This window comes from Centropristis striata, chromosome 6 (assembly GCF_030273125.1).
Source record: "Centropristis striata isolate RG_2023a ecotype Rhode Island chromosome 6, C.striata_1.0, whole genome shotgun sequence".
NCBI lineage: Eukaryota > Metazoa > Chordata > Actinopteri > Perciformes > Serranidae > Centropristis > Centropristis striata.
Genome location: NC_081522.1, coordinates 30,739,820 through 30,883,998, shown reverse-complemented (window position 1 = coordinate 30,883,998; position 144,179 = coordinate 30,739,820). Strand labels below are relative to the sequence as shown.

At 36.6% G+C, this 144,179-nt stretch overlaps 5 protein-coding genes and 1 long non-coding RNA gene across 16 annotated transcripts; 4 read left to right on the top strand and 2 right to left on the bottom strand.

Moving 5' to 3' along the window:
- The first annotated feature begins 11,364 nt into the window (after positions 1-11,364).
- LOC131972795 (uncharacterized) lies at positions 11,365-12,421 on the top strand. Its single transcript, XR_009394500.1, has 3 exons — positions 11,365-11,503; positions 11,853-11,935; positions 12,319-12,421. It is a non-coding gene; the product is annotated as an uncharacterized LOC131972795 (long non-coding RNA).
- Positions 12,422-33,251: 20,830 nt separating this feature from the next.
- Positions 33,252-59,025, bottom strand: ric8a (RIC8 guanine nucleotide exchange factor A). Its single transcript, XM_059336085.1, has 14 exons — positions 58,832-59,025; positions 49,900-49,947; positions 46,045-46,258; positions 44,671-44,825; positions 44,479-44,559; positions 43,820-43,919; positions 42,892-43,079; positions 41,724-41,818; positions 41,462-41,612; positions 39,817-39,912; positions 39,574-39,718; positions 38,803-38,947; positions 35,519-35,638; positions 33,252-34,747 (listed from the first exon to the last, which is right to left on the bottom strand). Exons 1-14 carry the CDS (start codon positions 58,919-58,921, stop codon positions 34,606-34,608), a joined length of 1,770 nt encoding a protein of 589 aa, XP_059192068.1. The 5' UTR covers positions 58,922-59,025; the 3' UTR covers positions 33,252-34,605.
- A 3,310-nt stretch (positions 59,026-62,335) lies between these two features.
- Positions 62,336-99,354, top strand: ppp6r3 (protein phosphatase 6, regulatory subunit 3). Of its 10 annotated transcripts, none has more exons than XM_059334620.1 (25): positions 62,336-62,551; positions 70,223-70,390; positions 70,504-70,737; positions 72,960-73,146; positions 73,304-73,441; positions 74,307-74,372; positions 74,605-74,717; positions 75,000-75,113; positions 76,149-76,275; positions 77,077-77,229; positions 78,137-78,286; positions 78,871-78,935; positions 79,109-79,224; positions 79,466-79,551; positions 80,022-80,108; positions 82,336-82,382; positions 85,492-85,546; positions 86,056-86,186; positions 88,381-88,496; positions 88,746-88,956; positions 89,097-89,194; positions 90,125-90,320; positions 93,099-93,206; positions 94,770-94,844; positions 96,701-99,354. In XM_059334620.1, exons 3-25 carry the CDS (start codon positions 70,511-70,513, stop codon positions 96,750-96,752), a joined length of 2,718 nt encoding a protein of 905 aa, XP_059190603.1. In that variant the 5' UTR covers positions 62,336-62,551; positions 70,223-70,390; positions 70,504-70,510; the 3' UTR covers positions 96,753-99,354. The 10 variants fall into 10 exon arrangements, with proteins under 10 accessions (XP_059190603.1, XP_059190601.1, XP_059190599.1 ...); XM_059334618.1 differs by having other exon boundaries at positions 82,303-82,382; XM_059334616.1 differs by having other exon boundaries at positions 82,285-82,382; positions 94,773-94,844.
- A 3,739-nt stretch (positions 99,355-103,093) lies between these two features.
- On the top strand, positions 103,094-110,438 carry tmem170a (transmembrane protein 170A). The gene is made up of 3 exons (XM_059335838.1): positions 103,094-103,311; positions 104,917-105,087; positions 106,259-110,438. The coding sequence occupies exons 1-3, from the start codon at positions 103,209-103,211 to the stop codon at positions 106,387-106,389; spliced, it is 405 nt and encodes a 134-aa protein (XP_059191821.1). The 5' UTR covers positions 103,094-103,208; the 3' UTR covers positions 106,390-110,438.
- Positions 110,439-117,202: 6,764 nt separating this feature from the next.
- LOC131972671 (cytochrome c oxidase subunit 8B, mitochondrial) lies at positions 117,203-121,929 on the bottom strand. Its single transcript, XM_059334338.1, has 2 exons — positions 121,684-121,929; positions 117,203-117,537 (listed from the first exon to the last, which is right to left on the bottom strand). The coding sequence occupies exons 1-2, from the start codon at positions 121,789-121,791 to the stop codon at positions 117,442-117,444; spliced, it is 204 nt and encodes a 67-aa protein (XP_059190321.1). The 5' UTR covers positions 121,792-121,929; the 3' UTR covers positions 117,203-117,441.
- A 3,675-nt stretch (positions 121,930-125,604) lies between these two features.
- On the top strand, positions 125,605-139,289 carry wu:fa25f02 (uncharacterized protein C11orf24). Of its 2 annotated transcripts, none has more exons than XM_059335155.1 (3): positions 125,605-125,713; positions 130,578-130,946; positions 131,899-139,289. In XM_059335155.1, the coding sequence occupies exons 2-3, from the start codon at positions 130,811-130,813 to the stop codon at positions 132,894-132,896; spliced, it is 1,134 nt and encodes a 377-aa protein (XP_059191138.1). In that variant the 5' UTR covers positions 125,605-125,713; positions 130,578-130,810; the 3' UTR covers positions 132,897-139,289. The 2 variants fall into 2 exon arrangements, with proteins under 2 accessions (XP_059191138.1, XP_059191139.1); XM_059335156.1 differs by lacking the exon at positions 125,605-125,713 and adding an exon at positions 126,440-126,704.
- Positions 139,290-144,179: the final 4,890 nt, after the last annotated feature.

Sequence of the window (144,179 nt, the reverse complement as noted above, 5' to 3'; positions counted from 1 at the left end):
TTTCGCACTGTCAAAAAATCCGATCTGAGTCACATATGAGCAAAAAAATAAAATCTGAATTGGGCTGTCTGAACGTAGCCTTTCATATGTGGTTCTAAATCGGATACAGGTCCGATGTTTTCCAGTACAAGGAGGCAGGAGGTCAGCATCAGCTGACCAGAAACTGTGGGAGGGAGTGTGCCGGTGTGCTCAGACAGGTAGGACTGCTATCACTGTCTGGCAAGTGCTTTTTATGGGCTGTAGACCTGTTAATGCTTTAAAGATATTTAAACTGGTAAAATCAGTGGATTTTTGTGATCTAGGGTTAGGGTTGATGCTTGTTTGTTTGTTGTATTATTTTATGGGCACTTAGAGGAGAAGAAAAAATAATAATAATTGGGACCACCTTAGGAGTAAATCCCACTTACTATCACATCACAATATTACATATAAATTAATATACAGTACAGGCCAAAAGTTTGGACACACCTTCTCATTCAATGCGTTACCTTTTTTTCATGACTATTTACATTGTAGATTCATCAAAACTATTAATGAACACATGTGGAATTATATACTTAACAAAAAAGTGTGAAATAACTGAAAACATGTCTTATATTCTAGTAAGCAAAGGGTGGCTACTTTGAGGAATCTAAAATACAAGACATGTTTTCAGTTATTTCACACTTTTTTGTTAAGTACATAATTCCACATGTGTTCATTCATAGTTTTGATGCCTTCAGTGAGAATCTACAATGTAAATAGTCATGAAAATAAAGAAAACGCATTGAATGAGAAGGTGTGTGTCCAAACTTTTGGCCTGTACTGTATGGCCATTTAGGGTTTAATTTAGGGATTGTAACAAGCTAATCTGTTCACAATACTTTGTTACATCAATCAATTCATTTTAGCCTATAACTTGCTGTAATTTTATGATTTTGTTAGGAAAACATCTCTAAAAGATTTAACCCAAATCTGATTTTTATGCTCAGATGTGACTCGGATCTATTTTATTTTTTTTATTTTTTTTTTATTTTTTTTTATGACATCGTGAAAACAGCCCAAATGACATGAAATCCCATTTTTTAATATCAGACCTGGGCGACTTTGGCTATTGATTTTTTTGCTCAGATCCAATTTTTTAGTGGTCAGTTTAGCAGAAAATGTGCAGTGTAAGTCACACTTAGAAAACATCAGATCTGTATCCAATTTAGGACCACATATGAAAAACGCCCAAGTCTGATTTGAAAAAATAGGATTCCAAGTTATTTGTACTTTTCACACTGTCAAAAAATCCGATCTGAGTCACATATGAGTGACTTAAAAATAAAATCTGAATTGGGCTGTCTGAACGTAGCCTTTCATATGTGGTTCTAAATCGGATACAGGTCCGATGTTTTCCAGTGCAATGAGGCAGGAGGTCGGCATCAGCTGACCAGAAACTGTGGGAGGGAGTGTGCCGGTGTGCTCAGACAGGTAGGACTGCTATCACTGTCTGGGAAGTGCTTTTTATGGGCTGTAGACCTATTAATGCTTTAAAGATATTTAAACCGGTAAAATCAGTGGATTTTTGTGACCTAGGGTTAGGGTGAGGGTTGATGCTTGTTTGTTTGTGGTATTATTTTATGGGCACTTAGAGGAGAAGAAAAAAAAAAGATTAGAAATAATTATTAATTAATTAATTAATAAAATAACACTTGTTTCATCGATGCTTTTTACCATTTGTTTTAGGTAAAAGTAGCAATATATTGCACATTATTTGAAATCCAGTTAAAATACAATTTTAGTTCCACTGCATGGCTTTTGAAAAAATTAGGAGTTAAAGAGCAGGCCCCGAATCGAGCCGTTACTGGCTGTGGCTGTAACACAACGAGACAGTGTGGACTGCCAAATGACAACACTGAACCACCATGTAACACACACCCAGGTCTGATCAGCCTGGGATGGGCCAACCTCGACTGAAGGTGTCTTGTGATAAAAGGCTGAAACACCCAATAAAGTCGGAGTACACAACTGAAGGTGTGTGACAATGGTGGCCCTGCAACAAGATATATGTTGCAGGTAGAAATATATTCTATTTCTACTTTATTGTAAAATGTAAAATCCAATTATCTGTAAACGTTCACGAGTCATGTGACCAAGACAGCCAATCAGCTGTTGACAAGGTGAGTATTCCACAAATAAACATCAGAAATAATAGATATGATCAAAGGCATTCTTTAGCCCAGTGTAAACAGGATTATAGTTGTATCAGTGATTTGTTCTCCTCCTCCTCAGATTTGAACCTGTGAAATTTATTCCTGGCTGTAAGGAGAGATGCAAGATTTACAGATCACAAATGCTCTATGAAGCAGCTACTGGCTGATTAGGGAACCATAAATAATGCGTTGTTCATACCTTCATTGAAACAGAATTCAGCCATATAAAAGCTGTTTTTTTCATTCATTTTATATGCTGTAAATCAGGTTATTTATAGTTAAATTTTCCCAAAATAAACAAGAATATATAGCCATGAAACGCATACAATCATTGAAAACAATATTATAGTCTAACCTAAAATCACTTGTCTGTCGAGCCAGCTGCTGCTTGGATTTCGATGGTTATCTATTTGTGGTATTAGAGAAGCAGAAAAAAAGATTAGAAATCATTTTAAAACACCTGTGTTTCATCAATGATTTCCTCCATTTGATTTACCCAGTAAAACTAGCACATAATATGAAATTTGGTTAAAATACAATTTTCGTTCCACTGCAAGTCAAAAAGCAGGCCACAAGTGGAGCTGTCACTGGCTGTGTGGGCTGCCAAATGACCACACACTGAACCATCATGCAACACACACCCAATGAGGTCGGGGTACACAACTGAAGATGTGTTGTACTGGTGGAAACATCACTAAGTGGTCATCACTGAACCTAAAACAACAGAAGATGACATCTTCAACCTCACATTAGACAAGTGCTGTGCTAAATCTTCAGGGACTGTAACACCTAGTCCTATTAAGCAATCTGAAGATATTCTACTGTACTGTACATTCTGTTACAGCATTTAGCAGCCACGAAGTCTTGCCCTGCAACAAGATATATGTTGCAGGTAGAAATATATTCTATTTCTACTTTACTGTAAAATGTAAAATCCAATTATCTGTAAAGGTAAACATTCACGAGTCATGTGACCAAGACAGCCAATCAGCTGTTGACAAGGTGAGTATTCCACATGTAAACATCAGAAATAATAGATATGATCAAAGGCATTCTTTAGCCCAGTGTAAACAGGATTATAGTTGTATATCAGTGATTTGTTCTCCTCCTCAGATTGAACCTGTGAAATTTATTCCTGGCTGTAAGGAGAGATGCAAGATTTACAGATCACAAATGCTCTATGAAGCAGCTACTGGCTGATTAGGGAACCAAAAATAATGCTGTGTTCATACCTTCATTGACACAGAATTCCACCATATACAAGGTGGTTTTATTAGTTAAATCCATTCATAAATACATAAAAGTATATTAAGTAGTTAAAAGTATCCCTGCCTTGACAACAGTAAAAAGCTACATACATGCATCAAAAATAATAATACAATAATATATTTGGACAATCTGAGTGGGTTCATTCTGCATAGCAAGTATGAGTACTTTTATTTTTTATGCTTTAAGTACATTTTGATGATGATACTTTTGTACTTTTACTTAAGTGAGTTTTGAATGCAGTACTTGTAGTGGAGTAATTTCACATTGTGGTATTAGTACTTTTAATTCAGTAAGGGATCTGAATACTTCTTCCGCCACCAGGGCTGGACTGGGACAAAAAATCAGCCCTGGCATTTTGCCCCGACCAGCCCACCACAACTGATAACACACCAAGTATCTTAGTGCTCTCTTAACCACGTAGATATCTGAACTATATCACTCCACACTACACTACATTTAGGCTACATAAGATGGCCCTCATCCTAGAGTGTCAAAACACAGGAAGTCAGAATAGATAACTTTCACTTTTTAATATAAATGCAATAACATGCAGTACAACAAAGCAAGATAATAGGCCTGCAGGAAAAAAATTAAAGAACACACAGTACTGTAAAAGTACAGTGGAAACTCCATGCTCACTTTAAAATGGTGTTCTACTAATGCTCATGAAACAAATGTTTACATATCTAAAAAGATCCCTTTGGGTGAGCAAATTAGCCTGCAGAGACAGAAATGTCCTACTTGCAAATTTAACACTGTCACACTAAAATCATAATTTTCACGTCCAACTGCTCGTCTGTTTATCAACTCCAGATCTATCAACAACTGATCAAGCTAGCACAGACAACAGCAAATCAGCTTCAAACACTAACAGAACTGACCAACATGAAATTATGACGAGGCACTAGAATGTTAAACTGGTAACAACAGCAAGCCTAGCATGTTTTGGGCAATCAGTCAACCAAAAAATATATTAAATTAAAAAAAATTGCATTTGCCCAGTATGCCAGGTGGCAAGTACAGCCCTGAGTCTGTCTATTAGTGAATACACTGATCATATTGAAGCAATAATACAAAAATGATCAGGCCTCATTCAACCATGATTCAATATGATTTAGCCAGCCCAACACCAGAGGACTGCCTCCTTCCTTGATGCATGTGACAGTTTAATTATGAAATAATAATAAATAAATATGAAATAATATTAAATATATTCTGTATAATTATTATATTAAAAGGACCATTGTCTGTATATATATATTAAATTGTATGGATATGCACTTATAAGTTAGTGTAAGTATATGTGTGGACATGGCTAGGTATTCAAATATATTTAAATTTGCCTTTTTTCCGCATACTGTTTTTGAATATTTGAGCACACTGCGGTCCCCAAACAGGCTTTGAATTACATAAACTGTGTATCAGTGGAAATCTGAGACTCTTGTGGATTCAATATAGCCTGGCTAACACCAGACCAAATCTCATTGGAGATTAGGTCTGGACCATTTTATACAGTCTATGGTCTGGACACCTGCTGTTTATTTCTCCGTAGAGGAGGTGTGGTTTACGATCCTCCGGAGCCGTTTATTGGACGCTTAGAATGTCTATCAAAGCGTCTGTAGGTAGCTCTTAGCCAATCAGATCAGTTATACCAGATGACGTAGTAGAGCAACAGAGATGGATGTTTGTTGTGTGTGTGTCTGTGAGAGAGTGTTGTTTGCTGCTTTGCTTCTCCAGTTCTCGCTTTCTGCAAGATTATTTATTTTCACGCTTTATTCCCCCTCATGTCATTCTGCCATACACATCCACTGATTTTATGGGCAATAAACAAGCTGCTGCGGGCCTCTCGGCGGCCCCGCTGTAAGCGGTAGCGGGGCTATTAGCCGCTAGCGACGCTAATAGCTATTAGCCGCTAATAGCTATTAGCCGCGAGTGGCGCTAATAGCCGCTAGCGACGCTAATAGCCCCGCTACCATAACGCCGGTGATCTCAGCGGAGCCGCCGAGAGACCTTTCGCCTTTCAACTTTCGCTCTAAACTATTTAAAACACCATCTGCAGCTTTAGAGAGTTTCGCGTCTGCAGCAGCCATGTTGGATCCGGAAAGCTTCCAAGTGCCGAGTAGTACGCGTCATCGTCTCACCGTCCCTCCCCGCTCTGTGATTGGATCCCTAAAACAGGGCTACGAAACTGGCTTAGTTGCCAGACCGCCTGGAGGTTCGAAATTAAATTCGAGCGCGCAAGGCAGTCTGGGTATACCCAGGCTAGATTCAATAAGCCCAGTTTTCTCCATGTGGGATGATGTTAGTCATCAGTAGTAGCCAGTTCCTTACAGTGAGGGGATTTTTTGAGTCTTGACCTCACTGAATAAAATTAGCTGCTGTGACCTCTAGGATAATCACAGCCTCATGAAACTTTACAGCCACAAACTAGAGAGCTAGAGCATTCAGGGGTGTGCAGCTTTCCTAGGTATACTGACAATATGAGGGTTTCTCAGCAGTTTGTAGAACAGAAGTGCTCGTCATCCAATCACTGAAAATACAGAAATCTCCAAAATGACCAAAGTTTTTGAACCCAAATCACAGCACGGAATCTATTCAAATCTATTATATTCTGGAGGGTCTTTTAGACCATTTTTATCCATTCTCGATATGAATAAAATTCTATTATTGATCACCAAATGTGTGTAGCAAATGGTATCAACTCAAATATTTCTGCAACAACTTATGGGACATAGTTGAACATGGACTGGACTTTAGAAAGCGTACCCTAATGTTATGACCCTTGATTGACCATAATAGGTTTCAATAATTAATTAATTAATTAACAACTTGACACACAGTGCTGAGCTGCATCTTTTAATTAATCAATTAAGTATATGTGTGCACATGGCTAGGTATTTAAATATATTTAAAGTATTATTATATTTAATTACCCATAATATATTCTGTATTACATCATATGTACAGTATATTTGTCCATATTTTATCATTATTATATTCCATATGTTTTGGATACTTGTCTACATGGGCTTCTAGGCCTGTACTGTGTTGCGTATGTGCTCGTGCACGAGGTCACGTGCACGTGTATGTGTGACAGTTTGAGTAGACTACACATAGAGATGTGGGGTATCACTTTTGACCCAAAAATATTGTGTTCATTTGGAGTCTAGTCTTAATAAATGTGTTTAAATCCCTGTGAAACATGGAGGAATCTGTATCATTTTCTTTAAAGCCCTTTTTCTCAAAACTGACGTTTGATAACAGTCGAACTTTGGATGAGCATATCTCATGGAATATTTGGCCTAGAAACATAATGTTGGTATTGACATGAAGCTAAGAGTCTCCTCTTTACAGTCATGACATGATGATCTTATAGAATATGATGCATCACTACAGATTGAACTACCTAACAGGATATAAAGGAGTTCAAACATTTCAGCAGGAAAATCCAACAAACACATTAATGCAGCAGGAATATTCATCCAGAAACATCAGATAGACTAATTTTACTGCAACATATATACTTTTACTCTCAGTAAGGTTTGAATGTAGCACTTTTACTTGTAGTGTAGTACTTTCACAGTGTAGTATGGGTACTTTTACTGCAGTAAAGGCTCTGAATATGTGCTGTATTTCTCTCATGGCTGTTTCTCTGTGTTACCTGGTACAGCAGCTGTTTCCTCCTCAGTGAACTGTCACATCGCTCAGCAGACAAACAAACAGTGTCACACATATGATATTACATTATGAGATCACATTACGTGTCCAGGAAAAGTTACAAAATGTCCCTGCAATGTCCTCAATATGCAAATAATTGCTGCACCTGATCGGGTCATGTAGTTTGAATAATTCCAATGAGTTGGACACAGTCGATCTGTTTTAAAAGCAGCAAGTCTGAAGTGTCACACTCACATGAAGCGAGACAGAAAACAAGATGTTGGTGGTTCTTCTGCTCCTCGTGGCTGCACCAGGTAAGTCTTTCTTTTCTTTTATATTCACACTACATTGGTATATCATTGTGGCTGCAGAGCTCTTATCACAACTCTTTAATGATGCCCTTCAGTTACATTATGATTGATGTACAGACTAAATCAGACTGATTGATGTTAATTAATTTATCACACCTGTTACGTCCACCAGCTCTTAAAGGGGTAAAAAGGAGGTAACATAAACCAGATGTAATGGATTTAATAGAGGTGTTTTTAATAAGAAATAAAATAGCAGTAAGATATATGTACAAACAAAGGACCCTTCAGACTAAAGGTTTAACAAAATAAAATAACAACAAAAACCAGGGTCAGTTTAACTGTTACACAGAAACTCAAGAACAACCACAACTAATCATAGTATACAACAAAGCAGAGCACAGACAAAGGTTTGGGCGACGGTTCACATCAGATCTAACCGCGCTTGACTGAAGCTCCAGCCAGCCTTTTGAAAGTTGTGGACGAATCATTTCCGAATCTGATTGGTTCCCGTTATTTTTTCTTTAAAATGTATTAGAGATAAATCAGTTAAAATCTACTCGGTCTGTTTTTCACTGCTGGGTTTTACTTTATACCTGAACTAATTAAAGTCAGTTAATTTTTATTTAAGTTCATTTTTGATTGACATGTGAAGCCCTCGGGCATGTCGGCCCCTGGTAGATCTGTCCTGATGTTATCCAACCAAAACACTTTATTAGTCAATATACTTTATTATTTATTATCATACATACAGACCATTTGGAAGAGGTCACAATGCAAAAAAAAGTTTCAAATACAACAATGTGTTGTGTTTATAAATTTGTCCTTTTTTGAAATGCAGAAAAAGTAAAAAACAATCTGTCTGTGTGAAGTGTAAGTTATATTATATCATATCATATCATATCATATCATATCATATCATATATTATATTACATTATATTATATTATATTATTGCAGGTATAAAATGCATAAAAGAAAAATACTCTGAATTGTCCTTGTGTGCAGTACTTGAGTAAATGTACTTAAGATAAAAGATAAAAAGAGATATGACTTTATTTTTCCCGCAGTGAGGAAACTTAGTTGTCACAGCAGCTCAAGACACAGACACATAGTAGATATAGAATACAGAATGAGAATATAAAAAAATAAGACATATATATACATTCTATACACCTTATATACATGCATTTCTGCTATTTGGCATTTCATATTAAGATATATTTTTATGTTTGTTTGTTTGTTTTCCTTAAAGTACTTTGCATTTTACAGATATTACACATTGGAGAAAATATATTTTAGCATTTTAAAAGGGTTAAATAGGTTGTTACATCAATGAATAAATATTTTTAAACTTTTTATAATAAAATAATATGTATTTAAAATTTAACACATTCCTGATTTTACTACAAACGTAATGACATGTCTGAATCCATTAAACTGTGAAGTTACATTATATATTATTCATTCATTCATTCATTACCATTAACCGCTCATATGAAACTAAAAGATCTAAGGAATCTATACCATGACCTCTGACATCATGCTATCTGAATGAAAATAGCCTCTCTGTGTTCCCACAAGTCTAAAGAGTCTAAAGTTTAAGGCAAAAAAAACACATGAGTTTTTCTCATGTAGTACAAATTTGCCTTTTTTCCGCATACTGTATTTGAATATTTGAGCACACTGAGTTCCCCAAACAGGCTTTGAATTACATAAACTGTGTATCAGTGGAAATCTGAGACTCTTGTGGATTCAGTAAGCCCAGTTTTCTCCATGTGGGATGATGTTAGTCAACAGTAGTAGCGAGTTCCTTACCGTGAGGGGATTTTTTGAGTCTTGACGTCACTGAATAAAATTAGCTGCTGTGACCTCTAGGATAATCACAGCCTCATGAAACTTTACAGCCACAAACTAGAAACCCAGAGCATTCAGAGGGTGTGCAGCTTTCCTAGGTATACTGACAATATGAGGGTTTCTCAGCAGTTTGTAGAACAGAAGTGCTCGTCATCCAATCACTGAAAATACAGAAGCCTCCAAAATGACCAAAGTTTTTGAACCCAAATCACAGCATGGAATCTATTCAATTCTATTATATTCTGGAGGGTCTTTTAGACCATTTTTATCCATTCTCGATATGAATAAAATTCTATTATTGATCACCAAATGTGTGTAGCAAATGGTATCAACTCAAATATTTCTGCAACAACTTATGGAACATAGTTGAACATGGACTGGACTTTAGAAAGCGTACCCTAATGTTATGACCCTTTATTCACCAAAATAGGTTTCAATAATGAATTAATTAATTAATTAACAACTTGACACACAGTGCTGAGCTGCATCTTTTAATTAATCAATTAATCTTCAGGTTCACAGCTTTCAGATGATATTCACCATTTCTATGTGCCATTTATTGTTGACCAGCTATCTCCCCCTAAACATCATCTGCCCACAACCACCAAAAAGGTCTTTGAATAGTAAGAGGTTATATTACATTACATTATATTATATTGGTTATATATTATTCAGGTATAAAGTGCATCAAACAGAAATACTCTAAACTGTCCTTGCGTGAAGTACTTGTACTTTGTTACATTTCTGATTTTCCTCCAAACACATTGACACGTCTGAATCCATTAAACTGTAAAGTTACAAAGTGAACATGTATAAAAGTTATTTATAGCATAAATCTGATCAGTATGCATGTGTGTCTCTACAGGCCTGTGTGCTGGACGTCAGTACCATGTCATTAATGAAGGGAAGACTTTTACTGAGGCACAACATTACTGTAGAGAGAATTACACAGACCTGGCCACTATAGACAACATGGAGGATGTGGAGATCCTGAGTAGATTGGCAGAAACAGCAGGAGTTTCCTCTGTGAGTTCACTTTTCTCTTTCTTTACTTTCAAAGCTGTTTTTGACATCATGTCAGTGACAGGTAGATTTAAAGTTTTACAATCTGAGCTGTGATACTTCAGAGAAACTTTAAGATTTTTTTTTTTTAAAGCTAAAACGAGGACGAAGGCTTTAGTTCCCCATTGAACGTGTATTATAAGGGATCTCTTAATGTCCAGTATAAACAGCAGGAATTATTACAGGAAGCAGAACCTGTTTCACTGTTCATATGGACACCTGAATATTATTTTTAATATAATTATGTGTTTCAGTTCGCCTGGATCGGGCTGTACCATGACGTGAACAGCTGGAGGTGGTCACTGTCAAACACAAGTTTCTACAAACACAGAGAGGAGTTCAGACGATGGAATAGAGGACAACCAAACAATTACAGAAGTGCAGAAGACTGCACAGGGATGAACCCTGATGGATATTGGCACGATCTCAGCTGCACATTCAACACTAAGGCAGTCTGTTGTGATGTGAGAGGTGAGAACATTCAGCAGTAAAGTTAAAATAGACCAGTTGAGCTTGTTGACCTCTCCCCTTCTCTGCTGCTCTTTGCCTCTCTGTCTTCAGTTACATGAAGGTCATTTAAAGCAGATGGACGTGAGTCCTGCCTTCATTTCACTGTGAGAAGCTGCAGGTTTATATAAAGAGCTCCATCATTAACAGCTTTATCCCACGTCACTGTCTCAGTCAACAGGGCTGCAAGAAAAGGAGTTCATATGCACACAGCTCCACGGTGACATGCTGACATTCATTAAGAAACATCAAACTGCTGAGAAAAATATTCAGACGGAGAAAAACTCAAATATAAAGTATGTATCTGTGCTCTATTTTCAGGGCTGGATGTGACATTTGTCTTCACTGAAGGCTCCATGACCTGGACTGAGGCCCAGAGCTACTGCAGAGAACACCACACAGACCTGGCCAGTGTGAGAAACATGGCAGAGAACCAGAAGGTCCAGAAGCTGATGCCAGCAGGAGTAAAATATGTCTGGATCGGCCTTTTCAGAGGCTCCTGGAAGTGGTCCGATGGAAGCAGCTCCTCGTTCAAGAACTGGAAGACAGAGGAACCTAATGGTCCAAATAAGAATTGTGCAGTAGCAGATTTCAGGTTCTCTGGAGGATGGGTGGACAGGAACTGTGACTGGAAGTTTCCATTCATTTGCTACAGTCCATCTCAGTGGTAACCCCGATTCAAACAGTATTTATATTAGATTTAGGTTAACTTTTGCATCAAATGACAATAAATGTGAACACTCAGGATGCTGATGTTAGCATGCAGTATGACCAACTACAGATAATCAGTTTGTGTTGACTTCAATGTGAGAATATCAACAGATGGAGGAAGTAACTGCTTCTAACTGACTGATAAACCCCGCCCCCCGGTGGAGGCCTGCGGTATAGCTCTAAACTGACCACAGGAAGACAAAACTAACTGATGACACTTTTATATATTATATATATATCAACAGGATGCTGATTATTATCCAAGCAGAAATCTCTGAACTGTTCTGTTTGATTTTTTTTTAAAGCTTCTCTGATGAAAGTGAAGAAAGTGAAGAGATTGAGGATGACTGTGACTGTATCTGCTGTGACTGAGGGAATGCTGAAGCAGGTAAATCATCTTTTTATTGTCTTTTATGCAAAAGCTGAGCAACAAATGACTGTTAGAAGAAAATTCAAAATAAGTTGAGATGAAACTTTCTTGGCCCTCAGAGAGTGAATTCACATTAAAGCAGTAAAAGAAACAGTCTGAGGAGGAAACAGATAAAGAGACATTTAAAATAATAAATAGGGAAAAATCATTCACAAACTATATATTATAAACATTACAATGACTTGGACAGTGACATGACATGAGAAGTAGAAACAGGGAAAGTCACAAACTATCATGTGAGGAAAAAAAGTCTGAAAAAGAGCTTCCAGATGATGAAATGTTAATAACAATGCAGAATGTAATCTCTCTGTGTGAGTAACAATGTTTGTCAACTCCAACAGAAGCTGAAGGACCAAAGGCTGAATGATGACGTCAGACTGAGCTGGAGGAAGCAGGCAGATGGAAAAGTCTTCCACAAGGAGAAAAAGAAGACGAGTAATTTTCTCAACTTGAATTGAGATTTGCTGTTAATCAGAGAAAAGTATGTTTCTTAACTCAGAGACCTTGTGTGATGTGTGAGAATAGAGCTGCAACAATTAGCAGATTAATCTGTTTTTATAATCAAATCATCATTTTAGTCATTTTACAAGCTCAAATGTCAAATATCTGCTGGTTCCAGCTTCTCCAATTTAAAGATTTAATGCTTTTATTGGTCATATATACTTATAAACTTATATTTACTTATATTTAAACATATACAGACTTTTGGTTTATTAAGTTTTAATTGATGTGTTTGGGCTATGGGAAATTATAACATAAATAACATAATATAAATTAGATTTGACTAGAATCGACTCCAATGAAAATCCACCTTTAAACTTTAATGTTGTGTGGAATCATTCAAATTTACTTTAATGATTAAAAACATCTTTCTTCATTTGAGTGTAATATATCGCATCAAAACATGCCAAACAGTTCCGGCTTTTCAAATATGAATATTTAATGATTTTCTTTGTCATATATGGTCATAAACTTATATTTACTCAGATTTAAAGGTGATGGTTTAATAAAACAAGACATTTGAATTCATGTGTTTGTGCTGTGGGGATCTATAACAGAGGTTTTTCACTATTTTCTGACATTTATTGATAAGATTAATACAATTAGATTACACATATTCTTTATGATAAGATCAGATATTTGGTTCCTTCATCTTTATATGTTATTGTTTAGAAATTGAAGTGTCACTGGGAACAATGTCGTTATGACATTTTTTTATTTTAAAAAATCATTTATAATGAAATAAAATTATATCCAATAAAGTAATGTTGTGAAAATTTATGATTGAATAAAACAATAATGTCTGCAATACATTTAATAAATTTCTTTAAATATTTCCCAAACTATTGGTTGATTTATTTATTTTATTTATTTATGATTTTAACAATAATTGGCCTCTGTGATCTATAACCTTTTTATACTAGACTGCTGTTTATGGATGATTTTAAATACATTTTCTCATCAATTGAAAAAATGCATGCTAGTGATAAAGCAAGAAAGATTTGTGTGGAGATGTCTCGCTTCCTGCTCTTTTCATTTATCCCCCTTTATTTGAGTCTTACCTCCTATATTTAAAAATATAAAATAATAATTATTGTTTCCGAGAAGCATAGTCTGTATAAAATAGGTTGAACCTTCACACTTCACACTAACGTGGCTGTTCACTTCTTCTCAGAGATAATTAGTTATTTTATTTTTTAATTATTAACACAAATTTACAGCAGACAAACTCTCGCAGAGAACACACCCATAAAACATTAAATTTAAATGAAAATTGGTGAGTGAAAAGACAAATTTAAAACAACAATCATATTCAAATCATAAGGCATCTATGATGTCAAACAACAAAAAGAGAAAAAAAAAAGGAGCTCAGACTCAGATAAAGAGGAATAAAGGAAAAAAGCAGGAAGCGAGACATCTCCACACAAATCTTTCTTACTTTATTACAAGAATGCATTATATTTAAGTGGTGAGAACATTTTTATAAATGATTCATAAACAACAGGCACAGTCAGTAAACTATTATAGCCCTGAATGAAGCCTAAAAAACATCTCAGAGATTATGAAACTTTATAAAAAAGATTATAGATCAAAGGGCCAATTATTGTTATAAATCAGCAGTATTATGGAAAGTCTTCTCTGTTATCTTTATTATAAAATACCAAATAAATCATCACACAAGTCAATTGTGACAAATATAAATAAACCAACGATTTGTTAAATAGTTAAAGAAATGTATTAAATTTGTTGCACACATTATGTTATTTCATCATAGATTTTCACATTATTTTTATTTCGTTATGAACTTGTTTATTTTGAAAATTTCATAACAGTGACACTTTAATTTCTACACTCCTATGAAGATGAAGGAACCAAATATCTGATCTCATCATAAAGAATATGTGTAATCTAATCTTGTTAATCTCATCAATGAAATGTCAGAAAATAGTGAAAAACCTCTGTTATAAATCCCCACAGCACAAACACATGAATTCAAATGTCTTGTTTTAATAAACCAACACCTATAAATATGAGTAAATATAAGTTTATGGCCATACATGACAAATAAAATCATAAAATATTCATACTTTAAAAGCCAGAACTGTTTGGCATGTTTTGATGCGATATATTACACTCGAATGAAGAAAGATGTTTTTAATCATTAAAGTGGATTTGAATGATTCCACACAACATTAAAGTTTAAAGGTGTATTTTCACTGGAGTTGATTCCAGTCAGATCTCATTTATATTATCTTACCTATAAAATGTGAAAAATAATAAAACATTGCCTGTTATAATTTCCCACAGCCCAAACAGATCAATTAAAACTTAATAAACCAACAGTCTGTATACGTTTAACTATAAGTAAATATATGTGTATGAGCACATATGACCAATAAAAAGCTTTAAATCTTTAAATTGGAGAAGCTAGAACCAGCAGATATTTGACATTTGAGCTTGTAAAATGACTAAAATGATGATTTGATGATAAAAACAGATTAATCTGCTAATTGTTGCAGCTCTATTCACACACATCATACAAGCTTTTAACTTTTTATCAAATGCCTCAAATTTCACTCTATCGCCTTAAAAGAGGAAGTAGTTTTAAACATGAGTGAACATTGTCCAATCTCGTCAAAACCTCTCATGTATGATCACAGACCCGGCCTGAAGACATTTATGTGACAATAATGAATTATAGTCACAGCGCCCCCTACCTCCTCAGGAAGTTACTGTCTCCATACTTTGATGTTCTTCTCCGAGGTGGTTGATCTGATCCACCTCAAACTTTGTCAGAACAGCCTTAAGGAGTGTATGATGCTTCACTGTGACAATTATAACTTTTGACTGTGGGGGAGTGGCCATGGCGCCACAGCCAAATTTGATGTAACGCCATGACATAAGAACCTGCTGTTTCTCCACTACACGTGTTCAGATCTTTTCCAAACTTCTCAGGTTTGATACAAAGCATGGCTTGAAGACCATAGCCGGCACAAGCCTCCAAGGGGCCCTCAGCAGAATTCGATTTTGGGCCCTCTATTTCTGCCAATAATATTGATTGTTAATAACAAGTTAATAACATAAATAATACCAATGCAATAATAATACAAATAATACCAATAAATGAATGATGTCCAGGGTGTCATATATGGTTTTTAGTCGCAAAATGTAGCACATTCAACTATAAGAGCAACCTGGGGTTGTAAAAACAAAAATAATATACATTATATACATATATATTAATATATATATTATATACATATAGGCCTACATCAGCAGCAGCACTCTGTTGACACATCTTTGATCATACAGAAACTCAAATCACTAAATCACTCATACAGGCAAAAAATATATATATATATTATTGGTATTATTATTGGTAATTGCTCTTGGGGGCCCCCTAGTGGCCACGGGGCCCTAAGCAGTCGCTTAGTTTGCTTATGCCTTGGGCCGGCTCTGTTGAAGACATCTGCAGGACCATTTTGAATCATAGTCATAGTGCCTCCTGCTGGCAACAGGAAGTGACATGTTTTATACTGTGATGTCCTGCTCTGTACAGGTTGATCCCTATCCCTATCTCAACATGCAGTCAAAGTCATAGCGCCCCCTACTGACAACAGGAAATCAGCCTCATACTACAAACTTCATCCGATTTACATGACATTTTCAGTGACCGGCCAGCTCCCCGACGCACGTTGGGTTCGAGGGCCAGTTCACTGCTGCTTGCAACCCTAGTCATTTATGAATTCACACTTGTTATTTTCTGCCAAAATTAATCACGTGCCTCATTTAGAGCAACCATATTGCTTTTAGCTGTAATAATAAGAGATAAGATAAGATAAGATGATTAAGGTAAAATGTAAATTATGTCACTCAGATCAAACCTGCACTCAGCAAGGATCAGCCTCACGTGGGACTGATGAAAATGACAAACGATGTAAAAGTTTTTCTTGCTGACGGACAGACTCTCATACTCTCTACTGTTTTTTTTTACTTTAATAATATCCATAATAAATCTGTATGGTGGAAAAAACAGATCACGAAAAGGAAAAAAACTTCAAGAGCGATCTTTCTTTTAATTTATTATAAATGTAGAAATATGTGTGTGGTGTTTTTGTTGTTCAGAGCCACAATAAAACAGAATTTAACTACATGGTGAATCATATAAATAAAATATAAAACTTGTGGTGACACACTTTAGTTTAATCTGTGATCTGTCTTCACTCTGGTATGAAACTACTGCGATGTATAACATCAGTCCGATCAGCTGTTGCGTCTATTCAATAAGTCAGGGGGCGGGGCCACCGCTAAAAGACTTCCGCATAGGATGTTCCCGTGTATCCTCGCTTGTGCCTCCTTCGATATGCCTCCTCTATCCTACGATCACAAATAAGAGCTTTGGGACGGTCTTAAAGATGGCGCCCGCGAAAGAACTTCCGGTTCAAGCGAGGATAGAGGATAGAGGAGGCGAAAATTAAGGGCATTGGAACGCAGCCTATGCCTTTGTAGTTTAGTAGAGTAAAAGCATTAGAGGTCACAGGGTTTAAAAGGACACACAGGAAAAGATTGTTCGAGAGTGTAAACAAGGTTAGCATGGAGACAGATATTTGCACCTCTGTATGTCAGGGTTTCAAATCTTTACAACTGAAGACACACTTACAGTATTTACAAACAGATACAGCACACCACTTTTGTTTCTGAATAAAAGGAAAATAATGGAATGCTTATTTCTTATTGTTCTGATCAGTAATTATTCTACACTACATGTTTCTGGTCAAGAAGTGCATTAGTGTGCCTGAGCTCTCTGTATGTCAGGGGTGGGCAATTCATTTTCCCAATGGGTCACATGAGAGACTGTGAAGGGCCGGATACTCTGAACTTTATTCAGCTCAATATTCATTTCATCACTTTATAAAATGCAGTAAATTATCTGGTTTTGAGCTGGTTGATGTTGTGATGTGTGAAGTTGGTCAAATATAGCAGTAAAAATGGTAAAGACTCCAATCATTATCTTTATCTTTATTACGTTTCCATTTATTTTAAAGACAACATACAGTCAAACCACAAACACAATATAGAGCGTCTATGCTTTGCAATAAGCCTGCAATTTATTTACTGTGTTTTTCACAAGGTAACTCAGTGTTTTATTGTGGAACACATTTCCGTGCAGGTGTGTATGCACGTACACACACAGGTAAATCACCTTCAAAATAAAAGCATTACGGTTGTATAGATTCTTATATTCCGGGTATCCTCACGCGGCCAGACAGGGACAGGAATGTGGCCGACTAATGCCCAGGTCTGCTGTATTTGCAAGTCTGTGCTGAGTTTGGTTTGTTTGGACAGTATGCCTTTATTTCCAGCATGTTTGAAAGGGTTAACTAATGATCAGCTGCAGCATGACATTATATCATCGAGCTTGCAAAACACACACTATAAACACAACAATTACCAGCAGTCAAACCAGATAGTTTGGATTTGATTTGTGGAGGCTGTAAGCTCTCCATGTTTGACACAGAAGGCACAGAGGTGAATGGGAATTTGTTTGTGATCCGTAAAGCTTTGAAGTGACAATGACAAACTATCTTTGAAGAAACAAAATCCCAGTTACTGTTCCCCAGGATGAGTCTCACTGAAACAGTCAGACCTAGCCCTCGTCAGTTTGCAGTTAGATCTGTTTACAGCAGAAAACAGTGAAAACTAGAGTGTTGGGGCTCTTAGTGATGAGATGAAGATGTGATAAATCACTACTTTTCAAGAGAGCGGAGTAAAATGTATGAAATATAGCCAAAGAGGTTTACTTCTGTTCATAATGATGGAAATCACTTTTTGAGAATTTTAGACGCCTGTTGTTTTTCATAAAGCCCTACAGATGTTTAATTTCAGAAGTGAAATGAAAGTACAGATGGATAAAGTATAATATATTTATAGTAAAATATTATTTACATATTCTAATGCAAAGAAAATGCCTAGAATCTGAAACACACACTCCTTTATGTTGTTATTATATAGCAGTCAACATTGTTGTGGACTATAATATACATTAAAAGTGTTTAAAAGACAGTTGTTTCATGTGTTAATTTTGATGGAATTACTGTGGTAATTTAGCAAGTGATGCACCGTCATGATGGAAATCATAAGTGGTTGAAGTGCTGAAAGTCTGATCCCATGAGGAGCTCCTCAAGCTATCCACACTGTTCAGTGCCACAAACCACATCACATATTAAAGATTTCTACCTTTTTAATTACCATAAATCAGTGGTGGAATGTAACTAAGTACATTTACTTTACTGTACTTAAGTACAATTTTGAGGTACTTGAGTATTTCCATTTAATGTCACTTTATACTTCTACTTCATTACATTTTGAGGCAAATATTGTACTTTTTACTCCACTACATTTAGCTGCCAGCTTTAGTTACTTTTCAGGTTGAGGTTTAACAGAAAAACATTACATTTAAATGTTTTATTAATTAAACCACATACAAGTATATTAAGTAGTTAAAATGAGCTCTACCTTGACAACAGTAAATTAAAGCTAACATAAATGCATCAAAAATAATAATTCAATAATATATGTGGACAATCTGAGTGGGTCCATTTCGCATAACGAGTACTTTTACTTCAGTAAGTTTTGAATGCAGGACTTTTACTTGTAGTGGAGTAATTTCACAATGTGGTATTAGTGCTTTCACTTGAGTAAGGGATTTGAATACTTCTTCCACCACTGCTGTGAACAATGGTGTCCCTTAAACTATCACTCAATTTGTTAACATTGGTGTTCTTGTCATTTTCTTACTCATTTATAGTCACAAATTGCTCACCAAGATCTACCACTGGCAGTGTATGGAACTTTCACTTTCATGTGGTTTTCACTTCTAATTAAGTGGAATGGCCAAAATACTTTTTTTTTTTAAGAAATTGTTTTTTTTTTAATGGGTGTGTAATATGTTTTTCTTACAAACAGACATTTCTGTTTGTTTGCAGTTCTTTTTCAAACTTTTGAAAAATCTGAGAATGTATTCCATAAGGTAGAAACAATCCTTGCAGCACTATTTCTGATTTTCCATCAGTAAAAAAGAAAAAATCACCACCTCACCATTGTCATGGCTGTTATTCATGATATTGGTATATAATTATCGCCATTTACACTGAAACTGGACTGATGAGAACCAGTGGTGAAGGCCAGCATGGCTTCTCATGTCAAGTCAAGTCAATTTTATTTATATAGCCCAAAATCACAAATTAGAGATTTGCCTTGAAGGGCTTTTTCAGACTGTACAGGGTATGACACACCTTTGACTCCCTTATAAGAGGGGGGGGGGGGGGGGAAGAAACCTCAGGGAGAGCGACAGAGGACGTTGTAGAGAATAGCTCAACAGAGTAGAATAAAGGATAGAGGTTGAAGAGGGAGAGAGGATAGAGAGGAGGGTTGAGAAGCGGAGAGAGACAGAGAAGAGCAGGAGTTCTTGGGGGGCACAGCAGCAGGTGAAGTGCCACCATTATCCAGTAGTGATGCGGTTAGTGTAGAGTGGACTGCAGGAGAAGAGCATTTCCATCTGGGGCCGACCAAGATCCACGCAGAAGGTGGTTAAGAAGACTCCTATTCTTACTCTGTGATGGTGGTTGCTAGTAAATAAATCCAACCAGGGCTGGGTCATGTTTGAGCAGAATCTGATATAACAGCCTAGAAATATTATTAATATTACTAGCGAAATCAGAAAATAATACACATATAGGTGCATCTCATTACATTAGAATATCATGAAAAGTCCATTTCCAGTAGTTCAAGTCAAATAGCCCCAACCAAGTACTGAGAGCATATAGATGGACATACTTTTCAGAGGCCAACATTTCCATATGAAACATACTTTTTAAAACTGGTCTTTCGTAATATTCAGTTTTTTTGAGACACTGACTTTTAGGTCATCATTAAATGTAAGCCATAATCATTATAATTAGAATAAATAAATACATTAAGACATGAAATGTTTCATTCTGTGTGTAATGGATCTATATAATGTGTTATTTTTCTATGATATTCTAATTTATTGAGATGCACCTGTATATATACACATACACTACATAGTAGTGATGCAAACTAATATTTATATATATGAAATACAGCAACAGCATCATAAACCGAAAATATGAGTGTTGGATGTGTATGTATGTGCAAGTTGGTGTATGTGCATGTGTGCTATTGGTGTGTGCATGTAAATATATGAAAAAAACATACTTGAATACATGGACAACAATACACATGGAAATGCACTTACAAAACAGCAATTAAACTGCCTTTTAAGATTATTATTATTATTTTTAACATTTTATGGAGGAACTGCTTTTTGCCAGGTGACAAAAGTCATTCCATAATCTTGTACCTCTAAAACTTATTGGATATTGACCTCTACACATGAGGAGTTTAGGAGGGTGAAGATTAAAAGATAGTCGAGTTGTGTGAGAACTGACCAGTGAGTTTGCTTTAAAGAAAGTCTTAAAAAGCTCAGGAATATTCCCTTCACCTCGATGTAACAAAAACACACATTTATACCAGTTTGTGTGGACGAGGTAGTTACAATGCAGCTTCACTTTATCTGTACAAGTTTACATCCAAATAATACTGGAGGAAACTTTTTTTAATGACTACTCTCTTCCCTTGCCTTGATCTGTAAATCTTGCTTCTCTCCTTACAGCCACGAAGAACTGACGGATTCAAATCTGAGGGAGAAGAGTGCAAATCACAGATCAGATTGCTAGTAGGACTAGGTGTTACAGTCCCTGAAGATTTAGCACAGCACTTCACAGTACTTTTACCTAAAACAAATGGGAAAAATCATTGATGAAACAGGTGTCTGCTGTTGCCGACCTCCTGCCTCCTTGCACTGGAAAACATCAGACCTGTATCCGATTTAGAACCACATATGAAAGGCTACATTGAGACGTCCCAATTCAGATTTTTTGCTCATATGTGACTCAGATCGGATTTTTTGACAGTGTGAAAAGTACAAATAACTTGGAATCCTATTTTTTCAAATCAGACTTGGGCGTTTTTCATATGTGGTCCTAAATTGGATACAGGTCTGATGTTTTCTAAGTGTGACTTACACTGCACATTTTCTGCTAAACTGACCACTAAAAAATTGGATCTGAACAAAAAAAATCAATAGCCAAAGTCGCCCAGGTCTGATATTAAAAAATAGGATTTCATGTCATTTGGGCTGTTTTCACGATGTCATAAAAAAATTAAAAATAAAAAATTAGATTTGAGTCACATCTGAGCATAAAAATCAGATTTGGGTTAAATCTTTTAGAGACGTTTTCCTAACAAAATTTAAAGCAAGCAATAAAATTAAAGCAAGTTATAAGCTAAAATGAATTGATTGATGTAACAAGGTATTGTGAACAGATTACCTTGTTACAATCCTGACTCTAATTTATGAGTAACTACATGTTTCAGTGCAACCCTGAGTAAACCCTAAATGGCCATATATTAATTTATATGTACAGTTGAAAACCAGAAGTTTACATGCACTATATAACAAGACACATATGCTTTTTTTCTCACTGTCTGATATGAAATCAGACAATCACTTTTCCTGTTTTAGGTCTGTTAGGATTACCAAAATTATTTCTATTTGCTAAATGCCAGAATAATGAGAGAAGGATTTTTTTTTAGACCATTTTTTTTATTACTTTCTTCAAAGTCAAAAGTTTACATACACTAACATTATTATGCCTTGAAACTATTTGGAAAAGCCCAGATGATGCTGTCATGTCTTTCGAAGCTTCTGATAGGTTTATTGACAACATTAGAGTTAATTCGAGACACACCTGTGGATGTATTTTAAGGCACACCTGAAACACACTGCTTCTTTGTGTGACATCATGGGAAAGTCAAAAGAAATCAGCCAAGATATCAGGAAGAGAATTGTGGACTTGCACAAGTCTGGTTCTTCCTTGGTGGCAATTTCCAGATGCCTGAAGGTGCCACATTCATCTGTTCAAATAATTATACCCAAGTATAAACACCATGGGAATGTCCAGCCATCATACCGCTCAGGAAGAAGACGGGTTCTGTGTCCCAGAGATGAACGTGCTTTGGTCCAAAATGTGCATATCAACCCAAGAACAAAAGCTAAAGACCTTGTGAAGATGCCCCTGTGTGCATCTGCAAACTGTAATCTGTCTTTTTTATGTTTCTTTTGGAGTAATGGCTTCTTCCTGACAGAGTGGCCTTTCAGCCCATGTCTCAGGACTCGTTTCACTGTGGATAATGACACACTCTTACCAGCATCAGCCAGCATCTTCACAAGGTCTTTTGCTTTTGTTCTTGGGTTGATATGCACATTTTGGACCAAAGCACGTTCATCTCTGGGACACAGAGTCCGTCTCCTTCCTGAGCGGTATGATGGCTGGACATTCCCATGGTGTATACTTGGGTATAATTATTTGAACAGATGAATGTGGCACCTTCAGGCATCTGGAAATTGCACCCAAGGAAGAACCAGACTTGTGCAAGTCCACAATTCTCTTCCTGATATCTTGGCTGATTTCTTTTGACTTTCCCATGACGTTACACAAAGAAGCAGTTTGTTTCAGGTGTGCCTTAAAATACATCCACAGGTGTGTCTCCAATTAACTCTAATGTTGTCAATGAACCTATCAGAAGCTTCCAAAGACATGACAGCATCATGTGGGCTTTCCCAAATAGTTTCAAGGCATAATAATGTTAGTGTATGTAAACTTCTGACTTTGAAGAAAGAAATAAAAAATTGTCTAAAAAATCCTCCTCTCATTATTCTGGCATTTAGCAAATAGAAATAATTTTGGTAATCCTAACGGACCTAAAACAGGAAAAGTGATTGTCTGATTTCATGTCGGACAGTGAGAAAAAAAGCATATGTGTCTTTTTATATAGTGTATGTAAACTTCTGGTTTCAACTGTAATATTGTGGTGTGATAGTAAGTGGGATTTACTCCTAAGGTGGTCCCGATTATTATTATTTTTTCTTCTCCTCTAAGTGCCCATAAAATAATACCACAAACAAACAAGCATCAACCCTCACCCTAGATCACAAAAATCCACTGATTTTACCAGTTTAAATATCTTTAAAGCATTAATAGGTCTACAGCCCATAAAAAGCACTTCCCAGACAGTGATAGCAGTCCTACCTGTCTGAGCACACCGGCACACTCCCTCCCACAGTTTCTGGTCTGCTGATGCCGACCTCCTGCCTCATTGCACTGGAAAACATCGGACCTGTATCCGATTTAGAACCACATATGAAAGGCTACGTTCAGACAGCCCAATTCAGAATTTTTTTTTTTGCTCATATGTGACTCAGATCTGATTTTTTGACAGTGTGAAAAGTACAAATAACTTGGAATCATATTTTTTCAAATCAGACTTGGGCGTTTCTCATATGTGGTCCTAAATTGGATACAGGTCTGATGTTTTCTAAGTGTGACTTACACTGCACATTTTCTGCTAACCTGAGCACTAAAATATTGGATCTGAGGAAAAAAATCAATAGCCAAAGTCGCCCAGGTCTGATAAAAAAAAATGTGATTCCATGTCATTTGGGCTGTTTTCACGATGTCATAAAAAAAAAAAAAAAATTAGATCCGAGTCACATCTGAGCATAAAAATCAGATTTGGGTTAAATCTTTTAGAGATGTTCTCCTAACAAAATCATAAAATTACAGCAAGTTATAGGCTAAAATGAATTGATTGATGTAACAAAGTATTGTGAACAGATTAGCTTGTTACAATCCTGACTCTATGAGTAACTACATGTTTCAGTGCAACCCTGAGTAAACCCTAAATGGCCATATATTAATTTATATGTAATATTGTGGTGTGATAGTAAGTGGGATGTACTCCTAAGGTGGTCCCAATTATTATTTTTTTTTATGATGTTGATGTAAAGCGGGAGGAAACCGGAGCAACCCGGAGTAAACCCTGAATGACAATTAATTAATTAATTTTCATAAGTGTTGTGATGGTAAGTTGGAAGAACCCCTAAGATGGCCTACAGTTAAATTTTTTTTAAGGTGTTGTCGTAAAGCGGGAGGAAACCTGCACAACCTGCAGTAAACCCAAAGTAGGCAATCAATCATTTTTTTTGATTGTGTTGATGGAAATCAGGAGGAAACTGGAGCACCCAGAGTAAACCTTAACGAGACCATTCACTAGTCTCTATCCAACTGAAGCTGATGTTTCTAAAGCTATTTTAAACCCAAAAGACATTTGATGTCATGACAACATCAAGACCGTTTAAATAAACCAGTGAAGGCTTTGAAGGGTTTGCTAAAAAAGGAAACGAACTTGCTGGACTTGCTCTTTGGTGGTGTCAAAAGCAAATATTTGATAGAGCAGGCAACGTAATCCTCAAATGCTGCTTCTTCAAGTTCCATCGACACCAGCACGTCGTCTGTAGAGCCCCATTTCCTGCACAAGTTTTTGAAAACGATCTTGTCCAGGGTCTTGAATGTTTCTGGGGTGATTTCGAAATCTTCTCCCCCGACGTCGGCCCAGGTCTTTTCGATCAGCCTCTTAATGATGTGCTCTGGGTTGTCAGCTGGCCTGGTTATCTTGGCTTCGTTGTAGATACGACTAACCACTTTGATAACAAGTAAACTGAGTTTATTGTACTTCACTGTCTGTACTATAGCAGCATCACTTGTCAATGACACCCAGTCCTGAGAGGATCTGACTGCAGGTGTTGTTGCAGCATCACGTGGTGATGACACCCTGTCCTGAGAAACTCTGACTGCAGGTGTTGTTAAGACAGTCCCCTCAGTTATCTTGACTAGAGGTGTTGGTGACACTGACTTCCTTGATGTCACTGACTTTCTTAATACTATCACTCTGGGTGTTGGTGACAGAGACTTTTCAGGTACAGTCACTTTGGGTGCTGGAGAAGTCTTAGACTGTGGTATGAAAAACGGCGATATGCTGTCAGACTCTGTCCCTTTGAGCAAAGCTTCTTCTGACCGTGTCACTGAGAGTGTCTGGGGTGTGTTCTCAGACAGTGACACTGTGGGTGATGGTGATAGTGCCCCAATAGCCACCAAAGCCGATACCACTCTTTTACTGTGTATATCAGATTTCATTTTCACCCACCAGCACATCATTCCCAGCAAACGCCACACTTTGCGGGATATGGCTTCATAAAGGATCTCAGGTGGTGGAAGGCTCTTTTTTGAGTCACTTTGAGTACTCAACTCCTCTGAAAGGTGACTGTAGATAATATCACCGAGTTGTTGTGTGAAGATCGACTCATGTCCTTCTGAAATGCTCCGTAACCTACTGAACACACCACGCTCATTGCCACCTAGTTCATCACCATTCTCTGTCTTAAACAGTGTGTCAATACTGTCAATGAAAGACTGCAAAGACTCGCTGTTCTGGACTTTAGAATCGGGACAGAACTTGTTCTTCAGTTGTGTCCGGATTCTATTAATGGACAGTTTGGTGAAGCATGAGGCAAAAAAGGTCTTCACCTTGTTCCTCAAACACTTGTTGAACTCCTCCTCCCTGAGTTGGGGGCTGCCACCTGTCTTCTTCAAATCTGGACTGGGACTAGGCTGCTGTGACGAGGATGGGCTGTGGGATTCTTGACTGGCAGCCCTAAGTTCAGCCTCCATGCTGTCCCGAATTTTAGCCTCCTCAACAATGCTCTCAGCAATAACACCTGACAAATTATCAGTCCTTAGGGACATGTCAGATGCCAGCAGAGCATACTCATGGTCAGCCACATCATCCAAAAGAGGTTCTGTAATCTCACTGACCTCTTTCCTAAGTATCTCCTGGACAGCTTGGGTTGTTTTGCTTACAAAGCTGTCCACTGATTCTGTCCCCAGCTTCTCAGGGGTGGAGGACTTCACAGACCCATCTTTCTCTGCAGTGTCCCGACTTCGCTGTTTCCATAGTCTAGTTGTGCAGAAAGCACTCATCTTTCCCATGGAATCCTTTAACAACGAGCAGATATGAAGGATCATAATCTCAATTCTGGCTGCTAAAGGTATGCGGTCAGGAACCACAGTCTCATAAGTGCCCAGAGTCTCCATCCGACTGTTTCCACTGTGTACAGCCTCCTGAGAAATATATTCCTTCAAGGACTGTGCGCTGGATTGGTCGACAGCAGTTACATCCAGTACCTGAGCGAAGGCCTGAGCGATTGAATCACCCAGACTGGACATAACATGTCTGTCAGTAAGGACAGCTGCCTTGTCATGATGGCCAAGAGTTGCCCTAGCTGATTTGGACACTATTGCAACCAATTCCAACACCAGCTCTGCTAAAACAATTCTTACTGGATAATCGGCCAGACCTATCGTGAATCTGGCCCAGTCTTCCACTGAAATCCTATCCAAAAAGGATTGAATCAGTGGACGGACGTCGTCCACTTTAATGGTAGGCATCTGCTGTTTCATACAGTCGCCTGTTCTATCTAACTTAGAACTTACCCTATTAGGAGGGATGATCCTGAAATTTCCTGAAGTTTGCGATTCCATTTCACGTCCTGATCTGTCTTCGGTCCTGTAGAAATGAGAAAATGAATTTGATGTATCCTCACTCCTATTTATGAAGTTGGTTGGTTAGATGTCATGATGTCATGAATGATGTCATGAAACATCAAAGGGGATTGTGGAATGATGTCATTTATGAAGTCTTGAAAAAAATCAACAGGGATTCTGGAATGATGTCATTTATGAAGTCATGAAAAATATCAAAGCGGGTTCTGGAATGATGTCATCGGAAGGGGAAGTTCAAAGCGGATTCTGGAATGGTGTCATTAATGGGCAAGATCAAAGCAATTCTGAAAGGATGTCATCAAATTCTTGAACACCCAACTCCCTCCCCCACAGAGAGCACAACTCTGTAAAATATCAATATATAGTTGGGCTACAAATTCAAAGCCAAACATTTTATACAATGTATACAAAATTGACACGTCTCTGTTCACACATGAAAAATATAAAGTGACAGTGTAGCCTGGTTAATAACCCACTGGTTCAAGAGCAATTGTGTGTTTTTAAACTACATTCCTCAAACTGCTGCCTATTTTCAGTTTTATCCCATATAAAAATGCAATATATTCAGATGCCTGTGAAACATGTTTGTGAATGAAAAATGAATTTAAGAACACTCATAAAATTATAGTATGGTCTGTCAATTAAAAAAGTCATAAAAAAAGTCATAGTATTCCGTGTCCTGAGAAAAGGTCATGAAAAATATCATGGTATAGCCTGCCATAAAAAATATGCACAACATCGTATGCCATAAAAAAATGCAATTAAAATGTCATAATATGCCCTAAAATCTTTTTAAGTGTCATACTCCATCAAAATGTCTTATATATTTATTGGTTCTAGACCAAATTTACTGTAGGGGGCCAAGGAGAGGCCAATGTTTTATCAGGGGGGCACATTAAAATACGGATGATTAAAATGAATTAAAATTGATTAAAAGATGATATTTAAGCATTCAACACCTTTATTTTAGTTCATTTAAAAATATTATTTAAGTATATTTGGGAGATACAAATACATTGATTAAAACAATGAGACTTACCAACAACAACAATTTTTTTTTTTTACAACAATGACATTTCTCATTATTCTGCACAATTACTTTTTTATTTTGAAAGTTCAGTACACTGAGAATGATCTTTATATACTTGATTTATATGTGTGTGTGTGTGTGTGTGTGTGTGTGTGTGTGTGTGTGTGTGTATGTATGCATAGACGGATTATCATGACCACGGGCCCTGGACACAAACTCGCCACGGGCCCCTGCCTACACACGCAAACAGTGTGCGCGCAAAGCGCTCTTCCCATTACGCACATAACAACACCGGGCAACATTTTAGGTCATTTTAGGTCATTTTAGGTCTGTTTTGTTTGGCACCTGCCATGTACAGGACGATACATATATTATGGCAGAGACACAAAGCTCAAATAGCCAGCCCTTGTAGTATAAATTAAAATATAGGTAACCACCTATTTTTAAAAACGAAACTATCAACCAGCGCATCCAGAGTCCCATTAATACTCTCCCTCGCACTGGCCGGCGCACACAGACGCACTTACACACACAAATACAGCACATGCCATGGAGGAGTCATGTTGTCATGGTAATAAACAAATGCACTAAATCGCGCTAATATGTTCAGACCGACCGTCCGACTACAGTCCTAGAAACTACTCACCTAAACCTCCGGCTCTTTCCTGGCCTTCTTCGAGGAAAAGTCCTTGATAAAGTAATCACAGTCCAACTCTCTGACCAGTTACATAGTGTGGTTTCAGCCGTTTCAGCTTTTTCTTTCCTCTGTTTTCGTTTAGCTGATCCACTGAGCGCCCACGTCTCCATTTTAAAAACGCACTTTTTTCAACTTTGACCCCAGTGACCAGCCTATTGTGTCATCACACATTACTGATTTAATCTTATAATTTCTAAAGCATTTAATTGATTTTATTATCATACTACATTTTCAAAGCCACATTCATTCCAATATATTTTTAAATTGTACCAAAAAAAAAATAAAAATCTGAAGGCCAAGGGCCCCTATTGGCTCTAGGGCCCTGGGCACACGCCCACTTTGCCCATGCGGTAATCCGTCTATGCATGTATGTATGTATGTATGTATGTTTGTATGTTAGCTTTCATTGCACAATTATACTTTTATCCAATGTAATATTTGAAGTGAATAAAGCATCCCTTTAATATTAGATGTTTTGTTTTAAAAATGTTACATTTTTTTTACCTACAATCTAAGCTTCAAAATTAAAATCACAAAAAAATGTAATGATATTTTTATGGCATATGATATTATGACATTTCTAATGACTTTCCTATCAGTGGACTGGTCTACCAACTGAGCCACAGCTGCCTCACAAAGAAATGTTTTTTTTGGAGGGAGTCATGTTTGGACAGCTCATTTTTTTCTGTAATTTTTGGCCATCTTATGCTCTAACATGTATCAACAGATTATAATTGATCCATTTTAAGCATAATATGGTGTTTTCCTAAAAAAAAAATTGGACAAACTATACTTCAACATGTATCAACAAACTATAATTGGGCAATTTCTAGTCTTTTGAGGCATTTTAAACTTTACCCTATTCTGACAAAATCAATTATTTTTGAGTGGTGGAGGCTGCCATGGTTCATTATCGATAAACACAGTACGTGAGCTGCCGTGGTCGTGGATCTAACCAGAGCAGCTCTGTGTGAAATTAATAATAAAATGATCAATTTATAATGATAAACGATGGAACAATTCTTACCTATTTTTTGTTCAAACAATATCTCATTGTCCACAAAAGGAACCCAGAATGTGTACATTGTGCTGGTGTCAATGGAACTTGAAGAAGCAGCATTTGAGGATTACGTTGCCTGCTCTATCAAGTATTTGCTTTTGACACCACCAAAGAGCAAGTCCAGCAAGTTCGTTTCCTTTTTTTGCAAACCCTTCAAAGCCTTCACTGGTTTATTTAAACGGTCTTGATGTTGTCATGACATCAAATGTCTGTCGGGTTTAAAATAGCTTTAAAAACATCAGCTTTAGTTGGATAGAGACTAGTGAATGGTCTCCTTAAGGTTTACTCTGGGTGCTCCAGTTTCCTCCTGATTTGATTTTTTTGCTCAGATCCATTTTTTTAGTGGTCAGTATAGCAGAAAATGTGCTGTGTAAGTCACACTTAGAAAACATCAGACCTGTATCCAATTTAGGGTCACATATGAAAGTCGCCGAGTCTGATTTGAAAAAATAGGACAGGAAGTTATTTGTACTTTTCACACTGTCAAAAAATCCAATCCGAGTCACATATGAGAACGTAGCCTTTCATATGTGGTTCTAAATCGGATACAGGTCTGATGTTTCCCAGTGCAAGGAGGCAGGAGGTCGGCATCAGCAGACCAGAAACTGTGGGAGGGAGTGTGCCGGTGTGTTCAGACAGGTAGGACTGCTATCACTGTCTGGCAAGTGCTTTTTATGGGCTGTAGACCTATTAATGCTTTAAACTTAAGATATTTAAACCGGTGAAATTAGTGGATTTTTTGGGATCAAGGGTTAGGGTTAGGGTTGAGATTAGTATTACTTTTAAAACACCTGTTTCATCCATGATTTTTCCCATTTGTTTTAGGTAAAAGTACTGTGAAGTGCTGTGCTAAATCTTCAGGGACTGTAACACCTAGTCCTACTAGCAATCTGATCTGTGATTTGCACTCTTCTCCCTCAGATTTGAATCCGTCAGTTCTTCGTGGCTGTAAGGGGAGAAGCAAGATTTACAGATCAAGGCAAGGGAAGAGAGTAGTTGTCACTAGCACTAATAGCTCTTATTGCACTATACCTTGATTGTTTGCTTTTTACTCTTCCTGTAAGTCGCTTTGGATAAAAGCGTCTGCTAAATGACTAAATGTAAATGTAAATGTAAATGAGTAGTCATTAAAAAAAGTTTCCTCCAGTATTATTTGGATGTAAACTTGTACAGATAAAGTGAAGCTGCATTGTAACTACCTCGTCCACACAAACTGGTATAAATGTGTGTTTTTGTTACATCGAGGTGAAGGGAATATTCCTGAGCTTTTTAAGACTTTCTTTAAAGCAAACTCACTGGTCAGTTCTCACACAACTCGACTATCTTTTAATCTTCAGCCTCCTAAACTCCTCATGTGTAGAGGTCAATATCCAATAAGTTTTAGAGGTACAAGATTATGGAATGACTTTTGTCACCTGGCAAAAAGCAGTTCCTCCATAAAATGTAAATAATAATAATAATAATAATAATAATAATAATAATCTTAAAAGGCAATTTAATTGCTGTTTTGTAAGTGCATTTCCATGTGTATTGTTGTCCATGTATTCAAGTATGTTTTTTTCATATATTTACATACACACACCAATATCACACATGCACATACACCAACTTGCACATACATACACATCCAACACTCATATTTTCTGTTTATGATGTTGTTGCTGTATTTCATATTTATAAATATTAGTTTGCATCACTACTATGTAGTGTATGTGTATATATACAGGTGCATCTCAATAAATTAGAATATCATAGAAAAGTTTATTTATGTGAGTTATTCAATTCAAAAAGTGGAAATAACACATTATATAGATCCATTACACACAGAATGAAACATTTCATGACTTAATTAATTCATTTATGTATTCATTCTAATTATAATGATTGTGGCTTACATTTAATGAAGACCTACAAGTCAGTGTCTCAAAAAAACTGAATATTACAAAAGACCAGTTTTAAAAAGTATGTTTCTTATGGAAATGTTGGCCTCTGAAAAGTATGTCCATCTATATTCACTACTAGGTTGGGGCTATTTGACTTGAACTACTGGAAATGGACTTTTCATGATATTCTAATGTATTGAGATGCACCTATATGTGTATTATTTTCTGATTTCGCTAGTAATATTAATAATATTTCTAGGCTGTAACATCAGATTCTGCTCAAAGAATATGAGTCTTCTTAACCACCTTCTGCGTGGATCTTGGTCGGCCCCAGATGGAAATGCTCCTCTCCTGCAGTCCACTCTACACTAACCGCATCACTACTGGATAATGGTGGCACTTCACCTGCTGCTGTCCCCTCCAAGAACTCCTGCTCTTCTCTGTCTCTCTCCGCTTATCAAGCCATGCTGGCCTTCACCACTGGTTCTCAATACAATAAATAACAGCCATGACAATGGTGAGGTGGTGATTTTTTCTTTTTTACTGATGGAAAATCAGAAATAGTGCTGCAAGGATTGTTTCTACCTTATGGAATACATTTTCAGATTTTTCAAAAGTTTGAAAAAGAACTGCAAACAAACAGAAATGTCTGTTTGTAAGAGAAACATATTAGACACCCATTTTAAAAAAAACAATTTATTTAAAAAAAAAAAGGATTTTGGCCATTCCACTTAATTAGAAGTGAAAACCACATGAAAGTGAAAGTTCCATACACTGCCAGTGGTAGATCTTGGTGAGCAATTTGTGACTATAAATGAGTAAGAAAATGACAAGAACACCAATGTTAACAAATTGGGTGATAGTTTAAGGGACACCATTGTTCACAGCAGTGGTGGAAGAAGTATTCAAATCCCTAATCAAGTGAAAGCACTAATACCACATTGTGAAATTACTCCACTACAAGTAAAAGTCCTGCATTCAAAACTTACTGAAGTAAAAGTACTCGTTATGCGGAATGGACCCACCCAGATTGTCCACATATATTATTGAATTATTATTTTTGATGCATTTATGTTAGCTTTAATTTACTGTTGTCAAGGTAGAGCTCATTTTAACTACTTAATATACTTGTATGTTGTTTAATTAATAAAACATTTAAATGTAATGTTTTTATGTTCAACCTCAACCTGAAAAGTAACTAAAACTGTCAGCTTAATGTAGTGGAGTAAAACGTACAATATTTGCCTCAAAATGTAATGAAGTAGAAGTATAAAGTGACATTAAATGGAAATATTCAAGTACCTCAAAATTGTACTTAAGTACAGTAAAGTAAATGTACTTAGTTACATTCCACCACTGATTTATGGTAATTAAAAAGGTAGAAATCTTTAATATGTGATGTGGTTTGTGGCACTGAACAGTGTGGATAGCTTGAGGAGCTCCTCATGGGATCAGATTTTCAGCACTTCAACCTACACACTTATGATTTCATCATGACGGTGCATCACTTGCTAAATTACCACTGTAATTCCATCAAAATTAACACATGAAACAACTGTCTTTTAAACACTTTTAATGTATATTATAGTCCACAACAATGTTGACTGCTATATAATAACAAGATAAAGGAGTGTGTGTTTCAGATTCTAGGCATTTTCTTTGCATTAGAATATGTAAATAATATTTTACTATAAATATATTATACTTTATCCATCTGTACTTTCATTTCACTTCTGAAATAAAACATCTGTAGGGCTTTATGAAAAACAACAGGCGTCTAAAATTTTCAAAAAGTGAATTCCATCATTATGAACAGACGTAAACCTCTTTGGCTATATTTCATACATTTTACTCCGCTCTCTTGAAAAGTAGTGATTTATCACATCTTCATCTCATCACTAAGAGCCCCAACACTAGTTTTCACTGTTTTCTGCTGTAAACAGATCTAACTGCAAACTGACGAGGGCTAGGTCTGACTGTTTCAGTGAGACTCATCCTGGGGAACAGTAACTGGGATTTTGTTTCTTCAAAGATAGTTTGTCATTGTCACTTCAAAGCTTTACGGATCACAAACAAATTCCCATTCACCTCTGTGCCTTCTGTGTCAAACATGGAGAGCTTACAGCCTCCACAAATCAAATCCAAACTATCTGGTTTGATTGCTGGTAACTGTTGTGTTTATAGTGTGTGTTTTGCAAGCTCGATGATATAATGTCATGCTGCAGCTGATCATTAGTTAACCCTTTCAAACATGCTGGAAATAAAGGCATACTTTCCTAACAAACCAAACTCAGCACAGACTTGCAAATACAGCAGACCTAGGCATTAGTCGGCCACATTCCTGTCCCTGTCTGGCCTGCGTGAGGATACCCGGAAAATAAAAATCAGAACCAGATAATTTACTGCATTTTATAAAGTGATGAAATTAATATTGAGCTGAATAAAGTTCAGAGTATTGGTCCGGCTCTTCACAGTCTGTCATGTGACCCCTTGGTAAAATGAATTGCCCACCCCTGACATACAGAGGTGCAAATATCTGTCTCCATGCTAACCTTGTTTACACTCTCTGGGGTTATAAGTGCTCCAAAGCAACCCTTAGCAAGTTGATTTTATAGTGTACTCAAACTAACTGAAACAAATGTGTGGGAGGATGGAAACTAATGGTTCTCATTGGAAAAATGGTGAGCAGTAAAACACTAGTGTTCTTAAGTTGACAGCATAGTGCATATTAAATAAAGCGAAATTGTCCTTAAAGTCCACCATGCTCGGTTTTCACTTTGACTAAACATCCCAATCCCAATTTTCTGTGATTCACCTCTCATCAGCCTAAACCTAAACATTTAAATAAATAATGACAGAGATCCACGACTGTCACCCAAAAAAAAAAATGTCTGCCTTTATGCTCCTGTGTGTACTAAGCCTCATCTTCACTGTCTGAATGAGGTCTCTCTTCTGGCTGGAACAAAGGATTGTGTGCCAGTTTATGCATATCTTCTGGAGCAATCTCTCTCATCTTCCCGTCCATACCGAGCTGCATTGGCTGGATCACATTGGTCCTGCAGGGAGAGAAGGTTCAGATGTAATCATGTGTGCACATGTGGATAAAGATTAAAAACTGAAGATAAAGTCTGCAACATTGTTTTAGTATTAACTTGAAAATTCCCATGGACATTGGGAGTTTTACAGTACAGCCACATCCTTAACTTCCTGTCAAGGTTTAATTACTTTGCTTTTCAGTAAATAAACAAGTTACTTTGTGGGGCTTTTATTTTGAAGAACAATATTTTTCTGTGTATCCTGTTGAGCCACGTGACCTCTAAGGCTTTTATTCTACTAAACTACGAAGGCAAAGTTACTTTGTGGGGCTTTTATTTTGAAAACCAATCATTTCCTGTTTGTCCTGTTAAGCCACATGACCTCTAAGGCTTTTATTCTACTAAACTACGAAGGTACAGTTACTGTATTTTGAAAAATAATCTTTTCCTTTGTGTCCTGTAATAACAAACATTATGACTTCCAATTGAAAAATGTGGTAGTATTAATTAGAATATTCCTTAACATCCTATCAACATTTAATTACATTACTTGCAGTAAACACACTAGTTACTTTGTAGGGCTTTTGGGTGAGAGGGCAGGGGCACACACTATTGGCATTAAAAACGTTATCATTTCCGATTATAATAAATTAACAAATGGACAAAATACCATTTTTCATATGTGCAGTAAATACAATTTTCAGCTATAGGTTTGAATATAGCTGTTATAAGATTGTCTATCGTGAAAGACTACAATTTCAAAGTGACTGTGTGCGTCCTGATTTTACTGACCTTGACAGTTTGTCAAACAGCTGGACCAGCTTCATGGCTTCAATTTCTTTCTGCTCCTCTGTCATTCCCTCCATAGGATTGGGTTGTTCCTCTTCAACAACTCCTGTTATTAGATTTATACTAGAGAAGAAAAAGAGAGACATACACTAAATAAATAAGCAACTGATGTGCATAATTAATAGCTACTTTGATTCATATGAACATTGCTCGAAGGTTATTCTTGTGCCATGGAAACTGCCATGAACTAGAATAATCTCACCTCAAAGTCTATTCAGTAACTTTCCCAAAGCTTCAGTTATATCGCATGATTTGAAAACAGGAGAATATGGAAACATGAATAAGTAAAAACCCCACCCAGTCAGGTTGTCTCAAACCAGCAGCCAGTAAGAAAGCAGCTGTCAATTGTCCGTTAAAGAGTGAAACTTAGTACTCTTAGTACTCCGCCCAAAATAACCCAAAATCAACTCTAATCCAATCCAAACTCAACAAAAGTGCCACTCGAACTCACTGATCTGTAGTTCTAATCTAATTTTAAAAATTAGTGCATGAGCTGAGATGGGGGTTTTTTTCAACGGTTGTTTTATTTTGTCTGTTGCATTTTTTAGTGTCTCGTGCCCCCTGCTGTCAACCAGTGGTGGTAAAAGTATTCAGATCTCTTACTTTAGTAAAAGTACTAATACCACACTGTGACATTACTCCACTACAAGTAAAAGTCCTGCATTCAAAACTTACTTAAGTAAAAGTATCAGCATCAACATGTACTATGCAGAATGGACTCACTCATATTGTTAAATATATTCTAAATATATTTTAAAAAAATTGTATTGATGCATTTATATAAGCAGCATTTTAATTTTGTAAAGACAGTGCTTATTTTAACTACCTAATATATTGTTTTGATGTATAATTTAAAAACAAATTATCTAATCACTTTAAATTTATTATGTTTTTCATGTTAAATCTTGACCCAAAAAGTAACTAGTAACTTAAGCTGTCAACTACATGTAGTGGGGTAAAAAGTACAATAGTTGCCTCAAAATATAGTGGAGTAGAAGTATAAAGTTACATAAAAGAAAAACTCAAGAAAAGAGCAAGTACCTCAAAATTGTACTTAAGTACAGTACTTGAGTAGATGTACTTTGTTAGATTCCACCACTGCTGTCAACTCAGCTGTGCCATCACTGTCAATGGAGCAGCTCATGTGACTGAAGATGAAGAGAGCCTTTTTTTATCCTTTAATAGTTTAGTCCACAAAGCACACAGGTGTGTTAAGCTGCTCATGGGCTGGCCAGCAAAGTCATTACATGTTTTGCATGGCTGAGTAACTGGCTCTGCGTAAACCAGATCACCTCTATGGTGTTGGAAATCCAAGATCTTGGACAGGGACTAGACTTGTTTTCCAGAGTTGGCTATGGTGAGAAGCTCTGATCAGTTTGGTGATACACAAAGGCCTGATAAGATCAATATAATGACGCACTGTTTGAAAGGTTTCAGGAAATGTTTTTCACATCCTTATGGAGACCGATTTCATTAGATTCAGTGGTGGAAAGTAACTAAGTACATTTACTCAAGTACTGTACTTAAATATCATTTGATGTACTTTACTTGAGTATTTCCATTTGATGTAACTTTATACTTATACTCCACTACATTTAACTGACAGATTTAGTTACTTTTCAGGTCAAGATTCAACATACAAAACACAATCAATTTAAAGTGATTAGACATATTTTTAATTAAACCACATAACAGTGTATTAAATAGTTTAAATTAGCCCTACCTTGAGAAAATGCAAACACTGCTTACATAAATGCATCAAAAATAATATTTGAATAATATATTTAGAATGTATAAAACAATTACTTTGTATACTTTAAGAACATTTTGATACTGATACTTTTGTACTTTTAATTCAGTAAGTTTTGAATGCAGGACTTTTACTTAAAGTGGAGTAATTTCACAATGTGCTATTAGTACTTTTACTTAAGTAAGAGATCTGAATACTTCTTCCACCACTGATTAGATCTGACTGACAACATTAAAAGCTTCCATTGCAGAAGCAGCTTTTTGGACTGGTGCCCATAAGGTCAAAGGTGCCATCTGAAGAAGTCGGTTTGCTAAGTCCAGGTGGACTCCTGACAGTTGATACTGATACATTTATTATGGAATACTTGAACAGCTACATATCTATAAGGATAATGTAGGGGTGTTGGAATTCTGTATTGTGGACCACCTATCACCAATGTAAGGTGATTTAACATTCACATTACTTGCTAATCCATATGTACTGTACACATACCAATGATGCTTTGGTTAGTGAAAGAAAGGAAAAGACTTTGGATAAAAATGTCCAAAAAGAGTTTTAGGGTGGCTATGCTCACCCTCACAGATAATAGAGGTGTAGGGAAAATCGATACAGCATAGTATAGTGATATTTTGCGTGGCAATATTGTATATATCGATTCATGCCTGCCAAGCATTGATATTTATTTTTATTCATTTTATTTAGCGCACCAGAGGCCAAAGCGGGCTCACTTTTAGAAATATACTGGAGATGCTGATATCATATGAAACTAGAACTTCTAAGGAATCTATAGACCCGGATATCGTGTCGGGAAGTTGTCAAAATAACACTGCAAAGTGATACTTTTTTATGAATCAGATCAGAAAAGCTTAAAGTTGAGGAAAGTTTGATAAAAATGCTGCAGTTATTGTCGTCCATACATGTTTGATATCAGTTCAGTTCAGTCTGACTGAATACTTTGTTGGTCAGTCTGTGGGTTTGACTCTCATTGTGAAGAAATAAAAAGACTGAAGTGAAATAAATAGACTGAGAATTTTGTCTTATTGGACAAAACAATCCTTGATTGAATGGAATTTTGTGGACACAAAATGTAGTTAAACAGTTAAATCACAATATATTGTATCACAACATTCACCTTATCACAAAATACTTAAAATCGCAATAATATCGTATCGTGACTCAAGTATCGGGCTAAATTAATCATATCGTGGGCCCCTTTGCTGATTTACATCCCTAACAGATTAGATTAGATTCAACTTTATTGTCATTGAACAGAGTACAAGTACTAGGACATGGTAGGTCATCAGGAAATAGTCGACGAGTTCTGAGTTTGCATTTAAGCTATTGCGTTCCACCTCTTTTTGCTCTTCATATGGACTCTTTACCCGCATTCAACCTAATCCCAATTACTACATGTTTGGTCAATTCTACTCAAACCACAAACAGACTACAGCAGCTAACAGATTATAGTGGTACTGACTGGGCCTTGGCCTCTCTGTATTCTTCTGTCTCTGAATCTTCATCTTCAGAGTAGATCCCAGAGTCTCTGCCTCCTCTCAGCAGTCCTTTGGCAGCCAGCAGACCTGCAGCATTTCCGTATCCAGTATACTTAATGAACCTTGGAACTGGATAGAGCATAGAACATATTACTGTTATGGTAACACTTGAACATTGCATATATATATTACATTTTTGTTTCACCATAGATTTGAAGTGATGTGAATATACACTATATGGACAAAAGTCTTTGGGAACAACACAACTCAGCCATGCGGGGAAAGACCACGTTAAATCACAGAGCGTGGTCAACGGGCACCAAAAGTTTTTCCCGGTCCCAGACTAAAAACTGAAAGTCTTTAGTAAATCTAGGAGTTTTACTGGAGTCACAGCGTGCTCCCATCATCTCGATCATTAAGTTTAAGGTAGTAATCTGCACTGTTTCATATCAGTCTTTTCCTAGGGTCTTGGGTTTGCGATCATATTAAACGTGAATGGGCACAAAGTCACACAGAAACATTCCAAAATCTTAGCTGCAAAAGGGGGACCAACTCTATATTAAAGATTATGTTTTTGAATACAATGTCATTTAAGTCCCTGTTGGTATAACGGTCAGGTGTCTAAATACTTTTGTCCATAGAGTGTAGTTGATCAATCAAGATGGTTTATGTCACTGTGAGCCATGGGCCTCACATCAACTGTACAAACATTGCCATGAATTATTAAAACAGATCAACAAGCATGTGTCCCTCACCACTTTCTTTGCAGAGAACAAAGAGGAATTCTGCAGCACAGTCCTTGACGTCAGTGTCGATGTGTGTCATGATACGGACTAGTTTATTCCTCAGAGCACTGCCCACTTCTGGCTTGTTTATAACGTCACGCAGCGGGGGCAGCACCTAAACACACATCGACAGGGATATCTGAGCTGTTATTACACCAGCAATACTCATAATTCTCCTTATCATGTATTCTCGATTCCCAGCCCAGTACTGACCTTTGACCTGAGGAACTTCCGGGTCTCTCTGTGGATTCGGGCACTTTCAGTCAGCAAGTTCAGTGATGGAAGAAGGGTCTCCTTCAGCTTATGTCCCTGGGAGACAAGAAAATGTAATCAAACATGAAAAAAAAAAAAATCATGATAAATACAATCAATAAATAAAACCTAGACTGCAACAGCAAACAAGTCAGTTGCATGTAAAAGTTTATCATGATTGATGCATGTTATTTGGTGGTTAAAAATTTAAACTAGGGCTGTCAATCGATTAAAAATATATAATCACGATAAATCCCATGAATGTCGATAGTGAACACACTATTAATCGTAAATTAATCACACATTTTTATCTGTTCTAAATGTACCTTAACACAATATTTTTCAAGTTTTATTATTCTTATCAACACAGGAGTGGACACATATGCTTGCTTTATGCAAATGCATGTTAATTATTATTGCAACAATCTAAAAGAATGACAAATACTATGCAAGATAACCTCAAAGGTACTGCAGCACCAGAGATTGAAAGGAAATGGTTGAAAATCTGGATCTGGTCACCTACATACCATGGTGGAAGAAGTATTTAGATCCCTTACTTAAGTAAAAGTCCTGTATTCAGAATTTACTGAAGTAAAAGTACAAAAGTATCAGCATCAAAATGTACTTAAAGTATCAAAAGTAAAAGTACTCTTTTTGAAGAATGGCCCCGCTGATATTCCAGTACACATTCTAAATATATTATTAGATTATTTGGACTGATGCATTTATGTACGCAGCATTTTAATTTGTCCTCTTAACTACTTAATTTGTCCTCTTAACTACTTAATATACTGTTATGAGGTTTAATGAAAAAAATGTCTAATTGATCATGTTTTTTGTGTTAAATCTCGACCTGTCAAGTCAAGTCAAAGTTTATTTATAGAGTACATTTAAAAAAAACCTCAGTTGACCAAAGTGCTGTACAGTTATTATAAAATTTTAAAAACAGAGATAGAGTTAAAAAGGAAATAAAAGAGTAAAAAGTAAAAAGCCAAGGGTTCTTGCCTAGCTGAAACTGAATGCCAAGGAGACCTGTAAAGTAACTAAAGCTGTCAGCTAAATGTAGTGGAGTAAAAAGTCAGATATTTGCCTCAAAATGTAGTGAAGTAGAAGTATAAAGTTACATAAAATGGAAGTACAAGTACCTCAAAATTATACCCATTTAGGCCTGAAACGCCTGGAAAAAAAATGCCTGTAAAACCTATGGGTGATTTTAAAATAACCCCCTAAAACCTGAAGTTTTTCTGGAAATTCAACAGAAGTGTCAACATTTCCTACTAAATAATAGATTTTTCAGCCTCTGTAGCAGATAGAAATAAAATTCAAAAAGTATTTGAGATACCTGTGGCTTTCATGAGAAGTTGAGTTTATTTGTCCAAACCTTCAATAAAGTTTTTTTTTTTTTTCTAAATCAACGTGTTGCATTGCGACACTGGAAAAAACTACAAATACTACAAAACGACATGTCCGCTTTCCCGGCTTTAATGGTACAATAACGCAACAGCGCCCCCGGTTTTAATGGTAGAAATGCAGTAATGCTTTCCAGTACAGTACAAGAGTAAATGCACTTTGTTAATCTCCACCACTGCCTACATACAGTACTTACCCGGTCAAGTCTTTTTTCCATGTATCCCAGCAGCATGTTGACAGCGTCCATGTTGACCCCCATGTACTCAATAGAGCCTTGTTGCACTTTGGGCATCAACAGTACATCCAAACAGGGCAGAGGGAGGTTACCTAACAAGTTTACAGTATGACTGACAAAAAAGAGAGGGGAGGGGAAGGGAGTTGGGGGTCATGTAAGAGCAATGACTGTATGAACGAGTGAACAGAAAACAGACGTGCAAAGATAGCCTGTGTTGTCTTACCTGTGGAACTCCTCGGTCCGCTCCTCTCCGTCTGCATGGCTCATGAGACAGTGTCTCAGTATGGCTCCCAGATGTCTGTACTCTGCTGTCTCTTCCTTCACACACAGACATTATACACATATTGATCAATTTGTCTTTTCTGTATACTGCCCTACAGAGCCTAACTGCAGAATGTATGTATATGTCTTATTTTTTATATTCTTATTCTGTCTTCTATATCTTGAGCAGCTGTGACAACTAAATTTCCCCACTGCGGGAAATATAAAGTCATATCTAATCTTATCTTAAGTGCTAGGTAGCATGTAATTAAATGTCACCATACTGGCTGTTGAACTTGTTCAATGTTAGCATTTAGCTCACTATTTATTTTATTTATTACTATATTTCTATAGCACCTTTCAAAACCAGGGTTACGAGGTGCTTTACAAAGTACATTATCATGGAGGCAATACAACAGTTGAAACAAAAATAACAGAACATCATCAAAAACAGTGAACAAGCAAAAATAATAGGATACAAAATTAAAATATGTGTAAGAACGTTAGAAATCATTGCACAAATGCCAGTCTGTACAAGTGGGTTTTTAAAAGTTTTTTAAAATGATACACAGACTCAGCTGCTCTGACTACTAGCCTTAGAGAAGGCTGGAGACTCTGAGTTCAACACACAGCAGCCACATCACATAAATGATGAAGTCTGTGAATCACATTTGGAGACGGTTACACAGACAGAAGGTAAAGTAGCCTGAATGTACCGACATCCAGTGCAATTTGTATACAATTGTTGCTTTACCTGGAACATTGAACGCCAAGGCACAGAGTGAACACTGGAAATAAGTTAATCTGTTTTAACATCAAGTACGTGGATTTTGGACTATTATACACAAGACTTTTGACAGCATAATTCACAATTATTAGTATATTGTAGTGAAGGGACAATGATGCTTCGTGAACCATTTGCTTTATTAACGGAGCCCACTAGATGGCGCTCTTTGTTTAACACAGGCTGAAAACACACTCAATTACCATTGCTGAAGCCTTTTTTTAAAAAAGCCAAGACCGCCATCTAGTGGGGTCAAAAATAAAGCAAATGGTTCATGAAGCTTCATTGTCCCTTCACTAGAATATTGATTACAACATGGTTAAACCACTACTATTTTCTTAATTACCTCGTCCACCTTGCGTTTTGCCGTGTCAAATGTGATATTGAACAGTATTTTCAGTATTTCCATCGCAAGTTCTGTCTGCTGTCGGCTCAATGGGGGCAGTTCTTCAGGGGGGACCTCCTCAAACCCAGCCCTGGCCGTCTCCATGGGATCCGGCCAACTCAGACCCAGTGTGGCATCCAGCTGGTTGCCTAGAATAAACCCAGGATAGGGATTTGTCACCTCGTGCTTTAATTTCTACCTTCTGTTTACAAAATCTTTGGCTTCTTGTAAATGCTTGATAATTATATTCTTTTTCATTTGTATGAAATTACTCCACTACAAGTAAAAGTCCTGCATTTAAAACCTACTGAGGTAAAAGTACAAAAGTATCAGCATCAAAATGTACTTTAAGCATCAAAGGAAAAAGTACTCATTATGCAGAATGTCCTCAGATTGTGATATATATATTCTAAATATATTATTAGAGTATTCGGAGTGATGCATTTATGTAAGCCAAATTTAAATTTTGTCAAGATAGGGCTCATTTTAAAAACTTAATATACTGTTATGAATTTTAATTGAAAAAAATAATGTCTAATTACTTTAAATGTATAATGTTTTTTATGTTAAATCACGACCCAAAAGTAACTAAAGCTGTCAGCTAAATGTAGTGGAGTAAAAAGTATAAAGTTAAATAAAATGGAAATACTCAACTAAAGTACAAGTACCTCAAAATTGCACTTAACAACAGTACTTGAGTAAATATACTTTCCACCACCAAGTTACTTTCCACCACTGGTTATAGATTTATCATGAGTTGTTGGACTTCAGAACATCTTAAGTGTTACAGACATTGGTGACCTGGAGGGTGAGTTGCCTCTTTGCATTGGTTACACTGGAGATTGTAAAACTTTGGCTGATTTCCAAAGACCAGTTGGAGACCAGTTACCTAGCAGACTGGTGCCATGAAGCTCCTTAGCCAGCTGTGCTCTGACGTCCACTCTCAGGGCAGTTAGCAGGAAGGTGAGGCGCAGGTCGAAGAAGCGTACCTGTACAGATAGACACATGGAGACTTTCACATATAAAGTCTGGTGGACTCGGTGGTGAAGTTGCAACATTGTTGTAGTTTTCATTTGACCCATTTAAGCCGGGAAAGCATTACCGCATTCCTACCATAAAAATCGGGGGCGCTCTTGCGTTATTCTACCATTAAAGCCGGGAAAGCGGATACGTCGTCTTGTAGTATTTGTAGTTTTTTCCACCTATTTTTGGTCTCTTGGCCAATGAAATGCATCAGAATACATGCGGTAGTGTCGCAATGCAACATAGGACTTTTCCAGGACTGAAATCATGGTGGAAGACGACTATAGCGGAGGGAGCTCAGATATAACAGCTATAAGCTCTCAAATACTTTTTTGAATTTCATTTCTATCTGCTACAGAGGCTGAAATATCGATTATTTAGTAGGCGTTGACACTTCTGTTGAATTGCCAGAAAAACTTCAGGTTTTAGGGGGTTCTTTCAAAATCGCCCATAGGTTTTCCAGACATTTTTTCCAGGCGTTTTAGGCCTAAATGGGTTAAACACGGAGCTAACTGATGTACATACCTCATGGGTCCAGGTGGGATCATGACACTGCTTCAGCCTCTCTGCCACACCCTTTATCAGCTGGATATCTGCTGCTACCACCTGCCATCCATCCAAAGATACTTTTTTGTTAATTAGCACCAACCAAATTACATTTTATAATCTGAGGATATTATGCAATTGTAGGTACTTTGAGAGCCACAGCAGACTGACCTGTCCAGTCTCGTTGTGCAGCAGGATGTTACAGATGGACTTCAGAGCCTCAATGATTACTTCCTGGTCAGAGTTTTCTGAAGGAGCGGAGGCTTCCTTCACCACCTCACTGGAGTCTTCTGCTGCCTCTCCACCCTCTCCTCCCTCCCCCTCCACTAGGAAGAAAAAGAACGGCAAAGTCAGATAACACCAGTGGTGGAAGAAGTATTCAGATCCCTTACTTAAGTAAAAGTACTAATATCACACTGTGAAATTACTCCACTACAAGTAAAAGCCCTGCATTCAAAACTTACTGAAGTAAAAGTAAAAAAGTATCAGTATCAAAATGTACTTAAAGTATCAAAAGTAAAAGTACTCGTTGTGCAGAATGTCCTCAGATTGTGATATATGTTCTAAATTAAATTAGATTATTTGGATTGATGCATTTTGTAAGCATTTTACTCTTGTCGAGGTTGGGTTCATTTCAACTGCTTCATATGCTGTTATGTGGTTTAATTAACAAATAATCATAATCATTAACAAATACATATTCATTTTGTATTGATCACGTTTTTCATGTTAAAAATTGACCAGAAAAGTATCTACTGACGAAAGCTGTCAGCTACTGTAAATGTAGTGGAGTAAAAGTACAATATTTGCCACAAAATGTAGTGGAGTAGAAGTATAAAGTTACATAAAATAGAAATACTCAAGTAAAGTACAAGTACCTCTAAAATGTAATTATGTTGTACTTAAGTACTGCACATACATAGTTACATTCCACCATTGGATAACACATTCAAACTTAAAAATGGACTCCGACTGTCCAAATATATGATTTTATTATTATTTTTGATGCATTTATGTAAGCTTTAATTTATTGTGGTCAAAGTAGGCCTAATTTTAACTACTTAATATACTGTTATGTGGTTTATTTAATACAAATTTAAATGTATCATATTTTTATGTTAAATCTCAACCTGAAAAGTAACTAAAGCTGTCAGCTAAATGTAGTTGAGTAAAAAGTACAATATCTCAAAATGTAATGAAGTAGAAGTATAAAGTGACATAAAATGGAAATACTCAAGTAAATCACAAGTACCTTAAAATTGTACTTGAGTAAATGTACTTAGTTACATTACACCACTGTATTTAACTCAACAGTTGAATTAGTAGGATAACTTAAAATCAATGTACTGTAAATACAATCTCTGCAAACAGGTCTAAATTTCTAAGTTTCCAGGTTACCTTGAAAAGGGCATGCAAAAACAAATAGTAGTGGGTTTTTTATTATTATTTATTTCTGTGTCAGGGGTTTTAGGGAAGCTTCATTGGAGAAGCTACAACATGGGGACAACAGGGGTACCTTGGAGAAAATTTGGAGTTTGGAATTACCTTGGCCCTCCTGAGGCTGGTTGTGATCAGGTGTGGCACTATTGCACACAGCAATGGCAGCGTAACGGGCAAGAGTGGACATGGCGGAGCGGGTGATGAAGGGATCCAGGCAATCTTTGTCTCTGGACAAGATTCGAACTGTTTCTAGACAAGCCAGCTGGCAGGAAGGCTGCAGCTCTCTATTCAAAAAACCAACCACCAACTCCCCCAGAGTCTGCATCACACAACAAATATATCAGGTCAGAGCAATAACATAAGATACTCTGTAAAAAAAAAAATCTGTTCAATTTACAGTAAAATACCAGCAGCTGTGTTTGCCAGAACTTCATCATTAAAAAATGCAGTGAGTGGGTTTTCTACTGTAAATTTAAATGTAAATATCAGCAAGTAGCAAATCACTGTTATTTAAATGGAATAATCCTGTTATTTAATTGTGTCTTTGTGACATTATGGTATTTCTCTATTAATTTGACATATTTTTAAGTATTTTTACAGTTTAAGTTTTGTACTATTCCTAGATTTACAGTAATTAAGTGTCTACTATGGTAATATATACGTATATATAAAAAAATGTTTACGCTCAATTTCTGATGCAATTTGACAGTATTTTACTGTCATTTCTACAAACATTTTTACAGTGTAAGATAAGATAACATAAGCTAAGATAACATGACATAACATAACATAACATAGAACTTTATTAATCCCAAAGGAAATTCTGGTGCTAGATTGTTCCAAAGCCTCCAAAACAATGACAAAAACAATCACACTATAGGATAATATCAGAAAAACATTGAACAAAATAGGAAACAATAACAATATATAATATAAATATGAATATAACATGTAAAAAATAACAATAAAATGAGTAAAGTTCAGATGACAAGGCAGGATGTGATATACAGATATATTGCACATGATAATGAACATAATAAAGTCTGTGGTGTTGAAAATTGTATTGAACACTCTTCCAGCTGTTGGAGAAAGCGTGTTTCCCAGGAAGCAAATCATTATCACTTGTTCTGTGTCCAAATGTAAATGGTTTCTGGCGTAAGATCTACACAGAATTAGTGATTCTGCACTCTACATCCTCACATAAAAACACAAAATACCTTTTTGGCATACTGAGTGTAGCTGCTAAAAAAGCTATAACAATCAAATCAATCAAAATCAAAATTACTTTATTCATCCCCAAGGGGAAATTCAGTAAAGGAAATGGCTTTAGCCAGACAGCCCATCTATAGACGAGTGGTATGACATCATCTTCAAACATTTTATAATGGAAAGAATAACTTTCTCTGTGAGGCTTCAGAAAGCCAAATTTGAGGAAATCTGGGAGAAGTGGAGATTGTACATCGGCCGAAATCCCTTCTTTTGTTTAATATTATGTAACTTTCATTATCATTTTTTTTCTGTTCTACTACTTGCTCTAAATGGAAACACCCCCAAGTTCGGTTAGTTTCTGTTTATAACTAAATAAAAATCTGAAAATATGGATCACAATGCCAATTATCATTATGTTGATGACTGCTGTAATGTGCTATTGAAATGTGATTCCAATAAAGACAAAATACAAAAAAAGAAAATTGTATTGCACATGATGTTAATATTAGTAAGCTTTCCTCCCTGCAATGCACTCACTGTTGGTGCACCTGACAGTTTCATTGCAACAATATAAAGGAAGTTGGATTTAAACTGCTGCCTATTTTATATATTTAAATATATTAAGTATTGTACTTGGTGAGAAGCTCTTTGAAATGGTGAGGTTGCATCACAAACTTCCTGTCATTCTTCCTGTTTTTGTAAATGCAGTAGTGACCCTGACAGACAAAAGTCACTGAAAACATTCCCAGAGTCACGTACAGTGTGATGTAGTGACCAGAAACGGGCTTCTAAAGCTGCCACTGATAAATACATCAGCTAAGCTGTCTTGCATAAATAACATCCTACAGTCTGTGTAGGAGGCTGCATGCTTAATGTGTGCACATGTCTCTTGGATAATGAAGGCACGCAAAGGCACATAAGCTGCACTTGAACTGAACCATGAACTAACTAACCTTTCTTTCTTTTTTTGCCTTTTATGCAGTCTCACAGGTTTTTGAAGACATTCAAGTGTTTGCTTCTTTTATACTATATGACCTTTATATTAGTATAGATTTTGAATAAAACATTTATCTATTTTATTCCAACAGAAGGTGGGTCAACAGGTCAATGTTTCTTTTGCTCAGAGGCCTGTATTACCAAGCAGGATTTAGGATTTAGAGAGGTAACTTCAGGGTTATCCCTGCAGGTTTTCAGCCCTACCACAGAGGGTATATTGCCATGATAACTTAGGCTTGAAACCTAACCTGCTCTGGAGCAGGTTGTGTTATATGTAAGACTTGTATAAAAGCACCGCCTACTGACCAATTCATTGTCTAACAAAATGGCATCACCTCACATAAGCCCCTTTCATATTGCCGTTTCATGCCGGGACATTTACGCTTCTGTAACGTCTCGCCTGCACTATGAACGTGCCAGAAGCAGGATGCCAGGATCAAGTGATCCCACCAATTTTCCGCCTCCAGTGGTAGTCAAAGAAGCGGAAAATTGGTGGGACTGTTGGAAGAGGGACCACTATGAATGGGCCAAAGTGTCCGCCGCTGATCGTAACCAAAACCGGCATCGTTTACTATGCACAGAGTGTCCGGTGCTTGTTGTAAACAAACGGAGGTCGCTAATTGAACACAGACTGCTGCAGCACAAACACACACACACACACACTGTACTGCTACAGAGCTAACTGTGCAACCTTTTAGCACTGTGATACTTTTTAGGAAAAAAGTATATTCACATTGATGTCATCTGGTCAGAAAATGACATTTAACTGCAGACCATCAGCAAGAAGTTGGAACTAGTTCACAAGGTTATTTTGCAATTTCTTCCGTTGTAGATTAAGACTAGCTGTCTCAGTCCTCAGTAGTAACCAAAATATTTAACAAAACAATCTGTCGTAGGTTGCAGATAAACTGTGGGCTCTTTTGCCTCTATGTGCTTTTCTTACTCAAATCCCTGCGATGATAGGTATGCTTTCATATATTTACAGTAAGATCCAAATCTTCAGTATTTCTGAATTCTGTGAAGGATGTTTGGCAGGAGGATTTGAAGAAGGGAATCTCCCAGCAACTTTGGGGGGGATATTCTTAAATATTTGCATATCTTATTAGTCTGCACCAGACATGAGTTGATTCTAGTTCATCATTGGACTTAAGGACTTAAGACTTTTCCAATTTTATGACAATAAATACAAATTATATTGACCACTCTTTGTGTTTTGGATGTGTACATCTTTGCATCTTGGACTGTGACTGTCAATACTCTGGCAGAGGTAACTGGGACACTTGTGGAACCTAATGCCATTAATGCCCCGAAGCTGATCTTATAGCTTTTGGATAAAGATCAAATTCTAATGAGATGGAAATGCCTCATCCCACACTATGTGAAAATAAGACGTTTTATTAAGTTAAGACTTACAGACACATGCTTTATTTTCCTTGTAGTTGCTATGTATTGCATGTAGTCTTTCTCCTGCACTATTATAATATGACAAAGATGATTTAACATCTAAGGAAGAAGCATAACAAAACACTCATTGCTATTCATACCTTTCGTAACTTGCCATCCTAAAGCACCGGGCATGCACACAAAGAAAGAAACACAGATGATACAGAAGAGGTGAGAAAGTGTTAGTAGAGACTCAAGTGTGCTCTTTTGTGACTTTTCTGTGGCAAGTCCCGAATAGCCCACAATGAGTAAATACTTATGAGTTAACAGTAAAAGAGAAAGGCTCAGGACAGGTGGGAATGTGAGGAATACCTCTCTGTCCTGCTCTTCTTCCTTGCTGAATGTAAAGCAGTGGTTCATCTGAAGGGAAGCAGAAGACACAAATAACAGTGTGAGGTAAAGAAGAAGCGACACAAGGAAAAACCATCAAACAGTAAATCTTGGAGGTGTGACAACAGTTTGTGAGAACAAGTTAAAAACGCAGGCACGCATACACATATTCTCAACCCTTTAGGTTTTACGAACGTGTTAGCAGTGGTGGAAGAAGTATTCAGATTTATTACTTGAGTAAAAGTAATACCACAACGTGAAATTACTCCACTACAAGTAAAATCCTGCGTTAAAACCTTACTTCAGTAAAAGTACAAAAGTAGCAACATTAAAAAATACTCATTATGCAGAATGGAACCACTCAGATTAGTATATATATTCTAAATATATTATAAGATTATGTGTATTGATGCATTAATGTATGCAGCATTTTACTGTTGTCCAGATAGGGCTATTTTAACTACTTAATATAGTTTCATTTATACATTTGTAATCATATTAAATGTATGGTATTTTTTCATGTTGAATCTGAAAAGTAACTAAAGCTGTCATCTAAACTGAATGGAGTAAAAAGTACAATGTTTGACTTAAAATGTAGTGGAGTAGAAGTATAAAGTTACATAAAATGAAAATACTCAAGTACAAGTACATCAAAATTGTACTTAAGTACAGTACTTGAGTAAATGTACTTAGTTACTTTCCACCACTGCGTGTTAGTAAACAGTTTTACACATCCAGCAGACATAGAGTAACAAAGTGTGAGAAGTGATAAATGTTAATCCAATACTTTCTCTCTTTTAGTTTTATTCCTGGTCTTCAATTCCTGAAGGAACTATCTTTTTTCTTCAGCTCCTAAATGCTCCAGTATTTTCACCAGCTGGACTCTATCTGCCTGCAATTTGGTTTATCAGGTAGTGTGCAGTGAGTTTTTATCAGAGCTTTCTCACTCTAAATACCTGCCTGCGATAAGGCCGTGGAAAAGAAAAGAAAAGTGGAGATAATTAAATCTAGAATACCAAATGAAGGTCAGAAGAGTGTGGAGCACCGGACTCCAAATAGTTCTGAAATAGTGGTGCTTCTGCAGGAATTAAATGCCAAACAAGCTGTCTTATTTAGAAACAGCAGGAGATATAAAAAAAAACACATCCAAAAGATCAGACACAAACACACAGAGACACACACATACACACAAACAGTCCACTTTCACACAGTGAGCGTATGTGAGTGCATCAGCTGCAGACATCATGAGTAAATTATTTTTCATTAATTTCTCATGTAATTTCCAAAATGACACATAGGGGAGCTGAGAGGAGAGTCCTGTCACTGAATCCCAAAATAAAGGAGTTTGATTCAACTTTACATTCAGCCTTATAAATGCGCTTCATTTGTACGAAATGTAAATGAAAATAGAATCGGGGAACTTATTTGTTTATTGCATAATTGTTACATATCATAGATAGCATTTCTTGGGAATGGGCCAGGATTTAAATCTTTAAAAATTGATTATAGCCAAACACAAAGACTTGCCTTATCTTAGATACACCAGATGCAGAGATGCTGTATTAACCGGTTTTTCCTCATAAGAAATAGGTAGTTTGTTGGTAAGTGAATGGCTTGTTTTCATGTTTGGTTTACAATCTCCTTGTAAGTAAATTACTTTAATTTAATCAAGAACACTTGGTTTTAAGTTGTTTCCCTTGCTGAGCTGGACTGTAACATATAATGTAGCTATCTTGGACCAAAAAAAGGCTCACGTTGAGCTATATGCATCTGCTAGTCAGAGCCATGATCGGTTTGGAGATTAATAACAAGGAAAACAAATGCACACATTATGATGAAAACATTAGTCAACATCATGAAATGTGTTTGTCTTATGTCATTTTGTGGAAGCACTTTTGTTAAAGGTGAAAAAACACAGATATAATGGGCTACTGTTGGCCTTGTCATGTCCACCCCATTCATTTTAATAGAACTGGCACAAATTGAAAGGCTGTAACTCTTCCTCTTCCGTTGTTTACAGGTTCATTGGTTCATCAGGTGGATGGCTTGTGAAATAAATGATGCTCTGTGCCTGTTAGTAGAGCACCTGGGGAGGCATGGCCCCACAGGTAGCACCTGTAACAGGGGTTGGAGGAAATGGCTTGTAACTCCCATGATGTCCTGCGCCTACGGCAGTGATTTTGAGCAAGTGTTCACTATAATTTGTAAACACTTTCTGTTTTTGACAGTGAGGGCTGGGAGACTCTCCTCCAACCAGTAAGTGAAGCAGACAGGAGAGGAACAGTAGTATGTTTGTAGTCTAGTTTTTCTTACTGTTTAACCACTGACAGTTAGGATAGGTGCTCAAAAAGATAGTGTCACTAGTGTAGAGAGTTAACAGGGGCACAAACCCTTGGGATGACCTGTGCTGGGATCCAGTGTATCTAATAAATAGCAATTAATTAGGACTCTCTGTGCTCTGTCTGTTAAAAAGTCCATAACCCATAAAATTGATCTAGACTGAACTGAGTGTTCAGTTTCTTGGTGAGGTTAATTGTCTTCACTGTGATAAAAGCAGAAAGAAAATCCACAAATAGGAGCCTGGCAAAGGCTGATTTATGTCAGTAACGTCTTAGTATAATCCATCTATAACCAAACTGGAAAGGGTCTAAGATGGCGTGATGTAGGACTTGACCAGCTTCTCTACGACCTTCATGACCAGAGATGTGAAAGTAATGGCCCTGTGGTCATTGAGGGAGAAACCTTGTCCTTTTTGGGAATGGGGATGATGGTTGAGTTTTCCCAAAGCAAGAAATTACAGAATCAACACGGAATGTTCATCACATTTTGATGCTGTGAATGCTCGCTGCATGTCGTGCAGTCAAAACAAACCTGAAGACATTCGATATACTACCTGCTGTGCAGCGGGGAAACATATGTTTTGTTCAGTTTTGTGTGGATTGGTGGGAAAATGTGGTAAAGGTTGCTGATCGGTTGGTGAGTTAGCAAAGTTCACAATTTACGGGTAACTGTCACTTTAAGGTAAAACTATTATTTAAAAAAAACTATTAAACTTATTATTATGCAAGGGTGTAGGTTTAATCTTGTGGTTAACTGAATTATTTATATAAATATACAGTTATAAATAACTATATATTAACAACTTGCAGCAGCACGACACTGTGCTCAGGGTGGGTCTTGTTCTGAAAGGAAGTGGGATCCATAATAACGATGTCAGGTATTAACCTGCTTAAACTGTACCATAGATAAAATGCCATATGTTAAGGAATACAAAATATCAGTTTATATAAATATTCTTCTCATTTTTATCTCCCTTTTCTGTTTTAATAATAAAATAATTTTACTGAGGCTGAGAAGTTGGGGGTACAGCGTAGGTAACATTATGTCATGCTCTCAATTTAGTCAAGAATTGTTTTGTCAAATAAGAGAAAATTCTCAGTCTTTTCATCTCAATTCAGTATTTTAATTCCTCCACAATGAGAGTCAAACCCACAGACTGACAACAAAGTATTCAGTCAAACTGAACTGAACTGATATCAAACATGTATGGACGACAACAACTGCAGCATTTTATCAAACTTTCCTCAACTTTAAGCTTCACTGCTCTGATTTTTTTTGGATGAAACATTAAAAAGCCTAACTTTGCAGCGTTATTTCATCAACTTCTCATCATGATATCCTGACGCATGGTGCCTATAGAATCTTTAGATCTCCTAATTTCATATGATACCAGTATATCCAGTATATTCCTAAAATTAAGCCCGCTACGGCCGAAAATACTGTCAGCCAACCGGCCGCCAGAACGCTAAATATCGATACTTGGCAGCCATGAATCGATATAATATTGCCATGCGAAATATTGCAATACTATGCTGTATTGTTTTTTCCCCCACCTCTGTTGTTTCTCGGAGCTAAAACAGGACAGGGTGACATAATTAACAATATACAAGTAACAAGTGAATTCACTCAGTGTGCATTTTAGTGTGCCTTCAGATGGTATATAGACCTTATACCACCAAGTCTCCTGCAGCACTAAGCTCCTCTTAAAGGGTTTAGTAGAGCAGGATTTGACGAGGCCATAGGAGACTGTATTTGTGTATCAGAGAATCTAATCCAATTGCCTTTAAGAGCAACTACCACACAGCTAACAAGCCTGAAGGGAGGAACCATAAAGCAGGGCTCACCTGGGGTTAGCCGACAGCATGTTGTGAAGCTCAGGTGGCATTTAGTCAAATGGAGATTGAGAGCTCTATTTCTGTGACCCCGGCAGCTCAGAACACAGTGAAGTGCACGTTGGCGGATTTCCAAACGCACTTTTGGTAATTTTGTGACCAGGCAGGCTGATGCTTCTGTAGCACACTTGAACACAGGGTGTGATCAGAAAAACTACGGGATCATGCATTATAGATGGGCATGCTAAAGGTTGAGACAAAAATAGTCTCTGACACATCAGGTGGCTTATCACAGCCACACATCTATTTATTGTAATTAAAAATGTGAGTCACTCCAACTATTGAAGACTGGCACAAATTAATTGGAACAGATCAACTTCTCATTGAAATCCCAGAAAACCAAATTTAAGGAACTTGTGAGAGAAGTGGAAATCATACTTCCCCAATATAGCCTTTCTGTTTTTAATTTCAACTAGTGCAGTGCCCATAGGAAGTATGTATTCGTACATTACATGCCACACTACAACGTCTGCAACTCCATTATCAGAAAATCGAACCTTGTAGCGCACTTTCAAACTCTGAAAGATAGGTAGGCTAAATAGACTTACAGATGAGATGAGTCAGGCGTGGAAATCCAGAGCGAATTGGGTTACTGACCAGGTGTAGGCCTATCACACAATGGGGCGGAGCTCCCCTAAAAGGCGTCGGATCAGAAACAGTGCAATGCCGCAAATAATGATGATATTTTGAAAAATTAATTCAAAAATCTTCCAAATCGAGGATGCACACCTTCGTGCCATGCGCAAGCCACATACAAAATCTTAGGTCAGTCTGACTAACGGTCAGCGAGATATGCCCTAGACACACACACACACACACACACACACACACACCACACACTTGTTTTATAGATAGATATAGATAAGTTATAAACATCTGTATTTGCATTTCAATGTATTTATTTATGAATAGAAAAGCACCCCAACTTTTTATTTTTGGTTTGGTTTTAATAACATAAATAAATATAATCACAAATCACAATGGAAGTTATTCAACCAATGATGCCTGTACGTGCTGCTATTCTATGTGATTCCAAATAAATAAAAACTTTTTTTAAAAGTTATTATCAGAGGGAGAAGTTTTAATTGAACTACAACTACGATCTTTCAAACCACTGTGATCCACTTGGTAGAGTGGTCATCCACTGCTTGGAAATATCCTCAGGCAAGATACTAAACCCCAAATTGCTCCTGATGCTGCATTTAGCGGTGTGTGAATGATTTCCCGATGGTGGCAGGGAGCATCGTGTGAATGAGTGTGTGAATGGTTGCATGAGCACCATCTGCAGTGTAAAGCACTTTGAGTGGTCACAAAAACTAGAAAATCGCTATTTAAATGCAGTCTGTTATATTTGAATAATTGTAAGAAGGCAGATAGCCAATGGGATTTTCTCCACTGTAGCTCTCGTCTTTCTCTCACAGACCTGAGACAGTGCGTTGCCACAGAAGTTATCTTGTTTAATGCTTTGTAGCTCATAGATACGCGCCTATAAGAACAACACACACATTGGTCCTCATTTATCAAACGAGCGTACGACAGAAAGTGAGCGTAAAGTGGGCGTAAGATCATTTCTACGCAAGGCTCGGCATTTATCAGTTTGGATGCGAGCAGAGGGTACGATCAGATCTCACGTCTGCTCTCAGCTCGTGTACGCAAATCTGAGTCAGCGTGAAGTCCACACGTCTGAGTCGGAGAATTGATCTTAGACTATGGTATCGATGCCTGGAGCTGATAAAACTCTGTGGTGTTTTGATTTTTAATGGTGACAAAGCAAAACATGTTTAGACTACATCATTTATCATTAAAACATAATTTAAAATAAATACATCCTGCGATCGTGAAATTCTTTAACCAGAATACTAGACAAGGCGATTAAATGTGGTTGTCTTCTTCTATTAAATGATTACTGTTATCCTGCTCGGACCGCTGAGCATCAGTGTCTCCTTCACCAGTGGTTCTGCCTGAATAGAAACATTTCCAATCAGCGCTGCCACACGCTCCTCTACATAATTCTTAGTAAATGTAGAGAGAGGTGGAGAATTATCTCCATCATAATAATAACAATATTTGGATATTATATAGATTATTAGGCTTTATATATCTATATATTTACCTCCTTCAACTAAAAAGCTGTGAAACGTTTAAGTCTGTGCTCCAAATGTAAAATATTCACTGAACTTGTTTGTGTTTATAACTATAAGTGCTTTTATTTCATAAACCTCCGTCCCTTTGTATTTCTGTAATATGCCTATTTCGCTCCTGTTGTTATTTGTAACGGTGCACTTTGCTTATAAAAGGTACTTTAGGGGGGAAAAATCCTCTTTGTGTTGTAAACTCTCGAGGTGAGCCATCTGAATCAGGTAGGGCGTGGTATTTAAATGACGCTTGTTTCGAGCCGCCACTCGTCTCTACGCTCGTTTGATAAATGAGGGCCATTGTGTATCACAATCATCGACAAGACTTGGGCAGCTGTTGGCCTGTCAATGTCATAGGTAACTGGCCAACAGAATTCGGTTGCATGTTACTTCTATAGAGGATTCAATTGTGAATTATTACTGAAATCAGGGCTCATTCTGACTGGGATCCTGCGAGAGGGATGTCAGTCTAACTACAGCGCTGCATAAATTTAACTATGACCTAAATAAAAAGCCTGCATTGAGACCAGTCTTTTTCTCCGGTGTGTGTTTACTCTTGGGCTTCCAATCTACGAACCTGAGACCTTTACAAATCCATTTACCATTTACTGTAAATGGTCAAGTGAGAAGTAGTCTTATTTTGTATTGAGATAGATAGGGCCGGAGTTCTTTTGTAACAGACGGTGTGGACCCCTGTTGGACTTTCAAAAGATTGCATGCTCAGACCGGGAGGTTGCTGCCTGGGCTAAACTGAAGTTGCTACAGGGGCTAACTGAAGGTCGGTCTCCGCTCCTCCCAAGTAAGTCTCCTTGCTGTGGGGAGTGAGGCAGATCACACGAGCTAAAAAAACAACTGTGCAGCATTCAAATGTAAGCAATATAAATCACGCTTTGATGCTTCAAATACATTTCTGATCTTCTGATCTAAATGTGGAGAGGCAGCATTCAGTTTTTGTGCACCACATATCTGGAACAAACTCCCAGAAATCTGCAGGTCTGCTGCAACTCTCAAGTCTTTTGAATCAAGACTGAAGACTTTTCTGTTTAATTTTAAAATTCAAATTCAAATTAAAAATGTTTTATTTGAATGCACTTTTATATTTTTTCTTAAATATTTTACCTGCTCGTTTTCAGTCTTAAAATAGTTTATTTGAATGTCATTTTTTATATGTCCCTTTCTAATGCTTTTAATTTTTTGTGTAAAGCAATTTGAATTGCCTTATCGTTGGTGCAAGGTACAATACAAATAAACTTGCCTTGCCTTGCCTTCAAACTATTTGGTACAGCGATAGGTATTTTTCATTTTTTTTTTTACATTTTAGAGCTGCTATAATACATTTTTTTATATAAACAACAGGTTAGATGCTTAGTGTGTAAGGCATTGCTCTTAGAGACAAAGCCACAGACAGTTCTAAGCAACCCTGCAGCAACCTCTCTCTTAGATCTCTTAGATCTTTCTTTTCCAGCTGACAAATGCTCTGTGTCATTGGTGTCTCTCATCCACCTGGGTTCCAGCAGCAGGCAGGTGTAGAGAAAAAACTCCACAAAGCCCACTGTACTTTACCTGCTCAGCAGCAAACAGCTGACAGACACTGTTAGAGACTAGCTAGTGAACACAGTGGGGCATTAACTTAAGCAGCTAAGGACACAGATAGGATATTTTTCTCAGGACAGAAGGAAAATCCAGAGCTTGGGCAAACAAACATGAGTGCAAAAGAATGCTAGGATGTGTAAAACCGTTTTTCTTAATCATGACCCTATAAAGCATTTACAGGTACATTTCAATAAATTAGAATATCATGGAAAAGTCCATGTCCAGTAGTTCAAGTCAAATAGCCCCAACCAAGTGCATATAGATGGACATACTTTTCAGGGGCCAACATTCACAAACATAAACATACTTTTTGAAATTGGTCTTTTGTAATATTCATTTTTTTTGAGACCCTGAATTTTAGGTCTTCGTTAAATGTAAGCCATGTAATCATTATAATTAGAAGAAATTAAATAAATTAAGACATGAAATGTTTCATTCTGTGTGTAATGGATCTATATTAATATATAATTGAATTACTGACATAAACTTTTCTACGATATTCTAATTTATTAAGATGCACCTGTACAACGTTTATTATTGGTTGATTGATTTATTGGTGACGCTTTAAAACTGGTTTAGTGTTTCTATGATAGAAAATGACAAACAAAAACGGTATTTTGCTGTGCCAAAATTTCCGTTTTAGTTGAAAACCTTCAGTATTATTGTCTAAATAATCAGGTGGAATCCCATAAGAACATTGTGTCACACAAGACTGTCACAACAAATGCTTTCCATTAAATGTGATGCAATGGAAACGTCAAGCTTCTTAGAGATGTCATTAATATAAGCAACCAGCCCTGGTCTCCTCTAAGAAGGATAACGCATCATCTAAAGTAAAAATGTGACCTAAAGCTATTCATGCTAAACAGGCAGCATTTACAGAACATGCATGTGTGTGAATAAACTTCATTTGTCAATACAGAGGTTATATCCCGTCCTTGTTGTGATGTTTACCTCTTTGTTGTAGCTCTGGAGAGCCGTCAGAGCAGTGTCCTGCTCTCCCGTCTCCATTTGCTCTATGATTGCATTTAAATCCATTTTCATCGCCTTTTAGCTAGCAGCAGGTTCCTCCTGAATTCACCGTCAGAGCAGGATTGTGTGTGTGTGTATGTTTGCCACTCAGTATACTGTATATTCTGTCACGCTACAGTCTGTCACCACCCACTGATGACTGCATGATGTCTGAATCCCGACCGGCCAGCGAGAAGCGATTAACGGACAGGATTTGCGTAAACCAAGTGATGCGTTCAGGTGTACCACGGAAAGACGAAACAACCCAACGCATTGGTACTATCATATTCGTTGTTTTAACCCTCTGGAGTTTCCAAAAGCACCAAAGCATGACTTCTTCATCACATCTGTTCACATTTGCAACATTTCAAATATTTTGTTGAGCATGATAGTGTTTTGAAAGGTAAAAAAAAGATTCAAACTCACATTTTATGTTTGACTAAAGGAATAAAAAAGACAGAAAAAGACACAAAATGACCAAAAAAAAAGACACAGAAGAAGACACAAAATGACCAAAAATAAAGACACAAAATAACTGAAAAAAGACACAATACACAAAATGACCAAAATTGTTACGCTAAGCACACAAGAAACAAATAAAATAGAGTCACACTCAAATAAAAACCAGAGTTGGATGACAGGATCACACACAATCACAAGATCACATTTATGTTGGTTTTTCTTTGTTTCTTTTTGGTTCAAAATGTTGATCCAGGAAGTCAGAAAAAAATCAATTACTATCAGGTCATATAGGTGAGGTTATGGTGAAAAAAATATATACCAACTGGCATTTAAACATTTTTTAAGTGGTGTATACAGGCAGCATGAAAAGGATTCAAAAATGAACAAAATAGCCCAAGACTCCATAGAGTTAAGCACATATTATGCACTAACTAGACCAGGGGTAGGCAACCTGTTAATAAGGTTTGCGGCTCCATTACAAATTTTTTTCTCTTTATTTGGCCAACAATGGCTGTTTGGTAATAAAGGTTGCCGACCCCTGAACTAGGCCTACACACACTTCATCTGAACGCATCTCAAATTTACTTGCCTATTTTTGTTTAACATCATAATGTTAATGATACATAATATTTATTTGTATTCTGTCTGGCCTCTTAACACAACTCCACCAGAGTAATACAACCACTTCCTCTGTCTTTTGCCAAAGTTATTGAAAAAAATATCATTATATTCCATGTGTAAAATATAAATATAAAATGATTTTATAAAATGTAAAATAAATGGTATAATAGTGTGTGCCTCTTGTTTAAAATATTTACCTGATATATACGTGTACAAAACTATTTCAGTCCTGACACAATTTTCCTCCTCAAGTCCAAATAATTACTTTCTCATGGTTGTGATTTTTTTCCATGTTTCACAGAGTTTTAGACATGTCCAGTGGTGGAAGAAGTATTCAGATCCCTTACGAAAGTAAAAGTACTAATACCACACTGTGAAATTACTCCACTACAAGTAAAAGTCCTGCGTTAAAAACTTACTGAAGTAAAAGTACAAAAGTATCAGCATCAAAATGTAGCCTACTTAAAGTCTCAAAAGTAAAAGTACTCATGATGCAGAATGAACCCAATCAGATTGTTTAATATTCTAAATATATTATTGGATTATTGTTTTGATGCATTTATGTAAGCAGTGTTTGCATTTTCTCAAGGTAGGGCCCATTTAAACTACTTAATATATTGTTATGAGGTTTAATTTAAAAAAAATGTCTAATCACTATAAATTGATCATGTATTTCATGTTAAACCTAGTACTGAAAAGTAACTAAAGCTGTCAGCTAAATGTAGTGGAGTAAAACGTACAATATTTGTCTATAAATGTAGTGGAGTAGAAGTTTTAAAAAGAGTTAGATAAAACAGAAACACTCAAGTCAAGTACAAGTACCTCAAATTAATGTTGAGCATTAAGTGCTGTAAGGTGTGTGTGACCTGATTGGCACCTAGAAATGTGGCCAGGTTGGTGACTAGCATGAGGAGGAGGTGCCAAGCTGTTGTGGCTGCACGGCATCTTCCACATGCTACTGAGGTCTCTGAATGTAGTGAATAAAGTGTAAAAATTGTCAATATGTCTTGTTTTTTCTTTTATTACAATGGGAGAGTGCAATCATCCAATCCACCATTTTTTTGTTCAGTGTCTATAACTTATAGTATGGATTCTTGTACTTTCCCAACAACAATAAACTAATTGTGATGCCAATTTTTTTTTAAACAACATTTATATCATGAACAACTATTGCAAACTGCAAGGAGTTACATGATAGTCAAAATGCAGTGTGCTATTTCAGCTATCAGTTTAAATTTAGAGTTGGCATCAGGACAAGAGATGATGTATTGTCCGTCCGGTTTAGTTGGTCTCCCAGCTGTGTTTGCTTTTGAGATGAGGCCAATGGTACAAATGGGTGCAAACCAATTTAAGATATCGTCACACTGTTAATAATCGCCTAAGTCATTTTTTTGTCAAAATTGTTTTTTTTAGCCTAAATCATCTCCTCATGATGCCGACCACCTATGGTAAAATCGGCTACATCCTAAATTGATCAGATCATGTGATTTTACCTCTTTAATTTTTTTATGCCTAAGTAAAAATAAAATGTGACTTATTTTGAAGGTGTCTACACAAGAGTGACATGAGCGTGTCATAAACATGACATGGGATGTGTCATGAACATGAATGACACTTTGAAGTAACATTAATGCTCATGATACTTGTCATGCCATGTTTCTGACAGGCTTGTGTGACTCTTATGTAGACACCTTCAAAATAAAGTGTTACCATATCTTGCTTAAGTCACAAGGGCATGTTCAAAAAATTGCCTAAGTCATTTATTTCTCTTAAGTTACATAATTTACACACATTGCTATTACTATGCCATTAGCCCTCATTTGTTACATCTTTTTTGAGTGAAATGATCAATAAATGTCATATGTTACACTTTTGGTGACGTTTTTTGTGTTTCCTGCGAAACTTGAAAAAATGAGTTAGGCGATTATTTTAACAGGGTGACGATATGCTGGTAGTCCATCAGTAACCTTCTGCGAATTGGGCGTTCCCGGCGGGCCAAGGGCGTGCTTATTCTCTGAGAATATGTTCGATTTGTAATACCAAGCAAACGAGCGGGGCGGGGTTAAGGTTTTGCATTAAACGAATTAGGCCTAAATATGATTATATAACTCATGTGAGGAACATATTTTTTCTCTTTAACAATTTCAGTGATCATACACGTTTTACCAACCGTATAAAGCCAATACAGCAGCGTAAACTCCGCTCTTCCGGGCCGTCTAATATTTGCAACTCGAATAAATGACGCAGGGAAGTGGCAAATTCTGTAACCAATCAAATCTCACGCCGTGTTCTGAGCGACGGTGTTGACAACCAATCGCTTTGCTCTGACAGTTTGAGCGACAAACCCCGTAGCTGTGGTGGGGGAAGGGAAGGGGTCGCTGAAGTTGACGGAACCGCCATCTTGAAAAGTGCCCTCCGATGATCTACCTTTTCGCGCCTGTCAGAATCAGTTTTAAACGCTTTATTTTCCTAACCGGAATTTCGTGTTTGCTCGGTGTTTGTTTCGTCGAGGCTTCGGGCTAATGGCAAGATAAAGCTGCATGCTGGAGACTCACCGTTTACCGTTACCGTTGTCTATCGGTAGGTACACTTGCTAACCCTGCACTTGGTTGGAGAGACGATTAGCAGCAGTCTGTAGATAGCCGGCTAGCAAGAAGCAGACTTGGCCATCTTAACACTGTGCTGTCAGACTCTCTCTAGCTAAAACAAGGCTAACGTTAACATTGCATATCAGTGTTATTTGGTATCGTGAAGCTATAGCGGTATTTAGTCGGCCAACTTGCAAGCTAATAAGCTTTGGTGTCATAGCCCGCTGATCCCGGTTAACGTACCGTTAACAGTTAACGTTAGTTTGATCTTGGTTTTGGTGGCCAGGTTAGCTAACAATAGCTAACGTTAGCTAGTGACGTTAGCCGGTTTGCCTGAGCCGGTGTTGTGCCCTTACTGGTTTCCGAACTAACTGGTGCCCGTACTCGTGTGTATAGCTGTGTTTTGCCTCCGTTAGCAGATTCATTACATATTTAGTAAACATTTAACTGGCGATTTCCAGGTCGCATCTCCTATCTACTGTGGATAATACTGTTGTATAAGTGAACACTACATCACAGCCACCTATACATAAAAGGAAAGCATGAAAATAATGTTTGCAAGGTCGGTTAGAGCTGGATTCAAATTCACTACAACAACATTGAATCGATCATGAACCATCACTTCTACAGTCATGGAAAAAATGATTAGATCACCTTGTTTTCTTCCATATCTTGTTCATTTTATTTCATTTCATTTATGCCTGGTACAACTAATGGTACATTTGTTTGGACAAATATAATAATAATAACAACAAAACTAGCTCATAAGAGTTTGATTTAAGAGCTGATATAGAGACATTTAACATGGTTTTATTGATAATGATTTTGGTTACAATCGGTAAAAACATGGAAAATGACTAGATATCAGCTGTTCAATTAAACTCTTATGAGATGTTTCTGTTGTTATTATTATATTTGTCCAAACAAATGTACCTTTAATTGTACCAGGCATTAAAATGAAGAAGGTATGGAAGAAAACAAGGTGGTCTAATCATTTTTTCCATGACTGTAGAAGTGATGGTTCATGATAAATTCAATTTTGTTTTAGTGAATTTGAATCCAGCTCTAACCGACCTGGCAAATGTTATATTTTCATGCTTTCCTTTTATGTATAGGTGGCTGTGATGTAGTGTTCACTTATACAACAGTATTATCCACAGTAGATAGGAGATGCGACCTGGAAATCGCCAGTTAAATGTTTACTAAATATGTGATGAATCTGCTAACTGAGGCAAAACACAGCTACACACACGAGTACGGGCACCAGTTAGTTCGGAAACCAGTAAGGACACAACACCGGTGCTTCTCTGTTGCGTTAGCTGCAGTCTGTTGGGCCCTGGTATGTAAATTCACTGACGTTACTGCAAACGTAGTATACCGACAACAAATAACGTTTGTCAGTCAATAACTTGGATGATTAGGTTTGGTTTGACTTACGTTTCAAACCATGTTTAGTCGGAAAATCAAGGTTTTCTGACCTCCCTTTTAGGTTAACTAACGTTAACGGTATATAACAGGGCCGTCATGTTTAAGCCTTAAAAATCCACCATGGCCCTGCTACAGACAACCCTAAGTGTTTAGAAACGCCGACTCTGTCTCCGATTGATGGGTAGCTGGAAAATAGTGTAACTAAATGTCATGATTTGCGTTTGGTCCTGCTTTCTGCACGAACAGCGTCTTCAACCGGTTCAGTCTGTTGGTTTGAAAACTATGAACTGCGTATACGATATAACAGTTATGCTAATTTAAGTAAGGACAACGCTGTTGTCTTTTGTTGTTTACCTGCGTGCACACTACGTAGGTTAATTGTGATATGTATTAACTGCAAGTCGCTACTTAATGTATATGTCGATTTTGTTTTGGTCCCGTGACGGGCTGGTATACTGTTGCATCCCATCAGGCACTGGGTTAAAGCTGTACTGTTTCTTTTGCAGATATTCTGCGGGGTTGCCCGGGGTATTTTTTTTGCTTTTGGCCTTTTCGTATTATGTTACTTTTATTGTATTCAAGGGATTTACGGTACAGGAATAAAATGTATTTGTTCATTTATAATCGTGATACTTTGAAGGATTATGGATGCATTTTATAGTTGCAAAACTTTTGCAAAACAGGTAATTGAGATGGAAATAAACATATATATCAAAAGCAACACAAAGGTACTTGGTATGATAATGACTAGCCATATTGTAGTCTTATAATCTTAAAGTAGCATTAGATTAGTGGCTAGTATCTGTTGTGTTTATTAAGCACACTAGCTGTCAACTAATTATTTCTTCAGTATAAATTGGAATATGGCTTATACACCAATGCACACTTTCCCCTCATTATGTTTATGCTATCCACAGCTAACCGCTGTTTTGTTTTTTACATACTGTGTATACAAAATATTTTTTCCACTAGGTTTACTTGCAGGGTAATAACCAGGTTAATACTAAACATGTGTTTACATGTAGCTGGCCAGTAATAAGATATTCCTCTTCTCACCAACTTGTTTGAAAGAGTTAAGGTAGGGAGACCTGCAAAGTTTTCTTTGCAAAGTGAATGTGTCTGAATTCTACAAATGCAGGTTTCTAAACGGTTTACAACTATGTATGTCAGTTTGGATCAGCCTGAGGATTGCAATAATCTTGGAAGATGCAGTGACTAATAGGGTTGCAACTAATGAGTTATGATAGTCAAATAATCGATTGTTGAAATGATTAGACGACTAATTGTATAATTAATTGCACACATACTAGATGGTTCTTATTTAACTATCGGGCTTTTGAATTTAGTTGGAGGTTCTTTTAAGCATGTGCTAACTAACAAGACTATATATTACTTTGTCAGTCAATTGTCATTTAGTTTCTATTTTGGAAAAGTTAATGGAAGCAGGGTTTTTAACTTCCTCTATGGAAGAGATTAAAAGCCAATACAACTCTCTCTACAGATAAATGATCCTAGCTAGCTGAGAAGCTAATTATCTTACTTGGACAAGTCCAAGACAAGGTCCTCTTCACAATCTTTCAGCCAATCCTCTTCTTTGCAGGGTTTAGGCTGAAATACTCTACATATGCAGTAATGGCAGCTAAATTTGTCATCGATGTCGACTAATGAGCTGTCTTTAAAAAAAGAAAATTATCCTACAACATTACATTTATTTACATGTACAATTTTTAAAGATGCCATAATAAATATTTGAATATATTATAATAATAGTTGGTAACAAATTTCATCATCAATCAGTTGGATCTATGTTATGATGCTCAGCATTATACAAGTACACTAACTAGACAGTCAAAAGTGACCCTTTGTTTTTTCACAAAAGAAACGGAAGCAATATCTTATCAATTATATATTTGGTGTGTTTCCCTTCGTTTCTTGTTTTCAGTGCGGGGCTGCATCCCCAATGTCCATTTCTTTTAGTGACAACTACATTCACGCATTATGTATTGTGTTAAATGGTACTGTAAATGTTTAAAGGAACCTCCTAATAGATGAAGCAAAATGTTTGATTTTTTAAAAATGAAATGCTGGAAATAATTTTAATCTTAAATTAGCTTTTTTCCTCTTCCGATTTTATTTAAAGATGAATTAAAGTAATAATCAACAGTTTAACCGATTATCAAAATAGTCATTAGTTGCATTAGTTACTTGAATTACTTAAACTAAATACTTCATACAAAACAGTGACTTAATTTAACCGGCTGAACTGTATTTGTCATTATGACATGTTTTGGCCAACGAAAAAGTAGGCTAGGTGCTGATGGCATCACACAGGGCTTGACACAAACTTTTTTTGCATCTGTCCTGGATCATCCCAAAAAACATCATCTGTAGTTGTTAGCTGGAAGTGGCATAATACAAACATCATTAAAATGTTGACTAACTAATTTTTTATTTATTTATTTTATTTTATTTTGCTTGATGTTTGCTTGACAATTATTGATTATTTCATTGTGAGAAATTATGTTTTTTTTCAGCACATCAAGTAGTTAGAAATTGAGTTTAACCCAAAATCAAAGAATAAACTAATTTCTCACACTTTGTGGGATTTTTCAATTGATAAGAGACACAGGTAACATTTTTATACTTTCAGGGAATGTAATTACATGAATCTTTATCTCATATGGATGATAGACATCGACATCATGTGAATTTATTCTGTGTGTTGGATGGAGATGGAAGTAAAAATTAACGTTAGTCGGTCAACTGAATGGGGTCAAATTCTGTCTGTCCGTGATTCTTGGATGGTGCAGAGGTTGCTGCATCAAGCTCATTGTGACTCATTCATCTCCATGGTTAATTTTGACATTTTTTTTCTGAGCGAAAGCTGACCTTCATAAACTGATAATTAACTGTTAACCGGCAACATTAAAATGCACCATAGAATTCTTTTGCCACATTTTTAGAAATCTAATAGCTAAAATACAATAAAAGGGTCATTTTTAGTGCAGCTAACAGCTCATCGTATGTTTGTTTTTTGTTTTTATTTAGGAATAACAATAGTTGGATATGCTGTGAAACACCAGACCTACGTGGACCCTCAGTTTTCATCCGTACAACCAGTATTGGTTACTGGACAGCACCTGAACGGAAGCTGCCTGTGTGTGTTAACAGAGAATATCTTTTCTCTTTATGCAATCATTATGGCACCCCCTAACTTATACGTCTGCTTGACATTGTAGCTTTCAGTGATCGTTTATGACCCCGTTCACACTTTGTATTTACATGTGTGTCCTGGCCTGGGTGGTCTAAGAACAGCTCTAAGTACAGGTGTGAACGGCTCTAGATGCATTGAGGACGAATTTGAGATCTGTTTGCTTAGACCACATTCAGAGGTGGTCTGAGCCGCATTTGGCCACCTTCTTAAGCAGTGTACTGTGTACATGAATGTGTAATGGGCCACATTAAAGATAGCCTACTCTTATGTACTACTTTGATCTGCAGGGTCTCACTGCGGTCAGGCAGATACGCATTCTGCAAACGCTAGAAGTGCACTGCTAAGTACCTTGTTTTAGAAGTTAGAAAAGCAATGTTAAAGTCAAGACTGATGACAAAAAAGAATGGTCCCAGTCATTGCCACACAATCAGGCATAAAGCTTATTAATTACTGGTATTGGATATTTCTCAGTATCGGCCAATACCAAAAGCCCAAGTATTGTAATCGACATTGGGACTGAAAAAGTTGGATTGGTGCATCCCTAGTTAAAAACATTACATATTGTGCTCTTCAGCAACACTGGAAGGCCAAAGCCCCTTTCAGACTGCTGTATCAAACCACGATTTTTACTCTTGTGACGTTTCGCCTTTAATCTGAATGTCCCAGAGGTGTAATGGGGGACAAAATGAAATTGTTTGAGAAAGGATCAATGTGATCCAGCTGAGCCGACAAGACTGAAAATATGTGATGTTGCGCGTGACGTCTAATTACTGCTCTGTAAATTCTCCAGCTTATTTTTAATAACAAAAACATGCCTTTCACTTGAGTCCAACAGTAATCTAATCATATTAAGCAAAATGCATAACTACTTTGCCTGAGTATGTTGAATCTCTACAGCGAGAAACGTGCAGTTCTTCCGCCATCTATGCACACGGCACTACTGTCTCCTCCCACTGCATTCAGCCATGCCTGATTGCAATATAAATTCACAGACAGGCAACACCAATATTAAGCTGTTGTCGAATCAGTATAAATGTCCTAAGGCATAATGACTGCTGAGCTTTGTTACGGCACTACTGTGGAAATGCAGTATGCAAATTATTGTTATTTTCCTAGGTGTATGAAATTACAACTGTCCTATACTCCACAAAATGCATTTTTTTGAGGTGTTCTACTTCTAGTCATGATTGTGTGATTCCATAGAGGTGCAGGACTTGTATTTTCGGAAGTTGTTAGGATTTTATCTTAATCTTATTCAAATTCTGATCAGCCAGTTCTTTATCAATACTGCAGTTATTTTTCATTACTGAATAATTGCTTTTAAAACGATCATTAACCCCCATCCCCAATTAATTAATTCATACATAATTAGAATTGCTTTATATTTGAAATATAACTAAATATTATTTTAAGAGCAACAACAGTCACTAGGCCTATATACACTGCATAATATCTTAATGGAAACTAATTTAAAGTGAATCATATTCCTAACATCACAATACAAAGTGAAGTTAAGAAAGAATAATGAACAGATATCAGTCAGTATCAAGTCATTCATCCTGTCTTCACTCCCCTGAAGCACACTGTTTTCATTGTCAGGTTGTCTTTATAGCGTCTGTGTGTCACATCTGGATTCACTGCCTGCAGGTACTGCTGGTAAAACATATGGTAAACTGAATAGAAATGGAATTACAATTTCCCTGTATGTCACTAATAATATATCCACAAATTCAAGTTAAATAGAGCTCTTGACGTGGCAGAGTTTGTAATGAATATATAGTATATATAGTCAGGCAAAGATAACCAGAAGCACTTTCTAAAATTTAACAATATTTATTATATTTTAACAGAAATGAACATGCAATCAGAACCAACTGAAATACAACAACAAGAGGAACTAACTAGTTATGCTATGTCAAAGTGTCGTACGAGCAAGCTGTGTGTTTGTGTATTTACAAAGAGAGGTAAAAGGGTTAAGATGGCAGCTTAACACAAAATGGTGGAATCGACCACTGTAAAGGTGTGGAAAGAAAAATGGTGGGCTCAGTGACCAGGTAGGGGAAAAGTGAGAGTTGAGTGTGTGAGGAAGTGAGAGGTTGAGTTAAGCAACAGGATGAAATAGTGGGATAATTTGAATAACACCAGCCTGAATCAGACTTTGAAGGTAGTGCTCCCCACTGGGTGGCTAGATATGTATGAATGTGTAGAGAGGAAGATGGATGTGATTCTCGCGTGATCTTCTGATCTTACACAATCTCGTAACTCTTGCGTAGTCTTGTTTTCTTGCATGGTTTTATGGGAGTGAAGTTGTAAACGCAAAGCAGGAGGAGGCATCCTATAAACCTTAACAACTGTCACACTTGATTGTTGAAGAAATTTTCTTGAGAAGCTTCGTGCTTTCATTTTGGAAGAATTTTATTTTTTTGTGTTTTCTCATGTGATGCAGTTGTTTTTATTGTAGCCTATGGAAGTTCCAAATGAATACAAAATCAAAATTTAAGTACTGTATGGTTATTTTAAACCACTTTTAGTAGACTTTATAGACAAGTTAAATTTGTTGTGTTATAAAATTATACATAACTGATAGGCCATAGATTTTGTGCCTTTTGTAATAATATGTAACAATTAAAATGTTGTCATGGAAAAAATATCAGACCGTCGTTTTCTTCAATTTCTTATTCATTTTAATACCTGGACAACTAAAGGTACATTTGTTTGGACAAATATAATGATAACAACAAAAATAGCTCATAAGAGTTTAATTTAAGAGCTGATATCAAGCCAGTTTTCCATGGTTTTCTTGATAATGATTTTGGTTATTATCAAGAAAACCATGTAAAATAGCTAGATATCAGCTCAAACAAATGCACCTTTTAATTGTACCAGGCATTAAAATGAACAAGAAGTTAGATAAAACAAGGGTGGTCTAATTGTTTTTCCCGTAGCTGTATATAATATCAACTTTAAAAGCAGTGGAACATTCCTTTAACCACATGTCTGCATCTGTTTCTTGCCTCACAGGTGTGTGCTGTTGAACTGCTGTATGTGTGCGTGTGTGTCAGTCTGTCCATCACCGCTGTCTGCCTGCCTGTCTGTCCATCCGGCTCGACTGGAATGGGCCACAACTCCCAAAGACTAGAACACACCTCTTTTTAACCTGAGCTCCGCTGTCTGGACTCTAACATACAGGTAAGCAGAAGTGCAAAGTGATTCATTATAATCCTCTGTGATATTGTGAAACTATGATGGAGGACCTCAATTTGATTTTAATGACAGATGTTAATGGTGCCATTTTTTTTTAGAGCCAACATGTTTTGGAAATTTGACCTCCACACCACATCCCACATTGACACGCTGTTAGAGAAAGAGGATGTGACGCTGACAGAGGTGATGGATGAGGATGACGTCCTGCAGGAGTGCAAGGCCCAGAACCACAAACTGGTTGACTTCCTGCTGAGACCACAGTGCATGGAGGACCTGGTCACCTTCATCACACAGGAACCCAATACTGATGTTGAGGAGAAGGTTAAATACAAGTAAGAGAAACTGGTTCAAAGAATACAGTCCCACAGACTGTATGCATATCAAAGCCATTTCATTGTGGTTTCATATCAGTATTATCCTACCGCTGCACAACCACTTTGACGTTTTTTCTTTTTTTTTTTAATTCATTCACACAAAGACTATTTTGCAGTACTGCAATTGTGTAACATCTAAGCCTGGATTATGTGATTAACTTCTAATAATATTTTTCTCTTCATCAGTGAAAGATAATAGACCTGTGATTGGTCATATACAACAAACACCACCCCTTTAATATGAACATGTTCACAACTAGATTGGGAACTTGACTTACTGAGTTGATAACCAGCATTTTAGGATGATTTAGGTTAATTTAAGCCAAATAACAAAAAGAGTATTTTGAACTTGCTTTATAGAAGATTTGCAATTTGGCAAACACCTATGACGATACCTGTCCAAGTCAAAAAAGGGTTCTTCAGCCTATTGTAAAGCTCTGATGGCTTGAACATGGTCTTGTGAAACTACCTTAGGGCTGTGTTGGAAACCGTATTACCGCAATACTGCTTTCATGTGACGCATACGTACCCACATTGCACTGTCTGTCCCTCACCTCAGCATGCTAGTCTCTGCAGACTGCATTGTGTGCCTGCCTGTTGTGGCTGAGAATCTCAAGCCACCTCATGATTCAAAAGTCGATTAAAGTTGCCAGATGACATCACACTCAACTGCATTTTGGTGACATTACGCGCCGTGTGTGTGTGTGTGTGTGTGTGTGTGTGTGTGTGTGTGTGTGTGTGTGTGTGTGTGTGTGTGTGTGTGTGTGTGTGTGTGTGTGTGTGTGTGTGTGTGTGTGTGTGTGTGTGTGTGTGTGTGTGTGTGTGTGTGTGTGTGTGTGTGTGTGTGTGTGTGTGTGTGTGTGTGTGTGTGTGTGTGTGTGTGTGTGTGTGTGTGTGTGTGTGTGTGTGTGTGTGTGTGTGTGTGTGTGTGTGTGTGTGTGTGTGTGTGTGTGTGTGTGTGTGTGTGTGTGTGTGTGTGTATCTTTATTTAACCAGGTAAAAGTCTCATTGAGATTAAAAAAATATCTTTTCCAAGAGAGACCTGGCCAAGAAAGCAACAACACAGAGACAAGTTACAACATTTAAACACAGTTATCAGTGTTTACAGTTAAACACAGAGTGAGCCTCAGTAGCCAACTTATAAGGAGCAGTCACACAGACCAAGGGAAGCGATTTCTTTATCCTTTAGAATCAATTTGAATGCACCGATTGTGATCAGTTCAGACAGTTTTAAGTCCTTTTGCGAATTGTTCCATGATAAAGGGGCGGCGTAACTAAAAGCTTTCTTACCTAACTCCATTCTCACTCTTGGCGCCAGCATCTGTACAATGATTTGAGAGCGTAGACCATGTTGAGTTTTGTTTCGACACATGTATGCACACAGGTATGAGGGAAGCAGCCCAAGAATAGATTTATAGATGAAAACTAACCAATGCGACTGCCTGCGAACGTACAAAGACGGCATTTCAGCTGTGGCATACAAAGTACAATGATGTGTGCAATTTCCCAAGCCAGTAATAAAAGGCAGAGCACAATGATAAACAGTCACAAGCAGATTGCAGGTATTGAAGGGTCTGAGCTAGGGAAGGGGATGAACAATAAATGACTGCAAACTGCAACTTGGCTGGTTGGCAAATGCATACAACTGTGAGGCGGTAATTAGAAATAGTGTTGTTGTTGAAACTGTCTGGGACAACGATGGCCTCTGCAATCGATAACTAATCCTCCCTCGCTCTATCACACATGTTCTGCAGAGAAAAAGACGTTCTCTATTACGTGAGAAGACGTGGAGATATTATGGAGTGCGATCATTTTGTTAATTAAAAAAATAAAAAATAAAATTGGACCGGCAACCAGAAAATACACTCATACTGAATTTAATATCGGCAATACGTTCCAAAAAAGTTGTGACAGGAGCATGTTTACTATTGTCTTACAACATAAAACCAGTAAGAATTTATGAACCGAGGACACTAATTGTAGAAGTTTTGAAAGTGAAATCTGTTCTTTGCTTGATATACCAATAAAGTTGCTCAAGAATTTGGGGTCTACATTGTGATATTTTGTGCTTAATGATGTACCAGACATTGTATGTGGTTGATCCAGTGTAAATGTTGGGTCATAGCATTGTCACCATTTTACTGCAAAAAATTTAAGACGCAGCTTATCTTCTCTTACAGGTATCCCAACATATCATGTGAGCTGCTTACATCAGATGTGGGCCAGATCAATGACAGACTGGGAGAAGATGAAAAACTGCTGATGAAACTGTACGGCTTCCTCCAGAATGAGCCGCCTCTCAACCCACTCCTGGCCAGTTTCTTCTCTAAGGTCCTGTCCATTCTTATAGGACGCAAGCCTGAACAGGTAAGTTGGCGGGAAGTTTTGTTGTATCAGAGAACAGGATGAATTGTTTTTTCAGCAACAATAACAAAACACAGTGCTCACCTTTAATCAGATCACATGCTCTGAATGTGTTTGTTTAATATTAAGGTGTGTATGGTTTCTTTGTCTGTGTTTTTAGATAGTGGAGTTTCTGCGGAAGCGGGAGGACTTTGTAGACTTGATGATTAAACACATTGGGACATCGGCCATCATGGACCTGCTGCTCAGAATGCTCACCTGCATCGAACCACAACAGCTACGACAGGACGTTCTCAATGTGTGTAGTAGGAAATCACTCTCAGCTGTCCCCGGAAATTATAATTCATATCTATTTACTTATCCCTCAGTTTAAATTGGACCGTCACTATTCACAAAAGCAAGCCAACAAATAAATTCTGCGATTTGCGAGTTTCAGCAGCAAAAAACAGCAGTATAAACTAGAAATATAAGTAAGGTATTAGCAAATAAACAAGTTAAAAATATAATAATGTATTAACAATTTATAATATAATCAATTAGAAAAATTAATAATAGTAATAATAATAATAATAATAATAATAATAATGTATTAACAATAAAAACAAAAATAAAATAAAAATCATATACAATGTAGACAGTCAGCAGTTGGATATGGACCATTGTCCAGAGAATATTGCACATATAAATTAAGTTATAGAAATATTGTACAGTGTTCATAGTGCAGTGATTGTCAATGTCTGGTTTGTGACATTGACATTTATTGTGATCTAGCATAGGTGTTTTAGGTGTCAATTGTCTTTTCTTCTGACTTTCAAACTAGAAAAACAATAATGGCTATTTAGAAAAAAGTAGAAGGCATTTCCTAACTAGCCCCCTTAAAGTGTTTCTAAATAAAATTGACAGGTAAAGAGACTTCATGGTTATAGAAACAGTCTTTAATTTGTTCCCATCTACCTAGTTCCAGTTGGGATGGCACAGTAAATAAATGTGGAAGTGACAGAATCTTCCCACTTGCTTCATGAAGGTGGTTATGAACTGGAAAATGTATTCATTTGAATCACAATTAATCAACTTGATTTTTATTAAATTCGAGGTCTTGTTTTCTTCGTCATCCTCCTGATATTGTGTGCCGTCCTAACCGCCTCTGTTCTGTCTTGTTTCAGTGGCTGAACGAGGAGAAGGTGATTCAGAGACTGGTGGACATGGTACAACCTTCTCAAGATGAGGATGTGAGTTACACACATTGGTCACCGGGATATTTAAGGGGCTGCTGATGAATGTTTGGTTTTTATTTAACCTTTTACAACTATTTTCAATACTTTTTTGGTCTACATTAAGCTGAATTGTTCAGGATTATTAAGACTTTAATTGGATGATTGAATAAGATAAGTTTTAAGTGATTTAGACTCAAATCCAGAGATTAATTGTTTGCCTTTTTATTTTATCCAACTGTTGAATCAGAGACACTCCAATGCATCCCAGTCACTGTGTGAGATCATCAGACTGAGCAGAGACCAGATGTTCCAGGTGCAGGGCTCCTCAGATCCCGACCCTCTTCTGGCCACACTTGAAAAGTAAGCACATGTTTATCTAACAAGAGATCTTGCTCACAGTAATGCAAACATTTTCTCTTCATTTTGTCAAATAGTCCTTCGGTTCTAATTACTGTAGCAGTGATTTTCATCTACATCAGTTATTTTGCCTTTTTTTGCTCACCAGTGTGTATAATACATTACTCTAACAGTGGCTAATGTTATTTTTGCCTAGTAAATTACTGAAAGAGACTGACCTCCAAACCTGACAAGACACTTCAAAGCCTGTTTTACCTTCATCTTCATGTCTGTCCTCCTATCCAGGCAGGAGACGGTGGAGCAGCTGCTTTCAAATATCTTCGACAAGGAGAAGAATGAATCTGCAATTGTCAGTGTTATCCAGATCCTCCTCACATTGTTCGAGACCAGGAGACCAGCGTACGTCCTGCTACATCTGCCACACATGTTTAACTGATGGTTATATACAGAAAAAAATATTAGACCATTGTTTTCTTCAAATTCTTGTTCATTTTAATGCCTAGTACAACTAAAGGTACATTTGTTTGGACAAATATAAGAACAAAAATAGAAGAGAACAGAAGAGTTTAATTGAAGAGCCGATATCTAGCCATTTTCCATGGTTTTCTTGATGATAATCAAAATCATTATCAAGAAAACCATGGAAAATGGCTAGGTATCAGCTTGTTATCATTATATTTGTCCAAACAAATGTACCTTTAGTTGTACCATGCATTAAAATGAACGAGATATTAGAGAAAACAAGGGTTGCATAGTGGATTGTTGGAGGAATTCAAAATAATAAATAATTTGAGACTAAATTTAAGAAATAAATTAAATTATAAATAAGTCTTTACTTAATTTATAAATGGAGATTTGTGTACATTAGTAATTGAGATATTACAGTAAATGGTGAAAGGATCTCTTGGTTTAAAGCACTACTATAATGTTTTGATATTGTACTACTGTAGTTTCATTTTCACAAATAGGTGTGCACCATAAATGAGTATATGCATTTTTAAACCTAATAAAACCTAGATTGTCTGGGTCTATCCACCTCCAGTAATACCATAAATGTTCCCACTAATTGTTAAGGGTTTTAGGTTAACGCTGTGTATACAACCCTGTTTTAAAAAACATTGAAACGCTGTTTCAAATGTTAATACAAACAATGGACCGAATTCAGAGTGTATATTTACAAAAACAAAAGTTTGTCCGGTTGAATGTTACATTTTTACAACCTTTTTTCAGTTTTTAATTGAATGTAAATCACAAATAAGAAGCAGATTAACCCCTTCTTATTTATTATTTACATTTTAGACAAATCTCATCTTCTTATGAAACAGGGTTTTGGAGCTTTAATATCATCTTCTATGCCTGTTACTTTAGGCAGAGTACAAAAAGGCACAACGCTTGGTGAGCTGGTTCATAAGGCTGTGTCTTTCTGTGTTGTAGGTTTGAGGGTCATATGGAATGCCCCCCTGGGATGTCCCACCCTTCATTTTCAGTGAACCACAGCATCCTGGAGGCTGTGAGACCCCGACTCAAAGACTTTCACCAGCTGCTACTGGAACCTCCAAAGGTTAAAACCACACAGACGACTGTATGTAGTTGTTTTAGACATTGGTGGAAGAAGTATTCAGGTCCCTTACTTGAGTAAAAGTGCTAATACCACACAGTGAAATGACTCCACTACAATTAAAAGTCCTGCATTTAAAACTTACTGAAGTTAAAGTACAAAAGTATCGGCATCAAAACGTAAGTAACTTAAGTGAAAGTACTCGTTGTGCAGAATGCATCTAATGCACACTTAGATCGTTTTATATGTTCCAAATATATAATTAGATTATTATTTCATTTTTTTCTCAATATACTTTCATGTGATTTAATTTATAAACCTGCGTGATCACTTTAAATGGATCATGTTTTCATATTAAATCTCGACCTGAATAGTCACTAAAGCTGTCAATTAAATGTAGTGGAGTAAGAAGTACAATATTTGCCCTTAAAATGTAGTGAAATAGAAGTATATATATATATAAAGTTATAAATGTGGAAATACTCAAGTAAAGTAGAAGTATCTCAAAATTGCTCTTAAGTACAGTACTTGAGTAAATGTACTTAGTTACATTCCACCACTGGTTTTAGAATAGCCAGATTTCTTGTAGATTTTTGTTACAAGGTTGGAAAATCTGCATGGGACTACTTGAAAACAGTTGAGACTGGATGAAAATGATTAGTTTAGTTTGAATTAGTATGTTTACAATTTTACTTAGACAGCCTCTGAAGATGACAGTCAGTATGTGTAAGTGTTCAGTAATTAGGGTGGATATATCCCACTCAGTGGTGTATGTATTGAGCAGTGTTTGTTCTCCACCAACAGGCGAATGTGATGAAGACAACGTGGGGGGTGCTGGACCCTCCTGTGGGCAACACCAGGCTCCATGTGGTTAGACTGGTGGCCAGCCTGTTGCAGAGCAACACACATAGCATCAACACAGAACTCATTAACCTCAACACACTGGGAGTCATACTAGTGAGTAATATATATATTTCCCCTGCTTTTTGCATTGCCCTATTACAAGTTAAAGTTGAATAGCTTTAAAAAAGCTAGCAAGTTTTATGAGGTATTGTGTTGTAAGCGCTTCATACATTGAATAGTAGTATTCCCTGTTTTATGATTTGTCTTTTTATTTGAACTTTTTGGCCCATAAAAAATACACTTTATCTGATTCAACACAGCTGTGAGTCACTGGAGAATCCCTACCATCAATTATGCAAACAAAAAGTGAGAAAGATCAAAATATCTGTAGAAGCAAAATAAGGTAAATTTGTCAGTCTAATATATAAAAATGTCTTCAAACAAATATTTGTTTGCCATTTGCTTTACTGTTTTCAAAATGTTGGCCGGATTAAAAAAAAAAACCCAAGTAATTTTTCAGCTAACTGGTCACTCAAACACTGAAAACCGAGAACGGCGTTCCCATGCACAGCCAGTCTTAGTGATTAGATGCTGGTGCTGAATAACATAGTCTATGAACAGCATTTACACATGCATATTTATCTGGTCCAGGCAGGTGAGGGCTAGGGTGATAGCATTGTCTGTAGATCTGTTTGGCCTTTGAACAAACTGCAGTGGGTCAGGAAGGGATGAGGTGATGAAGATTTTGAGTCACTGCTCAATGCACTTTGTGATGGTGGGAGAGTGCTACTGGGCGGTAATCATTCAGGCTTTGGTCTTTAACAAAGTGAATGGCTTGTGATTACTTGGCCAGTTGTTAAATGTTAATTTAAATGAAGACCTTCTCATAGTCCACGACCATGTCATATTTCCTGAATTTATCTTTAGTAGCCTGTTAAAGTAAATGTCAGTATTATAATAAGCAACCCTTTACTCATGTCTCTCTACTTGTATTTCATTTGTTTTGTTTTGTTCTCCACAGGACATGTATTTCAAATACATCTGGAACAACTTCCTCCACATTCAAGTGGAGATCTGCACAGCCATGATCCTGGCTATGCCCCCCGCCCCCAATGACATCCAGCCAGACACAGAGCAGGAAAATGCGAGGGAGAGCATCCTCATCAAACACGTAAGTTTCGAATACTTGAGAAAAATAAATATTTGCATCAGTTCTTGAATATCTCTGTATTATGTGATGTAATTGTTTTTGCGAGGCCTATTGCAGAACTGCAGTGGTTGCTGCGTTTTGCCAAACTAAAGCTGTCTTTAAAGTGGTAAAAAAAAATATATAGTGGAAACAATTTATGATGACCTCTGCCAGTGTCAAATTGATGACCGTAAGCAGATAATTGTAACCAAAACCAGCAGCCTCCAGTAGCCGGCTGGAACACAGATGGATTACCATGAGGCAAAGTATAAAGAAGATTGAAAAAAAACACTGTTAGCAGACTACTTGATTATTATAAGCAAATTATTTGAATAGCATTTGTATAGGTATAATGCTGTCCCAAGCTTTTGGATCTATATATGCAGTTGATCACGGTAACCATGATTACTATAACCGGTTTCCACTGTACTAACACAAAGCAAAATGCGTTCCAGCTTAACATTCAGTTTTTTGTGCGCGTCAGCGCAAACACAGCAGCAGTGTGCACTACTTAGCTGTAATGCTGAATTGGTTGTAATTGATTTCTTTTAATTTTTCTCCACCAGCTGTTTCAAAAGTGCCAGTTTATACAGAGAATTGTAGAAGCCTGGAGCTCCAATGAGAAAGAACAGTGAGTATTCTGCTCTGCTGCAAATAACACCACATGAAACTTTTTCAGGGTGTAACAATGCATTATTATTGAGTATTTACTTTGATTGCTGCTGATCATGGTTTCAAGTTGTTAAAACTCATAATGAAATGTCCTGCTGATTATACTGATGTGTTGTTTTTCGTGTGTTTTAGGGCAGAAGGTGGTCGGCGACGAGGCTACATGGGGCACCTCACCAGAATAGCCAACTCTATAGTTCATAACTGTGACAAAGGCCCTAATGGACCACAGATACAACAGCTCATATCTGGTGAGTTCTCGCCTCTGCCTATATCTCTGTCCACATCTGCAATGCAAATTAACTTTATCTTCGCCACCCAACACTGTATTATGTGTGAAGTTTTATTGTTTGTAATAGTTTGTGTGGAAACCTTCCTGGGACATCACTTTAATTTTGAGACCACCATTTTTTTTTTTAACAGTTTTGTTAATTATACGTTGTATGAAAAAGGAGGATATTTGAACTTTGTATTCATGCACATGCTCCACAGAGCTCCCAGCAGAGGACAGAGAGAAATGGGAGGCCTTTATTTCTGGGCAGCTGTCTGACACAAACAAGAGAAACACTGTTGACCTGGTGAGTAACCACATGAACTATTCATTATTTTGGGTGCAACACCGATCTATATGGCACTAGAATGGGTGAATGCCATGTTATCCTATTAAGGAATCCTTCTGGCCAGAAGCATAAGGAGACACACACACACACACACACACACACACACACACACACACACACACACCTCAGTGCATGTGGGATCAATCCTAGCCTCCGTAGGTTGCAGCTAATTGCAACAACTCCTTTTCAACAAGGATTCATGGATTAATATTCACAGAAGACATTCAACGTTGAATTTATTCATATCATAAAGTCTTTTGAAAGGTATACGACTGCACCAGATTGCTCATTGGAACGTTACAGCTGTGACAAAGATGATGATAGTCTGCATAATCCACCTCAATGAACTTTCTTAGCCCTTTGCAGACATAAAATAAAATGTGTTTTAAAATGTACATCTGGTCATATTCAAATGTTTTTTTCTTTAGGTGAACACGCACCACATTCACTCTTCCAGTGATGATGAGGTGGACTTTAAAGACAGCGGGTTTCACCAGGACTCCTCTTTACAACAAGTAAGACCTAAACACACACACATACAAACAGCAATACAAACATACACACAAAGCAGGCCCATAGCCATGTAGCTGATCTACAAATGTTCATTCGTCTTGGACAGACGCTCTCTAATGGTATAATGAGCTTGTCTTTGGATATACATTGAAATTAATTAGAGGCAAATCCTCTCAGCAATGTACAGTCATGGAAAAAAATTATTAGACCACCCTTGTTTTTTCAATTGATTTTAATGCCTGTTACAACTAAATGTACATTTGTTTGGACAAATATAATGATAACAAAAATAGCTCATAAGAGCTGTTATCTAGCCATTGGCATGGTTTTCTTGATAATGATTTTGGTTATTATCAGGAAAACCATGGAAAATGGCTATTTTTGTTGTTATCATTATATTTGTCCAAACAAATGTACCTTTAGTTGTACTAGACATTGACATGAACAAGAAAATGAAGAAAACAAGGGTGGTCTAATAATTTTTTTTCATGACCTGTATGTGGACAAAATTATCTCAAAGTGGTCAATATGTGATTAGTATAGAATTAACACAGTCCCACTTCTTATAAAAAAAGTGCCAATAAACCCCCAAAAAGCAACAAAATGAGGAAAACTATCTTTCTATTGAAATGTGATGTTTTATAGTGGCTACTTTAAAAAGTATAGAACGCCTGACAGGTCGAGTAATTGAAAGACAAATGTTATCAACATCAGTTTCTTTTGATTGAACAAAGTCAGAACTCAGGAATAGAGATGTTTTTCCTGGAGCCATATTCTATGCATATGCTGTGTATTTCCCCAGCAGAATGCACCAAATTGTATTCATCTATTGAAATACATAGAGTTCAAACACTACACATCCCTGTGAAAAGGCCTTTAATCTGAAAATACTTTCTCAGTTTGTTTTATTAGTCATAAGTAGGTTAACACAGGTTCAACTGTACAATGAAGGCAAGGTATTTGCAGAGAGAATGTGTCCGTCAGCTTTTAGAGCTATAACCCCTTTTCATAAAAACAAGTTGGGACAAAGTGTAAAGGGAAGATAAAAATAGGTGTCATGAGATTCAGTATTTAGAGTTTGTATATTTACACAAAAACAAAAAAAGTTCACTTTGAAAAATGTAAATTTAATGAAACTGTAAAAAGAAGAGATAATTAATGTTCAGTGTCCCAATCGGAGTTGTACTAAAGCTCTAGTCTACTCTTGGCACTATTCATAAAAAAGATAAAATAAGATGTAGGACATTAATAAGATAGGAATACAATAATCAGATAAAATTATTAATTAATTAATATTATTAATAATATAATTAATAAGAGCAGGCAAGGAACTAAAGAGAATCGGACAACATAAATAGAATATCACACTTAAAACAGTAATGTAATGATTCTTCACAAGGGTGTTAATCTGAGATAAAGGAAAAATAGGGGAAAAAAAGGAAAAATTAATTGCGATGGCAGCCGTATCAAAGTGGCCGCCTAACATACTCTAAATACATTAGTGAAGACCCAGGGTCATTTCAGAGAATGAAATGGGTGAGAATATAACAGACAATGAAGTGAATGTCTAGAGATCTTAGCAGAAAATAAACAGTAGATCTAGTGATATGCCTAAAAAGGTTACATGTAAATTCCATGCTAGGAATACAGGCTAACCCTTAGATTGTTTATTTGAAGAGACTTAATTTATTTAAATTAGAAAATATAGTTTAGATTTTTGTTTGAGAAACTAAAGAATCTTTTTCACTAATAAGTTGTCCTCAATCTGTTTTAAAACTAAAAAATTCACTGTATGGTGAACCCATTATTGTGAATTGTGAGTTGAGTGAGGTTGAATGAGGGTTATGGGTCATGCACAGTAACACTTTACAGGAACATTTTCAACCTTGTTTTGAATTAATTTACCTAACTACTAATGTTTAGGAAACTTTCCAGTTATTTTAAATGAAATAGAATTGACTGATATAGTTTTAACTAATGTTAACGCATTTTGGCCTCTGACTGTAATTGCATGTTTGTGCTTCTTTTTTAGCTATTAACCTTTCTAGCCCACATGTTATACAGTCGTTTAGTATTTACAAACTAGTATATGCATTTGCTATTTTCTGTACTGCAAGTAATCACCAGCTTTGTGTAGAGCCAAGACTATATCATTATCGTTGGTCCTGGGTTTGCCAGGCCTTTTCTGATTATCAGATGCAACAAATGACGTCCAATTTTATTGAGCAGTTCGGCTTCAATGACGAAGAGTTTGCTGATCAGGACGATGTTGTGGAGTGAGTACTCATCCTGCATGACTGGACTTGCTGTCTAAATATTACTGTGTAACCCTGAAGGGACAGGGCACTAATGGCATTACAAAGTTGGCATGACAGGTTAATTCATTCATTCAATAAGAGCATATTTATTTGGCGTATCACATTTAAAAGATTTTTTTTAAATGCTTAATTCTCTGACCCACTGTCATAATGTCATACAGTCATGGAAAATATTATTAAACCTTTTTTTTCTTTCCTTTTTTGTCCATTTTAATGCCTGGTACAACTAAAGGTACATTTGTTTGGACAAATATATTAACAACAAAAATTGCTCATAAGAGTTTAATTTAAGAGCTGATATCTAGCCAGCTTCCATGTTTTTTTTTTGATAACCAAAATCATTATCAAGAAAACCATGGAAAATGGCTAGATATCAGCTCTTAAATTAAACTCTTTTCAGGTATTTCTGTTTTTATGTTTGTCCAAACAAATGTACCTTTAGTTGTACCAGGCATTAAAATGAGCAAGAAATTGAAGAAAACAAGGGTGGTCTAATGATTTTTTCATGACTGTAACACAAGAATTGTGTGTTTTGGTTCATATTCTAAACTTGTTGAAATTAAAATCTGAATGCAGCAAAAGACTGGAATATATAATGTAAAATGTATTTTTCCAGTTTGCTACAAAAAAGATCAACAACAGTGGGGAAAAAATCATTTTAAAACTGATGCTATTCCTTTTTGATATGGCTACCACAATAAAGTAGTAGAAACTAGTGGAGAAGAAGCCGTAATATCCAGCTTTTGTACTGTTGTGCGCTGTCCCTTTCTACATTCCTTAGGGCAGGCTGATTTGGGGGGGTACAATCCTGTGCAACAGTTGTGGGCTAGGGGAGATGGATGTCAGTTGATCATTGATATCTGCCTCACTTTAAACAGTTTGTGGTTTGAAGTAGAGTATTTTTACATTAGACTTTGCAAAATGAGACTTTGGGCTGGGTGAAACAAGCAATACACCAATACAAATGTTCAGCATCTATTCATCAAATCCTGACATTAATTCCTGAAATCCCTCTACAAAAGAGCAATTTTAAGGTAGCGTTTTTCACTTTTCACATACAGTATCTGTATGCAACAGTATCATACAGATCTCCAATAAATTAAGATTCATGTGTGCATGTCTTAAGATTGGAAAACTACCCAACTAAAGGGCTGGCAATGCCAATGGTAGATTGAACACAAAGCAAAATTTCTTGCTGCCATGAATTTTCTGTCAGATCTATATGATACTAATTCATGTAATGGTAACATGAAGGGAATCTACTGTGAGGTTGAGGTGTGTAACTTACAGAACGGTTGTATTGGTGTACCTGGAAACGCTCACGTTCTAGTTTAGGCAAATGTCTGTTTGGTGGTCTTTTCATCTGTGCAGTCAAGATGCCTGGAACTTATCTGACTTTGCATTTAAGGGTCAACAAGGAAAGGACTTGATTATCCGAGGCCTGAACAAATGTATATTTGACATGCATTTCCCCCTGTTGTGCTTTAAAAACACAGGGATATACAGGTCAGCTACTTGCTAGTCATCATGAATGCACAATTCGAAGTGTGATTTGGTGAAAAAACTAATTGGGATACAATTACTGTCCTTCCTGTAGTACATGTGTGCCATTTGTTTTTTCTCCCAAACTTTGAGAAGTGGGGGAATAGTAATTAGGATTGTATGGGGTGTGTATGCTGGCATGAGCTGATGGGAATGGAGATTGTTGGGTTTACCTATGGATAGGTACATTTTTACATAACAGTGTTATCAAAGGCCACAGTCTGACAATTTGATCTAAAAGAAATTAAACATTTTTTACCAGAGTCAGATGAGAAGTTTTATATTCATTTAACAGCCTTTCCAGCCACGAGAAGGCCCAGGAGAGTTTTAGCCTAGCTCAGCACAAAAACTAGAAGCTTGAGGAAACTGCTAGTCGAATGTGAAAACGTAGTCGCTCTTTAACCCATGGTGTCAAATCTCGTGTTCTGCTTGTAAGAAGTGCATTTAAATGCCTTTGTTTAAATGTATGACATTTCATACAATGTCATACAGAAATAAAATGTGTGTTCTGGTCACAGTGCAGTTCTAAAAACCTGTTGCAGCATGGAGCTTCTCTCCTGTATGATTGCTGACAGCTTTGTCAGCTGGTGAAGCATCTGGTGAAACTATTTGACTCTCGATTGATGATTCTAATCATGAACATGTTGAAGATTTCATGTATGCATATTGACCTGAGCAGTCATGATAAGAATTATCAGTCCTGGATCCCTGTTTTAAGCTGTCCTGTTAGTCAAAGACACACAAAAGACACAGGAAAACAGTATGGCAGGTTAAAGTAAGTTAAGTATTAAAAACCTAGTCTTTTCTCAAAAAAACGACCAGAATTAACACTTTATTTCCCCGACTATGTGAAAGTTTTTACTTTAGCCATAGTGGTGCTCAATTACATAGCTTACTAATCACAATAACGCACAATGTAAATTGTACAAATGTATTTATGTTGTATGTAATGTATCTGTATCTTGAGGCCCATATAAAGCACTCTGTGGAAACAAAAAAATGTCCCTTAGGCACAATTATATCCAGATTTCTTTCCATCCAGTACAAACTATCAATTGAAAAAGCCATCAACACATTCTTAGTTGCTACCTTTATCAACAGTTGGGTAAAGAGTTGCTGGGAGGCGTGTTTTTCACCCAGAGCGAGGATCACATTTTCCCTCTGCTTCCACTCTTTGTGTTAAGCTAGTCTAAGCCTTGAGCTGACATTTTCCTTATCTGACTTTGGGTAAGGTGGCAAACATTTCTCCTTATGTTGGACTTTCTCAAATGATTGATCAACTATTTGAAATGTTGCATACAGAATAGTATATTGAGAAACTTTGCCATCCATTAAGCAATGTTGAGAGCTTTTTTGCTTCCTTGTTAGAAAAAGAAAAGCTTTTTTTTCTTCTTCCAGCATGGGGTGAGAATAAGTTTTAGTGCAGTGTTGAACAAGTGTTACAGATGTCTCCCTGTGTGTTGCCATATATGTGTATGCCTAACGACCCTAACTTAACTAAACTCTGTTCTCTTTAACATTGCAGTATTCCCTTTGATAGAATATCAGACATCAATTTTTCACTGAATACAAATGAAAGTGTAAGTACTTTGATTATTAATCATGAAAAAATGAAAATGTTATTTTATCAATATGACATGTCTTGTATTGTTCTGAGGTCACTGTTAAAATTCAATTAGAAGCAGATGCTACAAAGTTGGATGATAGGAAATAAAAATTCTTCCTACACAACAAATATTTGGCAGATGTGTAGAATATGAGCTAAATAAATCTTTGCTCGTAGCTTTTGCTTCAAATGTAGGCTATCGCAAAGTACAGATATCAAACCACAATCAGTGACTTAATCAGATACTGTAGCACTGGTTTTAACAATAACAGTAAAAACCTAAGAATACATGGCTATACTGTAAGTTATTTCCATTGAGATGGCTCTGTTTGAGGCATGCTGGAGGTATACATGTTAATGTCTGCTTCTCGGTTGATTGGCTTTTGTTCGGCAGGATACAATCATACCTAGTTTGTATGTGGACATACTGTAGCTCTAAAACTGTTTTTTTTCTAAGTATGATGTCCTTGTGTGTTTCCCCAGGCGAATATAGCTCTGTTTGAGGCACGCTGTAAGGAGAAAATCCAGCAGTTTGAAGACGCTGGTTCAGATGAGGAGGACATCTGGGACGAAAAAGATGTCACCTTTGCACCAGAGGCACAGAGACGCCCCAGGTCAGCTGAACACACACACTGAACTTTATTCCACCTTCACTGAATCAAACAGTCCTTTGAAGTACCGTACTTTCCGCACTATAAGGCGCACCGGAGTATAAGCCGCAGCAGCTAAATTGAATGATGTGTACATATATAAGCCGCACTGGACTATAAGCCGCAGGTGTTTTGATGTTTAATTACCATATGTAAGGGTTCGTGCACAGAGGGGATTGTCGGGAAAGAGATGGCTGCTTGAGGAAGCTTCTTTTACAGCCAGATTGACTGTCTTTAACTTAAAAGCTGCATCATATGCATTTCTACGTTTGTTTTCCATAATGACGGTTTGTGCATGAAAACTTCCTTTGCACAAACTATCTCGCTCTCGTAATGTCGGTCTTGCTCTCATTCTGTCTCTCGTACCACTCTCGGTTTCACTTTTACTTTTGCGCGCTACCTGTTTCACTCTTTTCCGGCGCCCTGCCAGATTGGCTCGGGGTCCTTCGTCTGCCGCTGATTACGGCACGGCGACTCCGACAAACTAAGTAGCTTTCGACACAAATACACACAGACAAGTGAAAAATAGCTTAAAAGTATATGAAGGACCCCGAGCCGATCTGGCAGCCCAGCCGATCTGGTACGTACACCTGCCTCCAGCTTTTCCTGCTGGAGCCCGCCGCTCCTCGCAGACCGGTCATAGAGCCCCTAGAGTTAAAGTTGGTGGACTGTAACCTGTAAAATCCATAGATTCAGGAGGTAACCTAGTGGCCGTTAGCTGTAAAAATCCATAGATTAGCGGCACCGTTATATAAGCCGCAGAATCGAAAAATGGGGGAAAAGGCGTGGCTTATAGTCCGAAAATTACGGTAGTAGAAAAGTGGCCACATGATTTAGAAATGCACTCAATAAGATACTTTGGTAGCATTCTGCCCCTTTTTTGAGGGGTATGGGTGGGGAACAGGGGACCTTTAAGGGGAGATAGCAGGTCAGAAGTGGATGCTACATAGACATGGTGTGAACCTGAACATTAATTCAAGATGCAGCTCAGAATTTTCTAATTTTTCTAGTCAGAATTCAGAAATTAAAAAGCTATCAATACATTTCTTAATTAAAATTTATGAAAGAGTATGAAGGCTTTTATCATATGAGTGTAAGAAGGCCATTTCCATGCTCATTTACAGGTCCATCTCAATCAATTAGAATATCGTAGAAAAGTTTATGTATGTCAGTAATTTAATTCAAAAAGTGGATATAAGACATTATATAGATCCATTACACACAGAATGAAACATTCAATGTCTTAATTTATTTAATTTCTTCTAATTGTAATGATTATGGCTTACATTTAATGAAGACCTAAAATTCAGTGTCTCAAAAATTGGAATATTAAAAAAGACCAATTTTAAGAAGTATCTATGGAAATGTTGGCCTCTGAAAAGTATGTCCATCTATATGACTCAATACTTGGTTGGGGCTTTTTGACTTGAACTACTGGAGATGGACTTTTCCATGATATTCTAATTTATTGAGATGCACCTGTATGTCTCAGTTATTGTAGCAACTTTTAGGTGGATACCATTTGTTGCACACGTTTTTTTCTGCCAAATGCATTATTTACTACTCAAAAACTGATAAGAATGATCAAAAATCCCCCCGGAATACTACATTAACACACTAAGAACATGAGCAACACCATAGAAAAATCTGTGCTGCGATTTGATATCAAAACATTTTGGAGATTTTTCTGCAATTGGATGTGTGAGCACTTCCGTTCTGGAAACTGCTGAGAAACTCCCTTATTGTCAAAATGCAAAGGAAAGCCATATATCCTCTCAATGGGTCTAGTTGGTTGTTAAGCTGTGATTACCCAAAAGCAGTAATAGCTCGGCTGCAAAGTCTGGCCCATGATGGTGCTCTTCATTGCCAATCAACAGTTTTCTTATTCATTCCAGATTGCATCAGCGTAGACAGCTGGTTGTGTCGTGAGCATAAATGTTTACATACTTGCTTGTAATACACCGGAAACTCTGTATTGCTAACTTTCTACTGATTGATTAATTGGCACTATCTGGCACTTAAAGATTCTTGGTGCCAGCAACACTGTACAGTTTTTATCCTTAACAGCCATGTTTTATGAGTTTGGATTTCTCTTTGTTGCTCCACATTTATCCCAATGCGAATTAGAAATAAATCTTGATCTGTGCATTCATCTCAGGAGTTCAGGCAGCACGGACAGTGAGGAAAGCACAGACTCGGAGGAGGAGGATGCCAAGAGAGATCCATTCGAAGCTTCCAACCCCAGCACCGATGACAGAATGGAAGTCGACACAGGTTGGTTGTAACACAATAACAATGAGAAATAAACCCAAGAAAGAAAATGTGAGGCTGGACGTGGTTTAGGATTGAATTAGAACATTTAGCCCTATTAAGATGATTCATGATTAATTAAGTTTGGGTTAGGATTTTGCATATAGTGCTTATAATTTAGGTAATGTCCATGCAGGTTGGAGTAGTGGTGGGTTCAAAACCTTACTTTTCCAGACAGAGTTCTAGCATTTTTTTGTCATTATTACATTTTAGGGCCTGTGTGGACAGCCAATTTTGATGACATCCCCATGGACACAGGTACATCCACAGCTCCAGCCTCCAGCCCTAACAACCCCGCTGCCTCCTCTCCCTTGTCCTCCTCCTCCACAGAAGACCTCCCCGAGGCAGCATGGAGCTCGGCTCCTTCCGCTAACTCCAACTCTGAAACAGGCTGGGCCGATTTCTCCAACTTCACCCCTGTCAGGTAGGACATCCTAACACACTCTGGGTCAGTCCTGTTGATGTGCCTGCAGTGATGCAGCTACAGAAGAACTTCACTTGCTTCGGGCTTTCATTGTCTTTGAATCTGAGAGTTCTTTATAAATAGAAATTGTTCTCTTTCAGCCCCAAAGACCCTCTGAGGTGCAACTCTCCTGTTGCTATGGAAACCAGCATAGAGACAATAGACCCTCTGGGGGTCAATGCACCTATGCAGCCTGAAGGTAAGATGTGTGCACAAGAAATAATTTAACTCATCACCTCCTGTTTATGTTTTAAAATGAATAGCCCTTGGAATTTTATGCACCAGAGTCCATTCACATATTAACACAGGGCAGGATCGTGTGAGGTAAATGAAGTGAATTGCACAGATCCATAAATTACTAGAGTTCCAGCTTTTAATTATGGAAATATGAACATACAAATTAAATTATGTCTTCTTTTATTTATGCATTTACAATATCAAAAGTTAATTCAATGTAGATGACTGACAGTAGCACAGCAGCATGCTGTCTGGGTGTGCTCTGTTCATGCCGCAGCAGCTGGGACTAAATATACCTCTTGTCAGGGTAGCAATGAGTTGTCAATTGTTGATCCAGCTTAAATAATCTTGACCATGGTCAGATCTGACTTAGGGCTGGGCGATATAGACCAAAAATCATATCCCGATATATTTAGGCTGAATATCGATATATGTTATATATTCCAATATTTTTATTGTAAAGTGAGAGCAAATGTTCAGTCAAAGTCAAATATGACATGTTACAAGTAGTTTTATTGAAACTGTTTATTTAAGTGAACATAAATACTGTATAACAGGAGTACCTTTTTAAAAAAAATCAAAGCTCCATAAAGTGCACATTTAAATTAAAAAAATATCTTAAATAAAATTACCCTATAAAATAAAATAGGTCAATCTTTTTCTGGAATAAATATATGAGAAAAGAATAACATACATTACAAAAGAAGTAAATTTGACAAACCCTAGTAAGGGCAGCATTTATATATAAAAGAAAAAAAATGGATCTATATCGATATATGCAATATAGTCTAATTCCATATCACATTTAAAAATATGTCGATATATTTTTTATATCGGTATATTGCCCAGCCCTAGTCTGACTCCCAATTGTTACTTTTCTTAACATCTTTAGATTGTGATGGCTGGTTGGGTACCAGTGTGGCTTCTTCCTCCTCCACCTCACCAAAGGATTGTGGGAGATCTAAAGCGGAGGAGGAAACTGCTTCATGTGAGCAACGCAGCATCACAGAGACGGTCATCAATGGCTCCATGAAAGAAACGGTCAGCCTCACTGTTGATGCCAAGACTGAGACTGCCGTCTTCAAGAGGTTCGCCAAACGCATCCACACAAAAAAACACACTGTAGTTTTCTGTGCTAAAAGGCTGAAAGTGTTAAAGATGTCATCCTGGTGTTTGAGGGGGAACACTGGAATGTTCTTTGCATTATGTTTTCACCAAAGTGGCAGCAGACTAAATTTCCGCCAGAAATGGGTTCAAACCAGGTTCTTAGAGCTGGTAATTTTTTTTCAGCACACCAGCACAAGAATTAAAAAAAAAAAAAAAAATTGTTGAAAGACTTGGATTTTTTCAATAGTATAGGTACTGTTGACGTCAGTGTGTGCAAGCTCTGGTATGAATCAGTCACTTGTCAGAAAAGAAAACAACATTTCACATCTTGTTACTAACAACATAACATTAGCTGGATGCCTCAGAATAGGCAAGTGTCTGAAGGTCTGGCCAGAGATGCGGGCAAGTTGGCAGCAAGATGGCTGAGTTCGTTAGGGCTGTATGCAGTCTCTGGTGCTGAGGTTAGCACAACAAGCTAATTGACTAAGCCTAAGTGAAACAGCTTTTTCAGGGAGGCCCCTATGTGAGGTCCTGGTCAGCTACAACACCAACCATTACACAAAAATATATCAACTGTAACCATCCTACTTGCCTGTAGCCTCTATTCTTTCCACAAATAACTTAACTAAAACCTTTTTCCGGCCACCTTTCAGTCCTGCTTGATGCTTTTCAACAATGCTTCCATAGTGAAATTGCCTATTCTAAATCCACAGGTTTTTAAGTTGGTTGTCCTCTGTCCGTCTGTCCCCTTGTTGATGCTGCATTATATTGTCTGTCTGTCTGAGTAAATAACAACTGTCTGATGAACTGAGCGACACTTACAACCTGAGCTTCCCCTCCTCTCTCTCTTGCTGTGCGTTGTGGGTGTGGTCTTCTTCAGAGTTTTGAAATCTTATCGGTATGTACAGCCAATCAGAGATCAGCCTGCAGCCGTGATGTAGTCTTGTTGTCACGTCAACCACCAACTTTTCTTTCCCAATTTTGATCTTCTTCTTTGGTTTCAGCTCCTTGTTTGTTTATTTCATTATTTCCATTCTGCATGTGTTTCTACCAAAGGTGTTGTCAAAGTGCAGTTTTTTAGTTTATTCAAATAGCAAATGGCTTTTATCTTATAGGCTTACTGGATTTAAATATTGAAAATAATATATATATATATATATACATATATATGTGTATATACTGGAATTACAGGCTAGTTTTCTGAAATGGCCTAAACATTGATTTATATCATGCATTTACTGATAAGTCAACGTATTCAAAGACCAGTTAAATAATAAGTCCGTTCATCAGATTTCGACTGCACACAAAGTACATTTTAATGATAATGATTTTAGCCTCACATTGCGTAGTTGCTAATATGAATAATGACATACATTTTTCTTTTTTCCTCCGTCATTTATAATAACAATGACTCATTACACAGCATCAGTAAAACGGCACATACAGCATGGCCTCTTTTGTACAATTGCTTGCATAAAACAATACTCAATATTGTAGAAAGATGACTGCACATTTTGTTTTTCAGAAACCAGTTTGAAGCAGTTTAAAAACACATGTATAAATATAATAATTATTGTAATTATTAAGACCTACATATATAGTCATAGAATAAATGATTTGACCACCCTAGTTTTCTTTATTGCATTTGTTCATTTTAATACCTGGTACAACTAAAGCTATATTTGTTTGGACAAATATAATGATAACAACAAAAATAGTGCATAAGAGTTTAACTTAAGAGCTGATACCGAGCAATTTTCCATGGGGTTTTTGTTAGTGATTTTGGTTACTGTCAAGAAAGTTGTGCCAGGCATGAAAATGAACAAGACATTGAAGAAAAAGGGTGGTCTAATATTTTTCCCCATGACTGTATATATATATATATTCTCTCTTTTAATTGGCTTCGAGGTAGGCACTGGAGTTGTTTTTTTTAAATTTACTTATCGGCTATGTATCAATATTATAATATCGTAATTCCTTTGTGACAATAATACAAAATATCCAGAGGCCTATAGTCAACAAACAAGCAGCCAAATTATTTAGGAAGAAAAAAGCTTTACTTTTGAGCATTGCAATTTTGCACAATAGCAATATCCTTCTAGTTTCATAAAGTTTCATCAGGAGTGGTTGTGTCCTTTTTTTGTAAATTAAGCAACATTAATGTGTACATGTTTTTGTTCATACTCAATAAGACTAGGTTTAATGAAGTATGGAGATACTGGTATAAATATATAGCAACAATCCCAGAGACTTTTCATCAGGCACATATTCTCTGTATAATACGACAACTTATTTTCTGAACTTAACTAGTGCAGAATAATTATGTAGGATGTTTGTGGGTGTTTTGCTTTGATTGAGGCCTCATCAAGATTATTGGTGGTTCTCTGAGACAAAGCAAGACTGACGGCTGGAAAATTTTGGTCTAATTAGTGTCCAAATCAGTTCGAAGGCCTACCTACTATCTGCTGGCTCTGTAACTACAAAATAAAACAAAGTTCCACTGCAAAACAATCAAAACCGTTGACTTTCTCCATTTGCTGTACATTTTGATGCTTTCCTACATACTGTTCACAGTTAACCATTTCAACACCTTCATCCTTTGTTTTTACTGTGTGCTCTTGTCAGCCAGTTCAGCATGCGTCACTGTTCACATCTCTGTGTTCTGTGTGTTTCTGTGGGGAGTTGTTGAGTTGCTGTGAATCACCTTGCATAGTATTGATGTACATTTGTGTGTTTTTCTGTGTACCTGTGTTGTTCAGTGATGAAGAGAAGAGTGCTTCTTCAGAGAAATACTCAGTAGGGGAGTGTGTGGATTCGGAGAGAACAGGCGTCAACAGCTCAGCCGCAGCCTGCTGTCCCAAAACAGGGTCAGACACAACACACACACACACACACACACACACACACACACACACACACACTTAAGAATATTTGTGAAGAGACTGCAGTTTTCGTTATGGGTTTGTCAAAATTGTGACAAAAATTTGTGATTAACTTCATTCATGTCATAATCTTAATACAGCTAGCAGCAGTGCCACAGTGCCTCCATCATACTGCCAGAAGTATCAAGAACAATATATATTCAGTCTTTATTAATATGAATTGATACTTTTTAAAATGAGGAATTTGTTCCAGTAAAATTAGATTTCCCCTTTAAATGAGCCCTTGCAATACTTCAAATATAGAAAAAGATAGCAGGTGAAAAAGGAAATATTGGAATGTTGAAGTTAGGGAGGGAAATAATTAATCGATAATTGATAAATGGTCGTTAACAATTTGGTCGATCACGTGGAATTTTTAATCAATCTGTATATTTTTTTGTTTTATCTCTGACTGCGTATCAGTACTCACTGAACTGAAACACAGACGAGCGTTCAGTTCTGCGGCCGTACGTCAACAAGCCAATGAGCTGAGAATTTAGTTAGATAAAGCTACAGTTTGCAAACTGAAACTTGCAATAACAATTATAAAACACAGAGAAATACAAGAGTATTCATTGGAGCAAAACTAGCTTACTGTATCAAAACTTGCTAGCATGAATTACGAGGTTTCATTTTATCCAAAACTTATTTAAACACAAAACACACTTAAATATGCAAGCTTACTGTGAAAACTAACCTCGTGCCTCTTCGGGTCGTAAATCATAAAAAATTGAAATCCTTGACGTTATATTTACAGTTTAATCTCAGTTGATTTAGTTTTGATTGACAGGATCATGTCTCTTTTCGTCCTTTCAAAATAAAAGCATCCGTTATCAAAACAGGCTTTTGCATAGTACTGTATATTTATCTTTTATTTTGCACATGTAGGCATGCAGCGATTAATTGTCCGTTAACGTTATAGATAATCAAGTTGGCAGGTTTTTTCCAAATGGCCATCCCTAGTTGAAGTTACTCTTGACTCTTTAATTTAAAGACATGAAAGCAATGTATAACCTAAAAGTGTTATGTTTGGCAGACATCTGACCAATCAGAGCTCCATCTGTTGCTCTGTGGGCTAGAATTGATTTACTTTTTTAGGTTCCACAATGCATACATGTGTTTAAATTTAAGCAATCACAAAATGGAAACTGTACTGTAAATGTTAAACCAGAAATAAAATTAATTGATGCAGTGTGGTAGAAAGGAATGAGTAAATTAAAGAGAGAGGGATTTTAAATTTCTAAATAGATTATGATTTAACACTCGTATGTGTTCAGCATGGGTTTTACATAGCCTAGTGCATAGTGTGATGATAGTGTAATAGAATAATTTACTCTATCTACATTTGCATTATGTAGTGAACCAAATCTGTAGGTAGCATGTTTAAAAATGTTGAATCCTGTTTTTGTACCAGTTATGGTACAATGTAAGATGCAAGCCCATATTTAGCAAGAGTCTTGTTGATATGATTTGTTGAACTTTTTTCTCCTCTCCTGTGTCTCCTGTAAGCAGTGAGAAGTGTCGGTCCCCTGCAGAGCTTCCCAATGGTCCTCTAGAGGAGATGACCGCCATAGAGGAGGCCAAGTAAGTCTGACTGACTTTGCTCACTTTGATACTAGAAAGTAGAGGTGGGGGGGGGGATCGATACAGCATAGTATCGCAATATTTTGGGTGGTGATATATCGATTTATGGCCACGAAGTATCGATATTTAATGTTCAGATGGCCGGCAAGCCAGCAGTATTTGTCTTTTTTTTCCGGACGTTGTAGCGGGCTCACTTTTAGGAATATACTGGTCTCATATGAAACTAGAATCTAAGGAATCTATAGGTACCATGTGCGTCAGGATATCGTGTGGGGAAGTAAAATAACGCTGCCAAGTTAGGCTTTTTTTATGTTTCATTAAAAAAAATTGAGAGCAGTGAAGCTTAAAGTTGATGAAAATGTGAGAATGCTGCAGTTGTCATCTATACATGTTTGATGTCAGTTCAGTTTGACTGAAAACTTTGGTCAGTCTGTGGGAAATAAAAAATAATAAAAAATAAAAAGATTGAAGTGAGATGAATAGACTGAGAATTTTCTCTTATATGACAAAACAATTCTTGATTTTATTTAATTGTGTGGACACAAAATGCAGTTAAACAATAAATCGCAATATATTGTATTGCAGTACTTACCATATCGCCAAATGCTTAAAATCGCGATAATATCGTATTGTGACTCAAGTATCGGGATAAAATCGTTCATGGGGCCTCTGCTGATTCACACCTCTACTAGAAAGGTAATACTGGTACTTTAAAAATGACAGATTAAAACTGGCGATGAACCATTGCTGGCTGCACGGTCCCACTCTGAGCACATCACTGTATCAACAGAACTCCTTCCAAAAAAGCAAGAAAAATGAGAAAGCAGCTCTAATTGCTGACTGAATGTACTGATTAGAATATTTCCACCATTTTTCCTGAATCTGTCCAACCATCTCCTGTAATTCAACAAATGCACAATCCACCAAATTGCACGTGTTAAAGTATAATTTTAATTCACACCAGACACCACCATGTTTGTTCGTCATTAACAAATTATACAAAATTGAAATGGACACAAAGGAAAAGCAGTAAGATGAATCACATTCTCCTCACAAATACTACTAGGACAAAACATGGCGCGTTCTAAAGTTAGTGTGGCATCTTCCTGATTTTAGCAGCGTTTCCTTTATCAACTTCTCACAGAACTTTAACAGAACAGTCTCGCCGTGCTGCAGTACCACTCAGTTCATGTGAACTGTTACTGATGTGCCTGTAGGGGGCGCCAGTTTTTTTAACTCACTTTTGTGAGATATCAATCAATCAATCAGACTGTATTTGTATAGCATTTTTCATACAAGAGAAGTGTTACACAAAGTGCTTAACATAAAAACGAAAAAAAGGAGGGAAAAAAATAATCCCATTATAAACAAAGCACAAACTGTGAAAGCGCCATCTCAATGCGAGTAGTGAGGAAACGCTGGAGGCAGGTTAGAAATTAATTGGATAAAATAAATAAAAATAAAGTAAGTCAAGATAAAATAAAAAAACAAAGTGTGTAATATTAATTACAATAAAATGTAATAAAGCTAGTTAAAAAAAGATGAAAATGATGAACTAAATTAAAATGATTAAAAAAAATAGACTAATAAATAAAAGAGAAGATGTTATAACACTTAGATGCATGAGCAGAAAAATATTTAAAAATGGTTCAAGTAAAAGCCAAATTAAAAAGATAAGTCTTAAGTTTGCTCTTAAAAATATGAACAGATACTCCAAGTTATAATTTTGGTATCCTTGCAACACAATGTGCTACTACGATACACTGAACTGTCAGTCCAGTGTTAAACATACTGTTTTCTATGGTTTCTAACTGCTAATTTTGGATCCATATTGCTATCTTTGCATTTCTACCTAGACTGGACCAGAGTGCCGTGTCCTCAGAGCCAGCTGTCAACGGGCCTGCATGAGGGTCGTCTAACGCCAGCCAATGTCCAGCCTGTTCTGCCATGCGGGACCTCTTCCTGGCCAGCCAGCGGAGGCCACTGCTCAGAGCTGTACCAATCACACGCCCCCACCAGGACCAGCAATACTCCCATTGGCTCACCACAGACAGACAAACAGGTGTACAGACACAGGATGAACTGAGAAACAAAATGAGAGACATACTCAAATGGATACAGAATAATTTTTTTTCTGCATTTGTTTATATACTATTGATCTTATGAGGTGATGTGCGACTGATATCTTGCCACTCAAAATTAAATAGTAATGTTGCTATAGTTAAAGAAATGATTGTATGAATAAAATATTTTATAAAAATAAAAATGTATACAGAAACATAAGATTAATTACCACAGAAACAGGAAATAGCTGGTTGGCGTCTCAACCAACCACTAAGCTGTTGTTACTGGCCGGATCTGTTATCCTGCACACTTAATACAACAGTTGCTATATTTAAAAATTTTCACCCACCATTGGTCTGTGTCGACGAGCAGAGCTGCTCCTACCAATTGAAACACGTTTTAAGAAACACGTTTAAAGTTTTATTTTGCTGCAGGTAATATTTGTAAATGTTTTTCTCTTGTATTCTTCTGCATTGAGTAAGATTTGACACGCTTTTTTGGTATAATTTTTTTTATTTATTATGAAAGTAAGATGATGGTTATGTTTTGTTACTAAAGAGCCATACCAGCATGCACTCTCCCCTTCTAGCAGGCTGCATTCATGCTAACTGGGTTCCTACCTCGCAGCTAGAAGGCTAAACAGGAGAGAAAAAAACGTATGTCGTCACCACAGCCTGAACTGGGAGCTGCAAATGCATTCTGAGCTTGTTTTTTTTTTTTTTTAGTCCCAACTAAACTTCTTTAGAACCACAGTCGTCCTCTTTGGCCCCAATGTAAAACATTTTCTGAAGTGCTTTTTAGACCAATTGTTCTCAATTTGGGGTCTCCCTTTAGATGTACACATGTACAGTCATGGAAAAAATATTAAGCCACCAAAGTATATTTGTTTGGACACATATAATGATAAAAACAAAAATAGCTCATAAGAGTTTCATTTAAGAGCTGATATCTAGCCATTGTCCATGGTTTTCTTTAATAACCAAAATCATAATCAAGAAAACCATGGAAAATGTCTAGATATCAGCTCTTAAATTAAACTCTTATGAGCTATTTTCATTATAATTATATTTGTCCAAACAAATGTACTTTAAGTTGTAACAGGCATTAAAATTAACAATTAATTGAAGAAAACAAGGGTGGTCTAATATTTCTTTCCATGACTGTATAGCTAATTCTATTGCAGGTTGAAGATGCATCTGAACATTATGCAGAATTTGGATTTTAGGTAGCTATAGCATATTAGATGGCTTGGTGGTAGAGAGAAGGTTGGCTGGTACACAAACTAAACGCAGGACCATGAAATTAAATGATTCCAGCTATTAGTAGTTAGCCTCTGAAATATTAACCAGTGCCAAGCCTGGTGGAGCTTCATGTGATTCTGATAAGAATTTATACCTGAAGAGAATTAAGTTGCAATTGTAAATTTGGACTACTGTGATATCAGCTGCTGATCAAGTTCTAGCCACAGTTGGATAACTTTGAAAAGGTAAATTAAGTTGTTAACCTGCTATTTGTTCATTGTGGAAGGATAGAATGTTTGGCACTATCTCAGAAGATACTGTGCAGCTTTTTGGCCTTCATTCCAAGTTCCTGCCTTCCTTTGTGCATTGCATTTTGTCCTGTCAGCAGTAACCAAAGCAACCCCCTACACACCACACACCACCATCACAAAATCCTAGTGTTTTGCTGTAATTTTTAATTCAGTATGATGGTTTGAGTAAAGCATCACTGAGTTCAAAGCAGCTACAGTCATCTTGTCAGAATGCATCCTTGTTCTACCAGTTTTTCCTTTGAATCACCACTTTTGCTTTAACTTTGCCGATTTTCAAACCGCTCTGTGAATATATTTTTGAGGTGCCTGCAGCGCCCCCTGGTGACACAAAGCCAGTTGAAAATCAGAAAAGTTTCCCTTTTTAAAATTCCACCTTCGTGAGACAATGGATTCATTTGGAAATGTAATTTAGGATTTCTAGTTGCCTCTGTATATACAGTGTATGGCCTTTTAGCTATGGTTTGGTCTTCACCAATTCTTGAGAAAAATGTCAGGATTTTGAGCTGCTTAATTTTCTTAACATTATAAATATAGGACCAACTTTTATGATGGGCAAGTTGTTAGACTACTGATAAAAAGCTATCAACTAATCTTGATTGGCAGCAGATCTGTTGCAGCATTACTGAATATCCAACCATATTAGGTTCACTTTGGCACGAAGCCCTAAATAGACCATTTTCCAATCATGTACCTGCAACGAAATTTGTTTTTTTGTTGTTTTTTTGTTCCATCTTGGGAACAATTGAGTCACTGGTTGGGATTTGGTTCCAAAAGAAAATGTAACACAAAGTTTTCTGTACCAGCATGGGAAAGGCAAGAAGCTATTTACAGGTGATGGTACAACCCACTTTTTGTCAGATTATTAATAATTAAATTTCCATCTTACTTTCTGAAGCTAAGTCGTCTTTGCAGGTGGTTTTTTGGGCTTGGGCTTTTCTGAAACAAGGTTTTATAAAGGCTAGACCAGTTCTTTAGAGATTAAGTACTCATTATTATTTTAAACAATTCTAGACATAATGGAAATCAGGAAATCTCCATGTAATTAAGTATATTTCTGGACTGTCAAGTCTTCAAGTTTAACTGGAATCTGTATTTACATTTTATGTGAAACACTGCATTAGGTGGCTGTTAGTCAGAATGTTGAAATCTTGTCTGAGGCTTTCATGCTTTGAAAACCAGCACAAATGTTGATGGAAACTTAAAACATAACGGATTTTTGATGGTGGCCATAGTTCAAGAGCGCCGATGTCCGCACCACTGCAAGTTCTTCCAGTCACAGAGCACCTGGAACAGGTCAGTCATTTTTTTAAAATTATTTTTTATGTGTTTCTTACCATTAGTCAGGGCACAGCACTATAAATAGAAAATAGAAAGCTTATTTTAAAAAGTATTTTAGTATGGATCTTCAGTACCATTGCCTATGGAAAGTGGCAGAGAACTTTTAGGATTCCTGATTGTTGCAACTACAGACGGGTGAGAAATTAAAGATGCAGTGTTCAATTCTGGAGAAAGATAGCTGAGAAAATTAGCTACCAACACTTTGGCTGGGGTGCCTTTAGGGTGCACTAACCAAAGGCTTCAGCATCTGATGACCTGGGAATTAAATTGACCCAAAATAGTGTCAGGACATGGGAATTAGACTTTAGAACTGCATAGTGCACCTTTAAAGGTGTCAGGACTTTTGACTGGTACTGTATGTTTTACAAAACGTATCATGAGCTCAGATTTCTGCAGACAAGTGTGCAATCTGCACCTGTTTATCATTTACTTTTGTGAATTACAGTGATTGTAAACAGCCACAAAACTAAGTCTGGTATTTGGAACTGAAAAATATAGTATTGCGTTTTAAGATTAAAACTATTCAACATCTAAAAAATATTTTAACTCCATTTTCACATGTGCGTATAAAACCTCCAAACCTAAATTGACTCCCCACACCTTACAAACTAAAGAGGGTCTCATTTACTTTATAAGGAAGAAAGTTATCTGTAATCATACTGTCTTTACAGTGAAGAAGAAAGGATTAGCTGTGAAAGGACAGAGCTAACATGTTAGCATGTAGTGCCACAGAGTAATATTACAATTTAAGTTACTGCAAGTGTTTACATTACCTAAACAGAAGAGGTGAGACAATGTTTGGGTAATTATTTCTGGTGAAACACTAGCACAGACTCCTAATATTCATACAAAAGTAAATAAGTAAGTATTACTGTAGCAACCGTCATGTCTAATCTTAAATACACCGTTACTTATGTCAAACCAGTTACACCAAACATGAGCAATTTGTTAATAAATGTTACACTTTATCTTGTACCATAGCAACATGGCCATGTGACTATATCAACAAAATGGAAGGTGGAGTCACTGATAATCTAAAGTAACTTTCTTAAAACTGCTCAAAACTAAAGTAACAGCTCCTGTTTAATAGAGTAAAGACCGGTTTCTTTTTTTGTACTTAGGCAGCTATTGCATATAGATGTACATACTTTTCAGAGGCAAACATTTCCGTATTAAACATACTTTTTAAAATTGGTCTTTTGGAATCAAGTTTAGGTCTTCACTAAATGTAAGCCATAATCAGAAGAAATTGAATGAAACATTTCATGTCTTAATTTATTCTGTGTGTAATGGATCTATATACAGTCATGGAAAAAATTATTAGAGCATCGTTTTCTTAAATTTCTTGTTCATTTTAATGCCCTGTAGAACTAAAGGTACATTTGTTTGGACAGATTTAATGATGACAATAATAAAGCTCATAAGAGTTTAATTTAAGAGCTGATATCTAGCCGTTTCCATGGTTTTCTTGATAACTAAAATCATTACGAAAACCATGGAAATGGCTAGATATCAGCTCCTAAATTAAACTCTTATGAGCTATTTTTGTTATTATATTCTTCCGAACAAATGTACATTTTGTACCAGTACCAGGCATTAAAATGAAAGAGAAATTTAAGAAAACAAGGGTGGTCTAATATTTTTTTTCCATGACTGTAATGTGTTATTTCCACTTTTTGAATTGAATTAATGACATAAATTAACTTTCTATGATATTCCAATTTATTGAGATGCACCTGTATTTGTTAAAGATGCATATTCTTATCGGTTTTAAACACTTACAAAGTACTACATAGAATTGAGTACAACTCGTATTGTCATCTGTCAAATCAATGTTTTAAAGTTTGATCATGAAGCGGAGAAATGTGTTATGCCCCCAAAAGAACAAATTAGAAATATACAAATTATGTTAAACTGTGAATCCTTGTATCCACTGAACATAATGATAATTCTGAGTTGCTAAAACAAACAGTTGTAGGAAGAGAGATTTGCATTTGTTTTAATGACCTTTCTTGAGATCATTTGTCCCACCATCTCAAATGGACCTGTGTTTATGTACATGGGCCAGCCTTCCCAGAGTTTTACCTCTCAGGCAGCTTACTTCCCTTTGTGCCAAGTGTCCAGCACTTCCATTATTCTCGTTGAAAGGAAACTCATTTTACTTAGGTAGATCGGTAATAATTACTTTCCATAAACACCACCGTTAGAAGCTTGACTTACATTCACTCAGGTTAAAGCAGTGGTCCCCAAACTGGGGGGCGTGACCCCTAGGGGGGCCCAGGGTTACAAAACGGGGGGTGTGGCAAGGCTAAGTTGAAATGATTTCCTTGTTCTCCAATGCTGCACTGCTGCAAAAAATCTGTTTAATTTACGTGAAAAATACCTGCAGCTGTGGTTGCCAGAACTTCACCGTAAAAATTACAGTGAGTTTTTCTATTCTAAATTTAAATATAAATATCAGCAAAAACTGTAATTTAGACTGAATAATCCTGTTATGTAGAAAATGTTATATTTTTACAGCAAAACTGTGTGCTTCTTCCAGTTTATGACAGAAAAAATTTAGTTTTGTGCTATTCTTTGATTTACAGTAATTAAAATCGTCTAATAAGGTGATATACAGTTTTTAATTATATGCCCTATTTCTGATGTATTTGACAGAGTTTTACTGTTATTTCTACAAACAATTTTTACAGTGTGGTAAAAGCTAAATGAGAACATGACTCTACTCAAAATATTGCAAATACAAAAAACAAGGATGAAAAAATATGATAAGACCATTATTGCTTGTTGTGCGGAGGCTGCCGGGGGGCTTGAAAATATATTTGAGGTAGAAAAAGGGCCCAGTAGAAAAACTTTGGGAACCACTGGGTTAGAGTTTGTTTTAATTTTTAATGCAATTTCTTGTGTTCACTGTTTTTTTGTGTGATTTTTATGTATGTGTTATATGTGCTTTTTGTAATTTTGTGTGTTCTTTTTTTTCTTTTTTCTTTTGTGTTTTTTTGTTTTTATTTGTTTTTGTGTGTTTCAAAATGTTGATCCAGTAAGTCAAATTGACAAAATAATAATTAGAGGAGGTTGAGCTGAAAAAGATGATACCAGCATGTCATGGTGATCATTGTTTAAGTCGTTTATACAGGCAGAATGGAAAGGAGTCAAAAACCAACAGAATAGCTCCAAACTCCAAAGGGCTAAAACCCGGAAGCGGTGCTGCCTGATAGACCTAGCTCCGGGCGGAAATCCACCTTTGTGACGTCAAACAAGTTGTGTTGACAGCTAGCACAGTTAGCCTGATGCTAGCTAGCCGTCTTGCGTCAAGATCGGGTCCTGGCAAATCCCTCACCGACTCCCATGGTTGAAACAAGTCCGTCGCCCAGCTTTCATTCATGCAGCGTCTGGTATCGATGTGAGACATGCAGGAGAAGTACAATGAGATAGGCTTTGTCCAGCAAATACTCGGTTTGCATTTAGTGCCGAGAAAAAATGGGAACGACACATCTCTCACCGACTTCTCAGGTGAGCTAATGTTTGGTAGCTTGTTAGCTATACATTCAGTGTTGAAATGCCGAATATATATAATAGGGGTTGGATATCACACGGAGTTGTGTCTTTTGATTACCTTTTAGCGAACATAGGTAGTGTCAAATTATCCTAAATTCCTGTTAAAATGTGTCCCTGCAGGTTAGTTGTTGTAAGCTTGAGCGTTGTGTTTTGGTGATGCTAATGCTAGCTAACTCAGTGTTTCATCTTCACGGTTGTTTTGTTTTTATTAGTTGGACTCTTTATTTTCCTAGATGTACACTTTCCTGGTCATTGTGGGCATATTTAAGTAATTATTTGTTTCTTACTGTTTCAGTATTCGAGGACGGTAATTTAAAAATTCGACTAAGCCCTTTATGTGTAAAGCTTACTTTGTGTAGTTAACAAATGCGTAGTATTGTTGTCATTTGTATAGACAGACATAACTTAAACTTTTCAGGTGTTTGGGTTATACAGGTGTATTTCAATGAAATAGAATATAATAGAAAAGTTTATTGATGTCAGAAACTCAATTCAAAAAGTGGAAATAATACATTATATAGATCCATTACACATAATGAAATATGTAATGTCTTAATTTATTTAATTTCTTCTAATTATAATGATTATGGCTTACATTTAATTAAAAACCTAAAATTCAGTGTCTCAAAAATTTGAATATTATAAAAGACCAGTTTGTGTGTGTGTTATATATGGAAATGTTGGCCTCTGAAAAGTATGTCCATCTATATGCACTCAGTACTTGTAGTACTGTACAAGTACTTGTACAGTACTTGCCAGTACTTGTACAGTACTTGGGCCTATTTGACTTAAACTACTGGAAATGGACTTTTCCATGATATTCTAATGTATCGATTGAGATGCACTTGTATTAGATACTACGGAAATGGGTTTGGGCCAGGTAGGAGAAAAAAAAATTCGAGGATTTTTTTTTCATTATGCAGTTCGAGAATAAAGTCGAAATAACGAGAATAAGGGTTTTTTTTAAAAAGCAACATTTTTCTGCGTTATATGTTGTGTGAAAAAGAAAGTTTTCATAATGTTCATAGGCCAATTTTGGCTGATAAGCATGAAATATATCTGTCGGGCTCTAGAATATTGATTGAATGCATTAACTGCTACTGTGTTGGTATGTTCATTAATGTGTTGAAGAACATAACTTTTTTGCACTTAGTGCACGAGCCTTGAGCATGCACAGAGGAGCATTAATGCACAATCCACTGTTCCTTACAGTCTTCTCCGAAACGCTGTGAGCGGTACAAACAAAATATTCTGTGAACAATCAAGAAGTAGAGAGTCTAGGTAAAGGAACGTTGGCTCCCCGGCAACAGTAGTAAAACAGAGTTCCCCATGTAACGGGCACGACTATCATAGCAAAGCCTTTCATTTTTTCTGGAATTCAGCAATGGAGCACCTTATAGTTATATAGGCAGAGAAAACCCTACGTAGGAGATAAAGGGCATGGATGACTTTAATGAATAACTGAATGATCTAACTAGATTGCACTAGTGGAGCTGTAAACAATTTGTACTTTGATTGGCATGACTTGATGTGTTCCTGCATGATTGTGTGTCTGTCCAGAGATGTGGTACGGAGTGTTTCTCTGGGCAGCGGTCTCCTCTCTGGTCTTCCACCTGCCTGCAGCTCTGCTCTCCCTCGCCACGCTGCGCCAGCACAAGATAGCCCGATTCATGCCCATCGCCATCCTCCTCATGGGCATCGTGGGACCAGTTTTTGGGGGAGTACTAACCAGTAAGTCTTCTGGCTATCTATATATCAGTTTTACTTGTGATCGTACAGGAGTGTGACAAAGTGGAATATTAATTTTCACTAACATATTTGAATAAAATCCTTGCACTGTAGCAGACAGATGTTACAAAGGAAAGCAGATTTGCAACATCTACATGAATATTGTGCGCTGAACACTGCAATGTACAAGCATGCTCCATACATCCTCTATTTCATGACAAACTGAGCTGTCATAATAAGTACGCTACACCCATGTCACATAAATTAATAAAGAGATATATGGCCATAAATACTAGAGGTGTGAATCAGCAGAGGCCCCACGATATGATTTTTTTCTCCGATACTTGAGTCACGATACGATATTAATGCAATTTTAAGCATTTTGCAATACGGTGAACTGCATTTTGTGTCCACAAAATTTAATTCAATCAAGAATTGTTTTTTCAAATAAAAGAAAATTCTCAGTCTATTCATCTCACTTTAGTCTTTTTATTTCTCTACAATGAGAGTCAAACCCACAGACTTATTTAGTCAATCTGAACTGAACTGATATCAAACATGTATGGACAAAAACAACTGCAGCATTTTATCAAACTTTCCTCAACTTTAAGCTTCACTGCTCTGATTAAAAAAAAAATGAAACATAAAAAAAGCCGAACTTTGCAGCGTTATTTCGACAACTTCCCGACATGATATCCAAAAGCACAAAAAAACATTCAATTCATTGAGTTTAATAGGTTAGACCCCATGGCACTAAAATGCTAACTTTGTTCTTGGTTTAAGAACTCATTCCTGTGGCACCCTATTGTCAAGGATATTATATTGGATTAATTTTAGTAACTGAAATGTGATTTATTTATCTAGGAAAATAGAAAAATTCGAACAGGACACTGTCTTGGCAGTTACTTAATACTGCACGACTCAGATCAGTGTTGATTATTTATATTCACAAAAGGAATTCCTTATTAGATTAGTTTTATAAATTGTCTAAAAATACACTCTTGTTTCATAATGGATTACAAAACTTTTGAACAATAGCACCGAATAGCTCATTGGAAAGCTACATAGTAACAAAGTGGAGGCAATTTCAAGTATATTTCTTAAACTCTGCTGATTCACACCTCTAATATCTGTTGACTTATTGTTGTTCCCTTTCTTTTTTGTTCTTTTTAAGGTGCAGCCATAGCAGGTGTGTACAAGGCAGCAGGAAAGACGATGATCTCTTTGGAGGCTCTTGTTTTCGGTGTGGGACAGTCATTCTGCGTCCTCATCATCTCCTTCCTCAGGGTACTGGCCACTCTTTAGCAGTTCTGAGGCCACCTGGCGGGCCCTGCTGCTGCTGCCGGGTGAGTCTGACACACATTGTACCTTCTCTTGACGGGACCTGAGTCTAACATGGTACAAGACTAGATCCCTGGCGAATCCTGGGACATGTGTAAACCAGCCAGGCCCAGGACATGATGTCATTTCCTACCGATGGACCAAGACCAGAGTGGATTTTATCAAACTATCTAAGAACGATGTCCAGTGTAGGACAGCACAATGCTGCATTCACATCACAGGGAGACCGCACACTACAAGCTTATTGGAGCCTTTTGGAATAAATTATTGTATTTTAAATGAATATTATGAAATTTGCAGTTCTTCCAGGTTGATGTGAAGGCAGCACGATGCTGCCCTCTGCTGTTGCCGGGGTTACAGGTCAGCAGCAGGGTGACAATAACCTTTCTCAGGGGCTGTGTGTTTGTCTCTTTCACTATCAGTCTGACAACAGTTTTAACTCCATGCAACGACTGCAGAGAGACAGAACAACAGGCAGGCTGATGCACTGTTGAGATACAAAGATGATGGTTATATGCAAGATTCTGGCTTTTTTCCCTTGAGGCCTTAATTTCTATATCTATTTTCTAACTTCCAAAGTGGTGTTTATCTTCAGGGGTGTCTTTCTTTAACACTGTCTCTGTCCTGCTGCTCCTTTTGTTCTTCCTCAGATTCTTTGCTCACATTGGTTCAAGTCAGACTGCCTCTGTGTGTTTTATTGTTGTCAAATTTCTAAGAAATACCTACGACATGTTCCCTTCTGGATTTCTCAGCTCGTTTATTTTAGACAAGCGTAACAAGTAAAGAGGTTTTATAGATCATATAGGACTTGCAAACCGAGCCTAGAGAATGTCTTCAGTTTCTCTGCTCACTTTCTTGCTTTGTTTGTTCATTCTGAGTAAAGAGATTAGGGGCACCACCAGGATGGTCACATTACTAAACAAGCCACAAAAATGAAAAGCACTTTTCATGTTTTCTTTTCTTTTATCTCTTTGAATGATGGTATGTTTTACCACCATGTCATTTTGTGGCACTGATTTGTATAGATTCTAAATTATTTACAGGTCTTGGTAGCTTTTAAATCTTTATGACCAAATATGGTTTATTCCTCTGCACATGATGGTTCAACAGAAGTGTACTCCCCTTGTGGTTTTTATGGATTCTTCAAATTCCAGCAGTCTTCTTTGACTGCTTTTTATTTGCTTTGGGTAGCTGACAGTTGCTTTTTGAATTGGTATCATGTGCAATTTGCATATAAGCTACAGACATTCACTAGGTGAACACTACATGTAATACTTTTATTTGTAAAAGAAAAAGATGATTCTTTGTGATGCTGTTTCATGACAACTGCTTGGTTATGATTTAAAACATGCTGCTGACACCACTAGCAGAAATGTATTTATTGTTTTGACATGGGTTTTGATTTTATATTTAAATTGTCTTGTTTAAAAGCTGCTTCTATCATCCCTGCATTGGGTCATTTCCACAAATCACATAATTGCATAAACATCAAGAAACTATTTTGGTATCAGCCTCACAAATTTGTCATTGAATTTGATGAAAATGTCTCCTCTTGACTATAAACAAGGCAAGGTGAATCTGCTAGAGGGCCCAGGACAAAACAAAGGAGCTGTGGGCCCCCAGATTAGTTTAATTTAATCATTTTTTTTTCATTATGCACTCCGTAAGCATAACATCACAATAACTATTATTGGTTGACACAGAATCTCTCTAAAAGTTTGAGTTGGATCAAATTTAGAAGCCGGCTTAAGGTCCATACAATTAGATTTTGAATGTGCTTAAATTGTGCATATTTCCAATCAGAAATGAGAGTAATTAATAGCGAATAGACAATGAAGCTTCATGAACCCTTTGCTTTTATTTTTGACCCCACTAGATGGCGCTGTTGGCTTTAAAAAAAGGCCTTAGCAATGGCAATTGAGTTTCTTTTCAGCCCTTTGTTGGACAAAGAGCGCCATCTAGTGGGCTCCGTAAGTAAAGCAAATGGTTCACGATGCTTCGTTGTCCCTTCACTATTAATTAAATAACCACACATGCATTTCCATGCAGTGAACCTGGAGCGTTCAAAGATTGCTCATGATCGCTTATCCCAGTTGAGAATCGAGTTTTGATCATTAATGGAAGAAAGAAAAAACAAGGTGTGGTTAAAATCTGGGGTCCAGATGCATAGAGCTCTCTCTCTTCAACCAAGGGATGAACAAAATTATCTAATTAATTGTAATCTAATGTGATTAACACACAGTTGATAGGTTTTATTTTCTTAAGACCGTAGCTTGTTTTAATGTATATTTGTCAACTCTTGAGTACCCATTTGTGTGTGTTGTCTTTTGGATGTGTTTGTCGACACATCCAAAAGACAACACACACAGTCCACTTTCACATAGTGAGCATATGTGAGTACATCAGCTCAGAGTCAGAGCCAAAACTCATTTGTTGATTGTTTATTAACCCTCATGTCTCATGTATTTTCAAAAATGACACGTAGGAGTTTGAGTTGACCTTATATTTGTCCTTATAAATGCGCTTCATTTACCACCACCTCTCTGAAGACCAGTTTATGTATAGGAAATGGCGTAGGCATGGTTTTGTGTATACTTCATACATCTAGCCCCAGATGTTGACTAATTTCTGTCAGATCCATTATGTTTCTTCCTTTATGGTTTCCAGTATCTTAATTTCTATGCAAATGTTTTGTCCACATTGCATAAAAAATATTGTTTTCCAACATTTCACTGCTTAAACCATAAGAATCTTAATGATCCCAGGATTGGGAGCCCTTTTAGCTCATGCAGAAATAAAGAGAGAGGAGAGCAAAGAGCAGATTTTCTCATAATTCCCTCAAAGAATTTCTTTAACCCCTTTAAAACCAAAGATGGCTTGAATTTCTCATGTGCGTTTCCCTGTGCTTGTCGAACTACTCTTCAGTACCTCTGAACCTGAAGTGCATGTAAAGGTGCAACAACAAAACAAGTAAAATGTACAAACTAGGGAAGGACATGATCAGAAAATAAACTTTAAAAACAACACACTCAGATTGTAATGACAGGAGTAAAGAAGTTCAGCACCCATGGGACCAACTATGTGACAGGACATGTCTAGCTGAAGACTTTAGAGGCCAGCAGGAAAGGATATTTTTGCTTTTTTCTTCTTCTAGATGCATTTAATGGTAGGTCTTTTAGAGCCCCAAGACTAGATTCCCTGGCATACCAAACCACTAACTTCAAGTTTGTAATTTCAGTTTTTCAAGTTTGAATTTCTTTTCAAAGCTCAGTGTGTAGCATCATACTGAGGAGTTAAATGAAAGTTTGCATAATGGATCCTACAAAGACCTGTTGGTGATGCAGTTCAAAAACCTTGCACCTCATTGGAATGTGTGGCTGATACAGAAACAAACAAGCCTTGTTTGAACTGACCCCTTGGCCTTGCTTTTAACGCTGTACATTTTGGAGAATGTTTATTTTTTTATGCCTGTGTAATTTTGCTCTTTGAGCGTGTGTTTGCTCTCTGGTTCTGTCACAGCAGCACATATTGGAGAGGAAAGTATATTTTGGTAGTCTGAACTCTGCATTAGTTTAGATAGGTGGACCTAATAAATTATCTAAACTGGTCACAATTGAGACATGTTGATAAAGTTTTAATTTTGACCGTCTTAATCATTTTGATTTTATTTATTTTTTGTCATCTGCTACGTTTTTACATTCAGCGTTCTTATTTTCTGGTAGATATGGGCTTGATATGAATTCCCTGACCCCTGGAATGTTCTTACAATCAGTTTTTTTTGCCAGATGTATTGAATTAATGCAAATTATCTGTGATTGACAGCCAGGTAAAGTAAATGTGAGATTAAATGTAATATCTGCTGTTACAGAACCATTCATTTCCACATGGTTTGGTCCACATTCCTGGACTGATTTTGTCCCATTTTTACCAGATTGAAAAGGTTTTAAAAGTTGATTTTATTAGAGTAAATTAAGTGCCAATGGTTAATATTTTCATGGAATAAAAATGTTTCAACTGTTATGTTGGGGTGTGTCTTCCTTCGTTCTTTTTTTTTTTTTTTTTTTTTTTACCATAAGGAGGGATCAAAGGAAAGTAATTTAAATGTATAAAGAGTGAAGAACCATGAACTGACTTATCACACTGCTTGCAACAACTTCTCAGAGTAAGCTTTTGAGACAAGGATGTATTCAATATGCACACTTGAGTCACTGCATCTATCAGTTTTGTACACCCATTTACAAAAAAACGACAAGCTGTTAGTACTGTTGTGTTATTGAGAGATTTAGATTGGATATTTATACTGAATATGAATATGAATTTAAGTGTGTTTACACATCCAAAAGACAACACACAGTCCACTTTCACATTGTGAACGTATGTGAGTGCATTAGCTGTGGACATCATATGTCAAAATGAGCCAGAACTCTATTTGTTTATGGTTTATTAACCTTCATGTCTCATGTATTTTAAAAAATGACACATGGGGGAGCTGAGAGAAGTAATTTCACTCTTAACTATGTGTGGCTATAAGTGCTGCTGTTTGTGAATTGGACTTTTTTTTTGCAATGAGGCTCATTTGCATAGACGGGCAGATTTTTGTACCAAATGTATGCATATTACCTAATTTGAATATGTGAAAAAGAACCGGAGCACCGAGATGCAATATGCTTAGCAGTGTAGTTAGAGGTGCAATTTACCATTTGCAAGTACTTTGAGAATAACAGTTTGTTTTTGGTCTTATTTGCACATTAGCAGCCACATAGCCCCGCATTCCTTTTAGTGAGTTTGCATTCACTCTTTATGACCCATCCTAAATGTGCTGGACTGTATACACCTGTTAGAAACAGCTGTAGCTGAAACTCAATAATTTGTTGGTGTGTCCACTGCCTTTTGGCCATAGAGACGATATATATGTACGAAAGATATAACCACAGTATCCTCAGCTGCAGCCTGGTGTAGTAGTATAGGAAGCCAGGCTGAAGCCTCCAAGTGACTCCTCCTTTAAACTGCCTCACATATTCTGCACTGTACTACTGTGCTGTGAGGCAGACGACAGACGAGACACACCAACAGGCCTGGACCAGATACTAACCAGACCCCTCCTTGGACCTGGACACCCTGAATATGAGTTCATCAGCAGAGCAGGTTCAGTGTTCCTGCTGACAGTAGGCAGAGACTTACTTTACAACGCATTCATAAGGAGATCAATGATCCACTGGGACAATATATTGTACAGTGATGAATTAATGATGAATTAATCAACAGCATCACCCTCAAACCACCCAGTGCCACGTTGAAGGAGAAGGCCGCAGGCAGGAGGGAGAATGAGGTGAGGCAACAGGTGTTAAACAAATGAGACTTTCCATTTTAATGACAAGGCTGGTAAGTAGATTTAATTTTCTGAAGGCCAACTAAAGATCAGTAGGTTTAGAGCAGTTTCTCTAATTAAACCTTAACATTTTTACCCTGAAGTAAAATGCAACATAACCTAATTGAATCCTTCACAAGCCTTTCTAAATCTTGTTTTCAGTTATGTGGTGAAATGAAACTTTGGACATTTACTCAAGTAGTCATGAGTAAAGTGAGCCTTGGTAGATATGTAATGTGGTTTAAACTTTCCTATTTGGTTTCTAATACTTAAACAGCTCCATAGGTGTTACTTATTTACCTATCATGTTGTCCATACTATTGAAACATACAGTGGTTTATCTGAAAAAGTTAAGTTCATGACTAACTATAGAGATGAGGTTATATTGGCATGTTTTAGTTGGGAACCCTGTGTACTGCATTGTGTACATGTGCAGATATGTACGTGTACATCTATCTTTGTGAGACCCGATTTGAGTTTGACAATGGTGGAAGAAGTATTCAGATCCCTTACTTATGTAAAAGTACTAATACCACACTGTGAAATCACTCCACTACAGTAAGTACAAAAGTATCGGCTTCAAAATGTACTTAAAGTATCAAAAGTAAAAGTACTCGCTATGCAGAAAGGACCCTCTCAGATAGTCCAAATATATTATTGTTATTTTTGATGCATTTATGTAAGCTTTAATTTACTGTTGTCAAAGTAGGGCTAATTTTAACTACTTAATGTACTTAAATGTATTGTTTTTATGTTAAATCTCAACCAATATTTGCCTCAAAATGTAATGAAGTAGAAAAGTTAGAAAGTTACATAAAATGGAAATACTTAAGTAAAGTACAAGTACCTAAAGTAACTACTTAAATACAGTACTTGAGTAAATGTACTTAGTTACATTCCACCAGTGAAGTGTAAGGATCTGGTTCTATTTACTGTATGTGTATGCAAAAACAGTTTTTTGTACAAAAAACAAACAAACAAAAAGAGCAGGCAGCGGCAGCAGGGAACTGGCTGGCTCGAGGAATATTCCCCCTGGCAGGGACACGAGGCCTGGGCATATGTGAGGACTCAGGAACTGAACAAACAAAGGTGAAAGCACAGGTGAGTAGACAGAGAGAGAGAAACACTAGCACAAGGTACCTGGCACCACCAACAAGACAGGAATATCTTGCAGAGGAGTGGAGTCATGCCCAGGCTTTAATGGAGAGGTTGATGAGCTGATTTGCAACAGGTTTGCCTTCTCTGCTGCTGAGAAGAGAGGAGAAGCAAGCCACGCCCCCAACCACACACACACACCTGCAGGAAGAGAACAGAAAAAGGGAGCGGGAAGGAAAGAAACGAAACAAAACAAAAATGACGGCCAAACAGAACCCTCACAGTGAAAACATTCAGAGCTATATTGATATTTTATGGTGTACTGACAATAAAGGGGTTTCTTAGCATTTTCCAGAGCACAAGGGCTCGCCATCCAATTGCTGAAAATAAAGAATTCTCCTTAAAAAGCCAAATACCTGATACCTGATCACACCATGGATTTTTCTGTGGTGCTCTTCGTCTTGGTGTTTAATGTGTTATTCTGGAGGGATTCTTAACCATTTTATCTATTTTATATGCTCAAAAGTGTTCAAATATAGCACAAATGTCACAAATGGTATTAACCCAAGAATTTATGAGACCTAATTGAGCAGTCATAATGTTGTAAGCCCTTATTCAGTTTTTACAATATTAATGAGCTGAAAAAATGGTGGACAGACAGAGAGGTAGGAGAATGCTTGTTCACTGCTTGTCTCATATTGTGATGCAGTTCAATTTATGTCCACTGGATGTCCACACCCTGCACAATAGACATTTTTATACATGTTTTTTCTTTTACATAAAATTGCATTCATAATTACATCATGTCTTAATACAGAATAAATTATAATATTAGGTCCAGATTTTACTGTTTATTTTATGCTTATTATTGCTAAGGTTGAAAATTAAGGACTAAGATGCTTTGTGGATAACTTTTATCTTTATCATGATCTAGACTTAACTTGGGGGGACCTTTGAGAAAACATAATTCTATAAGAATTTTCTTAGAATTTCGAATACTACAAGTTGGGGAAATGGAGGGGAAAAACAAGTGAGAATTTAGAGCTTAATGCAGGTGAGAGGTCAGTGGATTAAAGTTTCAGTCTGTGTTGTGTCTGCCAATTATAAACTGTCTGGATTAGCAGCATGACCTGCAGATGAACCACATAAAGTCACGTGCACAATATGAATAATGTGACAATCTCAGATATGACACTATAGAAATATTTAAGTTTAAGTATTTCCATTTTAGGTAACTTTATACTTCTACTTCATTACATTTAGAGGCAAATATTGTACTTTTTACTCCCCCACATTTAGCTGACAGATTTAGTTACTTTACAGGTCTATGTCGTTGTGCTAGGTACAATCATGAAAAAAATGTTAGACCACCCTTGTTTTCTTCAATTTCTTGTTCATTTTAATGCCTGGTACAACTAAAGGTACATTTGTTTGTACAAATATAATGATAACAAAAATAGCTCATAAGAGTTTAAGAGCTGATATCTAGTCAAATGTCTAGATATCAGCTCTTAAATTAAACTCTTATGAGCTAAAAAGCTAAAATGGACAAGAAATTGAACAAAACAAGGGTGGTCTAATATTTTTTCCATGACTGTATATCTCTGGAGTTGAGGAAGCGCTGGGTGGAGCGTGGAGTAGTTTGGAAATGCAGATCTTGAGCAGCTGCAACAGCAATAATCCATTCCAGGCATGTTTTGGATAGACACTGCACAATTTCTAAAGGAATAGCCTAGGACACACCCAAAAGACCATAATAACAGGTTTTGAAATGTTACTAAAAATGTTATGCTACTGATGTGAAGCTCACTGATGATTTATCTAGTCCATTAATCACTTCACCATGCCTTTTATGGTCAATCTGACCTTCCATTTTCCTGCTTATTCTGTCTCACAGTGCCTAAGATTCCCAAAATACATTGTACGTAAACAGTGGTGGAAGAAGTATTCAGATCTCTTACTTAAGTAAAAGTACTAATACCACACTGTGAAATTACTCCACTACAAGTAAAAGTCCTGCATTCAAAACTTACTGAAGTAAAAGTACAAAAGTATCAGCATCAAAATGTACTTAAAGTATCAAAAGTAAAAGTACTCATTATACAGATTGTCCAAATATATAATTGTACTTGTATTTAACCACTTAATATACTTTTATGTGCTTTAATTAATTTAAAAAATGTATTATGTTTTTATATTAAATCTCGACCTGAAAAGTAACTAAACTAACTAAAGCTGTCAGCTAAATGTAATGGAGTAAAAAGTACAACATTTGCCTAAAATGTAATTAAGTAGAAGTATAGTATATAGTATAGTAAGTTACATAAAATGGAAATAGTCTTTACTCAAGTAAAGTACAAGTACCTCAAAATTGTACTTAAGTAGAGTACTTGAGTAAATGTACTTAGTTACATTCCACTACTGCAGGTAAGCTTCTGAATAACAAAGTGTGGGGATTGCTGTGTTTACTCAGGGCTGTATTAATGTAGTCTTACCTCAGCACTCAGTCCTCCTAAATGGCTACATGGAGAGTTTCCTCTAAAGAGCTTTTCACTAAGCTGCAGACACTTTCAGGAAGCAGAGACAAGGGATGACATCATGAGGAAACTTCCGCAGTGACCGGTGTTTGACAGTCTGTGTCAGTGAATAAGGCTTAAAATATTCATACGTACATTCAGCGGTGGAAGAACTATTCAGAGCCCTTACTTCAGTAAAAGTACAACTACCACACTGTGAAATTACTTCACTAAAAGTAAAAGTCCTGCATTCAAAACTTACTGAAGTAAAAGTACAAAAGTAGCAGCATCAAAGTGTACTTAAAGTATCAGAAGTAAAAGTACCTCAAAATTGTACTTGAGTAAGTGTACTTAGTTACATTCCACCACTTCATACATGTATATTCGTAGATTTTAAGACCAATATTTGACCATGTATTGAACTGTGTTTTCTCACATCTATGAGGTCAATAGATTATTACCATACTATATAACATACATATTAATATGTGTCTTTGCAGTGATTATTATCGTGTACATCAGGGGTCTCAAACTCAAATTACCTGGGGGCCGCTGGAGGCAGCATCAAAATGACCAAAAAAAGACACAGAATGACAGAAAAAAACTAAATTATTTAAAACGATACAAAATGACAAAAAAATACACAGAATTACCAAAAAAGACACAAAATTATTTAAAAAAAGACACAAAATGACCCAAAAAGACACAAAATGACAGAAAAAAAACTAAATTACTCAAAAAAGACACAAAATGACCAAAAAAAGACACAGAATTACTAAAAAAGACACAAAATTACCAAAAAAGACACAAAATTATTAAAAAAAAGACACACAATTACCAAAAAAAAAAAAAAAAAAGTAGGTGGTTGAAATGACCTTGTGACATATAGATATTCCTATGTCAAGTTATATTGTCTTATGTATGTATATTATAAATATATATATATATATATATATATATATATATTATAAATATGTATCTATAAGCTGTACAGCATATACTATTAACCTTGTAAATGTTATATATGCAGTGGTGGAATGTAACTAAGTACATTTACTCAAGTTAAGTACAATTTTGAGGTTCTTGTGCTTCACTTGAGTATTTCTTTTTTATGTAACTTTATACTTCTACTTCACTACATTTGAGGTAGCTATTGTACCTTTTATTTAAGTACATTTAGCTGACAACTTAAGTTACTTTTCAGGTCAAGATTTGACATAAAAAATATGATAAATTTAAAGTGATTTAGTTTAGTTTTTTTTATTTTTATTTAAGCATATAACAGTATATTAAGTAGTTAAAATGAACCCTGCCTTGAGAAAATGTAAACGCTGTTTATATAAATGCATCAATAATAATATATTTAGAATATATAAAACAATCAGTCAGGCCATTTTGAGTTATGACTACTTTTACTTTTACGTTTTTTAACATATGCCTTCAGTGTGGAAACAATTAGTTCATTAAGCCCTGAGTTGATTGACAGAAAATTAACTCCCGACAATATTGAAAATTGTTTCTGAAGCAGACACTCAACATTCTCTGGTGTCTTTGTTTGTGTAAACTGAATATCTTTGCGTGTTGGATATTATGTCAGACAGAAGACATTTGAAGAAGTCGACTGCGCTTCTCTGTTAGTATTTTCTGTAAGCTTAACGTTCAGTCTTGTTAAACTAATCAACAGAAGAATCAATCATGAAAATAATCCATAGTTGTAGCCCTATATGTGCTTTGGTGCAATTTCAAATATTACCACAATCACTGGAAAAATCTGCAGTTCAACAGCACACACACAAACTTTTCAACATACTGAAAGTGTATTTATTGGTAAGAAGTTGATAGGTGCACAGTTGTACATGGTCACAGATCACAAGTTTTGGAAACCGGCATGTGGTCTCATCAGCTGAAGAAAGATGGAGCAGAGCGAGAGAGCTGCAGGGAGAGAGGGCTGACTGGTCAGCTGATCTGCATCTTCATCTGAAGGATTCTCTGTTCTCCCTCTTCTTCTTCCTCCTCCTCCTCCTCCTTTCTCCTCTTTTACTGCTTCTTCTTGTAGTCCTCCAGGTGGGCCAGTATCCAGCCGGAGGGGCCCAGGATGACAGTAAACATGCCTATCAAAACTATCGCCTGCTCCTGAGGGACACACAGAAACAAAGAGATGGTTGGTGGAATGTAACTAAGTACATTTACTCAAATATGTACTTAGTAGGGTTGTCAAAAGTATCAATACTCAAAAAAAAGTATCGCTACTAAAACTTTGTATCCGGATACAATACTCATTTTCAAAAGTATCGAGTATCTGAAGCTTGTTATCATAGTTGCAGTTTCTTTTTGCACAACTGTTTTTTATTATAAATATTTAACCTGTGGTTCTGTTAATTTTTACATGTTGCATTTTTCTTGTTCATAAAAATATTTCTTTTAAATTTTGGGGTCTTTGTTTTTATCCTTGTGGTATCGAAAATGGTATCGAGTATCGAATATTTTCTTGAATATCGGTAATCGAGTTGAAAATTTTAGTATCGTGACAACCCTAGTACTTAGGTACAATTTTGAGGTACTTGCATTTTTTTTTTAGTATTTCCATTTTATGTAATTTTATACTTCTACTTCAATACATTTTTTTGATAAACATATTGTACTTTTTACTCGACTACATTTAGCTGACAGCTTAAGTCACTTTTTGGGTCGAGATTTAACATAAAAACATGATCAATTTAAAATGATTAGACTTTTTTTTTTTTAAATGATACCTCATAACAGTATGTTAAGTAGTTAAAATGAGCCTTGTCTTTGCAAAATTAAAATGCTGCTTACATAAATGCATCGATACAAATAATTAGTGAAGGGACAACAAAGCTTCATGAACCATTTGCTTTATTTACAGAGCCCACTAGATGGAGCTCTTTGTTCAACAAAGGGCTGAAAACACACTCAATTACCATTGATAAAGCCTTTTTTTTTTTAAAAGCCAAGACCGCCATCTAGTGGGGTAAAAAAAAGAAGCAAATGGTTCACCAAGCTTCATTGTCCCTTCACTACAAATAAACCAATAATATACTATGTATAATATATTTCACAATCTAAGTGGGTTCATTAAGCATAGCGAGTACTTTTACTTTTGATACTTTAAGTACATTTTGATGCTGATACTTTTGTACTTTTACTTCAGTAAGTTTTGAATGCAGGACTTTTACTTGTAGTGGAGTCATTTCACAGTGTAGTATTAGTATTTTTACCTACTCTGAATACTTCTTTCACCACTGTTGAATTCACATGACTTTAATAATACTTTCATTTTATTCGTCCCAAATCAGTTAAATGATTTTGAGTTGGATGAAAAGTGGGAACAGTGGAAAATACAATGTACCCATATTAGTCCCATGTGTCCACATCGACACTATGAGACTATCAACCTTAACAAAACACAAAAATAATATTCTCTTTCCTGCTCCAGCTAGAACATTATGATGAGAAGCATGATAAACACTTCTCTTTGTTGCTTTTGTATAGTGAAACAGTTGGTTATAAGATCTGTTGCAACAAAATTCTTCTCATGCATTCTGTAGTCTATAAGGATTCAATCAAAAACAAGACTCTGCCCTTTTATTTAGAAAAAAATGACTTGTTGCTGCTGTTTCTGGTGCCCAGTGTTCAGCCCAGACGTCCTGATTAAATCAAGGCAGCCATTATTTTCCAGCATTTGCCTTGCCGTTTTCACAGTTCCGCTCTTTGTCCTGATAACTGGACTAAATATAAACTATGACAGCTGTATCAGGACTGTGGACTACTTTTATATGGAAAATATATCCTACGTGCAGTGTAGAGAACAGATGTCATGCAGGGAACAAAGCTTCAGTCAGATGTCTCTAGTCCAACATACTGATGTTAGCCTTAAATATTCTTCTAAGAGTCTGGCTCTATATAAATTATTAACAGTAAGTAACATTAATTTGATTTAAAGGATGCTCTAATTTCTGATATTAGCATTTTAGCAGTTTAATGGTAAAAACAGTATGACTGAACAAAATAAGACACACTTCTCAATTCATCAGTGTAGAGCTGGGCGATATATCGATATAAAAAAAATATATCTACATATTTTTAAATGTGATATGGAATTAGACTATATCGCATATATTGATATAGCTCAAATTTGCGCTGTGATCCTTGATCTGGGCAATCTGCTTTATATATAAATGCTGCCCTTATGAGGGTTTGTCATATTTAGTTATTTTTTAATGTTCGTTATTCTTTTCTCCTATAAATATATTTATCTCAGAAAAAGATTGGCCTATTTTATTTCATAAGCTATTTTTATTTAAGATATTTTTTATTTAAAAGTTCATTTTATGGAGCTTTGATTTTTTTAAAAAAAGAAGGTACTCTTGTTGTTATACAGTATTTATGTTCATTTAAATAAACAGTTTCAATAAAACTACTTGTGACATGTCATATTTGGCTTTGACTTTGACTGTACATTTGTGCTCACTTTGCAATAAAAAAATATCGGGATATATATCGTATATTGATAATCAGCCTAAATATATCAGGATATGACTTTTGGTCCATATCGCCCAGCCATATGTCAGTGTTCTTAAGCAGTACACAAGCTTACAATAACTCCCTCTAAAAACTATATCAAATGAATAAATAAAATAAACAAAAAAAAAAGAATATGGCTGATATCTTGATTCGAATAAAACAATAATGAAACAAAGCTAAAGTAACCTGTTATACACTGTTCAGGTTTGATCCTTTTTTCAATCATGCAAACTTTACTTGACAGTTAAAATGATCTGGGTAAAATTGAGGTGAGCAAATGAAGGCGGGCATTAGCAAAGGTCAGTGGTGGAAGAAGTATTCAGATCCTTTAAGTAAAAGTACTAATACCACACTGTGAAATGACTCCACTACAAGTAAACGTCCTGCATTCAAAACTTACTGAAGTAAAAGTACAAAAGTATCAACATCAAAATGTACTTAAAGTATCAAAAGTAAAAGTGCTCGTTATGCAGAATTAACCCACACAGATTGTTTTATATATTCTAAATATATGATTAGATTATTTGTATTGAAGCATTTATGTAAGCAGCATTTGAATTTCCTCAAGACAGGGCTCATTTTTTATTTAATTCATTTATTTAATTAATTAAATTTATCATGATTTTCATGTCAAAAGTAACTAAAGCTGTCAGATAAATGTAGTGGAGTAAAAAGTACGATATTCACTTTAAAATGCAGTGAAGTAGAAGTTTAAAGTTATAAGATGGAAATACTCAAGTACAAGTACCTAAAAAATTTACAAGTACTTGAGTACATGTACTTAGTTACATTCCACCACTGCCAAAGGTTAAGTATCTAGAATAAACATAATTTCTTCTACTCTTAAGGCTAGAAAGTCTTTCATAAAGTGTAAACATTTCAATAAAACATGCACAGCGTAAAATACAATCCATACATAAAGAATGTGCAAAAATTGGGAGAAATGTCCCAGCCCCCCCTCTAGTTCTCATGCTATCTGTAGCCTTATCAATATATTTTTGTTAAAATGCTCTCGATTTCATATTGTGCCATTCTCTCTCCAAGCAGAGCAATTAAAGAGCTCAATGAAGCGAACATTAATGGAGCTGAGTATCTAGTTAATGTGGCTGTGACTGTGACTTTGTTTCACCGTGATCAACATCAAGGTCACTCACTTGGCACCTGCTCAACTGTACAGCGACTGCACAATATTCAACATATAATATAGACTACTGACTACTGATACTAACTTTTGCAGTGCCAAATAAAAACACCGTGGGCGGAATGCTGAGTTATAACTAGTCGGGTAAAGGATATGAGAATATGTCCGGCTATATGTTACCTCTATCTTATTTATGTCTGAGCCAGAGGACATGTCTAGCCTACGTGTTGGATTTAGGCGGAATAATGGCGAGATACTGACGCACTTGTCACAGAGAGTTAAAAATAAATACATTTGATAGAATAAAATTAGATTGCAACATTAAGCATGGTGCACAGCAAAGAGGGAAACACGACATTACATATAAGCAGGAAAATAAAAAAGCAAGAAATGTAAAGTTTGACGCAGTTAGTGAAGGTGCGTATTATGCGGGTCATATCATGCCGAGATGCGGAATAGCTGCGGTGAGCGCGTCATGAAGCTCGCTCACATGCATTTTATTTCGATTTCGAGCATGTGCTGGTGTATTGGCACTATTTTATACAGTCCATGGTGTCGGTCATGTGAGGTGAGCGCAGTGAACGTGAACTCACCCCTGCAGAAATGTGGTGTTTGGCAGGTTTGGCGGACCAGTTGGCCACAGGGACCATCTGAGTCCTCAGCGCGCTCCTGAACAACCTGGAGACGGCGGGCAGAGACATAGCGACGGTTCAGTGGTGGAAAAGCCCGAAGACTGGCAGTGAGGGTTAAAAAACAAGCAGGTCTACTGATACTGATACTGCTGCTGGACTTTCTGTTTGCCTCGAAGTACCAAGGCGCAATATCTGTGCGCGTGCATGTGTCTCTGTATGTGTGTGGGAGGGTGTCCGTGCACGAGAGGGAGGGTGGCCGTTACGTTAGCCACCCCCAGGCGGAATTTAATTGGCCGTCGCACCGCCGACTATCTGACACCGTGACCGAAGAGCGCGGCGCCTGTCCTCATATCACCCCTCTACAGTCCAACCTCAAGAAAACAGCAGAAAACCGCTTCCGCCAGAAGAGACGCTGAGCTGCAGGAAATGCATTGTGACTTGGCAAAAATATCAATTTGGGGGAATTAAAGCATTGTAATCCATCATATCTTTGAAAACAGTTATTCAGTAGGAGTGTAACATATACAGGTGCATCTTATTAAATTAGAATATCATAGAAAAGTTTATTTATGTCAGTAATTCAATTCGAAAAGTGGTAATAACACATTATATAGATAGATTACACACAGAATGAAACATTTCATGCCTTTATTTGTTTATTTAATTTATTTCTTGAGAAATAAATGAAAAGTTAAAAAAAAGAAAGTGGATAAAATAGCCATCTGCTTATAGTGATCAATCTGACAAAAGTCACAAATATTGCTGCAAACTACATCATGTCTTGTTTTAGCGTGATGTCAGTAATTCAATTCAAAGAGTGGAAATACGCACAGAATTGCACACAGAATTAATTTATTTAATTTCTTCTAATTATGTTATATGATTATATTATCAAGAAAACCATGGGAAATGACTAGATATCAGCTCATATACACTGTAAAAAATGTTTGTAGAAATTACAGTAAAACACTGTCAAATAGCATCAGAAATAGGGCGTAAAATTTAAAAAATGTTTTTCACCTTAGTGGGCACTTAATTACCGTAAATCAAGGAATAGTACAAAACTTAAACTGTATTTTTAAAAACATTTTTGTAATATTAATGGAGAAATACCATAATGTCACAATGACAACTTGGCTTTTTTTTAAAAACTTTTTTATTCTTTTATTTTCTATCTTCTATCTATTTTATCTTTTTTAACTCTTACTCTGTTTTTGGAATTAGTTTTTATTACTATTTTATTGTTTTACTGTTTTTAGTATTTTATTGTTTTTATTTATAACTATATTTGTGTATGATTTTTATTGTATTTTAATAACTGTACAGCACTTTGGTCAACTGAGGTTGTTTTTAAATGTGCTCTATAAATAAACTTTGACTTGACTTGACTTAACACAATTACCCCAAAAAAAGATTATATATAGACTAAATATATATAGTCTAAATTACATTAATTAATTAATTAATTAATTAATTAAATTTTTTTTTCTGATATTTACATTAAAAATTCTGGCAATCACAGCTGCTGGTATTTTACTGTAAATTACACACTTTTTTTTTTTTTTTTTACAGTGTAGCTCATAAGAGTTTAATTTAAGAGCTGATATCTAGCCATTTTTTCGTTGTTATCATTATATCTGTCCAAACAAATGTACCTAAAATGAACAAGAAATGGAAGAAAACAAGGATGGTCTAATATTTTTTCCAAGACTGTAGGTGCATCTCAATAATTAGAATCGTAGAATCATCATAATCATACAAACGTTTATTTATGTCTGTAATTCAGTCCAAGAAGTGGAAATAACACATTATGTAGATCCATTACACACAGAATGTAATATTTCATGTCTTAATTTATTTAATTTCTTCTAATTATAATGATTATGGCTTACATTTAATGAAGTCCTAAAATTCAGCATCTCAAAATAATTGAATATTACAAAAGACCAATTTTAAAAAATATGTTTAATGTGGAAATGTTGGTATGTTGGTATTGAAATGTCATTTCAATGCCTGGTATGACTAAAGGTACATTTGTTTGGACAAATATAATGACAAACACAAATATAATAATAATAATAATAATAATAATAATAATAATAATAATAATAAAACAAAAATAGCTCATAAAAATGTAATTTAAGATCTGATATCTAGCCATTTTCCATGGTTTTCTTATTAATGATTTTGGTTATTATCAAGAAAACCATGGAAAATGGCTGGAAATCAGATATTGACTTGAACTACTGGAAATGGACTTTTCCATGATATTCTAATGTATTGAGATGCATCTGTACTGTGTATGTTCAAGGTTAAGTTCTGTAGTACATGTCATAGATCATTTGCTGGAATGTTTCCATTTTGTGCAATGTTACTGCACGGAAAACAATGCAGCATTTAGCAGTTAATCGGCAGATGAACAGTTAAAACATGGTAAATACATTCACTGGCCACTTCATTAGGTACACATATTCAACTGCTCCTTAACACAAATAATCAGCCAATTACATGACCGCAGCTCAATGCATTTAGGCATGTAGACATGGTGAAGACGAGCTGCTGAAGTTCAAAGCGAGCATCAGAATGGGGAAGAAAGGTGATTTAAGTGACTTTGAACGTGTCATGGTTGTTGGATCTGAGTATTTCACAAACTGCTGATCCAACAACCATCTCTAGGGTTTACAGGGAATGGTCCAAAAAATAGAAAATATCCAGTGAGCCTTGATGTCAGAGGTCAGAGGAGAATGGCCAGACTGGTTGGAGATGATGGAAAGGCAACAGTAACTCAAAAACATATACAAGTTAAGGTTCTCAATCATCTAGGTCATGGCTAAGATTAAGTGCTAGGGTAGGCAACTGGACTTGTTAAAAGATCTTGAAGACATTCCGCCTCTCATCCAAGGGGCTTCATCAGTTCTCAGAACTCAGTACGTTCAGATCCCTTACTTCAGTAAAAGTACTAATACCACACTGTGAAATTACTCCACTACAAGTAAAAGTCCTGCATTCCAAAGTTACTGAAGTAAAAGTACAAAAGTATCAGCATCACAGTATCAAAAGTAAAAGTACTCGTTATGCCAAATGGATCCACTCAGATTGTTTTATATATTCTGAATATATTATTGGATTATTATTATTGATGTATTTGTGTAAGCAGTGTTGAATTTTCTCAAGCTATGGCTCATTAAAACTACTTAATATACTGTTATGAGGTTCAATTAAAAACATGTCTAATCACTAGTGGTGGAAAGTAACTAAGTACATTTACCCAAGTACCGTACTTAAGTACAATTTTGAGGTACTTGCACTCTACTTGAGTATTTCAGCATTTGTAACTTTATACTTTTACTTTACTACATTTTGAGGCAAATATTGTACTTTTTATTCCACTACATTTAGCTCTCAGCTTCAGTTACTTTTTGGGTTGAGATTTAACATAAAAACATGATACATTTAAAGTGATTAGACATTTGTTTATAAATGATACCTCATAACAGTATATTTGGTAGTTAAAATTAACCCTGTATTTACAAAATTAAAATGTTGCTTACATAAATGCATCAATACAAATAATCTAACAACATATTTGGAATATATAAAACAATATGAGTGGGTAGATTCTGCCTAACGAGTACTTTTACTTTTGATACTTAATGTACTTAAGTACATTTTGATGCGGATACTTAGTAAGTTTTGAATGCAGAACTTTTGCTTGTAGTGGAGTAACTTTACTGTGTGGTATTAGTACCTAACTACTTATAATACTAAAACAAGGGTCTAATATATTGTTTTTGGGTTTTTTTCTTTTATCATATCTTGTTTTAGCGTGATGTCAACAGCAGGGGGCAGAAACACGTCGATGATGCCTTTACGGTGCCGCAGATAAAGCTGGAGAAGAAGAAGCTTACCCGCTGCTTACAGGAAGAGTTCAGCCTGGATACTTGCTGCCTGTGCCTGTTGTGCTGACTAAATTAATCGCAACATATAGCTGGTAAGTCTCTACTGAGTCACATTTATTCTAGTTAACATGTAGATAATTCCACCAGAGTCTCCAAATAGCCTCACCCTAATGAAACTGGCTTGTTAGCATTAGCTAGGCTACAATATGGATGTTAACTGTGTCTGAAGGGAGATGTCTCTTCATTATTTAACATTTTACTCATTTTTTTTATTATCCCTATCTTCTCGTAGCGTTTAACATATCTTCCATGCAGCTGTTGACTCAGTTTAGCAGTTTGAATCTTGGCAGTTGTGACCGTTAGCAGTGAGCTAAACTTTCCGTTACCCATCTAAACTAACGGCTCTGTAACCATAACTACAAGTTTTTACTGACTGTTATGGTCAGTGTGCTATAGTTCCAACTTTTCTGGTACTTGGTCTATTCTCCCTGGCTCATTTATTCAGCTGCCACTTAGTAAGTGAGAGTGTGTGTGAGCTGCGTGTTGTGGTCAGGGTGATGTTAGCACAGCACAGGATGCTTGTGTGAACATTATCCACGCAGTTATTGTGGTTGTGTGGGTTAACGGCTCAGCGTATCTATCTGGAGAATTGGATTATAAAGACATCTGGAGTCCATCTATTTATTGAAAATACACTGAGCATGTTGTATTAACAGTGATTACTTTATTAATATATCATATGTAGACAAGCTGAGAAAGCCAGTTGAAAGTGCAACAATAGTGTGCCATTTATGTGTCTAGACCATTTTTAAAATGTGAATTTTCTTTGTACTCAATTACTATTTTTAATTTACATGCAAATAGACATGTTGTTGATGTTTTTATAGTTCTTTATTTATTTCATTATTTTCTGCTGTTTTTTGTGTGTATAAATAGTGAAAAATTGGTACATTTCCATAGAAACCTATGTCCTTTGTTTGTATTTTGGGCTCCTGGCAACTTTATATTTGTAATTTAAAACAAATGAAACATTTGACTGATTTGACCAAATTTGTGTCGGAAAAAAGGGGCCATGCATGTGATGTAAGGACGGACTGAAATATGCTAAGTAGAGACAGAAATTAATGCATAGGAAGTTTACAAATTTGAACCAAAATCTCCTGGACTTCAGAGGTTTAAGACATCTGGTGAAGTGGCGTTATGCGTCGTTTGACAGGTTTTTTTTCTTCTAAATAACGCCCTGGAGTCTTAAACAACAGACTTTGGCCCTGTGGCTTTCTCATTGTAATCGTAAAGTGGACGCTGACTCGCTGTGGACAGTATGTAGTATGTCGCTCTGTGTGTCAGGCTCCACGTCGGCATGTGTAACGACCTTTTGAGCGTTTCCTGTTTACATTTAGGGCAGGTCACTGTATGAAGCCTTATGCTGGAGCTGTATGAAGCGTTATGAGTATGCAGTATGAGTTGTACCTGCCCTCCGTTGATTTTAATGGCAGGGTTTTCATATTAAATTGATGTCTCTGGTGGAATGTAACTACAGGTACATCTAAAAAAATGAGTGAATACTTCAAGCCTGTTTTTCTTGTAATTTTGATGATTCTGGCTTAGAGATAATGAAAACCCAAAACTCAGTGTCTCAGAAAATTAGAGTATTGTAAAAAAAAGTTCAATATTGGAGTCCTCAGTCAGTGGTGATTTGGGGCCATGTCCTCTGCTGGTGTTGGTCCACTGTGTTTTCTGAAGTCCACAGTCAACATAGCAGCCATCTACCAGGACATTTTAGAGTCTTTATGCTTCCACAAGCTCTTTGGAGATGTTGATTTCATTTTCCAGCAGGACTTGGCACCTGCCCACACTGGCAGAGGTACCAAAAGCTGGTTCAATGACCATGGTGTTACTGTGACTGTTGACTGGTAAACCTACTCAGCTAACCTGAACCCAATAGAGAATCCATAGACTATTGTCACCAGATGCAGATGACCTGAAGGCTGCTATAAAAGCAACATGGTGCCGTAGGCTGATCACCTCCTTGCCACGCCGTATTAATGCAGTAATTCATCCAAAAGGAGGCCCAACCAAGTATTGAGTTTAAAGAAATGACATACTGTTCAGAAGCATGTCATTTGTGTTTAAAATATCCTTTTCCTTTATTGATCTTATGTAATATTCTAATTTTCTTAGATACAGAGTTTTGTGTTTTCATTATCTGTAAGCCATAATCATCAAAATTACAAGAAATGCAGCCTTGAAATATTTCACTCTTTGTAATGAATCTATATAATTTACAAGTTTCACTTTCTGAAATAATTGACCGAAAATATTGAACTTTTTCACAATATTCTAATTTGAGATGAGATTCACATGTACCTGTAAGTACATTGCAGATAGTAAAACATCAAATAGTTTTTCTGGTGACTGGGCTGCAAGTATCAAAATCAGCCTTTTCATTCAGTTCAAAACCTAAGGAGTAAATGTCATCAGTGTTAATGATCCAGTAAGCATGCAGTGTGTTTGAACCTCGATCTATAATGCAGGTGATTGGATGTCCAACATTATACGTCTTAGAGGCATGCTGAAAAAACACTACCTTGCCATCCCATCAATTAAAATGTAAGTTGCTCCAGATATGCACTAAAATGCTGGGGGCTAAGTGAACCTATTGTTTTGTAGAGATGATTATTATTCCACCTACACAATTTTCATTTTTTAAGTGTTTATGAAAATTTGCACACCCGTCAAAACTGGTTCAGCAGTAACCAATGGTAGCATGAAAAATAGTATATTTACTCAAGTACTGTTCTTAATTGTTAAGTACAATTTTGAGGTACTTGTACTTTATTTTAGTATTTCCATTTTATGTAACTTTATACTTCTACTTCATTACATTTTGAGGCAAATATTTTACTTTTTACTCCACTACATTTAGCTGAAAGCTTTACTTAGTTTAGTTACTTTTCAGATCGAGATTTAACATAAAAACATAATACATTTACATTTTTCATTAATTAAACCAAATAGAAGTATATTAAGTAGTTTAAAATAAGCCCTATCTGGACAACGGTAAATTAAAGCTTACGTAAATGTATCAAAATATTAATAAAATAATATTTTAATATTTTGTCCAAATAAATATTTTTAATATTTATTTAGACAATCTGAGTGGGGTCATTCTGAATAGGAAAGTAAAATTACTACTACCACACTGTGAAATTACTCCACTACAAGTAACATTCCTGCATTCAAAACTTACTAAAGTGAAAATACAAAAGTATCAGCATCAAAATGTAGTATCAAAAGTAAAAGTACTCATTATGAAGAATGAACCCACTCAGATTGTTTTATATATTTTAAATATATTATTAGATTATTTGTATTGATGCATTTGTGTAAGCAGCATTTGGATTTCCTCGATTTAGTGCTAAATCTAACTACTTAAAAAACTGTTTTACCTTACTATTTACCTTACAACGTGAAGTAGAAGTACAAAGTTAACTAAAATGGAAATACTCAAGTAAAGAACAAGTACCTCAACATTTTACTATACTGTTCGTAATCTATGGAAGTTTGAAAGTAAATAATATTAAATGTAATGCATTATAGTATGTCATTTTAAACAATTTCTTTATTGAATTTACAGAACAGTATTGTGGTACTTATAAACTTATATATTTCATGATAGAAGATTTTGGCCATATCGGCCACCCCTAATTTAGACAGTAATAAGGAAAATAATTAGCTTTGTAAAGGCATAAACCTGTTTTAGTAGAAATCAAAATTATAAGTATAAACCTGAAAATGAGTTAAATCTGCCCCTTTAATGACATTGTTCTGACACTAGATGGCAGTCATTCCTCACATATAGCTTGTGGTGCTGCTTTGTGTCCCAAGAGAGAGGCCCTGAACTTTACCCCCCATTGCTTAAAGCTTTGATTACACTTTATTATTAAAGGGTGATTGCATTAATTAGCAATAATGTCAGATCTTCCAAGCCACATTTATTTCAGGCTTGCACATATGTTACTTGTGATTGGATAGCAAATAGAAGTTTGAAAAAGCCTTACAGCCGCAACAACTTTTTTCATTTTTCTGGACAGTGTTTTCTGAAAAAGACAAACCTTTAGGCTTTGTCTGCCTTGACAAGCCCTAATCACATTTTTAATAATGTATTGATAAATATCCCAAATACAAAAGTAGCTATTGTTTTTCCATTTATGTGTTTGTATCCATTATTTACTACAGGTTCATATTGAATAACTGCCTCAGTAAAGAATTTGATTGATGTGTGAAATGTAGGAAATATTTAAAAGTATGTCTTCAATATGTCTGATGACTAGAGGTGGGGGAAAAGTTGAGACGGCGTAGTATCGTGATATTTTGCGTGGCATTATTGTATCAATTCATGGCCACGGAGTATTGATGTTTAGTGTTCAGACGAATATACTGGAAATACTGCTATCATATGAAACTAGAAGATCTAAAGGAATTTATAAGCACCATGTGCGTGTCGGGAAGTTTTCGAAATACCGCTGCAAAGTGAGGCTTTTTTTAATGTTTTATTCAAAAAAAAATCAGAGCAGTGTAGCTTAAAGTTGAGGAAGGTTTGAGAAAATGCTGCAGTTGTTGTCGTCCATACATGTTTGATATCAGTTCAGTTCAGTTTGACTGAATACTTTGTTGGTCAGTCTGTGGTTTGCCTCATTGAGGAGAAATAAAAAGACTGAAGTGAGATGAATAGACTTTTCTCTTATTTGACAAAACAATTCTTGATTGAATTTAATTTTGTGGACACAAAATGCAGTTAAACAGTTAAATCGCAATATATTATATCGCAATACTCACCATATTGCAAAATGCTTAAAATTGCAATAATATTGTATCGGGACGAAATCATACTGTGGGGCCTTTGGGGATTCACACCTCTACTAATGACTGCTGTTGTGTTCGTGTCTTGTGTAGGTCCAGAGATTGGATGCTGCCTTCACTTCCTCCTGGTTTCCATCCTCCATGTCAGCTGAGCCTCAAACCCTTGAGTGCGCAAGTTGATAGTGTGTTCACCTGAATGTGCCTAGTGAGTGTGCATGTTTGTGTGTGTGTGTGAGTAAATCCACTCTAGGCCTATGTGAGTGTGTTGCTTTAGGGTAGTGTGTGTGTGTGGATGTGTGTGTCTGTGTCAATACCCCCAGCCCACCATGTCCCTGTATCCCTCAACGCTCCTGCTGAGTCCATCGGCGTGTCTCCACCTCCTCTGTCTGCTGCTGCTCCTCACTGACTGCTCCACCACTACAGTATCTAAAAAGGACCCGATAATGCCCGAGCCCCCACAAGGTAACTGCTCCACTGCGTGAGTGCGAGTATGGGTCAAGAGCTGCAGCCACATGATACCAGATTTTTTTTTAAAAGTCTGAAGTGCCTTTGCAAATGTGTTAAAAGATGCATACAAAATATGCTCGCTATATTTACAATACTGCAGGTTATTAATTCAAGATCAAACAGGGGATCTTTAGGGGGAGATAGTAGGTCAACAGTATGCCACAAAGAAGTGGTGTACATCACCTGAAAGCTGGAAGCTGAAGATTAATTTGAGATGCAGCTAAACACTGTGTCAAGTTGTTCTAGTAGTGCATTTGTAATAAAAATTATACCCAGTCATTATACCTAGGAAAGCTATTTAATTCAATTTTATTTATATAACCCAGAATCAGAAATCGCAGATTTGCCTTAAAGGGCTTTACCGGCTGTCACACTCTGACCTTTGACCCTCACAACCAACAAGAGGAAAAGACAAAAACCTTTTAATGGGAAAAGAAAGAAGAACCTCAGGGAGAATTAAAAAAAAATAAATTCTCTACCTGAAAAGTAACTAAAGCTGTCGGTTAAATGTAGTGGAGTAGAAGTATAAAGTTACATAAAAGGGAAATACTCAAGTAAAGTACAAGTATCTCAAAATTGTACTTGAGTACAGTACTTGAGTAAATGTACTTGGTTACATTCCACCACTGAGGAAGAGGTTTAAGAGGGGAAGAGAGACGGAGAAGAACAAGATGAAAAATGGCAACAATAATAGCACTAACCCTATAACAACGTCTGTGACTATTGATGGCTGGTAGATAAAGTCAAATACCAGTGGTAACAACAGTAATAGTAGCAGTGATAATAGAAGCAATATGACTAATGGTTATAGTCATAGTAGCAGTTAATTTAAATAACTGTTACATAGGCTTTGGTTATGTTACTCAGTTCTAATCTTTTGAGCTTTATGAAATTGTTTGTTCCCCAGGTGATAATGGTGGCGTCACTGGAAATGCAACAGATCTGCAAATGGAACAGCACCCAGAAGGCACACAGCTGGACCAAGTCTTCCCCAACTCATCTTCACCAGTCAACCACACCTCTGTCAGCAACACAGTTCATTCCTCTCCAGTAACTCCCACCCCACTCAACCAGTCTGCAGGAGGAAACCCTCCATCCACAGCCCCACCACCACCACCACCACCACCACCACCAACTCAACTTGCAGCTCCTCCTCCTTCCTCCACAGGTTCGCCCAAACAGGCTGTTCAGACTGAAAGCATCACCAGCACCGGTACCACTTCATCTACAGAACCTGTTCAACATGTATACAACACCACTTCACTGGTGACTTCTACAACTATAGAAACACCAAAGCCTACTACTACAGCTACTACAATGTTTACAACAACCGTAACAAAACCAACATCAGCACCACCAACACCACCACCTACACACCCTGCAGCAACTTTAAAAGCAACAACCACACTTACAAAGTCTACAACGGCTGTTACTTTAAGTACAACCACAGGTAGAGGGAAGACGACACCACCCCCAACAACAACAACACCAACAACAACACCTCCACCACCAACAACAACAACAACAACAACACCAACACCAACAACACCTCCACCACCACCACCACCAGCTGACACACCACAGCCTAAAGCCCCAAGTACTACAGCACCAGTTCAAACCCCTTCAACCAGAGGGCCTACTACCAAAACTGCTACGAGTACCGGTAATCCCGTTGATCACAAAGAGTCTGGAACAAAAGTTGGCATGGTAGATGTAGCGGGGGCTCCTCTGACTGAGCAGCTGGTGGATACAGCATCTCTACTGGCCGTCCTGCTCTTCGGCCTGCTCTTCTTCTTGGTCACCGTGGCTGTGTTCGTCAGACAGGCCTACGAGAGCTACAGGAGGAAGGACTACACCCAGGTGGACTACCTGATCAATGGCATGTACACAGACTCTGGGGTTTGAGGGAGGAAAGGGGCTAAGCACAACGTGTGGGGGATTGTTTATGCGTTTGGAGACTATAGAGAGACTGGTTGGTAACAGGGCGGTGCTGTGAAATCACAAGGTGAGTCAGTGCCGCTGTTAGACGGTTGGAGAAGAAGTAGGAATGGACTAAACTGACCATCAGCTCACTGAAGTGACTCTAAAGCTGATCTGTTTGTATCCTAACTGCTACACTTAATGCTTTTGTTCTTTCCTGCTTCTCTTTCTTTAAAGGTTTGAATGAAAGAGTTTGGCTTGTCCCAGTTTTGCCAAATGTTGAGCAACATAGAGGTTACCTGGATGTAACTCCAGTTGTATGTGCAAAGCCCTCTAACAGACTTTGCTATTGCCCCTCAACAGAATCTCGTCCACATCGCTGGTCAGTCCAGTTCTAGGGTGGCTTGACCAATCGGGGTGCTTCCAAAGTGATAAAAAGCTCAACAGATATTTTTTTTGTCTGGCTGAAAAATATACCTGTAGAATTGTTTGTCAGTGCTCATTAAGGACCAGGGCAAACGTATAACTTCTTCTACATAAAGAGAGCGTAAATTGACAAAAATATGACAGCAGATTGATGATAAATTCCTCAGTCCACCTGGACCTTAATGACGGACTCTTCTATAAGCAATGAACCAAGATCTGTATCATGAAACATTCCCACATCAATCAGTAGAGCTGAGTGGTAATTCAAAATCATTAACTCTGTTTGATTGTCTACTTAGATAACAAAGTTGTCAACTTTTGAGTTTGTTTTGCACATTTGATCAATTTTGTCGTCTTTTATCCATATAATTAATTGTAGTGAACACCATAATTTGAGTATTTTCCATACGGGAAAGCATCCTAATTTATACAGTGATAGTGATCTTTGACTATATTGCCCAGCCCTACAGCTCATCTTTCTAGATATGTTGCCATTTCCACCTAAATGTATTTAAGGCAACAGTTGTAATGATTGATGTCAGTGGTTCACATGATGCTAGTTTAAAGAAAAAAATAATGCCAGAGCACAGATTTACTGCTTATATTGTGAAAGTCATCAGGGTTCGGTTAATTCTGTTTGAGTTTAGAAATATCCACATGGAGCTTTAGAAAATTTGGGGAATTCTGGGCTTTAGAAGTAAGTTGTTAAGGACACGTCTTGTTTATAATAACTTGAGTCTGACTTTGATAGTTTGGGCCACCATTTCTCTCAGGAATATTAATCTTGTGATTTCAAAGTTAATCTCTGGGGGTTTAAAACACAGCTTCAACACGAAAGAGCAACTCAGCACCTCTTGAAAATCTTGCTTATGTAGAGCCCCCAAGGTTTAACTTCTCACCTTGTTGTCAGGACACTATGACATCACTGTTGCCTGTGGTTACAAACAAACATGAGCAGGTTGGAGTAATAAACCAGAGAGAGAGATTATAAGCGGAGTCAGCATTTCTGGCACAGCTACAACTACTTTAAGGTACACAGAGAAAGAAAAAAGTCTTCAGCAACACAGATTATTACAACACTTCAGGTAAAATAATCTGGATAAACTGTTGTCTGAACGCCTATTACTGAGTAAAGTAGTAGGCTACTGTGCTAAAGTTTTAGGCAGGTGTGGGGAAAAAAATGCTGTAAAATAAGAACACTTTCAAAAAATATATTTTTTTTTCATAGTTTATTTGCCTTTGCCTTCAAACCAGCATCTAATATTCTCAGCATTTTTTCCACACCTGCCTTTTTTAGACTTCTGCACCGTACTGTACAGTGTAATTATAACTGATGGAAAAGATGGCCAAAAATACAAAAGTTAGAAGCAAGTTGTTCTACAGTAGAATAATCCTTTGAATGTAACCTGAGTGACATTACAGCATAGAGAGCTCCATACTTTTATCAAAAGTAAATAACCATATGGAAAAACTTCAAACGATTCCACAGAGGTAGAATAGTTTTTCAGAAAGACGTTTACAGTGGAAGATGTGTTTCCATCGCTCTGCATTAAGTTTCCCCAGATGCGGTCGGTGTGTTGGGGCCAAAGTTTATACTGTGTGGTATCTGGTATAGTCAGTAGGGGGACCACAGAGTCCTCTTATAGTCAAGCCATCAGGTTAATGATTCTTGAGAGAAAACCTCACAACATTTTCACGATGGTGAAGAAAGATCCGGAGATGTGACTGATGCTATGGGTAGCTCCTCTTATGTGTCTTACATTTCATTATTGTTGTTTTGGTTTGTTTAAAACGTCTTCATTTCAGTACACGATCAGACATTTTTGGGGAAATCAGTTTGTTTGCTGCAAAACCTAAAGCTACAATTTGTGAGAAATGCTGTGTGGTTAATACAGGTGCATCTAAAAAAATTAGAAATGAGAAAAGATTTATTTATGTCAGTAATTCAATTCAAGAAGTGGACATAACACATATAGATCCATTATACACATAATGAAACATTTCATGTCTTAATTTATTTAATTTCTTCTAATTATAATGATTATGGCTTACAGTTAATGAAGACCTAAAATTCAGTGTCTCAAAAAAAATTGAACATTACAAAAGACCAATTTTAAAAAGTATGTTTAATATGGAAATGTTGGCCTCTAAAAAGTATGTCCATCTATATGCAGTCAATACTTGGTTGGGGCTATTTGACTTGAACTACTGGAAATGGACTTTTCCATCATATTCTAATGTATTGAGATGAACCCGTAATTTACATGGTCACAGAAACAAGGTATTGAACAATTCAGCAAAAGAAAAAGCAATATCTTTATTGGGGAGCCTGGTGGGCTACATGGTGGTGTAGTGGTTGACTTCTGACGCAGCTCTTCTGTATGGAGTGTGCATGTTCTCCCCGTGTCAGTGTGGGTTCTCTCCGGGTACTCCGGCTTCCTCCCACAGTCCAAAAACATGCACTAAGTTTAATTGGTGACTCTTAATTGCCCGTAGGAGTGGATGAGAGCGTGATTGTCTGTCTCTATGTGTCAGCCCTGTGATAGTCTGGCGGCCTGCTCAGGGTGGACCCCGCCTCTCACCCAATGTCAGCTGTTAAGGATAATGAATGAATGAAAAAGGGCACCCTGGTGGCTTAGGGATTAAAATCTCTCACCATGAACCACAACGCCCCCAAGTTCAAGTATGGCCAGGGACATTTAGTGCGCGTTCCCTGTGTTCGCTCTACTGTCAACACTCTCATGTACAGCTTTAAAAAATGTCTTAAACCACAGATTATACAGTCATGGAAAAATTATTAGACCACTGTTTTCTTCAATTTCTTGTTCATTTTAATGCCTGGTACAACTAAAGGTACATTTGTTTGTACATAATGATTTTGGTTATTATCAAGAAAACCATGGAAAATGGCTAGATATCAGCACTTAAATTAAACTCTTCTGAGCTTTTTTTTTGTTATCATTATATTTGCCCAAATAAATGTACCTTTAGTTGTACCAGGCATTAAAATGAACAAGAAATTGAAGAAAACAAGGGTGGTCTCATATTTTTTTCCATGACTGTATATGGTCAATGACTCTACAGTTTTAACATTTCTACATATGTTTAGACTAAGAGCTTAGCACGAAGCTGAAAGCAGGAGCAGCTGCTAGAATTCACATTTTGTGGCGCTTCCCCTGCTGAACACAGCCTGGCTCTGTCTCTTACTGGAGACATCTGTACAATAGCAGATAAATCTCTTCTCATCTAACTGTGCTTAACCACAAATACTACTATTTCCTGGATGTTTTTTTTTTGTTTTTCTTAGATATCCGAGTCTTATGATTTCATTTTTTTCATTCCATTCCATTGCTTTTCATTCATCCTAATGACATTTCAGAAAGTATGCAGTGTTTAATGTTGTTGCACACAAATTAAGGGAAAAGGGCCATACGAGTTTATTTCAATATATTTTCTATTTTTCCGAGGTGAATGTATTTTTAAATGCTCAGCTATTTTTGGATATTATGGGTTGTTTGTCTTCTGTATAAATCCATCTGTCACTCTCCATTAACGAACAAGTTCTATTCATGTCTGATTTAATTTCAATGTTTTATATTTCTCCTAACATGGATCTCAAGCCATTCATACATATATTTTTAAAGAAAAAAACCCTCTGAATTCTGACTTCCATATGATATATTTTTGACTTGTTTCCTTCACAATGATCCTTTTGTTTTATCATAATTATGGGATTTCTCATAATGAGATCAAGTTCCCTGCATGAGTGAAACACACACATTTCTGTTATAATCTCAAAATGCTAAGTCATAATTCTGAAGTTGTATGGATTGATTTATACATAAGATGATTATTGTCTTAACTGTTTAAATACATTGGACATAGTGAAGGGACAACGAAGCTTCATGGACCATTTGCTTTATTTACGGAGCCCACTAGATGGCGCTCTTTGTTCAACAAAAGGCTGAAAACACACTCAACTACCATTGCTAAAGCCTTTTTTTTAAAGCCAAGACCGCCATCTAGTGGGGTCAAAAAATAAAGCAAATGGTTCAAGAAGCTTCATTGTCCCTTCACTGATTTGACAAAGTGATAAACTCATACTCAGAAGTGTCTGTTAGTTATGAAAAACATGATATTCAGAATTATGGACAGGTATTCAATTAGCCCCTCAGTTATTCTCAATGGTTCTGCATTTCATTGACAACAAAAACGCATTCATGCTAAAATACTGTTGCCTTTTCTCTTCTCTTGACCACCACTTGGTATTAGTTGTCTTCTTCTGAGGGGTTCATGGTTGGTGGACAATCGCCAAATAATCACTGAAGCACATTATTGTATGATAAAGCCAAGGGAAACATAAAGCCATTATCGATATGTGACATGAAGAGTAAAATTTATTGGTGGATCTGAAAGCTCACACAGCAGAAGATGTTTTCAGTTTCAAAAAGTGATGTTAGAACTGTTAACTGAGTGTTTTGTGCAGTATTTAGAATATTTTTGTATTGGACCTGCCAATTTTGTGTTAAGTTTCCATATATTTCAAGTTGGTGTCTTGCCATTATTGATTTGTTGTCTTATTTTGTAAGGGACAAGAAAATCCCCTGAAACGGTAATTGAAAAGTGTCATTAAAATGTGTTTATAAGGGCATAAATTGCAATCCATGCAGAAGCAGAGAGTGGCCTTGTTAATAGAGGTTGGGGGAAAAAATGAATACAGCATAGTATTGTGATATTTTGCATGGGGATATTGATTCATGGCCGCCAATTATCGATATTTAGCTAAGGAATCTATAGGCACTGTGTGCGTGAGGATATCGTGTCGGGAAGTTGTTGAAATAACGCTAAAGTTAGACTTTTTTATGATTAATTCAAAAAAATTCAGAGCAGTCTGTGTGTTTGACTCTCATTGTGGAGAAATAAAAAGACTGAAGTGAGATGAATAGACTGAAAATTTTCTGATTTGACAAAACAATTCTTGATTGAATTGAATTTTGTGGACACCAAATGCAGTTAAACAGTGAAATCACAATATATTAGAGATAACCAATATTGTATCGCAATAATGGACAAATGGTCCGCTCTCTGCTTCCATACATGGGTTTTATTAGTGAAGGGACAATGAAGCTTTGTGAACCATTTGCTTTATTTCCTGACCCCACTAGATGGCGGCCTTGGCTTTAAAAAAAGGCTTCAGCAATGGTAATTGAGTGTGTTTTCAGCCTTTTGTTAAATAGAGAGCGGCATCTAGAGGGCTCCGTAAATAAAACAAATGGTTCATGAAGCTTCGTTGTCCCTTCACTCGGTGTTATTATTTTAGTTTATTTTCTCATCATTACTGATACATTTTATTAACATCAGCAAGCCAATGTTTTGTTTGTTATATGGTCATCACTAAAAAGAAATTCATGACATCGGCATAACCCGATCATCTTAAAAGATGATTTGGAATTAAGTAAAAATATTCAAGATTCAGACATTAGGTAATCACCGCCTTGTGTCTGCTATGTAGAGATAATTAGCGTAGTGCTTTTTTCAATTAAAAAATGAGTGAGTGATCATTGGAAACAGAATCTAAGCTTCTCTTGCAGTGTTTAAGATTGACTTCAGTTTTCCAATGACTACTAAAATCACTCTTCTGACAGTTAAAATGTCCTGCATACTGTCCCTGTACGCCAGTGAATCATTTTAAAAAAACAGATGATTTTCATGTTGTAATTTAATGTTTCTGATGTCAATAATTTTGAAGTGAGCTGTTCAAGGTCCTTGAAAACAACGCTGACAGATTGTGTTCAGTATGGATTGGTGTTTTGCCATAACTGATGTGCAGAATGTCAAGGAATGACGATAAGACACCTGCTGTGTGCCAACTCAACATTGTATGAATGCACTTTAAAAAAAAAAAAACATTTTTACTTGCAGAGAATAAATAATAAAAAAGAACCAAATCGATCTTGCTGCTGTTTGAGTCAATCAGTTGTTGTCTAATCTTAATGTTTAATTCATAGCTGCGAGCCGTAGTGCAGTTACACTGTACTACCATCACTCTGCATGAACAGAGCGCTCATTGATCAAAGCCGCAGTGCGGAGCGGCGCCAGGTTTAGCAGGCAGTTCAGTTTGTGTGGATGGGTCCCTCAGAGAGCCAGCTGGTCGATGTGTACATCACATTTCTCACAGCTCCACCTTCGCCTCGGGGATGCACAACAAGTTCGACTTGGCTTCTTTACCATGCGTTTGGAAAATGTGAAATATTTTTATTAGTGTGGTTTTATAAGCCATGCTTGTTAATCAAATGGCAAAATCCATGCTAATAAAATTCACATGCATGTTAAATAAGGGGTTCCTGCAGAGGGTTTGGCAGCTGAGGTGTTGTTTTTCCAAAATAACCTCAGTGATTGTTCCATTTGCAGTTGTGAACCAAAAATGCTCCTCGGTGGATTCTCACAGGGACTTGCCCTTTTTTGGGGGGTTTGTTTTATTTTTCACAGCATAGTGTAGTGTTTAAGCCTATGGATTCGATCAATTCCAGTAAAATTCAATTTCACTTTCAATTCAATACAGCTTTATTGGCATGGGAAACATTTGTTAACATTGCCAAAGCAAGTGTGACATTAATATACAATATTATAAATTAGCCATATAATAGTTATGAAATAAAGGGACTATATACAGGTGCATCTAAATAAATTAGAATATCATAGAAAAGTTTATTTATGTCAGTAATTCAATTAAAAAAGTGGAAATAACACATTATATAGAGATCCATTTCACACAGAATGAAACATTTCTTGTCTTAATTTAAATAATTTCTTCTAATACATTACTTACATTTACTGATGACCTAAAATTCAGGAAACTAAAAAAAATGTTTTTCAAAAGACCAATTTTAAAATGAATACTATGTCCATCTGTGTGCACTCAATACTTGGTCGGGACTATTTGACTTGAACTCCTGGAAATGGACTTTTCCATGATATTCTAATGTATTGAGATGCACCTGTACTAGTCTTGGGAGAATGAAGCTTTGTGAACCATTTGCTTTTGCTTTTTTTTTTTCTCTTACCTCACTGGATGGTGGTCTTGGCTGTAAAAAAATAAAGCTTCAGCAATGATATTTGAGTGTGTTTTCAGCCCTTTGTTAAACAAAGAGCGCCATCTAGTGGGCTCCATAAATAAAGCAAATGCTTCACGAAGCTTCGTTGTCCAAACACTTCTATATACATATCAGTTAAACGAATAAGACTATCTATAGAAAGTTAATTATGTCCAGCAGGAGGAGATGGTCTAGGTCTGTCCTTCCTGTCTGATGGACGTCCTTCTGTGGACAGTTTTGGGGTCTTGTCTAAGGTCTCAAAGTCTTTCTGGGTTAGTCCTTCAGGTAAAACATACATTGAGTCCATCACAGTTAACAACATGTCTACATGTTATGCTGTCAACTGCTGCCTATTATGATACGGCTCGACTCTACTTGTCGTCTCTCTATTTTTTTGGTTTTCTATTGGCAAAAGTTGTGGAAAGTACTTTTTCAGTACCACCTCAGTCAAGGAAAATGGAGATAAGTTGATGGGCATAAAAAATGCTGAATTAAAAAAAAAACCCTTTTAGAGCCCCATGTTGCCCGACCCAAATGCCCGACTTTACAGAAGAAATAAACATGAGAACTGTCACCTGCAGTGGTGGAATGAAACTAAGTACATTTAGTCAAGCACTGTACTTGTACAATTTTGCCTGAGCCCAGCGCTGCAGAACTTTACCTGTGACCAAAATAAAGGCCCGCTGCATTGAGACCAGTCTATTTTCTTCGGTGTGTGTTCACTCTTGGGCTTCCAATCTACAAACCTGAGACCTTAACAATATAGTGTGGGACAGGAGTGCTCCTTTTCCTCTCTTTTCTTCCATTAGGTTGATGATGTCACCAATCTTCTTGGGCTGCAATCTCTGAAACATTTTCTAGCATTTATGCTGCACATTCAGGTGCACAGTCTGATTCATTGGAAAATTTGGCGCATTTCAAGACTATTTAAAATAATCCACAACTTGGGTTTTTAAAGTCTCGAAGCCTTTCCTCTCCTACTTTAAACAAAACTTTGTAATAAACATAAAGTGTAGTTTCCCACATCCCCTCTTCGGTGTATCAGGCTACTGGTTGGATTATTTATTCATTGGTTTATTCTGTCAATAGCAGTAATAGTGTTGTCATTGTGATCTGTGTTGTCTCAAAATGTGAGAACCTCCGCACACTGCATATAAAAGGTTTAAAATAAAAACTTAATGATCCATCCAGAGAGCACAGGCTGAGAGGTTGCATGTTTGTGAGGCTGTGAACTTCATGGGGATGGCTGAGAAACTTGTTTACTGTGTGTGGTGTTTAGTCTGTGTGTGGCATGCTGTGTTTGGACTCCCATGCACCCGGACTGAAGTGTTGCTGTGTGTGTTGTCTTTGTTGTGGGTGTATTGGCAGAGCTATTGCAGATGACTAAGATGAAAAGCACTCGCTGATGTTCTGGAAAACACATCAGTGCAGAGGTGAACTACATGGTATGGTACACATGGAAACTGTATTACTGAGGGATTCGTATGTAATTTCAGTGGTTGAAAGTGTTTGGACTGCAGTAGAGTTTAGCTGATGTGAATATTTTTCAGATGGTTGTTGTGGTTGTTTTGTAACTTTCCATCTATCCGTGAATACATCCAGTGGTGGAATGTAACTAAGTACATTTACTCAAGTACTGTACTTAGGTACAATTTTGAGGTACTTGTACTTAGTGTTTCCATTTTATGGAATTTGTTACTTTTACTCCACTACATTTAGCTGGCAGCTTAAGTTACTTTTCAGGTTGAGATTTAACATAAAAACATAATACATTTAAATGTTTTATTAATAAAACCACATAAAATATATAATACATATATTAAGTAGTTAAAATTAGCCCTATCTTGACAACAGTAAATTAAAGCTAACATAAATGCATCAATACAAATAATCAAATAATATATTTACAATATATAAAACAATCTAAGTGGGTCCATTCTGCATAACCAGTACTTTTACTTTTGATATGTTAAGTACATTTTGATGCTGATACTTTTATACTTTTACTTCAGTAAGTTCTGAATGCAGGACTTTTACTTGTAGTGGAGTAATTTCACAGTGTGGTATTAGTACTTTTACTTAAGTAAGAGAGCTAAATACTTCTTCAACCACTGCTGAAATTATTCATGCTAAATTTCAACAGTTTCCAACAGCTGACGCAGAACATGGCAGGATACATATACATATATATATATAGGAGGGAACTTGAGATGGTTCCAGTAGTAGAGTAAATGATAGGCTGGTCCTACACCATTTGTAAAGTTGAATTGTGCGTTTTGAGCTTTGGGGACTGGTTTCTGACGTGGTAAAAAAAAATGAACACAATTTGTAATAATTCCTGTTTGACTGATAGGGTGGCTATTATTGCAATGTGTATTTTTTTTAAAATGTGTGGATAGTTTCTGCTGTGGTAAACTGTGTAGGCTTTTTTGCAGAATTTGTGTACAACTTTGTCAACATTGTTATTGCTGGGGTTTTCACTTTGAGTTTCAGCTTTGGGTAATTAACTTATTTACATTTTTTGCTATAAAAATGGCTGTGTGATGGATGGCAGGGTAAACTACACCTCACCAGTAGTGGTCAATGCAAAACATTCCTCATACTTTCTTCTTCTCTGAGTTTGTTTACAATATGTTTAGTGAGATGCTAAACATCATTGTGGTTGTATCTTACCGTTTTGTGAAAAAAAAGCGTGTGATGTCATTGGATCCCATTGCTATACTCTCTCTGATACACTTCTATAGTATACTCTATACTACACTACAATTTCTCTCATGTGAACAATATCATTCTCTGTCATACACGCCACTATGCTATCTTGCATATCTTGATGGTGTATGAGTGAGAGTATGATGGTGTCTGTAAGTGAGAATGATAGTGTTTCAAATAATTTATAACTGTGTAAGTATTTATAATTTATGGCCCAGACAATAGTGTTTAGGAGAGTTTCATTGTTAATTTAAGAGGATATCAGTGGTGGAATGTAACTAAGTACATTTACTCAAGTACTGTATTTAAGTAAAAATTCTGAGGTACTTGCACTTTACTTGAGTATTTCCATTTTATGTGACTTTATACTTCTACTTCACTACATTTTAAGGTAAATATTGTACTTTTTACTCTACTACATTTAGCTGACAGCTTTAGTTACTTTTGACATGGAAATCATGATACTTTTTTTTTAATTAAACCTCATAACAGTATATTAAGTAGTTAAAATGAGCCCTATCATGAGGAAATTAAAATCATGCTTACATATAGTGAAGGGACAACAAAGCTTTGTGAACCATTTGCTTTATTCACAGAGCCCACTAGATGGCGCTCTTTGTTCAACAAAGGGCTGAAAACACACTCAATTACTATTGCTAAAGCCTTTTTTTAAGCCAAGACCGCCATCTAGTGGGGTCATAAATAAAGCATATGGTTCACAAAGCTTAATTGTCCCTTCACTACTTACATAAATGCATCAATACCAATTATCTAATAATTAGAATATATAAAACAATCTGAGTGGGTCCATTCTGCATAACAAGTACATTTTTTCATATTCCTTCCACCACTGGAGGGTACATTAGTGTGTGTGGGGAGTATAATTGTGTCTGTATGAAATTATTATAGAATATATGTGAGAAAATTTGAATTACGGCCTAAATGGCCTCTCATATAACATTTTTCACTTATTCACATTTTGTTGACAATGATGGTACTTTTTTTAGGATGTCTTGAACAAAAAATGTGGCTGCATTGT

Coding starts and splice junctions, on each gene's coding strand:
- ric8a (XM_059336085.1), bottom strand. CDS start 58,921: ATGAAAATGGATTTAAATGCAATCATAGAGCAAATGGAGACGGGAGAG. Junction 46,259..49,899: donor AAGAAGAGCAGGACAGAGAG/GTATTCCTCACA, acceptor TGTGTGATGCAG/ACTCTGGGGGAGTTGGTGGT. Junction 44,826..46,044: donor CCAGCCTCAGGAGGGCCAAG/GTAATTCCAAAC, acceptor TTTTCTTCCTAG/TGGAGGGGGAGGGAGGAGAG.
- ppp6r3 (XM_059334613.1), top strand. CDS start 70,511: ATGTTTTGGAAATTTGACCTCCACACCACATCCCACATTGACACGCTG. Junction 70,738..72,959: donor GAGGAGAAGGTTAAATACAA/GTAAGAGAAACT, acceptor CTTCTCTTACAG/GTATCCCAACATATCATGTG. Junction 76,276..77,076: donor TGCTACTGGAACCTCCAAAG/GTTAAAACCACA, acceptor CTCCACCAACAG/GCGAATGTGATGAAGACAAC.
- tmem170a (XM_059335838.1), top strand. CDS start 103,209: ATGCAGGAGAAGTACAATGAGATAGGCTTTGTCCAGCAAATACTCGGT. Junction 103,312..104,916: donor ATCTCTCACCGACTTCTCAG/GTGAGCTAATGT, acceptor GTGTCTGTCCAG/AGATGTGGTACGGAGTGTTT. Junction 105,088..106,258: donor TTTTGGGGGAGTACTAACCA/GTAAGTCTTCTG, acceptor GTTCTTTTTAAG/GTGCAGCCATAGCAGGTGTG.
- LOC131972671 (XM_059334338.1), bottom strand. CDS start 121,791: ATGTCTCTGCCCGCCGTCTCCAGGTTGTTCAGGAGCGCGCTGAGGACT. Junction 117,538..121,683: donor AACACCACATTTCTGCAGGG/GTGAGTTCACGT, acceptor TGTGTCCCTCAG/GAGCAGGCGATAGTTTTGAT.
- wu:fa25f02 (XM_059335155.1), top strand. CDS start 130,811: ATGTCCCTGTATCCCTCAACGCTCCTGCTGAGTCCATCGGCGTGTCTC. Junction 130,947..131,898: donor AATGCCCGAGCCCCCACAAG/GTAACTGCTCCA, acceptor TTTGTTCCCCAG/GTGATAATGGTGGCGTCACT.